At 37.5% G+C, this 105,720-nt stretch overlaps 10 protein-coding genes, 2 non-coding genes and 2 pseudogenes across 14 annotated transcripts; 6 read left to right on the forward strand and 8 right to left on the reverse strand.

Annotated features, from left to right (window-relative positions):
- Positions 1-1,917: 1,917 nt before the first annotated feature.
- LOC149003685 (G-type lectin S-receptor-like serine/threonine-protein kinase LECRK3) lies at positions 1,918-5,334 on the forward strand (annotated as a pseudogene).
- A 287-nt stretch (positions 5,335-5,621) lies between these two features.
- LOC149003686 (uncharacterized) lies at positions 5,622-9,158 on the reverse strand. Its single transcript, XM_089137038.1, has 3 exons — positions 8,437-9,158; positions 6,314-6,543; positions 5,622-6,217 (listed from the first exon to the last, which is right to left on the reverse strand). Exons 1-3 carry the CDS (start codon positions 8,774-8,776, stop codon positions 5,939-5,941), a joined length of 849 nt encoding a protein of 282 aa, XP_088993164.1. The 5' UTR covers positions 8,777-9,158; the 3' UTR covers positions 5,622-5,938.
- Positions 9,159-10,130: 972 nt separating this feature from the next.
- LOC149003687 (uncharacterized) lies at positions 10,131-13,585 on the reverse strand. The gene is made up of 3 exons (XM_089137039.1): positions 13,042-13,585; positions 11,870-12,099; positions 10,131-10,887 (listed from the first exon to the last, which is right to left on the reverse strand). Exons 1-3 carry the CDS (start codon positions 13,406-13,408, stop codon positions 10,609-10,611), a joined length of 876 nt encoding a protein of 291 aa, XP_088993165.1. The 5' UTR covers positions 13,409-13,585; the 3' UTR covers positions 10,131-10,608.
- A 2,926-nt stretch (positions 13,586-16,511) lies between these two features.
- Positions 16,512-16,583, reverse strand: TRNAT-CGU (transfer RNA threonine (anticodon CGU)). Its single transcript has one exon. It is a non-coding gene; the product is annotated as a tRNA-Thr (tRNA).
- Positions 16,584-17,222: 639 nt separating this feature from the next.
- On the forward strand, positions 17,223-17,843 carry LOC149003689 (uncharacterized). Its single transcript, XM_089138846.1, has one exon. It carries the CDS (start codon positions 17,223-17,225, stop codon positions 17,841-17,843), a length of 621 nt encoding a protein of 206 aa, XP_088994972.1.
- Positions 17,844-21,916: 4,073 nt separating this feature from the next.
- Positions 21,917-25,733, forward strand: LOC149003690 (uncharacterized; annotated as a pseudogene). The gene is made up of 7 exons (XR_016170428.1): positions 21,917-23,226; positions 23,804-23,969; positions 24,064-24,114; positions 24,211-24,393; positions 24,540-24,636; positions 24,738-25,359; positions 25,434-25,733. The product of XR_016170428.1 is annotated as an uncharacterized LOC149003690 (transcript).
- A 5,228-nt stretch (positions 25,734-30,961) lies between these two features.
- LOC149003691 (selenoprotein O) lies at positions 30,962-40,637 on the reverse strand. The gene is made up of 8 exons (XM_089137502.1): positions 40,227-40,637; positions 36,554-36,663; positions 36,160-36,216; positions 35,769-36,068; positions 34,872-35,119; positions 34,142-34,448; positions 33,774-34,047; positions 30,962-32,222 (listed from the first exon to the last, which is right to left on the reverse strand). Exons 1-8 carry the CDS (start codon positions 40,539-40,541, stop codon positions 31,968-31,970), a joined length of 1,866 nt encoding a protein of 621 aa, XP_088993628.1. The 5' UTR covers positions 40,542-40,637; the 3' UTR covers positions 30,962-31,967.
- Positions 40,638-44,726: 4,089 nt separating this feature from the next.
- Positions 44,727-62,794, forward strand: EML3 (Emsy N Terminus (ENT)/ plant Tudor-like domains-containing protein). Its single transcript, XM_089138142.1, has 10 exons — positions 44,727-45,136; positions 55,727-55,932; positions 56,039-56,148; positions 56,268-56,520; positions 56,636-56,851; positions 56,931-56,999; positions 61,571-61,816; positions 61,898-61,966; positions 62,057-62,120; positions 62,583-62,794. Exons 1-10 carry the CDS (start codon positions 45,109-45,111, stop codon positions 62,792-62,794), a joined length of 1,473 nt encoding a protein of 490 aa, XP_088994268.1. The 5' UTR covers positions 44,727-45,108.
- A 533-nt stretch (positions 62,795-63,327) lies between these two features.
- On the reverse strand, positions 63,328-71,484 carry LOC149003693 (alpha/beta-Hydrolases superfamily protein). The gene is made up of 2 exons (XM_089138143.1): positions 70,949-71,484; positions 63,328-63,650 (listed from the first exon to the last, which is right to left on the reverse strand). Exons 1-2 carry the CDS (start codon positions 71,301-71,303, stop codon positions 63,328-63,330), a joined length of 678 nt encoding a protein of 225 aa, XP_088994269.1. The 5' UTR covers positions 71,304-71,484.
- Positions 71,485-74,934: 3,450 nt separating this feature from the next.
- On the forward strand, positions 74,935-75,006 carry TRNAW-CCA (transfer RNA tryptophan (anticodon CCA)). The gene has a single exon. It is a non-coding gene; the product is annotated as a tRNA-Trp (tRNA).
- A 1,066-nt stretch (positions 75,007-76,072) lies between these two features.
- On the reverse strand, positions 76,073-79,447 carry LOC149003695 (DNA-binding bromodomain-containing protein). Its single transcript, XM_089138234.1, has 3 exons — positions 78,912-79,447; positions 78,033-78,765; positions 76,073-77,540 (listed from the first exon to the last, which is right to left on the reverse strand). Exons 1-3 carry the CDS (start codon positions 79,229-79,231, stop codon positions 76,446-76,448), a joined length of 2,148 nt encoding a protein of 715 aa, XP_088994360.1. The 5' UTR covers positions 79,232-79,447; the 3' UTR covers positions 76,073-76,445.
- A 2,579-nt stretch (positions 79,448-82,026) lies between these two features.
- LOC149003696 (uncharacterized) lies at positions 82,027-83,488 on the reverse strand. Its single transcript, XM_089137524.1, has one exon. It carries the CDS (start codon positions 83,211-83,213, stop codon positions 82,185-82,187), a length of 1,029 nt encoding a protein of 342 aa, XP_088993650.1. The 5' UTR covers positions 83,214-83,488; the 3' UTR covers positions 82,027-82,184.
- A 1,688-nt stretch (positions 83,489-85,176) lies between these two features.
- Positions 85,177-93,199, reverse strand: LOC149003697 (enoyl-[acyl-carrier-protein] reductase [NADH], chloroplastic-like). Its single transcript, XM_089137429.1, has 13 exons — positions 92,951-93,199; positions 92,409-92,695; positions 88,582-88,691; positions 88,421-88,476; positions 88,237-88,321; positions 88,096-88,143; positions 87,397-87,471; positions 87,207-87,318; positions 86,989-87,040; positions 86,837-86,888; positions 86,691-86,748; positions 85,748-85,846; positions 85,177-85,661 (listed from the first exon to the last, which is right to left on the reverse strand). Exons 2-13 carry the CDS (start codon positions 92,683-92,685, stop codon positions 85,510-85,512), a joined length of 1,176 nt encoding a protein of 391 aa, XP_088993555.1. The 5' UTR covers positions 92,686-92,695; positions 92,951-93,199; the 3' UTR covers positions 85,177-85,509.
- A 2,879-nt stretch (positions 93,200-96,078) lies between these two features.
- LOC149003698 (zinc finger CCCH domain-containing protein 14-like) lies at positions 96,079-103,146 on the forward strand. 2 transcript variants are annotated; one of them, XM_089137443.1, is made up of 4 exons: positions 96,079-96,232; positions 96,316-96,403; positions 97,419-97,479; positions 101,571-103,146. In XM_089137443.1, the coding sequence occupies exons 2-4, from the start codon at positions 96,319-96,321 to the stop codon at positions 102,325-102,327; spliced, it is 903 nt and encodes a 300-aa protein (XP_088993569.1). In that variant the 5' UTR covers positions 96,079-96,232; positions 96,316-96,318; the 3' UTR covers positions 102,328-103,146. The 2 variants fall into 2 exon arrangements, with proteins under 2 accessions (XP_088993569.1, XP_088993570.1); XM_089137444.1 differs by having other exon boundaries at positions 96,319-96,403.
- The last annotated feature ends 2,574 nt before the right edge of the window (positions 103,147-105,720 follow it).

Genomic DNA, 105,720 nt, shown 5'->3' on the forward strand with positions numbered 1-105,720 from the left:
ATATAGCAGTTGGAGTCTAATAGATGGATTAAATGTAGATGCCAACGCTACTAGTGCTGAAATCTTGGTCAGATTTGAGAGCCTTTATAGACAGAAATGGTTTCAGCTACCAATCACATGCCTTGTTGGCACTGGCAACTTCGCCCTTGGCACACAAATCGAGAGTCGAATCTAATTAATTAATGGGTGTTGCTTGTTAATTTTAATAGGACAGTCTAATCCATGTGCCCTACAAGCAAGGACGGTGTACAAAGCCCCCAAACGCTATATGGGCAATGCACTCGACACTTTTGTAGGGAAATTGTTAATTGCGCAGGACCTGCAGCGAACAGCAGTGTTGCGCATCGAACTCCTTTTGTAGGGGCAAATTACGTCTGACAATAACTTTGTAACACACTTGAAAAGTTCGCAAATCCTCTCCACCCAACTGCCAATCTTACATCAATACCAAAACAGGCTTGTGTTAGGCCCTTCATGAGGGTGGGGTGTTGGGGGACAGCTTGCTGGGGCGGAAAGGATCACATCTGATTGATCGCTGAAATCACTAATAATCTCCTACATTTTTTGAAGTTACTAATAGAATCTTATACTTTTACCTATTTTTACTATTGCCCCATGCCGTGAGTTAACTGATGACATGGCATCTGTATAATTTTCTGAATACCTAAACCAACATGTTATAATATTGCTTTACCCTTGATTTAAATTGTAAAATTATCCTTTTATAACTTATTAATTTAAAAGATGGGTGAAAGCAGCTTCTCACTTTACAAAACCAGAGAATCAGAAATCCCTCTATTTTCGTGATTGGTAAGATAAACAGAAAAAAAAATCTTATTTGTTGGGGGTTCCAAGCTCTGAATAATCCTGAGATGGGTCTGGACTTTTTCGTGCTTTTACTTTTACTTTTGGATTTCTTGGCGACTGGATGCATGACTGCTAGCCCTACTGGCCAAGAGTAGAGCATTCATATTCTCTCTCTCCAGCCAGACTCGATTGGTAGGATTTTCTTTGACCTTTTATTTCATTGGTTAGTGAGTTCTTGTATATGCATTATTGTATCTTTGTCTTTCAATGGTAATCCCTAGGCTTTTCAAACTCTGAATCGTGTAGCAAACGTTGATTCGACCCTTCTTGGTTTCTAATCGGTTTAATTATCATTTTTTGTCATGACACAGGTAACTTCATGAGGGGTTCCACCGACACAAGCCTGAACTGTCCTACGAAATAGTTGTTTGACTACCATTGATTAAGATCTTTGAAAAAACACAGAGATGGACGAAAGATGATGCCATCACAGCTAATGCGTTTAAATTCTACCATGTATGACAATGAAGTGGCTTGACTGAACTTGTAATTTCATTCACTTCAACCGTCGACCCGTGTTATCAGGGCTAGTGGCTTGACTAACTTTATTTACTCACGTCATTTGGTCCTATTGTAAACGATTAAAATTAAAATTTCAACCGAGATTTCGATCTTACTCGTCTGTCTTGCAAGTGGTTGAAAGCGAGACAGACATCGAGATTTCGATTTTGACCCTTTACAGTATAATGTTGTGCATTTTGCACTTAAGTTTAACCGTGTTATCTAGACTAGTTGCTTGACTGGACTTACTTGACTCATGTTTTATGGGCTCATTATCATGGGGCAAACTTGAATGCTGACACCGGTTGCCAACAGTTGTTAAGATTTGGATCCAGTTGTTAAGATTTGGATCTCGACCACCGTCTCACAAGTGATTGAAAAGGAGGTAGACAGTCGAGATTTCAAGCTTGACTATTGACAGCATAGTGTTGCCCATTTAACATGGAGCAATGTTGTTGAAACCCATTATTATATACTGTAGTACTGACATCAGTTTTCAATTGTTTCCCTCACCTAGATAATTAAAAAAGCTCATGCATGCCAGCTCCTATGGTTCACAATCTTCTTCTGATTTTACTTCTTCTTCATCTTCTTCCTCTTCCCCTTCTCTGCTTCAGCTCAGACTTACAGTAATGTGAGCTTGGGCGCATCTCTCACTGCAGGGAGTGAAAACTCTTCATGGCTCTCTCCTTCAGGGGAATTTGCATTTGGGTTCCAAGCTATCAACAATCAAGATGACTTTTTGCTTGCTATTTGGTATGACAAAATACCTGAAAAGACTGTAGTTTGGTATGCAAATGGAGATAAACCAGCACCTAGAGAATCAAAAGTTCAGCTTACCCTTGATGGTAACCTCCAGCTCAACAGCCCTCATGGTCAGGAGATATGGAGTGGCCAATCCAGTACCGTTGGTAACGCCAGCTATGCAGCAATGCTTGACACTGGCAACTTCATCCTTGTAGATGACAACTCTGTTCGTGTATGGGAGAGCTTCGAAAACCCTAGTGACACCATCCTCCCTTCCCAGGTATTGTTGCATCATTTTTAATATAATAAAAATAAAAGGTTTTTCATATTCATGGATTTAATTAAGTGAAATGAATCTTTCTTTTGTTTCTTTTTATTTTTTTTAACAAAGTGAAGGCTTTAAAGCTCAACTCTTCCAGCCTACTTTTTGTTTGAAAAACATATCTTATTATGTTAGAATGATCAATTATATTATTGCAAAAATTATTATACCCTTCTAATAAATCTTATTCTCATTTATCAAAAAAATAAGAAAAAGACGTTCTTAAGCCTACGAAGGTTATTTGATGAAGACATTGTTGTTGGTTGTTCTATTTTTTTTTTTCCCTTAGATTTTGGTAAGGATATTTTTTGAAATTGAAGAAAAATAAACAGTGGATTAACTGTTTTACTAACATAATGGATTTATGTGTTAAATGAATTGGGGTGACGGTGTTTTTCAAATAAAAAGTGAGGTGTCAGAACTTTGAAACCTCCATTTTGAGGTGTCAGTGCAATTTACCTTTTTTTTTTAAAGAGTGTTTTATATTAACTTAGTAGAAATAGTGGGTTAAGTGTGTTACATATATCATTAAGGATCAAGGATGATCAAATCCTTACCTTTGATGGTTATATTTCTTGTGAGGAAAGTGTGTTTATTTAGTCACACAGGAATCAAGAGTCGAATCTAATTAATTACTAGGTGTTGTTTATTAATTTTAAGGGCAAATTATATATAGATTTCTTATGTTTGCAAACAACTATATTTATTATTCCTTGGGGGAAAAAATCAATTACAAATGATCCATTACTATTTTAGCATAGTTGTCCATTTATAACTTTCAATTCTTAAAAGTAAGGGCATCTTTAATTGATTTTGTTTTTCAAGAGTAGTAGATGTACTCGATTACCAACATAAGGAGTCTATATATAAGTTGTCATAATCTTAATAGGACAAGTTAATGCAATGCAGTGTACAAGCAAGGACGGTGTACTAAGTCCACAAACGCAACATAGGCATGCACTGATACTTTTGTAGGGGCAAATCACATCGGACCAATATCACTCCATTTCTTACAAGGATATGTGTGACAAGTGTCCTGCATCACATCAAATGATAGAAATTCATTGATTGATGTGACCTGCAAAAGAATTTTCACTATTTGATGTAATGTTGGGACACTTGTCACATGTCAGAAATGGATCTCGTAAATTTCCCGTTTGTAATACACTTGATAGATTGACAGATCCTCTCCACTCAAGTGCCAGTCCTCATCTGTGCCACAACATGCTTGTGTCAGGCCCTTTGTGAGGGTAGGGAGTGGGGGCATGGGGGACAGTTGGCCGGGGTGGAGAGGGTCTGCGTCCGCCTGAAAATGGCAACTTTCTCACTATGTCTGTTTCTTTTGCTACATCTCTTCAACAGGTACTAGAACTGGGTAGCACGCTTTCTTCTCGACAACAACCAACCAATTACTCCAGAGGAAGGTTCCAGCTCCGCCTGCTTACAGCGGTGGAACTCTTGTTATGAATACTGAATAGTTACCAACAGATTACACTTATGCTGCTTATTATGCAAGCAATACTAAAGGTACTGGTTATCAAGTTGTCTTCAATGAGAGTACAGCGACCATTTATATTAGTAACATAACAGGAGCCATGTTATTGAACCTCACTGTTTGGAGCATACCCTCAACTGAAACCCATTACCACCGAGCAACCATGGATTTCGATGGGGTCTTCACGCAATATGCGCGACCAAAGTCCTCAATGAGTAGCAATGACAACGAAAGTTGGTCCATTGTCTGGTCTATGCCTGACAACATATGTTCCTTTTAGTAGTCAGGATGTTGGGGAAGGGGTTTGTGGTTATAACAGCATTTGTAGAATTGTGCAAAATCGACCTGTTTGTGAATGCCCAACTCAATATTCGTTGGTTGATCCAAACAACACATTGAGTGGCTGCAAACCTGACTTAATACTAGAAGGATGCAATGGAAATGGATCGGAATCCGCTGAGATTTTATATAGAATGGAGGAGTTGCGTGACATGGATTGGCCGCATTCGTCAGGCTATCAAAGGCTTTACCCTTGTGCGGAAGTAGATTGCCGAAATTCTTGCTTGTATGATTGTCAATGTGCAGCTGCTAATTCCAATGGTAGTCACTGTTGGAAGAAGACCTTACCACTTAGAAATGGAAGACAGAGGAGTGATATAAGTGTGAAGGGTTTCGTCAAAGTCTCAGCAGGTAATATCACCCAGAGAGATCATCAGCCTCCCTCGGTTGCCACTGGAGAGGAGAAAAATAGAAGTTCTTTCAGCGTTGTTGCAGCTGTGCTATTAGGTAGCTCGATGTTTTTCAATTTAATTTTTCTAGCTGCTTAGGTATTGCAAGAGGGCTTGTGTATTTGCATGAAGAGTGCAGTAGCCAGATAATCCACTGTGATATAAAGCCTCAAAACATACTTCTAGATGACTGTTATACAGCAAGGATTTCTGACTTCGGATTGGCCAGATTGGCCAAGCTTTTAATGACTGGTAAGAGTCAAACTAACACAGCCATTAGAGGGACCAAAGGCTATGTTGCACCTGAGTGGTTCAGGCACATGCCTATCACAGTTAAGGTGGATGTGTATAGCTATGGTGTCATGCTATTGGAGATCATTTGTTGTAGGAAAAGTGTTGAACAAGAAACGGATGGTGATGAGAGAGCAATTCTTACTGACTGGGCATATGATTGCTACCGAGAAGGAAAGCTAGATGCTCTGGTGGAGAATGATATTGAAGCAACGAATGATTTGGGAAGGTTAGAGAGGCTACTGAGGGTAGCAATTTGGTGTATCCAAGAAGAGCCATCAATGAGACCCTCTATGAGAATGGTTGTGCAGATGCTAGAAGGAATTGTTGAAGTTTCTGTGCCTCCTTACCCTTATCTTTCCATCTCAGCTGTTGACAGTTAAAACCACTCTGTTTCTACATCATGCGAGTAATGTCTAGCTACTCCTCTTTCTCTGCTTTGTCATTATGTATCATTTGTTGTATGGGTTGGTATTTAGATCTCCATTTTGTAATATAATTTTTCTCCGTTTTAGGACTTGAATCCAGTACTTACCATAATGTTTGTCACTTTTAACTGTAATCCATGGAGAAGGTTGAGCTTCGCATTTTGAAGGCTTCTTTGTGAAGAAGTTAGAACTAGTCTTTTCTTCTTTTTTCTTCTTCCAATTTATTTTGTTTTCTCATGACACAGAAAGAATCAAAGGAAACCATCTACATCCTTCTTCCAATGTGTATCATAAGAATCTCAAACCTTGATGTGAAGAGTCAGCTAACCATCTTTCCATACATTGCATTGCATGGTAATTGATAATGAAATTCCACTTTTGAAAATTAATAGCATCTATCTGTTCACCAATTTTTAGTCATTTACCATCAATTCCACATTCTACAAGCCAAAAGAATGAAGAAACAAGTCAATGAAATTTATTTATTTATTTATTTATTTATTTATTTATTTATTTTAGAGAGAGAAAGAAAGAAGAGGGGGAGACAGGAGTATTAAAGCTAAAGGGAAGAGAAAATGGGAAAACCAGGAAGAGTGTTCCCCGAGTCAACAATGAACACATTGCCTGAGACATAGCTGGAAGAGTCATGGATCAGATATCTGATAAGTGAAGTCAGTGCTGGATCAATTGTGCCAAATTTTCTTAGAGGTACAGTCCTTAAAGCCACATTGTTGAGCCAATCTTTTTGCAAAAGCCCTGCTGTGATTTCTGACTTGAATAACCCTGGAGCTATTGCATTAACTCTCATTTTGAGAGGCCCCAACTCTATAGCCATGATCTATTCAGAAAGAAAAAGCAAAAGAAATTGTATCACTTTCCTCCCAATCCAACACTTAATATAATTTGTAGGATGAAATAGTACTAACTAACTTACCTTGGTCATGGAAATCAGACCAGCCTTTGAGGCAACATAAGCAGTACCTCCAGGTAACTCCCCACGCTGAATTCCGCCGATAGAAGTAATAAAAACAACTGACCCTTTCAGGCCATTTGTGCGAATACGCCGGCCGACAGCCTTTGTTACTTGCCAGGAACCAGTGAGGTTAGTTTTAATAGTACTATTCCATTCCTCTTCAGACAAATCTAACGGGGAACTCACAGTACCTAAGACATGTTTAAATGGAAAATAAATGTCAACCAGACCACGATAAATAGAAAAAGAAAACACCAAGATGTAATCAATTGACCAATTTTTTTTCCAATAATGTAGTTCATTTCTCATAGGATATGACTCCATTCTGCACAATGATGTTAATCTCCCTTGCAACATTTATCACAAGAATCTTGAAAAAAGTTGGTCAGGCCTAATACTTGACAATACAGAGCTGATATGCTACATGAATCCTGAATATTCTTTCTTTCAAGAATTGAGTTGATTTTAGAGTTAGATCCAAATGCAAATCCAACCTACTTGAATTCAATTTGATCCCAACTCCAATTCGAATTTTATTGATGAGGACCTGAGTTGTTACTTGTTAGAAGATTTTCTTTCAAGTAAAGATGAAAGATTTATGAGCAGTGAATGACTATACCCTTTTTTGGTCAAAGTGAATGATTATACCAAAAGGGGGAAAAAGGAAAAAGTTAAATACCATAGCTGCTAAAGTACTTGTGTTGCTATATTTGATATGGGGTTCAATTCCAATGATTTAACCTCAAAACTAAATCTGAATTAAAATTTTAAATATGATCTGAATCAAGTATTGTACAGTTCATACTGGGCGACAAATTTCGGTTTTACACTTAGACGACTTAGTTGATATGAATATCGAGCCAATAGTATTATCCGCATGATATAGATAAGTGATAATAAAGTCTAAAAATCTATGGTTACCAAAAAAAATAACAGTAAATTATATTTACAGCTCCTACGTTTGTGAATAATTATATTTATATCTTCTGAAATTTATTTTGTTACAAACATCTCCCGTGCTTAATACCTCTACTTTTGAATGTAAAAGATATATTTATCTTCAATGAATCTTAATGTAAAGTTTTCACCAAAAAAAAATTATAATGTAAGTTTAAAAATATGTATATACACGAGTCAATGAATTCTCTTTAGGAAGACAATTATTTTTGGTTGGTCGTTTGCTTTTCTTTCATTTTTATTTTTTTTCAGGATTAAAATGAACAAGGGTAATATCAAGAATTGTCTAAATACAATATATATTATGCAATAGTATATATGTACTAGTTAAACAGATTAAACAGTATTTTCTCTCTCAGAAAAGATAATATATATTGAGTCTGCTATTGCAGGGTTAGTAGAGTGATAAGATTCAAATTTTTCAGTGGAGAGATCATGGGTGAACCACTTATTCTAGCATTAAGGATATGGTGTTTATATAAAATGTAAACACCATATAGAATAAATTTAATGGGGAACAAATGTAGTTGTTTATCAACATAAGGAAGGACTAAAGAGTGTAAATGCAAATTCGCTAAAAATATTAAAACCCATATGGCATCGATTGCTTGCTGATGGTATCGATACTATGAACTAAGGCCGTGTTTGATTATCTAAATCCAAAGATTTCAAATCCCTGGATTCATGAATCTAAAATTTATACATGTTTGGTTGTAAAACATCCATGGATTCATGAAATCAAGGGATTTCTTTTTTTTTTGCCTAAAAAAATGAATTAAGTCATTCTAGGATATTGGGTGAAATCCATGAATTCCACCATATAATTGATGAAACTTGATGGAACTCCACAAACTTCGATATATTTGAGAGTAACCAAACAGTTAGATTTTTTAAATCATGAATCCGAATAGATTTGAAATCTAATCTCATTTAGATCCCTGTAAGCAAACGTGCCCTAAAGTAAAAGTGTAAAAACAAACCACAAGTAAATCACGTGCAAGTATGCCGGATCAAAGAGAAAACATCACCGCGTTGTCGACAAGACCGCTTCATACGGATCTGAAAATCCAAGAATGTACGGGAAACCGAGAGAGGAAGAGAGAGAGACGAGAGACGATTGTGTTTACCTCTAACGCCGGCGGTGTTGATTAAGGCATCAATCCGGCCAAAAGCATCCCACGCAACCTGCACAGACGCATCGATCACATCTCCTGAAGCACCCAAATCGAGTTCTACGGCAACAGCTCTAGTTTCCGTCGATGAAGTGTTCGACATTTGGTTGATTTCATCGCAGAGAGACTTCAGTCGATCTGTTCTACGAGCAGCAGCGATAACTTTGCATCCTGCCTTTGCAAGATTCACGCAGAACTCGTGCCCTAGCCCTGAAGATGCCCCCGTTACCATCACTACCTTCCCCTCCAATTGATTCCATACCTCAATATCTCCCTCTCCTCCCTGATCTTCCATATTCTTCTCTCTCAATCAAATCCTACTTCTGCTGTAACCACACCGAATGTGAAGCGCCAATCCTCCAAACTTTGCTCGCCCAATAAATACATTGGAAGCCTTCAAACTGAATGCTTAAAAACGAGCCAAATTTGGGCAAAAAGAAGAAGAAGAACCACCAAATGACTATTCTAACCCTATAATGACAATGCGTGTGTGAGTTGATCCGTGGATATAGAGGTCATACGTTAAATGGTGGATTTTTAAATTTTTATTAATATTTATCCAAAAAAAAATAGATTTTTAATAATAAGAAAACGGATGCTAGTGTTTTCTACTACGTCCATAACAAATGCATGAGTCATGACAATCAAAATTATAATTTTCTTTTGGTCAACACCAGATAAAACTCATCTCAATTAAGATTAAAGCCTCCCACCAAAAAAAAAAAAATTTAAGACAAATAACACAGATGTCTGTCGTTTTCTTTTGCTTTCTTAACAAAACACCGTGCTTGAGTTTCATCTTCTCAAACTTTGTAATCTTGAAGTCATTATCACTAGTTTTCTTCTCCTACCGTATTGATTACCATTTTACAATGTTTTTTCGATTTTGACTTTATTGCTGCAAACGGTTAGAATCGAAATTTCGATCTCAACCGTCTGTTTCTCAAAAGTATAAAAATACACTTTTTAAAAATGGACGATAGAAATCAAGTTTCGTTACAGGTGTTGTGCATTAATTACAGCACTGAAGAAATTTTTTGTTCTTTAAAACACCTACCTACCAAGTTGGTGACGGTGTCATGTCAAGAAGAAAAAGACTAAGAGTAAAGGGTAGCGATGGTATGAATATAACACATGCCGTTTGCATGCCCAACAACCATGTGGGACCACAAAAGTTTGGTGTGTCAACACATCTTTAATTTCATGACTCATATTATACCTAAATGCAGCCAAGTAATTTTAAATTAAATATGACAAAAGCTTTGATTAGATGGAATGGTTTTTTATTTTAAATTTTTTTTTATCTTATGTTTCATATGATGGTATCCTCATGTTGAGACTTTGATTTCTTCTTTCTTTTTTAATTAAGATTAATGGATCCCTTACAATTAGTACACATCTCCCATGGCTTAAGATAGGGGTTGTCCTGCTAAATCTTACCTTTCTCTACCAATGTTGGAGATTCTTTCTAGACTTTTTTTCTGAATATCGTTTAGTTAATCTACTTCAAAAACATTAAGATTGCTAGGCATGCTTAGGTAAGTAGCGATTGAAACACTAAGTCTGAATTGAAGATTTAATTACTATGATCCATCTTATAGATGTAAGAAGCAGCCATTTGACACCCCTCCGCCCTAAACCCTAAACCCTAAACTTCACCACATTAATAAACTTGATTTTTTTGTAGACTCTAGATTAAGTTGAACTTAACAATCAAGCAAGGGATTAGCTACTCCAACAAAGTAGGGTTCCATCTGATTAGCTACTCCAACAGATTGTTAAAATTATTGAATAAGCCCCAAGGTGATATAAGAACTCCAATTGTTGGACAGGATAGATAGGACAATCAATAGATAGTTAAATGTCAAATTTCATTTCTAAATACTTTAGAGTTTCCTTTGGTATGCATTGTTGGAACTTCTAAGTGAGTTTTACACTTGGATAAGAAAAATAATACCAGACACCACTAGGGGAGTGTTTGAATTTAATTCTTGTATGTAATGCTCTCAGGATGTCAATAACACTGAAGAATTCCATTGCTAAAAGGAAAAAAGAGAAAGGAAAAAACAAGCATCTACCCCAAATTTAAATTTATTTGTATGAAAACAGGGAGAGAAAGAGATAACACTAAAGGGAGGAGAAAATGGGGAAACCCGGAAGAGTATTCCCTGCGTCAGCAATAAATACGTTGCCTGTGACATAGCTAGAGGAGTCATGAATCAAATATCGAATAAGAGATGTCAATGCTGGATCGACTGTGCCAAATTTTCTCAACGGTACAGTCTTTGAAGCCACAGTGTCAAGCCAACCTTTCTCCATAAGTCCTGCTGTGATCTCTGACTTAAATAACCCAGGAGCTATTGAGTTCACTCTGATCTTGTGCTGCCCCAATTCTATAGCCATAATCTGTGTCCAAGCAAAACAACTATAAAAGTTTATTTGTCTCCAACGTAAATGGAAAGAAAGAAACCCAACTTCTTCCATTTATGTGGTTTTTTTTTTTAAAGTTTAGTCACTGATCTCTGTGTGGAAGCATGGTGCCCTGCCTCCAAGGTCAAATGAGAGCATAGTATTGGCATCATCGGGGTGTAGGCGGCTATGTGCCTAATGGGATCTAATTTGGTGTATTGTGTTAGATTGATTCAGCCTAATATGAGATAGGTTAAAGGTTTGACTTAATTCATTTCATCAGCCTCTTGATGTGTTGTTTGGCTCTAACACCAAATGTTATGTATGAGACCAATACGTCAAAAACTTCAATGTTGATGGAACGAACTAAATTAAACCCTTTAACCTATTCTATAGTAGATTCGCCCAATCTAGCATCTATACACCAAATTGGACTCTCATTAGACACATAACAATGGGGGTACGAATTTCACCTTACAAGGGATTGATCAATATGATCCCCCCCCCTTTTTTTAGACACGAGAGCGAGAAACGATCACTCAACTGCCTTTGTTTTACAGAAGATAAAATTGTGATATGGACAAACAGGATACACAAATCCTCTTTGTCCAATCCATTGGGTCGTTAGATAAATGCCACATGTATGCATTATTTCCAAGTCGTCAAATAGTGCACATTCTAAAATCAATAACTTATCAATCTGATAGTTGTGATTAAAAAAACCCCACCTTTGGTCGCAAAGGATCTAGATCCAGCCAATGATGGGTTAGTAAAGCGGTTAAAGGCCCAACCTCCCTAGGGGAGGTCTTGGGTTCACACACATTTTGCGGCATTAATTATATAAAAGCTCCCTTGAGAATGTAATCATGGTGTGCATAAGCTGGTCCGGATGAACCTCATATCCGGAAGAAAAAAAAAATTCTAGATCCACAAACACGTGATGAACCAAATGCATGATTAATTAAATGATATTGTTTACCTTAGTCATGGCGTTTAGACCAGCCTTTGCTGCTCCATAGGCAATTCCTCCTGGTAACTCTCCACGCTGAATACCACTAATGGATGAAATAAATATAACCGATCCTCCCAAACCATTTTCACGGATTCGACGACCAACAGATTTTGTTACTAACCAAGAGCCAGTCATGTCGGTTCGAACAGTATTATTCCATTCCTCTTCGGACAAATCCAGTGAGGAATTCACCGTACCTAGCACATACATCAAATAGAGAATAGATGTTATTAAAACCTACCAATAAAACTGAAGTGGAAGGCGAAAAAGCAAGACTTGGTTCTTTCCCCCAACCCACCTTCTATTTTTTATATTATACTCAACATTAATTTCTCATTTATTTTACATTTTATTTTTCAAAAGTAAACTTATATAAAACTCTCTAGGTGAAAATCCATGGCCGCAATGAAAGAGTTTTAACATAAAATTCGTGGGACATTGGTTAATAAAGTGATTGAGAAAAAATATATATATGTCAAAATTCTAGAGATATTAAATGGTCTTTATACAAAAAAAAAATACGAACAATATAATCTGCATAATTATTGTTGGACCTACTAATCTCAATCTTTTATTTGGCATAGAGAGTGCACTGCTGTGAACAGTAGAAGATTTTTTTCGGATAAAAAACACAGACTCAAAATAAATCCGTAACTTCAAAATCTCATCAACACATTTTCCTTTTTTTTTTATAATTTTTTTTTTAATGAGATAAAAGCAGCATCCCACCAGATTTTTAACCTCAACCTTTCCTGCGATATAATAAATTATCCCTAAATTATTATGTGAAAAAACACTGCATTTTTTAATATTTTGGATAAGGGAAAGCACTACAGTACTCTGTACTCCTCTCAGCGAAATAATACTCCGTTCCTGAAATTTGTTTCTACAATTTGCATTATTATGTTTTCTTTTTCTCAGATAATGGAACTAGGTCTGGCTCACAGTATTACCATAAACACACCATTTCTGGTGATCAAAAAACAAATACATCATTTCATTTGAATTCTAACAGAAATCAACGAATGATTCCAGATCTATGCAACAAAAAGAATTCTTATCAAAACAAGTAACAAAAATGATTCTCGAGAGAAATCCATAGAAGAGAGATCCGGATTGGAAAGGAGAATTAGGCTTACCTCTGACTCCGGCGGAATTAATTAAGACATCGATCCTGCCAAATGCATCCCAAGCAATCTGCACAGAGGCGTCGATTGCAGGACCCGCAGCGCTTACGTCGAGCTCAACCGCAACAGCTCTGATTTTTTCTGGAGAAGATTTGGATCTGGAATCATCTTCTTCGGCGTTCATTTGATTGATTTCATCGCACAGAGATTTCAACCGATCCTTCCTCCGAGCTGCGGCGAGAATGTAACAGCCTGCTTTGGCGAGATTCAAGCTGAACTCTCGCCCTAATCCGGAAGAAGCTCCGGTTACCATCACTACTTTGCCTTCTAATCGATTCCACGATGGTTCCAGATTTTTTTCCCTTCCGTTGTCTCTCATTCCTGTTTCTTCTTCTGGATTCTGAAACGATTTCTTTAGTTACGGCGAGAAACCAATTAGGGAATATATATAGAAAGATAGCTGTGTGTTTTGGAGTTGTGACATCTACCAATCAATCTGTTCATCTGTATCTTGCATTGGACAATTGTGTGCTCTTTGCACTAGGCATGAGTATTATCTGTTTCTGTAGATTGTAGTAGGCATAGATTGTAGTAGGCCTCTAGTGCGGCTCCGCTGATGGGGTCAATGCCTAAGCTGGTAGTGCACAGGGCTAATGCTTCCATAGGTCACATTCGATAAAAAGTCAAACATTACGTAGTGGGGGGCACTATGTCACTGCTTACCCAAAAAAAACTCAAGTAAGAGGTTAAGGCTAGAATCTTCTTGGGTCCATAGACAAAGGTTTACCTTTTTTTTTTTTTTTTTTTTTTGGTAAAGATTCACCTAATATTTAAATTATATAACAACTATCTCATATTTGGTCTGAGCGGGTGAATCTCAGTACCCAAAAATTAAAAAACAAAAGAATTCACTCTAACTCCAACCCAGACCCGATCCAATGTACATCAATTCGTTTTGTAATGTAAATACCATCTTAGTGTCTTCCACGAATTGTAGTTAGCTCTACCAAAAAGATGTAGGTGCCATATTTTTTTGGTGCAAGTAGGTGCCATATGTATCTTTTGCCATGGGAAGGAAATTATGGTGGCATTGAAGAGGTTTTTACCCACATATATATATATATATATATATATATATATAAAAAATATATATATATATATATATATATATATATATATATATATATATATATATATATATATATATATATATATATATATATATATATATATATATAGAGGCACATTTACAACCAAACATGTAAACACATTCTAAATGACAAACTTCATGTATTAGTTTAAAGGTTTATTTCTAATAGCCCATATCCATCCTTACTTATCCTATGCCTAGATAGAGCTTAAGCTTAAAATTCAAATCTGAATTAGAATGAAGGTTGAATATGATTGAGCGTTTTACATGACTAGACTTTGATTTTATCAACCTATAGAAAATTTTCAAAAAATAGGAGGCAATAATATGGAGTTATGAGTTGTTTTATTTTCATGACTAAATTCAGGATAATGCAAGGCATTCAAGATTTAGCGTCATGGATTTAAAAATATCAAACCCAACTCGATCCTATTAGAGTTGGCATTTATCTTATCAATATCTAAGTCAACAAATTAGAACCAATGGTACCAAATATGTCGACTTAGGTGTCAGCCTATATTTCATGTATATAAGAACCAAATCTGATTACATACCAAAAAAATGTCTCAACATAGTTATCAACCATGTCTAGAGCAAATAAACCATGAATCATGTCAATGCAGGGTTGATAAAATGATATGATCCATACTTCTCGGTGGAGAGGTCATGGTTCGACCATTGCGGACAACAAAGCTTCCTTTGAGGATGTAATTGTGGAAAGAAAAAAAAAAACCATGAATCCTACAAAGCACTTCCCAAAATAAGGGTTAGTAAATACCATTCGCCAAAGATGCCTCAATTAAAGAAGCATTATGAAAGAATGCTTGTAGTTAGTAGTTACATCACTGATAGCACAGAAACATTGTTGTAAGCCAACGACTGGTGCTAAATAATTAAAATGATCAACAGGTTCATGAGTATCAAAGAATAACACTTTTAGTGTTAATCGATTTTCCTTTTAGTTAGAATTGTCAATCAATTTTCATGGGAGCAGGTAAGAAACTAGAATATCAAGTGCATTACACCAAATTTCTTTTGCAGGATGCAAACTCAATTATTGTACATTTTCTAACACTTATAACATGCTTGTGTTGTAGAAAGGTCTTCTGCAGTACTTGAATGAAGGCTTTGATTGGGTTGAAGCCAAGGTTGATCAGTCTTCGAAGAGAATAACCAAGGGGGAGTTGGATGTCGTGATTTGCATCAACAACATTTTTCGGGACACAAAATTCCTAGCCTTCAAATTCTTAGATTACAAGTTTTTTTTTTTTTTCTCTTCTTTTTTTATCTTTTTCTTCTTCCTTACAAGGAACTAACAACTGTGCTAACCCCTTACCTAAAAGAGTTAACTGGCCTACTTCATAACTTGGCTTGCTAAGTTTTGTAATTTGGATCTTTGCCATTTAGTTCAGAACGAAGGTAGTAAAAAGAAAATAAAGAAGAAAAAAAAAGCCTGTAACATGCTAAAAGTAGGCTAATCTCCAGCTTACATGTAGTAAGAACTGAAAAAGTAATCTATTTCAAAAAAAAATTTAATATTCTAACCCTAACCCAATGAGCTCCTGTACAAACCAAAATTAGGTAATGGAAAATTGACAAATTCTTAAAAAGGAGAAAAAAAAAGCCTAACACTACCAAACAGGTAGGGATACAAAATTTGCTTTTCGCCACCCTAAAAAAAATAAACATAAAAAAACAAAAAAACCATCATTCACATGATAGAGAACCCACCTTCCGTTCAAACCTAACTCTTTATTATAGTAAAAGGTTTATCCTTATTCAATTTATTTTTTTTTTTTTTAAATTAGTAGCTTTTTATAATAGAGAACGGTAATTATTACATATAGGGATATACCATAGGCCCATAGGAATATTCAAACTCTTGATCAAGTCAATAAAAAGTACTAGTATTACTCAATCCAACTTTCTTTTAATAAATAATCAAATTAATTTTATTTTTAAGATTCCAAAAAAATAGAAGACAATCGCCACAATAGAAGATTCAATTTCTTCTATACGAGTTGAAATGGGAGATCCAATCTTTGATGGTTCTGTACAAGATATACAAAACACTTTCACGTGAAATTTTTTTTTTTTTCTTTCAGAAATAAGCTTATATAAAACTCTCTAAGTGAAAATCCATAGAAACAGTGAAAAAGTTGTTTAACACAAAATAGGGAGAGCAATTCCACCAAATTCTAGAGATATTAAATGTACTAACATCGAACAATAAAATCTACATAAATATTGTTAAAATTACTAATAAAAGTAAAAATAAAAAATACAAATTCGAGGTCCAAAATAAAAGAGGGGACAGAAATCCACACAAAATAGCTCCCAGCGAGGATCGAACTCGCGACCTTTCGCTTACGAAGCGAACGCACTACCACTATGCTATGGAAGCTGCGGATTCAAGTTGGCATTTTTAAAATTTTAACCTTATCCTTGGTGAAACTTTACCTAACAAACGTTTGGATTTTATGTGATAGTAACTCCTCATAGTCAGTTCTATTTTGAATTGGACCGGTTCCACCTATCTGACTTCAAACCCACTGTCTTGATTTTTGAGCATGGAAATTCAACATCACCTACCCACCCCAAACTGAGCCCAAGCCCAGTAACACAGTAAAGCTTGACCTGGTCCAACCTAGCCTGGTTCCTTGGGGCCCACTCTTTTCTGTCCCTTAGTATTTGTTGCATACCAAGGCCTAACTGGATCTCAATATCAGAGCCTGCTTTTACCCGACACAACCCGACCAAATGAAAAATTGGTCATTTAAACTGAAAAATAGTGTTTGATTGCTTCAAACAAACAAACCCTTAGCCAGTTTAAAAGGCTCTAGTCCTTGTCATGTGAGAAACACCAGCAGGTAAAGAAGCAGAGTTTGTACAGTGTACACAACAAAGAAAGCTTTGAACAAGTCACAATTCACAAACCCATAAGGCTCAGAAATGGTGATTTGTCCAAAACCCAAGGGCAATTCAGTAACCTGACCCTTTATATAGGATCCTTTGAGCAGTAACACTACCTTGTACAGAGAAAATGGTTGGCCCATCATATCTAAAACCTCTTCAGTTCCTCAACCATTTCTCTGTGAAGACCCTTTCATACCCAGATCAAAATTCCATGAAAATGAAGACTCTTATTCATTTTCATATCTTCAGACATTTTTGCAGACTTGTCTGTGCACTAACCAAAGCCAAATCCAAGCTCATTGAACTTCTCAAGGAGAACAAACCAGACTACTACATTGAAAGCATCAATAAGAGTTTGAAGAACAAGAAGATGATGAAGAAGCTGTTTGGTTCAATTGAAGCACACTACCCCTGGTGTTCTTCTCATGTGAGACCCATACCCATGCCTGTGACCAAGCAGCATTCTATGGATGGCTTCAGTGCTAGCCATTCCTACTATGATGCAACTTGGGACTCTGTTTTCCCAGCAGCTGGTGAGAAGTACTGTGAAGATGGAACAGAGTCACAACTATCAGGTTACCTCAATTGGCTGGAAGAGAAGGTCCCTGAGAGTTCAGCAGTTGATGTAGAAGTCGACGAAATTGATCGACTCGCCGCCAAGTTCATCGCAACTTGTCATGAGAAGTTTAGGTTAGAGAAGCAAGAGTCCTACAGGAGATACCATGAAATGATGGCTAGAAGCATTTGACAGCATGAGAGAGGAACTCTGTTCCTCTGTTTCTCACTTTCTCCTTACTGTATCTCATTGGTGGTTCACAAATTGGTTATAGGTTGGGTTTTTGGTTTTTTGTTGTCCATTTATCTTTCCCCTTGATGGGTTAGAAAGAAGTTTTTATGGGTCTCACAAAATTTGCAGATTTAAGTTCAATTGTTGAATGTTCTTCCAAGCCACTTCAATGAATTAGTTGAACTTTTAACAAATCTTGTCCTTCTTCTTCTTCTTCTTAGCTTACACATTCTAATCATTTGTTCTCTTAGCTTTTAAACCAGAGACTTTAAGCATAAAGATTGTTAAACAAAACAATTTTACCCCACTAATCATTTCATTTTTTTTAAAACCTTTTAATCACATTCTCACGAACACACACATGAGGTGTGCAACGATTCGAACATCGTAGATGTTTATTTTGTGACAAAGTCATTCCTTCTCTTTTTCATATGCAATTCAAATTTGAAACCAGAAAAGGGAACTCTTTAGAATGAATGAGGGAGGTTTGCCAATTGATGATGTAGTTCACATAATCAAGGCATGCATTATGAGGTATCATACAGACATAAGACTAACTGCTCCCTCATGTCATCCTCAGTTACATATTTAGGTCATTAGAGACCAATAATACATTTATAATTCATCAAGGAATGATCAGATTGGAAATAGTCTCTATACTCTGTTTCTTAGTACAATAATTTTCATATGAAGTGGTTGAATAAGCTAAGCAACCCCCTCACAACCCTTAAAACTATTATTGAGTACAAACACGAATATTGAAATTGTATAAGCAAATCTTGAGGAGAATCGCACACTACGATTGCTTCATTTAGTTGGAACTGGTCTTCCCTTGCCTTTCCCACAATCTTTCTGATATATATGATTGATCATTGATTATTATTCCAGGTTTCAGAATTTTATGGAAACAGATTTTCTTTACCCACAGTGATGATCGTTTAAATCTGTTTGTTTTAAAGTTCAATCTGGTGTACTAAACCACAAAGGGGAAGTTTTGATCTGGTCATGGAGGTTAGACCAGTCAATAGTGCTTTTTTGGGATTGTTTGAAGGCGAAGAGACACTAAAGATGTTTCTTTTGTTTCTCCCACTGTCTCTTGTGTTTGTTTCCTTTATTCTCAGTTTCTTTTACTGCTTTATAGGAGAGAAATCAAGCTTTGTTACAAGGAAACTGGGTTGCTTTAGTCTCCTTGTTCTTCATTTATGGCTTTATGATAAAGTGATTGAATGAAGCTTCTTGATTGGATTTTTCTCTTACCCAGATGGGTTCTGGTGTCATACTTGGTTGAGCACTTCCCCTGTCATTCAAATTTGAAAGTTAAAATTTTGACAGATATGTACCTTTGGTATCTTATATGTTTCAGCTCAGATAAACCAGAAAACTCATAGGGTCGCTCTAAAGACTCCTGTGTCTCTAGTCTACACATGGGGGAACACTTGGAAGAACTTAAAAATTAATCACACAAGTACTAAGCATGTAGTTAATTTTCTGAATCAAAGGGTCTTGCATATAACCAAGGGAATTTCTGAATGACACCCTTGTGTATTTAGGGTGCATGAAGAGAAGCAACACTATTCTACCAAAAAAAAAAGAGAAGCAACACTATGATGGATTCTAGATTCATCATCAACTCTCAAATTCCTATCAGTTCTTTTGGTTTCACACGAAATGCAAATATTTTGATGTAAAGTGAATTTTGGTTGTTAAGGTATTAATTTTTTAAATAGAATCATTTTCACATTTTAAATGAAAATGTAATTTAAATTTACTCATAAGAAACACAGGTAAATTAAAAATTGAGAGGACTTTGGCTTTCGACTTTTTATCTTCATTTAATCTTCATTGAAAGCAAACCTATTTGTACCTCAGCCTTGTAACCTCACAAGCCCAAAACAACAAACGTTAAATGACGAAACCATTCATGTGATTATGCAAGATGAGCATATGGACGTGAATGTGCATGCATGTTTACAAATGCAATCATTAATATTGTGCGATTGTATATATGTCTATCAACAAGATATGTGATGTTTTCAATGCAATACACTGCACTAGGAATCTTTTTTTTTTTTTTTTTGGAAGAAAGTATTACGAGTCTAATATAATAGTATACTACAACAATAGAATTGATTAATTTTAAATTAATTTTATATCAACTTTGCAACCAAATAATTTGTTAAAATAAATTCCAATTTATTCAACTTCCAGCCAATGACGTAAAAGGAAAAAGCAATTGCTTTCACTTCATTCCACTTTCTTTCATCTCTTTGACTCTCATTTCTCATTCTCCTTGCAATCAAACACCAGCAAAGCAGAGCTACCCTAAGGCCTGGCTAAACCCCCCCCCCCCCTTTTTCTGTTTAGGCCATTTTCTTTGTTTTTTAGTCATTTTGTCCTTTGTTTATGTAAATATTTGGTCCCCACTTGTAGGAGAAAAAAACTTAAAAATAAAAACAAAAACAACAATATTAATAAGCATTTTCACAACTAAAAGGGGATCAACTATATGAATTATTGCCCTTCAATCAACCCTGTTTGAAGCCATACTAGATACAAGGCCTATAATATACATATTATTTTCCACCAACCTTCTTAAGATTATCTTAAATTTACCTCTAGCTTTCCAAGGTCCTTTAATTTAGATTATTTTTTCTTATAGGAGCATCTAAAGGCCTCCGTTGAACGTGGTCGTGCTACCTTAATTTTAAGAATAAAGATAATGGTTAGAAAAATTATTATAATTCTTTAATGTTGAATCCTGACTCTACCCTTGTGTGTCCAATAGAGAAACCATGGGTGTCCGAAGATTAATACATTTGTTTAGTGACAGGAAAATGATACAAAAATATACCCCAAAAAAAAAAAAAAAAAAGGAAAAAGTGATACACAGAAAACACGGGTAGGCGGATTGGATCGATCCAAACGGGTATTATAATCGAACTCAACCCAAATTTGAATGGATCCTGATATGGTCCGGATCCGTTCCGCCTCCGGGTTCTTAAACCCTGAACCTGCCTCCTGAGATTTCAGGAAATGCTTTTCTACTCAACAAAGTTCTTCTATTAGCTGCTAGTTTCATTCCCTCGCCCTTAGCCGATCATCGAATCCTTCAGGTACTTGTTCTATCGTTTTTTTCTTTTTTTCCTTCTCTTGCAATATTTTGTCCTTAATTTTCGTCCAGAGACGACGATCTGAGATTTGGCTGGTTAGTTCTTGTCAGATTTGAGTTACTGCTAAGTACATTGATCTTGGTCTTGTGGATTACAGAAAGAAAGGATTATATTTTTCTTATTTTTTGAGAACTTGTGTTTTGAAATCCGTCTTCCTCTGCGAGAATTCCAATGCCTATTTGTTTTGCTTCATTGATGAACTTCGAACGATTATACGTTATTATGGATATGTAAATACTACAGTAAGGGAGGAGTTATAATGCATGGTAGACCTGTGAATAGCTCAGTTTTAGGCTTTTTTATGTATTTATCATTATCACTATTGTTATTTAAAGAACTCTGGCAGAAATCTCATATGTGATAAGATTACGACTGTTGTTGTTGTTGGCAGAAATGTGATCATAAAGTTACCTTGGAAGCTTGATGTCCCTTCCAAAATTAAAACTAGATTGTTTGTTGGGGATGAATAAATGAATGAAAGAGAGAGAGAGAAGGGGGATACAAATCGAACAGGGCAAGGCCCTGTCTAAACAAAAACAGGCAGGGCGAACAAAATGGTGCCAAACCTAGCGCACCGACTGTCTCATGTTATCCCCTTCACTCCGATTCTCATACCATCAAGATGGATCATTTGTCCTATGAAACTCAATTGTTAACCGTAGCTATCCATTAAATGTGTGATTTACGTTTCATTTTAACATGCATGAATTCGAAAATATCAAGACAGCTGTAGGAATTGGAGATTATGCATGAAGATATAATCTGTACATAAGATTTGTTGTGTTAGGTGGAGGACCTCTTGAATTTGTGGCATGGATTTGTGGGTCGATTTCTTACCACTGTTAAATGCCTGTCTAGCACAAGGGCTGGATGCCCGGGAATTTGTCTCTCTTTTTTTCGATAAATCATTGTGACGGGGGATACTCGGGCTATTGGGAAGTCTTTGCAAACACAGAGGCACGAGGAGGAGAATTTTTAAACTTTTCCTAATTTTCCTACTTTATCTCTCCATGGGGGTAGGATGTATCCTATACTGAATCTCTTTTCAGAATTTTATTGAAGCAAAGCTTAATTCTTTTAACCATGAATAGTATGGAGCCAAAATCGCAAAACTATTTATAAATAATAAATAAATAGCAATAACTCAAATGGGCTGCAATTTTGAAAGGAAATAGCTCACACATAGATGAGAGAGTTTAAGACTAACTAGACAACTTAAAGTAAAAGGATAGCAAATATAATGAAGTAAATTGCTTATTCCTACCTTGTGCCATAATTTAGGCACACAAGGTGGCCATTTTCTATGGAGGAAAAAAATAAACGAAACCCAGCATATACATGACCCAACCTGAGGCGCATTTCTTGTAAAATAAACTTGTTTATGTGGTTTGCACACATCAAAGTTTCAGTTTTTGCAAGATGCTTTGATCTGTATGTAGTACTTAACAGTGGACTTTAACTACGAAAAGGAAAATCTTAGTGGGAAGCTCTGAAAGAATGAGAATCTGATGTCCTTTCCAGAGATGCTCCATCACATAGCTTCAATCCATACTTTATGCAACAGAGTTTTGATCTTTGCATGGTAAACTGTGGAGCTTCAGATGGTCACATTTCTGCTTTTATTTATGTCGTATTAAGTGCTTGGATATTTAACTGGCTCATCTTGAAAACAGGGCATTGTCTATATTACTTTTGCAGTTTTACGATGTGGATGTTCAAGCCATTCACTTGGAAGGAACAAACTGTTTAGAAGGCCATACAATTAATTGATATTAGTAATCTGAAAGTTCACGTCCGGAATGTTATCGCTGAAGGGGGGATTCTCTAGTGTTTACTTTTCTCAAGATGTTGTTTAGGCATAAAAGCAGTATGCCTTGAAGCACATCAAATATAATGATGAGGAGTCCCTGGAGTTGGTAATGAAGGAGATCTCAGTGATGAAATTGCTTACAGGACATCCAAATGTCATTACTCTTCATGCTCATACAATCTTGGATATGGGGAGGACAAAGGAAGTTCTTCTTGTTTATGGAATTTTGTGAAAAATCTCTGGTTAATGTGATCAAGAACAGAGGAGAGGGTTATTTTGAGGAGAAACAAATACTCTCAATTTTCAGGGATGTATGCAATGCTGTATTTGCGATGCACTGCCAATCCCCACCCAGTGCTCACTGGTAATTTATGCTTTCTTAATCCCTTTGAAAAGAAATATGATGATTTTTTACTTAACTGATGGTCTATCAAGGTCATCTTTATTGGAGGTTTGGCAATGTTGAAGGTTTATCATATTTAAGAATCAGGAAGAGTACATGTTGTGAAGTGAGTATTTGTTGCCCTTTTCATCACATGCATACACAAGACCTCGGCCAACTATGTTAGATGTGAAGAAGATCAGTCTCCTATTTGGTTTCTAGATTATGTAACCAACAGTAGTGTTTTAGAGTGCTTGATCTGGAAGTCATATTTATTTGTTTTACATTCTCCCTCCACCTTCCTTCACCCATGAGTACAACTGCTTAAAAGAGAGCTCTGGTACATATTTAAATCTAATATTGATCTAGGTATCTGCATAATTAACTCATCTTTCTTCTTAATAAATATTTAATGAGCTGAGAAAGATAAGAATGTAGATAAATGCATTAAGTTTCTGGCTTCACCCTCTTTGCTTATTCTCCTCTTTTAAGTTTCTTATTTTGAATTTGTTTTTCTGAAAAAAATTATTTGAGTGGCTTTCTTCTCATTATTCTTCAGAGACTTGAAAGCTGAGAATCTTCTTTTAGGGCGTGATGGTAAATGGAAGTTGTGCGATTTGGGTAGCACATCAACCTATCACAAGCGATTTGAAAAGCCACAAGAAATGAGAATAGAAGAAGACAACATCAGGAAGCATCCAACATCAGCCTATAGGGCTTCTGAGGTCAAAAGAATAACCATTCTGCTCTGAATAACTTAATATGATCCAGTTGATGAAAATGATCACTCTATATCATTCTCTTTTTGATGGATCTCAGATGTCGGATGTATTTTGTTAAGAAGTAATAAATGAGAAGGTAGACATCTGGGTAAGTCGAATATCTATTAGCAGTAGGAACTTTTTCAGTCCCTGTAAATTAAAACTTTTGTGGAGAAATGAACTGAATTAATTTGACTCACTGCAGGCTCTTGGATGCCTTATTTACCAGATTTGCTACTTCAAATCAGCATTTGATGGAGAGTCAAAGCTGCAAATTTTAAATGGGAACTACCGCATCCCAGAATTACCAAAATTCACTTCGTCCCTTACAGACCTAATCAGGGCGACGCTTCAAGCACATCCAGATGCCAGAGCGGACATCACACAGGCAAGGTCTTTGCTTGATTGGACATTTATCTCTATGATGTAGGTTTAGGTTAGTTATAGGCTCTTGATGTCTGTGTTAGTCTTAGATACAACCGGAATTGTTCTGCTTGCTGATACTCTTTTGGTTTTTTTTTGGGGGGGGTGAAGGTCTGGTTTCATGTTAATGAGCAAGTACCTATGGAGTTGCGGAAGTCACTACCAGAAAGAGCCCCAGACAGGCATCTGCAAACTGGTCACGCTGATGGTGAGGAAGTATTTCCAAAGATCAGAGGAGCTATGCAAATGGAATATTACTTATGATTTGCTTGCAGTTCTGATAGTTTTGATTCTTTCTATTGTTTCCAGTGAGCATCCCGAATTCTGCAAACATAGCTCCTCTGATGCCTCGTAGGAGTCTTCCATCCCCCACCTCCATCCAGGGAGGAAATTCAGAATGTATTACCTGCATCGCTCCCATGCGAGGCAGGTGGACAGGAAGGACATTTAGGTGCATTCTGGTCCCTACACACTGAAGACTCGCGTGGTAGGCCCGCTTCTAATCAAGAAGCAGCCAGCCAAAGCACATCAGAGCATGACAAGTGGATTCCAGAGAATCATTGCCCTGGTTCTGAAGGTAAAAGATCATCAGAGTCGAAGAATATAGCAACTTCTCAGAATGAAGTGTTCAACACCTTTGTAGCTGAATTTGATACCGGAAAACTTGACTCTGCAAGTAATAATAAGAAATTGGGCAAGGAAGAAGCACTTGAAGCTGAATTGGGTATGCAGAAAGAGCAGTTGAAGAAGGCCAGTATTGAGAAAGCTGAAATATTGTCCAAATATGAAAAGTTGTCTTATAGTTTCTGTTCTCAACAGCGAGATATTCAGGAGTCGAAACAAGCTCTGGCTGCTAGAACTTTGTTCCCCAATAAAGATGCTTCAAAGAACCGAAAATTCTCCTGGAAGTTGGCACTCTACCTCTCCTCTGGTACGTTCTCAGATGTATGACTGCCATTGCTATTTTGTTTTAAGGATTAGTCATAAATCTGTACGTTCTAACAGTTACTGTGTTCTATTAACTCCTACCACAGCAGAGGAAGAATATTGAGGGAACTGAAAGGGAGTTCCAGAAAGGTGACCCAGACTCCAAGCCTTGGCAAGCATTTCCCGAGGAGCCCAAGTCTCTGCCTTTTAAGAGTTCCAGCTCTCAAACCTGTGGTTTTGAAACTCAGTTTCAAAGCAATCCCTGCCAGCTCTCAGAGCTCCAGTACTCCTGGTCCAAGGAAAAGCTCCCATCAGTATAGTGAGTCAAAGAGCACGGAAAGCAAACCTGCTCAGTCTGCTGGATGGAGAGGTTTCTAGTTGGAGCATGTGAGAATTCTTGAGGTATGCTACTTTCTTTCCTTTTTTGGTAAATGAGGCATATCGTCCATTTGGTTGGAAATGCAACAAAATGGTTTCCATTGCTGCCTATTTAGGTTATTAGTTATAGGTAGGGAAATAAGAGGAGAAAAAAGAAAAGAAAAAAAAAAGGTTTGTTTTATGAGGAAAGGACTATCCTTGAAGACATTAAGGCCAGGAGCAAATAACAAAAAGATAACCTCTGAAGACATCACGACTAGTAGCAAATAAAAAGTTCCATTTACCAAAATACCAATAAAGAAGTTTCATTTACCAATATTAACAATTCGAAAATCCACACCATCAACACCAAATTTATGATGAAATGCAAGTTTGAAATGGGTCATGCCAGTTCCAAACTGTTATCACTGTTCTCAAACTGGGCTTTGCATTCTAAAACCTTTTTCTGATTACCATTTCCAAATTTTGGATCCAAAACCAGGTGAATGACTCACTCAGTGGGTCAATTGCAGCTCTTTGGTTCAGCAGCCATTGATGGAGTGGTGTCGACATCAATATTGAGGCGGCTGCTCCTTGCTCGCCTTAAGGAGCGCCCAAGTAGTGTCGTTTGGCTAAATTCTTCTCCACAATCCACTGACTTAATCATCTTCACTTCTCTGTTTCCGTCTTTCATCGTTGCATCTCCACTGTGTTTCATGGTTTTCATGACCACCTCTTTTGTTGTCTTTTCATTTTTGTTATATTTCATTACCCCTTTCATGTTCTCCCTGTACCTCCCTCTTCCCTTCTTCAAGGAAATAATTTCTTCTTCATCTCGATTTTCCTTAGCTGATGACAATTGCAACAGAAACAATTCATTACAGAAGGTAAGAAATGAAGTATAATGTATTCTGAGAACTCAGTAGTTTAACATGTGAAATCAAAGATGGAAAGGGGTTGGGTCTGGTCGATAACAATCAGGACTGATGCTAGTGGATTCACCAATCTGATTCTCAAGCCTTAAAACCCTGATTATGACTAAATAGATGCAACATACTACTAATGATGCATAATTCCTTGGTCTTGAATCTCATTGTTATGCATGTTGAACCTCAAATGAAAGAGTACAAAGACATGAAACACCTGGAAAGGAGGGGAGTAGATTAAGATTGGCATACCATTGCCTTCTCCATACGCGTAACATATGTTCCTATAAGATTGTAAGGGAAACATGTTACTACTTAGTGCCCAAAAAAATGAAACACACCTCATAGATAGTCTTAGCTTTTGGTCGAAATTGATCCCTTCAATTTGAAAACCAAAATGTCCAATCTCAAAAACCCTTGAATTAGCCAATTCAATCCATCCAGAATCTGGATCAATTTATCGCAACATATTCTGATCCAAATTACCTGATCGATTGATCCAATTTAGATTTTTTGAAATATTGAAGTACATTTACATAATAGGTTCTTGGTTCTAAATTTGCGTAAGAGATTTCAAATAATGCATACCAAACAAAGCCTAAACTTCAATTGGATGAATTAAATTTTAAATCTGACGCATTAAATGAGCATAGCAGATACCCGGCTCCAATAAAATATCAATATGTTTTTAAATCTATGCACAATCGAGATCGCATCAGTTAGGCATTGGCGATGACCAGTTCGGCTACACCAGTATAACCTTGAGTTTGTGCATGAGTGAGTGTGTGTGTGTGAGAGAGAGAGAGAGAGAGAGAGAGAATACATTTGATCTCTGCAAATCGAAGTAGATCTACTCTTGTTGTCTTTTCCTCCTTGAAGTGCCTAGAAACAGTCAATTACATTTGATCAAAATAAACTTTAGTCAAAGTTCATGGTAGCATGCATGAGCAAGGGGATGAAGAAGGAAAGATAATGTCTCGATGAAGGAAAACGAAATGGTGATATATATTAAACGTTAAAAACCTGAACTTGGCTTGACTTGCAGACAGTCCTTCCCTTCTTCCTCCCCCTCTTCTTCCCCTTCTTCCTGTCAACAAGATCAGAGTAAACTGAACCAGTGACATCGCTATCAATCTTTACCTTCCGATCATAAGCCCTCTCTCTTTTGCTGCTGCGGCACTGACTCTTGAACAGATAACAAGCAGACCAAGTGATGCGTCTGTTTTCTTCAACCACAGAGAAACATCTACTGTCATCTCTCTTTTGCTGTGTTGAGACTTCCTTAGATGTCTTCTCAGACTCCATTGCAGAAGAAGCTGCAAGATTCTTCAAGTATTGTCTTCGGATCCTCATCTATGCTTGAGAAATTTTTGATGGATGAGAAAGGAGAAAGTTTTATAGAGACAAGGGAGGGTACTTACTGATGATTGAACCAATATGAGCGAGTAGGGCAAAAATGGGAAAGGAGTTTATAGATTGAAAGAAAAATTCCTTATAGAGGATGTAAATTGGGAGTCCTGTGGATCTTTACATATACGAGCGTACATGAACGCATGCACGTGAAGCATACGGTGAATACACTGTGGGACCCCTTTTTGGGTAGATTTCATCTGGATTCTTCGCTTACATTCTCATACTTTCACGAATTCCGTGAGCTAGTATGTTGGTATGAGAATAAACGATAAAGAACATGGTTATTGATATATCTGTGTACTAGTATCTTAATCCACACACAGTTTACACATGGTATCAAAGTTTTTTCTAGTATTTCTAAGCCTACAATAGATAGTGAAATGTTATCATACATAGTCTTTACCAGTCTGGAAGATTAGTTGTTTTTCTGTTTCCATAGAATTACGACTGCTTTTGTGTGATTGACATGAAAAGATTCACAAGATGAAGAATTACACTTAAAACTCTCACTTTTTCGAAATTCTCGAAGGATAATAAATCCTAAATTTAGATGACCACCATTCCGGACTTCCATAGTTATAAAATGAACGATATATTTTAATTTTAGTGATAATATTGATGCTTTTATAAGTTGTCTTTTTTTCTTTGGTCAACCTAAGCATTCAGATTATGTTAATTTTGTTGTCCGCGAATGGTTTGTGTGGATTTTCCAGATATGCTATATAATGACTCCTTAATGAATCCAAATATGGCTCCTAATCATTTTTTAGTCTAATAATGTCTTTTCAGTCTCTTTTTTCCATATAATCGATTAATATAATGAAAGGAATTCTTAGGCTTATCAAATTATTAAATAAGAGAATATGAAAAACCTAATTTAGGAGATCAGTCAAGATGCATTGGGCTAACAAAGGTCGAGAAGCCCTAAAAAATTTAAGTCTGAGATTTTTCAGATACATTGTTTTATTTTCATTGCTGCAATTAGTATCATTGTTTTGCTTTTTTTCTTTTGATTTAAACTGATACTACAAGTTATAGTTCCATAGATGCAATACCCCCGTGGTTCAAAGATGGTCAGGGCTCAGAGCAGGAGATTCCTTTAAGGTGGCCTCTTTGTTTGTCTCTCTTTTTCTTCCCTCCCTTCTGTTCTATGGTCTCTTCTCTCTCTTCCTTCCCTCTCTCACTCCCTCTCTTCCCTCCGGCACTCTTTCTTGTGTTGACGAGTCTCTTCTCTCTTGTTTTGTCTCTCTTTTCCTTCTCTCACTCTCTCCCGTTCCATCTCTTTCTGTCTCTCTACTCGTCTCTCCTCCTGGCTCTCACTTACTCTTCCTCTGTCTTCATTTCTTCCTACTTCTTTCTCACCATTTTGAAAGCCATCATGAGCCCTTATGAAATCAACTATGTTGAAGACCCTGCTAGCAATGAAGATTCTGCACCTAGTACATCCTCTTTGTTCTCTAGTTTTGAGATTGTTGATATTAGAGTTTCTGAATCCTTTGTCAGCCCTGCAATGCCTGAAGCAACTCTCTTTGGCCATGTTACTACAACTTTTGAATACTGTGATACTGCTGTGGTCACTATAGAAGCATCTAGGTCCAGAAATCCTTATAATTTGATGTTATGCCACATGCAATCCTTGCCAAGTCAAGAAGAAAAAGAATAGTTAGATCTCTAGGTTTGAGTCAGTCGAGTTTGATCTCTTGGCCTTGTCTTTTGGTCCATTATTACTCTGCATTGTATCTTCTTTTATGTGTACTCTTCTAGGTTTGTTGTAAGGCTTCAAATGCAGTATGTTGAATCCTTTTGGTTTTCTTTTGTATTGCCCTCTCGCTTTCTTTCCTTTTGTAACGAATTTTTTATTCATTCAAAAAAAAATACCCTCATGATTTACATACATTTGAGATCTAGCATGGATTCAACGGCCTAATATATCAAAAAAAATACTCCCATGATTCACATACATTTGAGATCTAACATAGACTCAACGGCCTAATATATCAAAAACCATTTGCAAGTTATATCAATCACACCCTCTTTTTCTTGTGCAATGGTGTTGAATAACAAGAAAAATACAACTACAGAAACGTTATGTTTGAATATTATGGTAATAAGAATGTTTCATTTTGGTAAGTAGATGGAAAAAGCATATTTTCACCGTGGCTCCCTCTTTCAAAAATCTCATCCAACTAGCAAAAGTTGTGGATGAATAGAAAACTCATGTCTTTCTATTTCATTTGGAAAACTAGGAATGAAGTTGCTTTTGCAGGGAAAAAAGAGACCCAGGTATGACTCTACACTATTCTTTTCTGGCTCTAAAAATTCCATGTATCTCCACCCAAAAGAAGACAATGTCATGTTGAAACTGAAAGCATCGACCAACTAAGAGAGGAAGTCTCTATCCAAAATCTCTTAAATGGAATATTACTAAGCAAGGAACTCTTATTATTTCAGGTTACAGAGAAGGACAGAGGAAGTTGGGAAGTGGCTCATAGCGGCTGGAAGGGACAGGCGGTGCCTCTTCTAGGCTGGGAGAACTGGGAGACATAATTCAAGATGGGAGGCAGTGCTAGGACTCTTAGAAGGGCGGAAAACAGGTTCCGAACGAGGTTTTCTGATTAAGGAAGTTTGGACAGACTGCAATAAACTCTTTAATCTGTTGCTTATGCCAAGGCAACTATCATGGCCTTGTGATTTAGTACCAATTTAGTTCTTGGTTTCTAGGCATATTTTAGGTTTGGAAATATACCTACAGATTTTGGTAGTAACTCAAACAGTTCTTTGTTGTACTTGGATTACTCCAATAGCAATCAGCTGCTAGAGAAATCTTTCTGGTTGTTTGTTTATTGGCATTTTCTTGGTTTCCCAAAGACAAACCAAAAGAAAAGAAAGTGAACCGAAAACTCAGTCCATAACCTGAAAATAAAAATCCGACAAGTTTTTCCAGAAAAGGCGTTTATAAAAGGTCTTTTTAGTATCAGTTCTCGTTATCATTGTTTGACAATTTTTCATTCTTATATCTTTGGTATTTACCAGAAACTTATTTTTATTTAAAAGAATAAAATAATCCGTGATGGATAATAGACGGAAGATTTTGGGCAAAGACCTCATTCTAATCATTTTTTAAGTAGCTTTTATCAGCATGTGTAAACATGACATGAAAAACAAGGGTAAGAAAAATCTTGCCAAACCAACTCAAAACGGCATTTTAACACACTTATTTTTTAGCCTGTACTTGCAATTCTTCCAACTTGTTAGTTTTAGCTGCTTCTTAACGAATGCAACCCATAAACCAACAAAGAAACCAGATCTGAAATCATGATTCATACAAAAACCTGAGAAGAAATTGGTATGATTTCAGAAAACCTAGCCTGCTTGCTTCATGTAGTGAGCATCAACAGTCTGGCCAATAACTTCAACCTGCCCACAAATCATTAACAATATACGTAGCCGAGCACCATGAATGGCATGCTTTTCATTCTCACCAGGAGATCATTTAAGCCATCAAATATTTTCTCAAATAGCGCTACAAAGCACCACACCTCAGTGAATCTACCTCAGCAACCATCTGATCCCTCAACACAGCTTCATTTGACTGACGTGATTACTGACATAATAACCCTTCCATCTTTGAGTCCAGCTTCACAGAAAGTAACCTTAATTATAATTGAGGTTGTGAAAATCTAACTCAGCATGCTCACATTCACTTGTGTTGAAGACGAAACAATTGTAGCCTCAATTGCAGCCGCAGCTCACTGCTGACTGGCTACAGTGGCCTAAAGAATAGCTGACATTAACGCAAACAACTCTGCAGTGGGTAGAGGCATCTTCAAACTTAATTTCAACCTGAATTTCAACTATTATATACAACAAAAGTTACATTTTCTTGTGAAAAACTTGTATCTGGCAGGCATACCACTCAAGAAGAGCATGACAGCATGCACACACCAGGCCGATAAGCCCATGCAGGCGGTAATCGTGCATATTTCTCCATTCCCACTTGCTCATCATATGGCCGCTCCATAACCTTTAGAAGCCTACGGACCTCTTCAAAATCACCTTGTTCAGCTGCATCAATTGCACTTTGGCATAAATAGTTCCGAAGAATGAATTTGGGGTTCACAGAATTCATTTCAGCCTTCCTCTGCTCATCTGGGATATCACTAGCAGCAAGCTTCAAGAACAGAAAAGGTAAAAATGAGAAGAATCGATGCCATGGTAGAATCTAGGCTAACATGTAGCTATTACAGACCCACAGCTAATACAACTCCTAGGGCAGAAAAAATAATGCATCTTTATATCATCAGGGGGGGGGGGAATCAATGCAACCAAAAAGAAGAAGAATATCCAAAAACACCAGAACAGTAGAGTCCTAGACAAAGACCAGACCTAAAAGATCCACAACCTGACAGACCAAACCCCCCCCCCCCCCCCCTTCTTCCTCCAAAAAAAGAGAGAAAAAAAAAACTACTTTATAACCAATATCACCAATTAGACATGCGCCCCAAGTCAGGTCTGTCTTTCACAACTATAATGTGAGTTTCCCCCCCCCCCCCCAACCCCAAAAAACATAAGGAAAGAAAGAAAACTATCTTCTTCTGCCAAACACATGTTTTATTTAAAATAAAAAATAAAATGAATAAATAAATAAATAACACCATTCCCAAAACAACCTGAGTCTCCCTTAAACCTGCAAATATACATTCATATTAAAAGGGAATATCCAGTGCACAGGGTTTCAGCCGCTGCAGAGTATGGAGAGGGTCATCATCTACGCAGCCTTGACCGACCCTGCTCTTGCACAGAGACAGTTTCTGGACTCAAAACACCATGACCACTTGGTCACAACAAGCAACCTTTACTGCTATAACCAGGTCCACCCTCTGCAAAGATACATTCATATGTTATGTAAAATCACATCTACAAGGCTGCACAAGAATTCCAAACTCTTGGAGCTTTTAAAACTCAGTCAAAACTACTCCACACACTTACTAAATACAGCACTCTTGAATACCAAGAATTCAACCCAAAGAAGAAGCTAGAGCTGTAGAGTAGGGGAGGCCCAAAGAGGCTTCTGAAGGATGTCCCGAATGTAGGGGGGTGTCCCTATTTATTAAGGATGGTTCCAGACTTCAAAAGCTCTGGAATTCGTGGATTTAAATGCTTCTAGAATCCGCCTGAGTGATGACGTCATGAACAGTGGTTGCTGACATCAAGCTTTTTTCCATGTTTACTATGGTGTGGGCCATGATTGAATAGACATGTCCATGTACTTAACACAAATTCATGCAGAAAGGAGAGAAAAAGGATGTGGAGGAAATTTTCCCAAGAGGAAGGTCTCCACCTTCATAAGACCCAAACCACCACCAACCCAACCCCCCCCCCCCCCCCCCCCCAAAAAAAAAAAAAAAAAAAAAAAGAATAGACAACACATGGTTTGTTTGGGGGCAGGGTTAGATAAACATGTGCACATGTCCACCCCAAATTATGCAGAAAGATGTGCAAGAAAGTTTCCACCAAAATGCACTTAATCCCAAAACTCTGAAGCATATTTAATGCAATTCATTGTCTATTTTGAGGCTGTTCATCTTCATTAATGCTAATAAGGAGTTAAGGACCATACAGGTTTTGCTACTTGACTTGTAGAAGAATGTCAAAATCATAGGGAAAGAAAACAATGTAAGAGAACCAAGAAATTTCTAGTGCCACAACCAAATCATTGTACCTCTTGAATATAACTCTTCACCCAGGTAATCCATGCCTCTTTGCGCTCCTTGCCGATATCCAGTAAAACAGACTTTAGAGGAACCAACAGCTGGTCCTCTCGGATATTAGGATCCGCTTTGATATTAGAAAGCAACCGAAAGAAATTCGTGTAATCAACTTTATCAATTGCCATGTTGTTGAGAAGTTTACTGATTAACTGTTTATTGTACTTTGGCAGACCAAGTTTACGGGTCATTATAGCCTGATACTCATCCATGAATTTTGTTCCGTATCTGTTAAAAATCAAAGAACAGAATCATCAATGTTAGCCAATTAAATTTCAGATATCTAGACATTAAACCCAAGTGTCAGATTGTAATAACATACCTCTCCATGGCATAGTTTCCCTCCTCGTCAGTTATCAAATTTGCAGATGATAGAGTTGCAGTGAACTGTGCAACATTCCACAAGCCAATGTCTGGTTGGTTCGCAAAACAATATCTTCTCCCAGGAAGATCTGTAGTATTGGGAGTGTAACTGGGATCAAAAGCATCCAGAAAGCCAAAGGGACCATAATCGATGGTGAGACCAAGCACACTCATGTTATCAGTATTCAGTACTCCATGAGTGAATCCAACACCCTGCCAGCTGGCAACCAACGAAGCTGTTCGCTCAGCAACTTCAACTGCCCAAGCTGATATCCAATATTTGAAGAAAATGACTGTTAATATGGAATCCTCAAGAAATCTGACTTTTTCATGCATAAATCTGGACTTGTGCACATGAGAAATGAGGCAACCAAATTGTTTTTCTTATTTAATGTAGAAGTTCTTACATTTTCTTATCCAAGGTAGAATTTCTTACTTTCCTCCTGTTCCCCAGTCTTTCTGGAGTTCAGGGTCATCTCCTTCCCATGTTGTGAAGTAGATGCAAGGATATAAAATATGTTCTCCACATTTAAATGTCACTTAACACACTGGGCTGAGACGCTTAATGTTCCCTGATGAATTTATGGAGTACCAGGAAAAGTTTAAACTTCCCAGTACTTCCTGAAGTCCTAAACCTTTTGTATGTAGTAAGACCAGTACTTAGTGAAATACATGAAGAAGAAAGTCACCTGCATACTTGTTGGATGTCAAATCCACAACTGAAGAACCTTCATCACCAATCTGGAAAGAGAGGCTCTCACTCTTACTCATTTTATCAATATGAGGAAAATGATGCCGGATGGTGTAGTCCGCCAGAACTCGAACAATATCCAGGTCTTCTTTGCCTCTGGAGGCATGTATCTGGTATGAACCAAAACGTAAAAAGGACTGAGCAACTCTACAGACAATTGCACCAGGTTCTTCCTTCGGGTTACCACTGCAAAGGAAAACAAACATCAAGATTTGGGCAACAATAACAGAATAACTTGACCTTCAAAATCAGGGTTCAACCAATTCCTGTCAAGAGATCAATTCTAGTACAAAGTCGAAATGAATGCAAAACACTTATACCAGCAGGCCTTTCTTTTTTTTCTTGTGCCCCCCCTGAGGGTGGGGCATTGTAAAGCTTTCTAAACGCTCCTTTTTTTCCATGGCCCAATTTGGGGCTCACATTTTCTACCACACACTGTTTACATTATTATCCAATATGTGGTGAACCTAACCTAGTTGTGTTTCCCCACAGGGAGATACAGCATTTTGAATTGGGGAAATCATATTTGACAACTCTGGTGCAACTTTGATTTGACCATTGAAAATGCTAATATACGTTGTTGTGCACCTTTCCTAAGTAAGCAGTTGTAACAGAAAACAAAGGGTTTAAATCAGACCACACTAGAGGAGACACTTGGTGCGTGCTTAATTCAGGGAAATGACTTCCTCTCAAATGATAGGTAAAACCGTAAAACCAAAGACTTTTAGATGGCTCAAGAGGGCAGAACAAATAAAAGAACCCTAACCATGTAAAATTGTCAATAATGTTTTTCTGAAAGTGTAAAGCCAGCAAATTCAGACCTTCTAGGACTTACTCATAGAACATGTCTCTGGTTACCAATTTTCCAGTTGTGACAAGACAAAGCGCACGGGTTGTTGGGATTCCCAAGCTGTGCATTGCTTCACTGCAGAGGAACTCTCGGACGCTACTACGCAGTACCGCTAGGCCATCTGCAAACCTACTGTATGGAGTCTTACCAGCACCTTTGAGCTGCAGGTCCCACCTCTCACCTCGAGAACTCAGAAGCTCCCCTATAGTAATTGCACGACCATCACCCAACTGACCAGCCCACATGCCAAATTGATGTCCTCCATAGCATTGGGCATAAGGCAACCTTCAAAAGTGGAGATGTAATGCATAGCCGAAGTAGTCTAAAAATAATGGAATTGTCCAATGGGAAAGTAAATACAAGTTCTGAAACTTACCCTCCCACCAGAGGAGATGCCCCTGAGAATATAAGAGGGAAATCTGGTCTTCCAAATCTGAAACCCCAGCGTGTGCCAGTATGTCACAGTTAGTCTTATTGTTAATGATGCATTATTTCACAAAGAAACAAAATTTTACAAAACTCAATGGAAAATTGATCACCCATAATCAATATAAGAGAGTTGTTTATTGCTATTAACTCTGCTAGAATACATGGAGTTGCCAGCACAGAATGCAAATCTGTCTTGAATGAACAAAAATTCAAGTGCATAGCCATAACATGGCAAGTTTATCTATTTGCCAGCCATAAGAAGATTGTGATAAATTTTGACACTGCTATGTAGAGTAATAGTAGTTAGCGAGACTTGAACTTCCAACAAACAAGATGCTCACTCTTTAGAATCAAGATCAAGCAACTCAGCAACTGATTCTGACCATGCAACAAGCTGAGGGTTCTCCACTTCAGCAGATGGGGACACTTTCGTATAACAAGCATGTAGTACCTGAGTAAAAGATAGACATGTAGTTGAGTTATGAGATAACAGAAGAACTTCAAGAGTTTTTACATGAACCGACCCCACCCCCCAACCCAGGACTTTGCACCGAAACTAGTGAACCCCACCCCACCCCCAACCCCCAACCCCCCCCCCCCCCCAAAACAAAAACAAAAAACACACTTGGCAAACCTACAAAAAGGTCCCCCACGGTTAACACCATCACTTGGCTGTTAACAGTTGAGGGGAGATTACCATTTTACCCTGACTCAATAAATGAATTTTAAAACCTAATATGAAATACTCTCTTCAATTCCCAAAAACTACCACAGATTTATCGAAATCTATCAAAAACCACTACACAAAAGTAGGATTTAAGATTTGATTACGGCTCACTCATTATTTATAGTACTTTTGCAACAGTGTCTTTTAGCTGAGCAAACAGAGCTTAACATTCAAATTTTTAGGCTGCTTTCAACGCCAGAACAAGACAATAAGAAGCATGCAAGAAGAAACAGTTGCCTTGTTCCTTTCTTCTACCTTCTATCTCCTTCCCTTCCCTACAGCCCAGAACCGAAGAAGGATCTGAGAGAAGAAGATCTTAGAAAGAGATCCAAGCTAGAGATCCATAAAATCCTAATGCAAGGAAGTAAAAGCTCAGTCCCCTCCATCAAGATCGAGCTTGGTTAGGTCTCTTGCGTAGCTTCACATTCGTGATCTGCTACTTCCAAAAATCACCTGATTTAGACCTCCTCCTTTTACCTCACAATCACATTTTGATGGCAGACATCGCCCTGATTCCAGCAGTAATAAATTTCAAACAGTTCAAATAGACTCAGGCCACTTTAATTTGCACCCTGACCCAAGTTTAGCAATGGAATCAAGAGCAGCTACTACTTCTTCAAGCTGCCCAGTTCTGCATAAATGATTCACACAACTGGATCAATTGTGGTGCATCTACGGTGGAGGTTTAGGCGAAGCAGCGTGGGAGGTTGAGTTCTGTCCGGTGGTAGAAGAAAGAAAGGAAGAAGATGGGTTTGGATATAGAACCTAAGTTAAGGGGCATTATGGTCATTTTAACCCATAAGGGGTATTTTGATCATATAAAAAATATTCTGAATCTCAATCATTATGAATAAGCAGTCCTTATAGTGCCTAACATGGGGGCCTTCTTGTAAGGTTTGCCTCTTTCTTTCTTTCTTTCTTTCTTTCTTTCTTTTCTCTTTCTTTCTTTTTTTTTTCCTTTGGGGGTTTTTTTTTTTTGGGGGGGGGGGGGGGGGGGAGGGGGGCTTCACTAGTTTCGGTGCGAAGTTGGGGGGATCATGTTAAAAAAAACTCAATTATCCGGTCTATTGAGTAATTCATAGTCTCTAGGCTTGTCATGCATAAATCCAATTTAAAACAACAATTACTCCAAGAAAACATAAGAAGACTAGTAATGATGCAGTACTTCTTAAGACTGGCTGCACCAACACAATTCACTCTGGAAACCCACACCAAGTGCTGGGCCTTAACTAGTTTTCTGGTCTGAGAAAGGCTGGAATTAGTAATATTAGTATCAGTTTATTTATTTCAACAGGGGGAAGAAAAGTATTAGCTTATTTATTCCTTGTTCCAACTACTATAGTTGCTCAGGTAGTAACAAGTGAGTAGGCACATCTTTCTCAGCATTAGCTAAGTATGGCAGTTGCCTATGTCAGCTAGTTTCTGTTTTGGAGAAGTTTTTATTTTTATGCGTCGCTTATTGCCTATTTATTCTTGTAATCGCTAATTATAGGAGGAACTCTCAGTTTCTGAGTTTGAATATCGAAGTTTGCTGCTGAAGCTGTGTGTGTGATTGACTGATCGTGTGAGTCTAATTTTCCCCTTCCGCTTCCCCCTTCTTCATATTCTTCTAGTTATTTCTCAATGAAGCTAACAGTAGCAGGCTCCTCTGAGGTCTACACCAGCTTGGTATCAGAAGTAATCCATGATAGACAATGAGAATAACCAAGCAATGCAGGACAGACATAAAACCAACTCAAGCCTTTGGGTTACCACAAGTCAGGTTAAGCAAAACCTTGCACTACTAAAAGAGATACCCTATGTGAGATTAGATTAGTATTAAATAAGCTGTAGATATTGAAGAAACTAAAGTATTTGTAGGCCTCCGATTGATCAACTTCAGACCAAAATTCCAGCCTCAGGGGGTAAAGGTAGACATGTCTGCTGGTTCTATGAACTTTGCAGATTTCAGAAAAAAAATACGATCAGCACCCCAGGTAAGCACTTTACTGCACAGCTGGATCTAAGTAAGCAAGATATGGCATCAAGCCTACCTCATAGTCCAGGGGAGTATCCTAAATGAACATCAAATGAGTAGTTCCCAGCAGAAGTTAAAAGCAAACAGAATTTAAGTGCATAGTAAATAAAAGACTTAAATAAAGAAGAAGCTAAAAACTAATGCTGCAAAAACAAGAAACCAAAAGAAATTTAGCCGTAAGTGTGGTTATAACAGTTAGAAGCCTCTAATTTACATATTCCTTCCTAAAGTAAATGGAATGTGGCCCAATTACTAATTCTCTAAAGATCCTGAATGCACCCTCAAACATGAGTAGAAGCGGCACTATTTTTCTTACAAGACATAACCAAAGGATAACTTAGTGACTCCATCATAGAAATGTTTCAATGACTGAAAGTTCCATTGCTATTCAGCTTGCTTCTCTCGTAACACATACAAGTCCATTCCTCTGGGGCAATCAGAAGGGTCATTCGATAGCATTTCGAATGGATTAACAATCCAGAGAAAAACAGGGGAGTATAAGAAAAAACCCTCTTCCAATGAGCTCGACTTCTGCATTACAGTGGCTAAAGGCTGTACACACCCCCGTTTTCTCATGAATATCCTTCTTTACCCCAAAATAAATAAATAAATTATAACCACAGAATCATGGAAGCCAAAAAACCACTAGTCTTACCAACAGCTCATTAGGACAGCATCTGACTTCCAACCAGGCACTCAGTTTCGGTGCACATAATTTATTATCAGACCAATCGTATCCAACTCAACTAACAGAGACCGGGACAGGCATTGCACGTAGCATTCACAGGGTGACCTATCTAAAAACTTCATACAATAGAGTAACTAAATAACAACAGAAGACTTCTCAAGCACATCCAGACTCCCAACGACCATTAGTAAAGCCATGATTCTTTTTTCCCCATCTCCCAGTATGAACCTCTCAAGCAGAACTACAAGAACATAAAACTATGTTGCCAACCATCGTGAAAGTAAATTACTTAGGACATATTTAATAATCCCTCTCCCTCCCGTAACCACTGGGGAAAAAATATTCAACTAACAGAAGGATCCAAGGAGTAGCTAGAGTATGATTTCCCCGGGAGGGGATTCTATACGGTAGGGGCCAAAAACTTAAAAATAATAACTTCGCTCTGGTAGCGATTTCATTTCTCAATCAAATAATTCCATTGATCATAAATCAAGACCGATGAATCGATTCATGATCTACTAATTCCAAATAAATAAAGTAAATAAGACTTTAAAAAAATAAAAAAGCAAAGGCACTTCTTACCTGTCGAGGGATCAAATCTGTTCTGGAATCCCCAGGCAATTCTCTGACGAATGAATGGTCCCAATTAAGATCTTCGAGATTCAACCGAGGCTTGTTTTCACCTAGACTCTGGTTTCTAAGATTTTCAGTGACCGACTCAACCGACAAATTAGCGTCAGTTGCAGAAGAAGAATCCATTGAAATAGCAGATCTCGATCGATATCGGCGAAAAATCGCCGGAGTAACACGAGGTAATAGCTTCGGTGGTAGCGAAGAGAAGGCGGCAGAAAAGAAGCGCGAAGAACTTGGTAGAGGTTTTGATAAATGAGCTAGCATCGTTCACTCTCTTTTTTCCCTTTCTCTACTTTCCACCGTTGTTTGGGTACGTACGTTACTAACCCCGAAGTCCATTTTCTCTGTCGGTCAAACAGATCAGAACCACAGGGTCATAGAAGACGATAAACATGCGATTGGTCTTTGCAGGTGGCCATTGTTGCAGTGAAATGATAGGCTGCTGCGCTCTACGAGAGCATCCCTATTGGCTCGGGATCCTAACCGCTCAGACAGTGGGACCATGTTTGGAAAAGCCAATATCTGACCAATGCCATTCCGGCCCGGCCGAGACTACAGAAGTAATCGAGATCTCTGATTGGAATCTTTAACGGTGATGAAAATAAGAAGAATAAAAAAAGAAAAAGCCCTAATATAACCGTGCTAACAAAAAGTTATCCCCCGATGATGCTGGATAAACCTCAATTCCAAAAAGGGCAAAAAAGGTAGCTCACATCATATTTTAAAATTGGGATATGATCTACCCTTTAATAATTTCATATTATGCGGAAATCAAAGGTCAATAAGATACCATGGTTCTTGAGCAGTTAAGCTTGACGCCTTGACCTATGTAAAGTTTACGAGCTACCCGTAAATATTTTTATATTATAATAATGTTTATCAGGAATAAGTTAAAATAAACATGTTTTATAGATTAATCTTTTATGTTTTAAGAATACAAAAATGAAAAGCAAATCTAAAGACCTAATTTTAGTAAATGTGAAGCTGTTAAGTTTATTCTCAACCCTGCCATAGATTCCATCTACTCTCTTTTATGTGGTTTATATGAGTTTGTGAAAGAGTTCAGTGATAACAGCTTCTATTATTTCATGGCAAAGTTGGTGATGGTCTGATGGAATCAATGATGACAATGTTTCAAGGCTTCTCTTCGTAAAGGTGACGATAATAACTTAAAGTTATTGTTTGGGCTAGCAGTAGAATAATCATTGATTTCAAGATAAATTACAAAAAATTTATCACATGAGGTAGGATGGCATTTGTTATAAACACACCACGATCATCGTTGTATGTATATTCGTATTGTTCTTGCTGGATGAAGGTCTTGGTTTGGTGAAGCATGTTATAATGTTCTCAATTCTCAAAGGAAAGATAAATGATGGAATTTTGGAAGTTACATTTTTTTTTCTTACTTTATAATAATATATAAATATATAGATTGAATAAAGGAAGATTGAAGGATTATAAATTGATAAAAATAGTGAGTCGTAAATGAATATTTTATTTTAGATAATCCGGAGTCAATGACAATGCTAACCAATGCATGGAAATTGTGATAGACAAAGAAGATCGAAAAAGCATTTTGTAAAGATTTTCATGATTATTTTCTTAAGTTGACGAAAGGTTTTTCAGTGAAGGAGAGAGAAGCATTAGGTCTAAGATAAAATATTTATTTTAGAACACAAAGGGTTAGATTTGCTACGAATTGAAATTCTAAATTGAAATTATTAATTATGGAAAAAACAATAATAATAATCAAAGAAGAAGAAGAAGAAGTGATTAATATTATTTCAATTCGTGCTTATTAAATTTGTAAAATGTAAAATTACATTTGTTGACATCGTTTAATTATGTTTATCAAGTGAATGAGTAGGGATATTTTTAGGTAAGAAGATGTAGTCGTCTCTTTTAGTTTGTGTTTCCATAATAGTAATATGGTATGAGATTACCTTTCTCGTATTTCAACTGTGTAAGCTTTACATAGTTTTTTCTTTCCTTTTTAATGAATAGATAATTAAATTAAAACAAATGAAACACCTAACTACAAGAAAATTCCAAATTGAAAATGATTAGATAGAATAATGGAATTGGGAATTGTACCCCCATACAACAATGAGTTTGTTTATTGGGAAATCAACAACCGGGGAATGGATTATATATATAATCTTAGATGATACATCAAATGAATAGCATCCCAAATTGAATAAAGAGAGCGAGATTTGAAAGTTCAACATAATCTCATAAGCTCCAACCACGGACGGTAGACCATGGCACCAATTAAAGACTACCAATCCAATCACAAATATAGGTACTTGAAAAGTTATTCAATACCCAATACCAGTCATGATCAAACACAAAGCAGCGATTGGAGCGAGGCCTGGACATTTCTCCATAGAGAGCTAGAGAAATGACAAAAGAATAACAAACTTTAAAAGTTACTCTACCCAATACCAATTATGATAAAACACAAAGCAGCGATGGGAGCGAGGTCAAATAGAAACAAGGACATTTCTCCATAGAGAACTAGATAAATGGCAATAGAAGAACAAATGCTCATTATCCTTAGCATCATTATAGCAAATGATACAATTAGCGAGGCCTTACACATGTTTTCTCAAAACGGCTATTGATGTGATGTTAATTTTATCAAAAAACAATTAGGATGGTATTCCAAGCTATTTTCACCACACAAACAAAAAAAATAATTATCCAAACGACCACATAAGATTATTATTAGTCTTATACTGCAATATAAAAAAGTTATTTTATTTGGTGTAAAGTATAAGTAAAAATATATCAAATATGTTTGTAAGAAAAAAAAATTGTTTGTAAGATAAATTTACCTGAATTCATGATGATATTTAATTAAATACTAATTGAAAATGATGGATACAAGTGTGAGGAACTCAATTTAGTGTAGAATTTGTAACTAAACAAAAAGCATAATTAAGGCATCGAAGCTTTAAAAAAAAAAAACATAAGACGGCATGGAGTTTCAACGATGCGAACTCAACTCTCAAGAATGTTTTTCTTTCAAACCTTGATTTTTATTTTGCTTTTTATACTTTGCAAAAAGAAAAAGAAAACAAATTTCTATCAACTTTCCCATTGCTCGTTTAAGTATTGACAATGTTACGTCGCATGTGGAGTTTATATATATATATATATATATTATATATATATATATATATATATATATATATATATATATATATATATTTTTTTTTGGATATGAGGTTCATCCGGGTCAACTTGCGCGTACCACGATTTACATCGTAAAGGGAGCTTTTTTATATTAATGCCGCCGAGTGGGTGCGAACCCAAGACCTCCCATAGGGAAGTTGGATCTTTAACCGCTTTAACATACCACCTTTGGCAGAGTTTATATTTTCTTATTGAAAGGATTCTCTCAACGAGTATGAGATTTAGCCACGTGCACTTGTGTAGTTTCTATACATAACTCATTCAAAAATTGTGAACTTCTTTCGAATCCGGATCCTCACCCCGTCGGGAGAGAGAGCACTCTGTGCTCCTCGACGGTTCCCGACCACACAAAATAGTGGGGCCAACGGATGAAATTTTATTTTATTTTTTGTTTTTTCCAAAAAGTATTTTTCATCGTAGGCCCCACTGTTTTGTGTGGTCGGGAACCCGTCGGGGAGCACAAAGTGCTCCCCGTCAGAGGAGCTGATCCGAAATCTGAATATACATCCTATCTGCCCAAAAAGAGCATCCGCCTATCCACCTAGGCCATTGGATGGGCGATACATGACTGTTTGGTACTTGCACAGACTATGCGTGCCCATCCAAAGGCTTGGATGGATGGATGGACGGACGCTTTCCTAAGGCTGAAAATATATTTATCATTCAAAGGGAGGAGCCTAATATCCATAAACGTGGTGAAAACCAAAGCCATGTTCTAATGTCAATAGATACAAAAATTAAGTTCCACAATTTGATGCAAACCAAATTATGTAGTCATAAGCCGGCCCATATAATCCACAAGTCTAGATACTCTGTGTCTAAGTAGGGTGTACCTCCTCATATTATTCATCCAACAGGGCGGCTAGATGGATGTGTACCCTGAAATTGCTTCAGTTATGTGCATTAAATTCGAAGGATCGTCATTCAAAATTTCGAATCGTAAGATCTGAAATTCCGATTGAGATTTGGATTTGATAGCTCGTATTGTTACGCATGACAATTATGCACATAAAGTCCATGCATACCCTGCCCGGACACCGAAGATCTGTATTATTCATCATCACCCCCAACCTAGAGTGAAGAAGAATCCAACATAGACTGCAGTTAAAGACTTAAAGCCAAGGGACCCGATTTTCAACTTGGAAATGTACGGACGCTTAATTCATAAAGCCCTAGATCGCGCCCGTAGCTGAAACTATTTAAAGTGAGGAGACAGGGGGCGGACATCAAAACCAATTATAACGAATTAAAAAAACGAGTTGCTATAAATCAGATTTCAAGTCCGGGTTTTTTTCGTCGCATTCCCTCGCGCTGCCCTGACCTTACTCTGGTCGGTCTCGCTATTTTTCTCCCGTCGCTCGGTGTTTCAACTTCAATTTTTATACTGTTGCACGAGAAATCTCTCTCTTCGTCACCGCAATCTCGTTCGAATCGTCGTTTGGGAGCTCTATAGGTTATTGGGAGTTCGTACCAAGAAGAATGTAGAAGGAGATCGATAACATTTGGCCATGCTCGATCACAGCTTTTATTCCTGAAGAGTTCTCATTCTTACCTCGGCTATTTTGGCGTTCGGGGTAGGTTTTGGGGGTGCATTTTGTCAGGTTGATTATCTGGTTAGTGGAACCAGGCTATGGACTACGGACTTTCCGACAGTAGTGGTGAGTTGCTTCAAAGATCCTGATTTTATCGCGTCTAATAACCTCTCAATAGCTTCTGGTATGTTGCTTATTGTTTTGGGTTCTGGGTTTGAGAAATTTCGTGCGCATTACTGTCTTGGAGATGTTCTATTGCCAAGACATTGAACAGGGTATGGTAGCTGGCTTGTGAAGCGGGAGGGCGGAATTAGGGTTTAGTGTTCCTCATGTTTGATGGGTAGCTTTAGGGTTTTGAGCTGAACTTAGGCTTTCTAGGAATATGAAGGTTTTAGCTAGTCGTGAGCGTGAGTTGTTACCCTAGCCTATTTGAGTTGAAACTCTCTCGAAACGATAAAAGATTGCTTAATTTATTTACTAGGACTTGGATGCTTTAAGGGACGATGTTGTATTTGTGCTGCTAAGTCCACCTGTGTTTTTACGTCCTTATCCCATATAAAAGAGAGGATTTGTCTAAACTAAGACTACCCATATCTTTACTGGTTACTGGTTGGTTAGGAGAACTAATGGTTGGTAGACGAGTGAGGGATTATTGTAAAGCTGCTGCACCTTGAAGATTAAGAACTTAATGGATTGTTGCCCCCCCTATGATTTTTATTCCGAAGACTGTAGATTCTCTCTGTTATCTTTTACCCTTCATTTTAGAGTTGTATTTATAATTTTGATCTCGTGAAGTTCAGTTCTCTGAAGAAACAATAATATTACTGGTCATCCTGAACGTTTTATTGGGCAACCCAATAACTTTTCCACATGACCATTTCCTCAGTTTTATCAATTGCCAAAGCAGATGCCCAAACTTTTGGTTATGAACTGTGGAAGAAAAAAAAAACAACGATAAGTTAGAACTAAGGAAAATAGAACCTCAGAAACAAGACGACTCTAATCAAGTAGGAACATAGTTATTGTTGCTTGAGACAAGGATGCAGTACCGAAAAAAGGTATTTACGTCCAGAAGGAGATTTTTGGACGGTAGCTTTGTAACCTTTATAATTCATTGGTAAGAAGTATAATGGAGGTGGACTGATAGACCCGTTCATCAGGATGTTAATTTGTTTTCAGCATACATTATAGGCTCAACAGAAGCAACTGTATACTACAGCTATATCTCATTTTAAGTCATCAAAGCTCCTTTTCCTTTACTGCCATGTCATATGGTGGCACCCTCAAGAAAGCTCTTTGATATGTTTTGAGCAACATGTGCCAAATCACAGTAGGAAGGATCAAATTTCCTTATGGTTATCCCTAAAAAATATATAACATAATAAAATGCTTGCTGTCCTTTGCTGAATTTTTGACCCTATCATTTAGTATTTGGTAACATAGACCTAGATTGATAGGTAGTCAGCTAGAGTTTATTCTTCTAAGATCTTGTTAAGAACCGAGTTACGGGACAAAATATGTTAGGTTTGGTTAGGTATGATTGTGGTGTATAGGGGTGGTCACTTCTTAGTCTCATATGTGATCTTATAGTGAAGACACATTGCATTGAATTGGTGTTGGCATTAGAGATGGGATCAACTGTTTCCAAATTTAGGTGATTGGGAAGTTACATGATGTGTGAGAATTGGAGGTTCTATGACGTGGAAGATGCTCAAAGTTGAGCAGATTCGGATGGTTGGTTATGAAGCTTCGAGAATCCTTTACTTTTAGGTCAAGAATTAGGGCTGCAATCTAGTAACTGATGGATTTTAGGGTTGTCAGAATGGGCTAAAATATGGAGCGAATCTTGTTAATTAGGATCTCCAAGTTTGGCTGGATTCGAATGGCTAAAGTGGAAAGTGTAGAATTTTCCTTTTTTAGGGTCTAGGTAGCCTGATTTTTCAAGAAAATTAAAAACTAAGGTGACGAAAAAGGGGGATTAGGTGTAGGACTTAAACTTACCTTTATTGGTGGACCTTGTCGTTGGTTGAGGGGGAGCTGGAGGGGAGATTCAAATGCTCTACCCTCAGCTACAGTAGGATCTTGAATATTGCTAAAAACCCTAATAGAGACCAACTTGGATGTTAGTCACCAAGGATTCTAGGCAATTGGAGGTTTCTCATTGAAGAGCCAGTCCACCTATTTATGATTAGACAATTTTCAAACAAACACACAGCAGGGTTGAAGCAGATACTGTTCAATCTGAATTGCTCCCAACCGATGGGGCTGTTGGTATATAGTTTTACATCTAAACTCCTCTGTGGACTGGGAATTAAATACTAGCTGAAACTGGGACTTCCGGTTGGACAGAATGAGGACTTCTAACTGAAATAAAATTTGAAACAGGAAAATAAATCTTAGTATCTAGTTAAAATATAGAAGACCCATGGTGTAGCTATAGATTGAAGAGGTTCAACTAGGACCCTACTTTTTAGGATCTCAACTCAGAAAGTAAACCTTTAGGGTTTTAAGATTTTGAGGAAGGCGACTGGCATATTGATGTAGACTCAGCACCGAATTGGCTTATTTTCATTTGAAATCAACCTAGGGTTGATAAATATTGGTGTTGGGCCTTTGTTTAATACATTTGTGGGGTCATGGGCCTATTTTGTGGCCAAAAGTTCAGTGTCTAGCCTAAGTATGAAAATAGTTTAGGGCCTGTTTGGTTACATGAATCCAAATATCTGGATTCATGAATGCGAGATTTATACCTGTTTGGTTGTGAAAATCCCTGGATTTATGAAATCTAGAGATTCATCTTTTTACTCTAAAAACGTGAATCTGTAGATTTATAGGTATGGAGTAAAATCCAGAGATTTCAACCCCAATATAAAAACGCTAAACATTTGCACATTCACAAAAATCACGTCGACCTAATAGTTTTTCAGGATGAATTCACAGACTTCATTCCACAAATTCAGGTTAACCAAACAGTTAATTTTATGAATTATGACTCCATAGATTTGAAATCTCCAAACTCATGTAACCAAACAGACCCTTAATTAGTTGCTTTAATTAATGTGAATTCTGCTTAACATAAGTTATAAGGTTTTGATTTGAATTTTAAGTGTTTTAGAATAAGTCAATTAGTTACTATCTCCGTTTCCCAATTTGAGTTAAGAGTTCAATTGGAAGTTTAAGTTAGATTAGACCTCTAGCTTATTTGTATAAAGAAGCCCTTCAACTCAATGGGGAGGGACCCAACTTTGATCTGATTGTAAAGATTCTCTTTGAGTATTTCTTGTTGCTGCTGCAGCAACTATGCTTGTTCAACTTTGAAGCTCCAAGACTGGAGAACAATTTAGGTTTATGGTAAATTCAAGCTTGGATACTTGCTTTTACTAGACACCTAAAATTTGAGGCCATAGCTGCAGCACTCTAATTGTTAGATTTATCCAACACTTTAGGTATATCAGCCCACCGATCTTAGATCCTTCTGATGTAACCACGGATCTAGGGCTAGGGGTAAAACTGTAATTTCCCTAGCTGCCCAGGAAATTCCAGCCTAGGATAGAGGGGTTTTCTAGGGTTTTCCTAACAGTCCAAGCCTGATGGGAATGATTTTCAGATCTGAATTTTATTGGTCCTTGAAACTCAGATTTGAAATTTGAATTTTAGGGCAAACTAGGGTTTTGGCTGGAGTGGGGGGAGGCCTAGGCTTGCTGGTTTTGCAGATCAGAACTGTCTTCTACTGTTGTTCCTTTAACTATAATAAGATCTAACTGAGAAAACCTAATTAAATTCAGCTTTCTGGGAAATTCTGAAATTTCTGCAAACTCAAGGAAGAAGTTGAAGTGCAGGTTTTTTAGAACTTAGGGGAATAGGACTGTTTTGGAGAAACTAAGAGTAGGGATTGGTTCTGGAGACTTCTGTGATTCAAGTGGGGGGGGGGGAGAATGGGTTAAAACAGAGCAGGGGATAGGGGAATCCTAATGGGGTTGGGATTTGGAAGCTGTGAGGAAGGGGGAGGGTCTCTTAGGATTTGAGGAAGGGACTGGGGTTGCTGGAGATTGAAGGGGAAGCGGCAGAGGTGAGTTGTGATGGGGGTGGTGTGGTTTCTTAGGTCAAACAAAGGGGTAGGGCTGGGGAAGGTTGCGCAAGGCAGGGGAGGGGCTTGCGTGGAGGGGAGGAGGGTTGGGGAATGGCTGTGGCTTACTTGGGGTGGCTAGGAACTTGAGAATGGCCGCTGGACTTGATGATTGAAGCTTCAAAGCTTGAATGCAGGACTGAACAACTGTAGTTTGCCCCTCAAAGGTACTCTGCCACTGACTAAGGCAATTTCTCATTCAAATTCTTAACTCATCAAATCTGAAAATAACTTACATGAAAAAGCTATTTATAGCCTGAAAATAAAGACTCAGACTGTGATCTTCTTAATTGATTGGATCTAATTACAATTCAAACTGGAATCTTATCCAGATAAGATAAAGAACCTTATCTTATCTCAACTACTAACTGTGACTCATTCAAACAGCTTCAACTCAAAATAAAATACTCAAAACAAATCCAAACATGACTCAAACTGATTAAACTAAATTCTGCAAATTGTTCCTAATTTAATTTTAGAGGAGAATTGAGGGCTTAAAATGCCCAAAATGCTGCTCGAAAGGTATTCGGCCAGCTCATGGGGGCTTCTTGGATCCATCATAGGACCCCTCTTAGGGTTTTTGCTAGGCTTTTTTGTGTACTCACATCACTTATCCTAGTTTTACCCCTTTATTACCATCCAATTTCAAGATGTAATTATTTTCTTGAACTTTCATGCTCCCAATAAACCCCAAAACAAGAACCCCTTATATGTTAAAATTTTACCATCCAAATTTAACAAACTTGGGGGGGGGGGGGGGATCATTTTTCTATATAGTTACTACATACTCTCCAAGTTTCAATCTATTTAAGACCTATAAACCCTAGTTTCCCATCTCAAGGAATTTATCCATATCTATAAACCTTGGTTTCCCATATCAAGGAATTTATCCCATACCTTTTATGGGATGGACTAAGTTAACTTGTGACCCTGAATATCATTTAATGGTGTATGAATTTTAAACAAAGAGCCCGAACATAACCTTTTTCCCCCTCAAATCAAATCCATCCCCCCATATGAGTTGGTTTTCTTAAATATCTAGGAGGAGTTGACCCTTGTTTAATTGAGACTACATCAAATAACCAATCACCATGGGAGATGAGAAAGAAAATGAAGTCTTTATCCTATGGCTACTAGAATCAATTGGTGATGAATATGCTGAAGAGGACAACTTGGATTATCACCATTAGATTTGTGCGGTTTCCAAGATCCAAGTTTCAGAGATACAAGGTGAAGACTGGAGAAGGGATAACATTTGCTACACTAGAATGAGAATCAATGGCTGCAACACCCGTGTAGTTGTTGATAGTTGTAGTTGTGCCAATGTCATATTACGATCTTTCGTTAAAAAGCTTGGTTTGATTACTAAAAAATATCCTAAGCCTTATAAAGTATATCTGTTGAATAGTAACAAATTAGAGGTGATTAGGAGATATCTAGTACCCCTTAAGCTGAAGTTCTATTAAGAGGAAGTATGGTGCAATGTTGTCTCCATGAAATTCAAAGATGTACTTTTATGAAGACTTTGGTTGTTTGATAATGACGTAATTATTATCGGGAGAAAAAAAAATTATTGCATTTTTATGCTCAATGAAAAAAAGGCTGATGTAGTCTTGAGTGTAGTTACTATTTTTGTGAATAAGTTGCGAATTAGTCGATAAATCCAAATAATACAATTTATTTGCCCGAATCCACATTTTCCCCGTTGATTCGGTAAAATTCTTGATTTATGCCCATATGTATAAATTCACGATTAATTTTGGCGGAACTGAATTATATGCGTATAATTCGGCCTAGTTAATAACAACATGAGAAAAAAAGTAAAATCCATCTATTTTCCTTGCAAACAAGTTTAGGGTTAACCTCTCTTATTCTTTTTTCTTCTGCAAATTTTCTTCATATGACCCTTCTGCAAACGATTTCTGTACACTCTTGGGCTTCACATCTCTGGGTGGCTTGGGCTATGATCCTTTTGTTTGACATTGTAGATAGTAATGCTCCAACTTCTCTGCGATTCTTCTATTGTTTCTTCTGCAAACGATTTCTACACATTCCTCGACAATTCTTCCTCTGCCAATTGATTGAGATTCTCAACTTGAGAATGGCAGATGAAGCTGGGAAGCTGAGTTCGCTGTTAGTTTGCCACTTTTTGAACCTATAAAAGAAAAAAAAAAACTATAGTTTTTTATAAAATTTCAAAAATTAAGGGCAAATTTCCTTGATCTATTGATTTTGAAAAAGATTTATTTGATAAGGTGTTTTTAAAAAAAGTTTACTCTGTGTTTAAAAAAAGTTTTACTCTAACAGATTGTTTTTTTGAAAAAAAAAAATTACCAATTCCCTAATTTAGTGCAATTCATCCCGCCCAACCAATATTTTAATATAAGTTACCTAAACTATCCTTGGAATATAGTCTCTTTTTTTCCCCCTTTTAATATTTTTTTGTTATTTTTATGATTTCTAGAATTTTTTTTATTTTAAATTTACTCCTAAAAGTCAATTACCAATTTACAACGTACTCCTAAAAGATAGTTGCTAGTGTGGGGTGCCTTAAATCTTTGGAGAGAAGCAGAATAATGCTGGAGGTGGTATTACAAAGGTTTAAAAAGACATGATCAAGAAAACAATACCAATAGAAGTTGTGATTGGAGAAGTCCCAAGGGCATGGGTGCTGATTTTGAGCATAAGCATCTCGAATTTGTCATGCTATCGAGGTTCTTTGGAGAGAAAACTCCTAGAATTGAAGACTTCCATAGTGTTTTCCAAGAAAACTCCTGGAATTGAACACATCTCGAGAACAAAGTTTCCCAAGGTTGGGGGAGAGTTGATGCAGATCCAGCATTGAGTTAATCTATTTTCATTTGAAATCAATCTACGTTGATGGATATGGGTGGCGAGCCTTTGTTAATACATTTGTGAGATTAGGGGCCTATTTTATGGGTTCAAAACATCAGTATCTAGGCTAAATACAAAATTAATTTAATTAGTATAAATTCTGCCTAACTTAAGTTATAAAGGTTGATGCAGCACAACCGGAAGTGACCCTTCATGCCACAGTAACATGAGCAGTAACCTAGGAGATAACTCCTCGTATTTGGTGGGCTCTAAGTCCAGCTTGCAAGGAGATAAATTACTTCTATTTGGTGGGCCCCAAGTCTAGCATATGAGGACATAAAAATAGGAGATGCTATTTTGTGTGGGAGTTTTGAAGATAATGTAGGATTTTATTAGGTAATGATGCAATTAGATACCTAATTTGATTGTGATGTATTGGGTCCATTTTAGTTAGTTCTAAATTGCTAAGTAATGATACGATCAGTTTTAGTTTTCAATTGCCAAGAGTCCTAATTTAGTTTTTTCTTTTTGAAATAGGTCTCTATTTCTTTCTTTATTTAAACACTTATAATCAGCTTATTAAAAAACTAAAGGAAAAAAGATGAACCGAAGCCTTAACTTTGTACGTTTGCAGCTTCCCGTCTCTTCTTCTTATGAGTATTCTTCTCTCTCTTGGCCTTCTTCAAGTCTGATTCTTCTCAGAATTTCCCTTCTTCCCCTATCTTCTTTAACCTTGTTCTTCTCTATTTTGTCCCCCATTAATTGGCATCATAGTCCAAACTTGGGTAAATCTCTTCTCTCTCCCCCCCTTCTCTGATGTAACTAAAGGGGCTAACCCTTGGAAAGTTCCCCACTAGCTGAAATAGGGCCTAGGGGGATAGCCCAACAGCCCAAGTCCTATAGGAGATTGCACAAAGACTAATGGCCAATTTTTAATTTATTTTACTTCAGTTGAAGTCAAGCTAGGTCATGTTAGTAGGATTCCAAATCTACTCCCGTTTTTGAGTTTGGATTTGTCTTGGTCAAGTTATTGAAGAGTCCTAGTTAGGATAGGAGTCACAGTTAGAGGGGGAATTCCCTTAGTTCTGTACATTTTTTACAAGGAGTCTAGATCTAATCTTATTTCGTAATTCGGACCATCCTAGGAGAAGTTTTGACCAAGTCCTTGTTAAAGTAAAAGTCTAGATAAAGTCCAAGTTAGAATCACCTTCTAATTGAGTCCTAGTGTGAGTTCATTCATGTAGCCTTATAAAGCTTCTCTAGCTTGTAAAATACTGATTTTAATAAAATTTGAGTTTTGAGGGTGCAAGGACTGGAGTCGTGGGTTCTCTAAGAGGGGATCTGCAGCTGCTGTGTGATTCAAATTTCTGCATATTTTGAAGTTCTTCAAATCCCCACTACCATCTTCAAGAAATTACCGACAACCCCACCCCACCCCGGCCCTATTTTCTCCTTCTTCTTCTCCCACTCGCAGCCTCTCTTCTCCATTCCCAAAACCCTTATCCATTAGATCCAGCCCCCTCCCTATCGCACCTCAGTTTTCTCCTTCTCATCCTCTGCAGTAGCATTCCCTACCCACCCCTTTCCCTTTAGTCCCCTCCCTTCCCCGGCCCCTCTCTTTTCTCTTTTTTCCTTCTATTTTTCTCTCTTGCAACAGTGCTGGAATTTCTAGAATACGGATCTGAAATTTCCTAAACCCTAAAACCCCCTAGATCCCCCAAACCCTTACTCAATACCCACCCCCTCTAGGATCCAAGCTTCCTTTCCTCTCCCCTAGCTTCGATTCCCCATCTCGGCCCTTTCCTTCTCCCAAACCCTAGTAAAACCTACCTTCAGCTTCTTCTCTCAAACTTCATAACATTCAAACCCTTCTTTCAAACCTGATTCCTTTTAGGAACTCCCCAACCCCTCCTTGACCTTCGATTGTAACCCTAGCCCTAGCCATCCTCCTAGTAACCCTAATTCTTATCAAACCCTGACTTTCAAAACCTTTTAACTTAAAAATTAAATTTTGAATAGCAGGGTTGAAATAAAACTAAGTATGGAGAATTCTTGCACGACTCATTTACCCATGTTTTAGATCCATTAAGTTGGCCAGGTACTGGGGGTTCCCAGCTGATGAAGGCCCAATCTAACACATATCAACCCTAGGTTGTTTCCTAACAAAAGAAGGCCTCTTTGGTGCTTGATCTACATCACTTGGCTGTAGCCGCTGGTTGGAAATCTTTTATACTTTGAGGATCATTTATAATTGAGAAGTATGCAATGGATGGAGAAACTCAGAGGAGCTACAACGATGATGATGACGATACAAATTAGCCTTATGAAGTCTACAACTAGGTGGGGTTGCCTCTGTTGATTTTTTAAGGCCTAGTCTGCTATTTAGTTGAAACATTCATTTTCTCTAATGTGGCTGACACCATTTAGTCGGGTAAGGCTGATTTCTTGAGTAGTTGTTGTACTCATTTGCTCTAGCACTTGCCATATTAACTTTTTAGTGACTCTAAATAAGCTTTTTTAGCATCAATAAGCACCATATAGGCTACAGAGGTTGTTGCATTGTCTAAGTCATTCCATGAGTCTCCTAGGTAATAGCTTTTGTCCTGAATCTTTGTTGCATGCAATCAGATTGTTTCTCTGTAGTAGTTGTTTATTGTCTCAGTTGAGTGTCGATAATTGTCTCCCCTAATTTCATAATATGACTTATTGATTTTATGTCTATATGGTTATTATAGCTCTGAATATCACCTCTATTTTTGTGGGAAGATGGATGCCCCCTAGTCACATGGTTCGGGCTCTTAGACGTTAAAGCATAGGGAATCACCTTTGTGCCTCGTGAAGTTAAAATTTCCATCCATGTTGATGCACTTGCACATGCTTTGCTTGGCCCCTGCACTGGTGCCATGGTGAGGCAATAATCTCTTGCCTTATTTTATATATTTGAACCCAATGCTTCTGCTCCATTCATTTGCTGTTTTCTTAGTGACAGCTGGTTGGCTGATACAAAGAACAGATTCCTGAATCTTAATTTCTTCTACATTTTCATTGGGGCTGCATTGATTTGTTGCGTTTATACTTTCATACTCAACATCTCTTACTTCAACCTCCTGAGTGAGATCATATTTTTTCTCCCTTGTTTCATCTCTGTCAATTCTGTACCTTTTAAGATCCATTGCTTCTTAGCCTTAGTTACTGCTTGAATTTCATCATCCTACCACCAGGTCTCCCTGGAGGAATAAATTTTCCTTTCAATTTTTCTGAACTTCTTTATCAACCCTTCTTTGTACTGGCAGTCATCTTGTTTTACATTATATTAGTGTCCTCATCAAATTCCAGACTTCCTTTTTTGGTTAACGTATCAATACATGATTTTAACACTTCTCCTTTTAAGCTCCACCAGCTTATCCCAGTCCAAAGAAACTAGCATTTCTTATGGTTCAGCATAATGAGATGCGTATCCATGACCACTAATCTATGCTGCATGGTTAGGCACCCTTTATTCTAAAAAAGAGTCGAGTGGCAAAGTAGGCTGGATGGAACTAGGCCCCAAGGGGTACTATTACTGTGGTCTTGCATTGCCTTATCTTTTACCAAATACTTATGTAACCTGTTGCAAGCTACATAAATGAATAGCACTCTTTCCTGCCCTTTTTTTGCGAAAAGGTTTGTAATCTAGTTGAAGTAACCAAAACTAAATTTGATGCTGTCTCATGATCATAGTCAAGTTCTCTGTTTTAACGATGAACTGAATGCAGGAACCGATGATGATTTGCCTCCATCACATCAGAACAGGGTCCATAGAGGTGGGCGTGTTGCAGGTAATGGGAGGTCTAATGTTGTCGGTTCTGTCCCTTACCCCAGAATTCATAGTGATATGGAGACACAGATTCACCAACTTGAGCAAGAAGCGTACAGTTCAGTCCTACGGGCTTTCAAAGCTCAGTCTGATGCCATTACCTGGGTGTGTATTTTCATTTTGTTTCCAATGCCATCAAAATCTAGTTTTATTTTTTATTTTTTTTATGCTGGTCAGGTTTAAATGATGACATTATGAATGTCTTCTCCAGGAGAAGGAAAGTTTAATTACAGAACTTAGAAAAGAGCTGAGAGTTTCAGATGAAGAACACAGAGAGCTTTTAGGCAGGGTAAACGCAGATGATATCATCAGGAGGATAAGGTCTGATAATATCATGATACAAGCTTTGTTATATTTGTCTGAGACCTGATTTGTCACCTGTCCAACAAGTTTTGGCCACTTACTCTTTTAATTGGAGGCTTGTTGCATTATGCCTTTAGGGAGTGGAGAAAATCAGGTGGACACCAAACTGGGTTGCTAAGTAATACTCAACCTGTTCATGATTCGATACCCAGTCCTTCTGTGTCCGCATCTCGCAAGAAACAAAAAACTTCACAGTCTGTTCCTTCTCTATCATTGGGTGCACCATCCCCATCATTGCATCCTCAGACAGTAGCTGGTTCAATGCAGCCATCATCATCTGCTTCAAAACGAGGAGCTGCGGCGGGAGCTAGGGGCAAGAAGACTAAATCAGTAAGTTATCACATTTTCTTATCCTTTTTATGTAGAGGCCGTTAATCGATTTGCATTTGTCTCTTTCTTTTTCCTTCCCCCCCCCCCCCCAAAAAAAAAAAAAAAAAAAAAACAGGGCCAGACAATGCCTGGTGCATCGTCAATGAAGTCCATGCAGTACACCTCTACAGGTCCTACTGGGAGGGGCCAAGTTCCTAATCGTGGCCTGGTTACAAATGAGCCAACTGAAGCAGCAGCATTTGATCCGTTGATTGGGCGGAGAGTGAAGACAAGATGGCCTGAAGATAACAACTTCTATGAAGCTGTTATAACTGACTACAACCCTGTTGATGTATGTTTGGCTTTTGTATATTGGTCTCATTCTTTAGCAGTACCTATAACTGGCCTTCTTATTTCTTTACTATTGTCAGGGACGGCATGCTCTAGTCTATGATATGAACACTCCAGATGAGACATGGGAATGGGTTAACCTTAAAGAGGTATTTTGTGGCCACAGACTCAATTTTTTTCCTTGCTTCATATATATACATCTGTGTTGCAACTGTTATTTAAGCATGGCCCAGTTTTTTAAATCAGTATTGTGAACATAAGAAGATATTTTGGACATGTACTTTTAATGTATATGTGAATGTTGCTCATGTATATACTGCTGTTACCTGTGTGCATACATGGTTTATGACTGGTCTGTATGTCTGTGGTTGAATCATGGGGCCATGTCTTCATTGCATTAGAAAAATACAGATGAATGATAATGCACTTCTTTAAATCTTCATGAGTTTCTTACTGCGCGCGACTATGAGAACGGATGACAGGAATGGCTTGGAATAGAGAAGTCTGATCCAATTTAAATGGGTAGAAGTAACTTATGAAGAAAGAAAGAAGAAAAGCCGGGGGAAGGGGAGAGGACTATGTGAGAAGAATTGCCAATAGACTCTGCATTTTATGCTGTTTGGCCTTGGGTGTCATTAACATGGCTTCAGGCAGTGTTAATTTCACTTCTCTTCAGATTGCTAACTAATGATCCAGGATGTAATTCTGGATGCTAGAATTAAAAAAATTGTATTAATTTTAAAAGGAAATTCCTTGGTGTTTCTTGCCTGATTTATGATTTTATATATTTGAGACATTAATGTGAACCATAACCATGCATGAACACATTTATATGCTAAAAATAACTGGTGAAAAACATTATCCTGAGTCCTTGAGAAATGAGCTAAACCATGATCGGTTCAAATGTTTTAGCTTAATATTTCAGTGTTAAACCTATAAGTTTACCTTTTAATTCCAGAAGTAAATTTTGAATAATTGCTTGTTACACCGTGAAGGAAAACAAATTCTTTGTTGTTTGTTTCAGATGTTTTGACAATACCATGTTAAGGAAAAAAATTATGGGCCTTACTATTAACCAAGGTTGTCAAGGTGGCAAGGCGACCAAAGCGATTGGGGCTCAGCCTAGGTGGCAATAAGGCGACCAAAACAGTTGGATCAAAAATTTTCAATACAACTACTTTAAAATACTTTTTAATACAACTATTTTCTATAATAAGTTAAAAAAACATTCGATAATCACATTCATCAAAAAAACAAAGCATTGAAGAATTAAAATTATGAAGAATTATCCAAAAAAAAGAACATAAACATAAATTCATCATAACAATGACTTTGTACTAACAGGGCGAACCCAATAAATTAATAGATCTCATTATTCCGATTTCCAAGTGATTGTCCATTAAATGATTCATTGATTTTCGATGTTGAGAATGGCTCATGCTTCACATTCTATTACCGACAGACATGGGGTCTGGGGAGGCCGCCCGGGTAGGGGTGTGGGGGCAGCGACCCTAGAGCTTGCAGAGGTCCTATGTCACTTTGGGCCTTGGAATTCCTTTGCAATTTGGGACTCGATTCCGAAATGACTAAGCTATTAAATTTATATATGGTTTTTTAGAAGAAATTTGGATTTATAAAAAAGAATATTATGTACAAAAGGTAAAAAAAACCCGGCTGTTTTAGTGTCTAGGCGGCAATAAGGTGCACAAGGCGACAAAGCGGGAAAAAACAGCGCGTCAATTAAGCGGGAAAAACAAAGCGGTTGAAAAACTGCTTTGACAACATTGCTATTAACATTCTTAACAATGACATCTCGTAGAGTTTGGACTGAAGGGTTAATATCATTCCACTCTCTAGATTGGGATGTAGTTTTCATGTTGAAAGGAGAGTTAGGTCAAAATTTTTTTACTATTTCAGTAAGCTATGCTTTGAAGTGTTTTGGTCTGCTCCAAAATGGAACCAGGTAGAGTGTTGATGTTGATGTCAACTCTGCTTTGCTTAGAGAAGCAACCTGTGTTAGATGGATCCATGGGACTAATTTATTGACAGGAATTATTGCTATAGATCAAGCCAGGTGAAGTTGCCACGTACAACCAAGTGGCAAAAAATGATGTAACTTTAAATTGTAGTTATTTGTCTTGCCCGTCAAACATAAAATATAAATTGTAATGGAACCGGTTGAGTCTTGTTGCCTTTTAAACTTCAAGTTAATTTTATATGGAATTTCAAGTGGGGCTCATTTGCTCAGACCTTTCACTAGTAAGATCCCCAAGTTCAGTTCTCCTTGGGCCCTGACAATTAGGGGGAAAAAAGAAAAGATGGCCTGGTGAGGGCTTATTAGGAGTTGGAAGGGAGGAATAAAATCATATAGAGAAAAAGGGGTGGGGTAGGGAGGGCAGAAGTCATAGACGCGCCACCTACACACTCCAAACTCGGTTAACTTCTCAATGCATTAGCTAACCTGTGTACCGGTTTTATGGTTACAGGGTATAAATAAAAATTTCAACTCTGCTTTGCTTAGAGAAGCAACCTGTGTTAGATGGAGCCATGGGACTAATTTATTGACAGGAATTATTGCTACAGATCAAGCCAGGTGAAGTTGCCACGCACAACCAAGTGGCAAAAAATGAAGTAACTTTAAATTGTAGTTATTTGTCTTGCCCGTCAAACATAAAATATAAATTGTAATGTAACCGGTTGAGTCTTGTTGCCCTTTAAACTTCAAGTTAATTTTATATGGAATTTCAAGTGGGGCTCATTTGCTCAGATCTTTCACTAGTAACATCCCCAAGTTCAGTTCTCCTTGGGCCCTGACAATTAGGGGGAAAAAAGAAAAGATGGCCTGGTGAGGGCTTATTAGGAGTTGGAAAGGAGGAATAAAATCATATAGAGAAAAAGGGGTGGGGGTGGGGAGGGCAGAAGTCACAGATGCGTCCTAACTCGGTTAACTTCTCAATGCATTAGCTAACCTGTGTACTGGTTTTATGGTTACAGGGTATAAATAAAAAATTTGACACTGCTCTTCTAACTCTAAATTTGGGATATTTTGAGACTCTATTGCTAGTTAGCCCATTCAAAGTAAAACAGAAGAGTAGATGATAACTCCAAAAAATTAGTAGAATACTAAATATCCTATTAGACCCAAGACTCAACTGGTCCCCATTCATCTCTGTCTTGATGCCCAAATGGGTGTCAGTTGGTCATGGTAGTGCACCTGCATCAAAGTATCCAAGCAATATATCAGAACTGTGGATGATTGATGGAAAATCATATTTTAGAATGATAGTTGTGCTTGGTAAAGATATAGATGAGGTTCAGTGATAAATGTAAGAATGGTGGGGGGACAAGGTGTTGAATTCCCAATTACGGTTGGGGTATATCAAGGATCAGCTTGTTTTCAAGAGTTTTGATTAGTTCAGAAGTCTTGTTTGATTTAAACATGAGTTTTTGAGTCCTTGGCAGTCTTTCTTTAAAAGGACTCTTCTAGTCTTCTTTTACAAGAAGAGTTCCTTTCCTTTATGTTGGAGTCCTAGTGTCATAGGAAGAATCTATTCTCAAGAAGATTGCATAAGTCGTCGAGATTAATTTAAAGTCTTTTATTTGTGTGGTTGAGATTAATTGTAAGAGAGATCCAAAAGTATAAAGCATTCCCAATTAGATTGGAGTCTTTAGAAGGCTATAAATAGCCGAGTCTTTCATTGTAATCTTTAAGTTTGAATATTGCATAAAAGAATTGAGTTTTGAGCCCAAGGAACATTGCCTTCTTGAGCAGGCTACAGTTGAGAATCCATCTTCAAGATTCGGCACCCTCTTCCAAGATTCCTGCATCTTCTTCCAATCTCCAGCATCCTCACAACTACAGCAGCAATCCAGCCCTAAACAAATAAGTACAACAACCAGGAATCAACACCTAAACTCCTCAACCAGACCCAAACCCTAACCAAGAGTCCTATACACATTAGGAATATACAAACCCTAACTTGGGAATTCTCTTAAATTACAGGTGCGTAAAACAAAATATTTTCCTTTAATTTCAGACCTAATTCTAACCTAGCTGAACGCTAAGCCCATATCCAAATCAACCCTAGACTTACTTATACCTGGGTCAGAGTTGGGAACCTAAAAAGACCTAGCCACTGGGATCTTTCTGTTTTAAATACAATCCAGCTGCTGTTCTTGAAATCCAGACCTGACCAGCAGTGTTACAAGCCCTATTTTGAGGATGAAATTTATATATGGTCTGGAGACATTGCCAAGCCTCTGGAAAGAGCAGCCATGTCCATGGACTATGGACAGAACTTCCTTTGTTTGACGCATTTTCTGACTCGGCCACTAAACGGAGTTGGCTACACGAGTTCTCTTTCACTAATTGACTTTCAAATCTTATATGTTATTCAATCTCTCTCCTTCCAGAAGAAAAGAGGGTTTATTTTTGGATTGTAAACTGTATATTGGTGCAATGATAGTTGATACTTTGGATATAGAGGTCCTAAGTGATGAAATTGTGTGCTTTGTGGAATTAGGTGTAAAATGAATCGATTATTTCCCCCCTTGGTGCATCTGTATTGCATTTTGTAGTTTCTGACATGAAATATGGTCCCTCGGTGTATTTCATCAGCTCAGCTCTAATGTCTTAGCTCTTAAGAAAATGATTTTGTTAGATGTGTTTATGTGCTGCTTGTAACACTATACAGAAAAATTAAAAAAATTTCAATGGCAGATCTCATCAGAGGATATTCGATGGGAAGGCGAGGACCAAGGAATCTCTCGTCGAGTGGGCCGTGGTGGACCAGGCCGTGGGGTTAAGAAGTCCATTGGTCGTGGTGGTGCTCTTCCAGGGGCAGGAAGAGGGAGAGGGGCTTTGAAGGGTCAGTCCAAGAAAGACTTCCCACCTTCTCAGAATGGAATTGGGAAGAAGGCTTCAGATGATATTGAAATACTCCACACGGATACTTTAATTAAGGAGGTAAACATGAGCAAGATGAACGCAGAATCTGCTTGATAGTTGGTTTATTTTCTTTATTTACTTATTGGTGTTATTGGGCAGGTGGAGAGGGTTTTTAATGCTAGTCATCCTGATCCTCATGAAATAGAGAAGGCAAAAAAAATATTAAAAGTAAGAATCACGATGGTTCTCTTGACGGTTTACCCATACTGTGCACTCCATAGGCAGGTAATGAGTTTTTTTGTGTTTTTGATATGGCAGGAGCATGAACAGTCGCTTATAGAAGCAATTGCTAGACTAGCAGACGCGTCGGACGGTGAAAGTGGTAATAACAATATTTAAGACCCCTTGTTATGTTGTATATTATTGCATCTTTAGTTTCCTGAGAGCTGGATGTGTTGTATAATCCTTACTGAGGGGTTCTGCATCAAATTTATTAATTTCTCAGAAAGAGTAAAGCGCTTTGATCAACTATTTTTCTCGGGTGGTTCAATGCTAGTTCCCCAAGAAGATCTTATAGCAGGGGCAAAAAGGGTTGTGATTCCTATATTTGTTTGGTATAACAGGCTGTCGTGGCTTACCTGCGACATTATAGTTAGTGTTGCCATTTGATAGCGAAGGACGAGAAATATCAAATAGGGGTTTTGCTTCTCTTTATCACACTCATTTCTGGAAACTGTTCTTAATATTGATGTTTGGGAACTTTATTGGAATTTATATACAACATGGAACCATTGAAGTAAAATTTCTTAACTAATCCCTGGTAATCTTGTGCCCGCATTAACAGATGATGGTGAACACCACTTCGGGCATGAACAATCGATGGACAGAGGATGGAGAAACAACAGACCATATGGTGGTAAACAGCACACAACAGATTTTGATGATGAGATGGGAAGAGATGGTAGAGACGATGGTTCAGATGGTGATAGGATGGGTGGTGAAGGTAGAGTTGCTTCTGATGATCGCCATGACGGGGACGACGGTGAAGAGGACTAATTTTGGTGGAACCCATACATTGGGTCTTCGCGTCCACTGTGTGATGGCAAGTTAATGCTCTTTATATCCGACGCATGCGGAACAACCTCCACTCAGTGGCTAAAATGTGTTGGGTTGAGATCTCATTCATCCAGTGAAAGTCACCAGCAAAGCTGGGATTGCATGTAAAATTATGAGCAGCAAATAACCTGTGACCATGTAGCTTTTTTCTGTTGCAGGTTGTACTTATTTGGCTGGTTTTGCTGGCACTTGCCCCTTTGATATTTATTTTCTTGTACGATGATATGGTGGTCTAATGGTTACATGTTTGGAACTCGTGTGCGTCCACTTCTAATGCATATATCCATGGTAACCAACAAGAAAATTCCTGCAAATCAAAGCCACCAATGACAATAACATTAGCATCAACAAGCATCCATGGCAACAAAGGTTCATGAACTAAGCCTGTAGACGGTCAATGAGCATGGTTCAATCTCATGTTTCAAACTGAATCCAGAAACCCTGCAGATTAAATCATTATCTGGCAACTGGTATCACAAGGCTGTAATGAACTGAAGAATCAGATCCACCATCTGAGCATCATAACTGGGGCCTTCCATCTGAAAGTGACCTACTCCTTCAAGCAAATGGGTCTCAACCCTTCCAGCTGCAGATTTCAGTTTATTCTCTAGCTGTTTGACACTTGTAAACCCGTCACTGGTTCCCATGACAAAGAGTTTTGGTTTGGGGGACTGTAAAACGGCTTTGTGGTGTCTCCCAAAGAGGACTGAAGATAGCATACCAAAGGGGTAACCCAAGCTCACATAACCAACAACCTGTTGTATTTGATCAACTGCAGATCCTGAAATTGGGGCACCTGTACCAGAAAAGTAAAAAAGGCAAAATAAATTACAGTATCCACTGATTAGGAATGGTAACTCATTGGTCACAACAGTAATCAGCTTCATTTGAACAGAGATCAAATCAACAAAAAAGGAAAAATTCATGGATGAGTGCCAAGAAACCCCATGTAAATATTAACTTTAAGCAAACCAATGTCATAACTACTTGATTAATCTATGCCCCATGCCGACAGTATCTCAAATGCTTGACCAGATTCAATAACTACCACTCAGAAAAAAAAATATTAGACTAACAGAAAAGACAGCTCAGAAAGGTCTTCCTGGCTTCAGGTCCTGCCAAAAGCTGTTATTCAAATGTATAAACAGCAATAATGGAAATGTTGATCAATTCTGTTTGGTGACTTCCAAGGATCAAATGTTATTGTAGCAACAGTACCACTAAATATCTAGTACTTTCCTATATCATCTGTCCTAGCTAGTATGGTTCAAGATCTCAATCTCAAGGCCCATCCTGCAGGCTCAAAAAAGAGAATATCACGGGTTGTTTGGGGCTTAAACTTGCTTTCCAGTTTCCAGACTATTCCAGTCCTTCTAAATACACAGTGGCCTCAGATTATATACTCAATACACTGAAGTGAAACCTCAAAATGGCCTTTTGTACACATCATCTATTCATACGGTAATGCTCAGATTTCAAAAATGAAACAGGCATAAAACATTACACATGTTAATGGTTCAACCGATAATCCAATCATCGAAGTTATAAACCACTGAGACCTTGTGTGCTAAGCACTTCGTCTTGTCAAGCACGCCATCTCATCATTAAATGGAAAAGTAGGGATATCTCGCCAGATCTTGAGAGTTCTCCAACCATGCTAGCTAGTTGGTGAGCTGTTGGGTGCTCATGCCCATACTCACCAGGAGGCTCAAGTGCTGTAGCCTCCCCCACTTCTTCACACTCCACATCTCTCCCCCACCCCAAAAAGTAAGTGTATGTGCGAGTCAAGTAGAAATTACAAAATTTACTAATTTTATGTAAATCCTATGCCACTATGAGTTCCGGGAAATAGCAAATGCTTATTACTCCATGAAGTATCAAATAACTAACAAAAATATGTTTCTATGCCCCTCTAAAAAGAAAAGGAAAAAAAATTACGAAAAAATACACTTCCCACAATGCATCAAGTCCTCATAATAGTAATTTTCACGCTATATTTGAACAACAATCGTTTTCCTGTCCGTTCTATTGACACAGAACAACAAGACAAGCAAAAGAGCTTTATACTGTTCATGTTGTTTCCTCGTGGGTGATGATGAGAGTGAGGGTGAGAGAGAAAGAGATTCCAATTATAATTCTGACACGTTACCCTTTCCATTAAGGGAAAAGCATGGCAGAAGAAGTATGAAGATTTATACAATTAACCTAGGCAGAGAGGATGGGGAAAAACTATTTAGAAGATAGCTACAATAACGGACATGAACAATGGAGATCTAAACCATGTTAAATGTATCAAAAGTAAATATGGTAAAGTACTAGTACATGATGAGGACATCAAGAAGAGATGGGTTCTTTAGCCTACTAAATGAACATACTTGGGTATTGGTAACTCGAATAATTACACCATTCACCATAGCACTAACTTTCGAACATATAAAATAAGAATTACAATGTCCAAAACAAAAGAAGCTCTAGGGAGGATGAAAGTAGGCAAGGCACAAGGCCCCAATGAAATCCCAATGAAGTATGTAATAGCTTGGGAACCTATTGGCTTGCTTGGCTCACCAAGTAATAAGATTATGAGCAGATGGAAAATGCTAGATGAAGAAGAAGCATCGTGATCCCAATTTACAAAAATAAAGGTAATATTCAAGGTTGCAATAATTACAAAGGCACAAAACTGATGAGTCATACTATAAGATTATGGAAGAGAGTAATTAAAATCAGTTTGAGACAAGAAACCTCTGTTATGAAGAACCAATTTGGTTTTATGCCGGGAAGATCTATAATGGAGTTATTTACCTTATTTATGGAAAAGATATATCGAATGTAAGAAAGATCTTCATGTGGTCTTTATCGACCTAGAAAAAGCTTATAATAGAGTCCCTAAAGCTTTAATTTGGAAACTACTAGAGAAGAAATGGCACAAGTAAATATGTAGACATAATCAAAGATATGAATGACAGTTCAGTGACAAATGTAAGAATAATTATTTTTTTTTGGGGTGGGGGGTGGGGTGGGGGGTGGGAGAGGGACAAGGTAGTGAATTCCCAATTAAAATTTCACTACATCAAGGATAAACTTTAAGCTCATATTTCTTTGCACTTAAAATGGAAGATTTTAACAAAGACATTCAAAATGAAGTCCCTTGGTGTATGCTTTTTGTTGTAAATATTGTTTTGGTAGATGAGACACAAATAGAGATTAATACTAAGTTAGAATTGTGGAGAGCAACTTTGGAATTAAAAGTGTTTCACAATAAGTAGAATAAAGACCAAATATCTAGTATGTTAACTTTGGTCATGATTGTACGAATGACGAGGTGGTAAAACTTGATCAGAAGGAGATTCCACAAAGTGATCATTTTAGGTATCTCAACTCAATCATAAATAAAAAAAGTGGTATAAAGGATGATGTTTCCCAAAGAATTGACATAGGGTAGATCAAGTGGAGAGGAGCTTTTAGGGTCCTATATGATTGACAAATTCCTTTAAAGCTCAAAGAAAAACTCTATGAGATTGTCATACAACCAGCTATGATGTATAGTGCAAAGTGTTGGACTATTAAGAAGCATCATCTAGATAAATTAAGTGTAGCAGAAATGAGGATGCTAAGATGGATAAATGGCAAAACCAGAAAGGATAAAGTAAGGAATGATCATATTAGAGCTGAATTAGGAGTAGCTCCAATAAATGACAAGCTACGAGAAAGTCGATTGAGGAGGCATGACCATGTTCCATGGAAGCCTTTAAACGCCCCTATGTGGAAAAACGATTCAATCCATGTCAAAGGAGTTAGAATAACTAAGGGTAGACCTAAAATAACCTTAAAAAATAAAAGTGATGAGAAAGGATATGCATAGGTTAGGCCTTATATGTAGTATGACCTCAAATAGAGCTGATCGTAGGGCAATGATCCATGTAGCCGACCTCATTGAGATGGGAGAAGGCTTGTCGTTTTTGTTATTAAACACCTTCCCTCACATTTCACAATGAGTCCAGTAAGATCCTATAAACAGAGTTTCAGAAGAATAACCAATAACAGCAAGTTCAAAGATTTTATCACAGCAGCACCAATGTCTGGGCTGACAAATTAATAATAATGTCACTGTAACAGCCATCACAAACCAAAACTGAAAAATTAGTGATTTCTTGAAGAATTCAGAAAATCCTGATGACAGAAGGATTCCTGGAAGTCAGTAAAAGCAGATTTTGAGAACAGAACTCAAAAGAATTTAAGGAGCGATGATTCTATCTGAGAACAGAACTGAAACCTCCATTCCAGAACGTCAAGACTGAAGAATCCTTATTGACAGTTGGAATCCGTAAAACTAGTTAAGGACTAGAATTTTAATAGCCAAAGAATAACTGCAACTAAGATCTCTTTAACAGAAAGTACTTACTGAGAACTAAAACCAGACAGCACTTGAGAGAGTGTCATGGTCTAACAATATGGAGTTCACATAAAATAGGAAAGTGTGGATAATGACCTGATTGGAGAGAATAAGAAGAAGAAGACGAAGAAGAGAAACGAAGCCCTGTGACACTGCCAATTTCCTTGCCATTTATGACCTGATTCTTCTAGATTTATGCGAAACAACAGAAAAAAGAGAATAATTTCCTAGCCACTTATGACCTGATTCTTCTAGAACGATGAGAAACAATGGTATAAAGAAAATAAGTGATATCATTCAAGCTTCCACCTGGTGGTTGACTGGAATTCCACTGTGCTGCCTTATCATTTTGCCAAGGACCTCACTGTAACAGCAAGTAATTCTGATCCTCACAGAACAATAGAGGCAAAAGCCAATATTTCATTATTCAAATTTGAGTTCACGGTAGCCCTTAAAATGCATTAAACAAATAAAAAAAAATAAAAAAACAGGAATCAAACTAGGCCTAAAGCTCCTTCATCCAACAACCTCCTTAAGAGAGAATTTATTCTACTAAACTAGGACTGGGAGAAAAAAAGAGTTAGAGGCTTAAAACAAGGCTGGACTCCTAGAGTCCTAATTCAGCCCACTTAAAGCATTTTAACAACAAATCAAAATAACAAATATGACTCTTAACTAAAGTAACTAATAAAGTAAATCATGTTCCTACTTCCTACCTATAGTTTAGGCCCATTAAGTTCGTCTATTATAAAGAAAACCTGTTGGATCAAAGGCCCACATGCCCAATACATATGCAACCCATCTCAAGGCTCATTCCCATTAAAATAAACAAATTCTGTATTTTATCTCCATCGATCTTGCTCTGCACCAAGACTCCAAAGGCATCTGTATGCTTCAAGTTTCTTAAACAAGCTCTCCATTCAATTTGGTATGATATACTTTTTTCTGATTTAACATTGTCCAATTTTCTCTTCTAACTTTGGTCTCCTAGAATAGTGCATTCTTTTTAATTTCTCTTCCCAATAACCAAATTTCTCATCCACAACGCTGATGCAGTACAGCAGATAATCAGTGCACTTATGATCAATGTTATTCTATTTGGTATAACATCATATGTTTATCGGAAAAAGAAGCAGCTAAAGTAAACAACAACAAGAGCCTATGGCGGGGAATTAAGAAGGAAGGGGAACTGCCTTATGCACAAAGAATATCCCTGAAAGCTAAACCCATCCACCCCCCCCCCCCCAAAAAAAAAAAAGAAGAAGAAAAAAGACATCAAGTTTTCCAATCAAGGTTTTCAAGTGAAAGAAAACTCGCTTTAAGCTGATATTATCGTGTGTCTACTTGGAGGCCCTCTCTAATTAGTGTTATTTTTCCTCTGCATGACTGAAGTTTCCTCTTTCCAACTTACCTTACATTTTCTCAATGATAACCGTTCCACATATTAAAGGACCTTGGAGAGAAGCAATATGCCAATAAATGTGTCTTGAACTTAGTCCCACACATCATCTGGATTTTTTTAAACTCTTTTTTTCATGATATCAAAGTAGTGAAGACGCATTCCCCTTAACCAACTGGGAGGAGCCATCTTAGTCCAGCTTTTCATAAGGTGAATATGTACATTTCTTATTTGTCCTTTCTACTATCCTTCCTATTCAAATTTCCATCAAATGTCGTTCCCTCTAATCAAAAAGATCTTGCAGCACTCAGAATCTCAGATCTTACTCTGCATGTTTGTATAGAATACACTGTTATTCAGCTTTAGGGTAATGACATTATCCAAGGGCCCAGATCACTCGACCATGAAACCTAATAACTGAAGCAGTAGGCAGACAAGATCTACATCGGCAGAAAAGAAGCAAGAATGACTTCTCCTCTTCTTCTTTCCTTTTCCTATCTGGTCAACGAAAATATGATCTAAGCAACAGAATACACATCAAAACCTTTTACTCAAGAATATATATTTCATCACAAATAAAAGTCGTCGTCGTCGTCAAAGAAAAGAAATTGACGATGATTTTTTTAATGTATTCCTGGGTCTGGTCACTCTGTCTATGACCACTGTTGGTAATATCTTATCTTTCCATTCTCTTAATAAACCATCTTACCATCATTGAAAGACAAAGGCTGTCCATGTAAGTATTATGCCTATTTAGAAATATCACTTGTCCCCCTATATGTTTTCTACCCAAATTTTCAACATTAACTTACATTGAAAGAACAAAGGTTGCATATGAAACACGCTGCTGCAAATCAGTTTGTATAACCATTCTATTTTCCTACCTAATCTATTACCTTTCAAAAATTGTGATAAATCCTCTAGTTCTGAGAATAAATAAAATTTTCCTTTGAAGGCAGGTCATAGATCATGAGTTTTAATGCTAACAAGGTTGTAAGTATTAATGTTTCTTTCAGAGTTCTGACAGTGGTGCTCAAGCAGACTCACAGTATACCACTAAGGTTGTTAATCATGGCCATACCAAGTTAACAACTACTCTCGGTATCATGAAAAGATAAATGGCTTAAATCTGCATCATGGACAGTGTAGTCTATCTGAAGATTGGTCATAACTTTTAATTTCATTTCAATGCCCCCACCTGTAAATATAAATTTCATTTCATGTGAGAACTTACACAAACTAATTTCACTTCCAGATAGAAGAAATACACACCTATAAGTTGCACTTGCAAAACTTCTTCCATCACATGTCATGCATAATTATCTATACGAAAATGCTGCATCATTGGTCTACTTTGAGCTCCACATGGATTCCGCTGTTCTTTTCGTAAGAAAACTACTAGTTCTCAAGGTATGTCTTCCAAAACCTGAACCTGTGCCTCATAGAACCCCTTCCTCTGTTTCCAAGCTAGCATAAGCAGGAAGCTCCTCTTCCTTAACAATTCTATGGACCCCATGGTGAAGTGCCAGCAAAATATGCGGACAAATTGCCAGCCGAGACATAATATGTCATTGATAATCCACCAGGACAACATGTAGGATTATATGGTCCATCATTTTCTTGACTGCAGTATACTTGGACTATGAGATTTCAAAGATGTTCAATGCTTGCTAAGTATTAACCTGATTCTAATTCTCTCTTTTTTCATCACCAAATTGTTGAGGACGTACCAGCTTACTAGAGATCTAGAAATACCCTTTCTTATACGCCCAAATATTGGTTCCATGTAATTACTGATGGCTTTACCTAGAATAGGGGATTCAAAAACTTAGTCACACCTCACATGACATTAGAGGTTCTTTAAAAAATCTCCAGGAATTTCTGACACTTCAAGGTTTATCATGATGCTTTAAAATGATTAGTATAGAGACGTCCTTAAACGTACAGATCGGACATAGATCTCTACAGAACTTACAATAATAGGCCTAACACCACGTCAATGAAGCAAAAAATAGACTAGATTCATCTTATCTAACTCAATACTAAATCACAGCAGTAGGTTAAACACTAAATATATGTCAAGAAAAGGAAAATACCCATTAAATTGTACACAACTCTTAATCCCAAAATAATGAATTAAAAAAAATAAAAATAAATAAAGTAATCAAATTCTGCAATTCAATAAACCTAACTCATACAATAGAAAACCCAAGATCCATCAATAAAACAAGCAATCCAGTTCAAACCAGAAGAAACTCCCGGGGGTGGGGAATAGAATTAAAGGAAGCGAGAATAATTATACCTGCAGAAGAACCCACCAACAAAATCCTATCAGTAGACATGTTTTCACAGACCCAATTAGAAACAGCGATGACATCACGGATTTCAGAGGAACCGGTAAGAGAAGCTCTCCCGGTGGATTTACCGGCCCCTCTCATGTCGAAGGTAACAGCTCTGTAACCTCTCTCTGCCAACCCAGCAGCGATTCCTCTCAACAACGCTTGACAACCACCCAAGACTGAGTACGGATGAACGAGCACAATTACCAAATTATCCTGGGGTTCTCCTCTGGGATTGAAGATTCGTGTGTGAAGCTTGACGCCGTCGCTGGTTTCGACTGTACGGGATTCTACGGAAGAAGAAGAAATCGTCGTCATTGTGTCAATTTCTTCTTTGCTTCCTTACCCAGAAGAGAAAAAGAGCAGAAACCAGAATTGTTGCAAATGGGTAGGGATAAATGCATATTTTTATTCTTTGTTGCTGTTGAAAACAGAAAAAAGAACCAACAACAAGTGATGAGATGAGAGGAGATGAGATTACGGCAAGACTTTGGGTCCTCCTAGTTGTTGACCCGTTTTATGATTTTATGTATTATAACTTTTATGATCATATTCCCTTTGGATGGCTTTCATAGTAGCTGATTCAAGCTTCACTTTCCTAGATTTTCATTTCCCCTGTTTCAAATAAAAAAAAGATTTTCATTCCCCTCAATCTCGACCGTCGATTATACTAGAGCACCAGATTAGGCGATAGTGACTAGTATGACTGTTCCTCCTCCTCATCCGTTCCCCTGCACCATTAATGGTGAATTGTGAAAGCATTTGTGCATCAAAGTTGTGGGTCATCTATGCTAGATGGTCGGTTGGAATCTATGCATGACTCTGATATTTTTTTTCAAGGTAATTTTCATTTGGTGTTGAGGTTTAAAGTATATTAATATGTCTCTTAAAATCATTTAATTCATACTATACTAGATACCGATATTTTAAACCTTAATTTTTAGTTTTTTTTTTTAAGACAATTTGTATTTTCTCTCATGTAATATCTAAAAAATCAATTTATGACATAGATCAAAATACCTTTATACATTTTCAATTTCTTTTCTTCAATTAATATATATATATATATTGTACATAAGAAGGTAATATAATTAGCTAGATGCTTACTTCACCAAATTATTTGTATTTCACTTCATTTCAACATTTGGGTAAGTTAGAAAAGAAGAGATCAAAAGGGAATAATGGCATTTTGGTCATAAAAATAGTAATATGTGGTTAATTGAGTTTTCTATACTACAGTGGAGACAAAATGTAAGAAAATTTTCTTTTCTTTTCCTTTTTTACTAAAAAATTACTTGAATGAAATCTCATGGGTTCAAATGAAAATTATCCATTTTAAAGAATAAGTATGTGTTTTTATCATTCAGCCCTTGATGAATTCAAATATTTCATCACTATTAATGCCTTTAATAGGATCCTCCACCATTGGCCCTAAACCCAAAAGCAAAGTTGAGAATGTAGAAGCCCTCAAGAAATAGTATGTAAGACAACATTACAAATCACTCTTTTTCCATCATACCTACAAAGAGTGAAAGTTGTCTTTAATTTAGATATTACTCTTAAGGTATTTGAGTTATATTCAACTCTGTTCTAATGAAGGCTGACATTGGCTCATCCGTTTTAGTTTTTCTCTCTTTTTTCTCCTGCTAAACGAACCTACCTCAGTCGTCGTTTGAGGCGGAGAGATTTGCCTCTGCATTCTCTCCGGCTCCCCTGCCCCTTCGCCGCTTCCCCTCCTCCAGCCTTCTTCCCTCCCTGCTCCTTCTCTGCCTCCCCTGGTCCTTCTTTCCTTGCTCTCGCCTCCCCTGCTCCTTCTTTCCTTGCTTCCGTTCCCACCTCCCTGCTCCTTCTTTCCTTGCTCCGGCTTCCTCTGTCTGCCTCCCGCTTGTGCGGTTTCTCACTTTGATCTTCTCCACTTCCTCTCTACTCCTCGATTCTTCTCTCTCCTCTCCTCTGATCCACTTTCTCGTCTCCGTTCCCTCTCTGCTTAATAACCAGATCTAGGGTTTTCCCTTAGACCTGTTTGTTCTTACTATATATCTGGTTGCAATACTTTTTTTTTTTTCGTTTTCAAATAACACATCACTTCTCTGGTTGTAGCGTTTCTTTGGTGCACACCGCATAACAACTCCAAATTTGCGTACACGTTCTTCTGCGGCAAGCTTGACAGGTACGCCTCTAAGGCAGAGTCGGATGGCAGGTCTGAACCTTTTCCGCATTTTTGATGCTACCATCGCCACAACCGCTAGAGTTTTGTGTCCGCCCTTGAGGCGAGTTGTATGTCCCCCTATGAGGGTGTTGTATGTCCGCCCTTGAGGTGCGTTGTATTTCTTTGCTACTGTAGTTGTTACAGTCTTTGTTCTAAGGGTTCTTTGGGGTTGACCCAACCCTTAGCCTGGATGACCCTGTCTATTTGCATGTACGACAATTTAGTCACTTTCCGCTCCTTGGTTCGGTTCGAACCTTGTGTGTCTGTACTTTCTTTAGTTATCTGAATGAAATACTGTTTATCAAAAAAAAAAAAAGTTATGTCTAACAGTGTCCTGGACCATTATGGGAGAGTCCATTAACTGAACAACTAGTGTTGTTTATAAATACTGTCGGAGTGTTCCAACCCAGATACTCAAGATTAATGCTTTTAGCAAACCTTCTGCTTAAACCCTTACTAGACTTTCCTGCAAAAGCTTCTCCAGTTCAACTATGAGATGGTAACCATGTTCTCTAAAATTAATAAGATGAAAGCAAAACAGGGTTTGGGATCTTCAGATTTCTCATTAAATAGATTCTGGGTCTAACGACTCATTCTAAAATCTGATTCTTCTCAGGATCTATTCCAAGAATGTAAGGGGATAAGCTAATATCATATAAATTATTACCTCAATTGCCATACAGCCCCCTATGCGAAGATTTCGTTGCATACAGCATCTCCTAATAGAGTCACAAGTCCTCTGCTCAAGAAGAAGATCAGCTCTATCGTAGATGTCTCTCTGTAGAATCATATGCTCTGGTGTTTCTGAAATTAACTTGGTAACTTCAGTACCCCAGCTCCCAAACAAATTCGACCACTCTCTCCTTCTTAACAATTCAAGGCCTCAATTTCTTGCCTCCCAAAAGATCAGTATTCCTTAAAGGTTCTTTATGGAAGCCAAAACCACTGTATCTGTGTTGAGGATACATGATTAGTTATATACTCCTGATACAGAGTATCATATCCTATATACTGTATCTTATAAATACATACTGTAATTGTACCTTTTACATATGAATACTAAAGTCTCTACAATCTGCCATCTCCAAAGTCCAAAGCAACAAGAAACTGGTTCAAGGCCAAAAACACCCGTAATCTTTCAAGCAAAACATCAAAGACAGAAAAATAGTTATTACTGTAACACAATTTCCTGGAATGATTTTTCACCAATTAGCATGGCCAGTAATGTTGTGTATGGAAATGGAAAGGAATGCAGCAAGAATACCTGATACAGATTTATTCATTAGCTTTTATTTCAGTGATGTCTCTCCAGTAGCTGCTACTGGTTGATCTTATTACCAGTACACAGTCTGCATTGATGATTTGTTCAGCAACATCCTTATCAATGGCTGAATTGCTCAGAAGTTGAATTGGGCCGCGACGCGGACCTTCCCCTCTCACTTAACTTACTTCTCAGACACTTTCACCTCAAATCCCCTGTTTTTTTGCTGCCAGAGCTAAAACCAACCGATCAACACCCCCACCTCCGATAAGAATCAATTTCTTTGTTTAAATTCAAGCAGCCCCCTTCTTCAAAATGGTTGACAGAGCTACCTGAGCTGAGCTTGCTTGTTCTTGCTCTAGGATCTCTAGCTAAGTTCCAGCATTGGCTGGAAAAACACAAAACTTGCAGATGTTTTATGCAAAGCAACTTCTATTTGTATAATTCATATATTTATTTTGTTAAACAATTAATACATCGGATCCGTGGCGCAATGGTAGCGCGTCTGACTCCAGATCAGAAGGTTGCGTGTTCGATTCACGTCGGGTTCAAAAATCAACAATTTTTTTATTCCCAAACTAGTGTGTTATTACAAATATCTCCCTAGACTTACAATTAATTATAGAAATACCCCCAGAGAAAGCCAGTTACAGATGCATTCCTAAAATCAATTATAGCTGCTTTATTTTTTTGTTTTCTCATGTGTTAGTTTTAATTTACCTAACTTAGCAAACTAGTGTGGCGTTAAGGTAATCTATTATAATTTATTTATCAAGGGATTCACTAGTCGGAATAATTGGAAAATAATCTACGCATTGAATTATATCTCAGAAAAAATATATATTAAATATCTGTTCATACTAGCCTTGATGAAGTCAAATAAATCTACCCCAAAAAAATTAAATCAAATAAAGAGCGTAACCTTGTTCTGGCTTCCCTCCTTCTCATTCATATCCTTTGCAAAGTATGTAATCAAATTGAGGATTGAGCAAAATTAAAAAAATATATATTTGATAAATTTTAAAGAGGGAGGGCTGAGGGAGGCCCATGAAGATGTGAACTCATCACCTCTTAATCACGAAGTACTGATGTTTGTTATCTAAATCAGAAACTTTAAATAACTGAAATCAGTCTTGATCAATACTAATCAAATTGATTAGATTTGGCAACAAGTAAGGCTATATGTACCATTTGATACAAAATCAATCAATAAATAAATAAATAAACCTCGATTATTAAGCATTAAAATTAGATAAAACCAACAAAGGTGTTGATCAGCCTAACTCAAACACAAATGTCAAGAGTAATCATTTTTAAGTATCATTATGACACTTCTTTCCACCAACATGAATGTTCCTTTTGACATCAAACACTCTTTTTTCAAATTCAAAAAATACCAAGATTGTGAAGAATTTGAAATCACTGATTTATTCACTTATCAAAAGTAACAAACACTCTTTAAATCAAGATTATAACTTGAAATATCAAATATATGATGAGAAAACAATCAAGTTTTTTAAGAAAAATCACATAGTAGGAGATCTAAGATTCCAAATAAAGAGGTTTAGAAGCAAGAGCAGGGGTGGGAGAGGTCCCGAGAGAGAGTTTTTGTAACAATAATCCCTTCTCTCATTACAATATTGAATAAATAAAAATAAAAAACCATTGCAACAAACGCCTACTCTTTGTTTAATTTATTCTAAAATAACAAACAAATTGTCGTGTCGTGTGAAAACCAACCCCCATGTAAAGTAAAAATCTGGTTTTTTTTTTCTCGGGTTCAACACAACAACAAAAAATTCGTGATAGAGAATCGGATTTTATATATTTAGTGTACAACAACAAAAAAATAGGAAAATTTTTTTTGAGTGGAGGAAAAACCCTAAGAAAATGATAAATTTTCCGCCACCCATGAAGGAGGTTCACGTGGAATCCCCATCTAACCATCAAACGCTACAATAATTTACACAATAAACTTCCAGTAATATTATCACCTCTTTGTTCGTTTTCTCGACTGCCTCGAAGCCACCGCCACCTCTGTATCTGCCGCTTCCCTCGACCGTTTCGATGGGGCTGCCTTTGGCAAAGGAGGAGGCGGCAGTGGCGCCGCCACTTTCTTCGGTGGTCTTCCGACGCTTCTTTTGGCCGGACTGCTCTGCTCCGCCGCTTGTTTCCCTACGGAAGCTTGTTGCCGACCACCATGATCCTTCCGCCCGTCGCTCTTACCGCCACCTCTCTTTTGCTCCGCCACCGATTCTCCACCGCTTTTGCCATTGTTAGGATAACTCACCGAGTTCTTCAACGTCTCTAGTAGCGTTCCATTAGACGACGAATTCCGCTTCATCCTATTCAAGAAATTAGCAGCGCTTCGTTTCTTGGCTACCGTTGAATTACTGGTGTTGCTTTTCCTCTCGGTCTTGGGTTCTTCGCCATGGGCCGACCCTTTACCGGCCGAGCCGACGTTTAGACCATGGTTCTGGTCTGAATCCCCGGTAGGGTTCTTGTTGGAACTGATAATATTAATGCGGTTCTTGCCACCAGTTCTAGAGCTTCTAGTACCCAAACCTGACCTCTCTCGTTTGCTCTTATTCGCAAGGTTCTGTTCTTCCACAACACTAGGGAATGAACTGGGTTGTTTCCGATCCTGAACTGGCTCTGCTTTCTTCTCAGTTGCTGAAGTCGATGGCTTTGCGGAGATTGAACTACGCTTTCTGCAGGTGATGACTGGCCCAGAAGAATTGGGTTTCGCAATCTGTGTATCTGAAGATTCTAGCTTCGCTGGAGGTGGAACACATGGTTCTGGAGCTGCTGCTGTGGCTACTGGTGGTGTTACTGCTGCTTCTTCAAGCCGACGGAGCTTACTTGACCTGATAGTCAGCTCCTCTGAAACCAGCTGCCTAAGTGTAACAGCAGCGACATGTTCGTGTGAAGTCTTGGGGAAGAAGACAATGGCGTTGTTGAAGAGAAGCAGCAAATCACGAAAGAATTTGCGGCTGCAGCCGGAATAGTGACCTATTCCTAACCTCGATCGAACCATCTCGAGATCCGCATGTTGCCTGATTAAGTTCCTGTACTGGGCAGTTTCCTGCAAATTAAAAACAAAATCTTCAGCGACTTTGAAGACCCCAAAATTCGGGGCCTCTCAGCACTAAAGACGACATAATCCAACAGTGTTCCTGCAAAAAAAACAATAGCCTGCAGGCCCTGCACCAAATGGTAGTTGTTCGGACAAAATCATTTCTTGAAGAAAAAAAATTTATGTTTCAAAAATCACCGCAGTTTCACGAATAGTTTCGACCAACATTTTTGTTTCTGAAAGCAAAAAATACAAAAAATATATTTTTCGGAGGGTTATCAAATCCAATCCGAATTTGTTTCCTATAAAAATTTCATCCTAACCGTCCAATGAATCCTAAAACAGGTAAGCCCCCAATTCAACCGGTTAACATCATCAGCATCGTCGCTTAAACATGATGATATCTCCTGCCCTTATAAATGGTCAATTGGGAAAATAGATAGGATAAGGAAGGTTAAAAGAGGCAACAGGGAAATGTTAATGTTAAGAGTTAGAAATTACCTGACTCTCGAGACGGCGCTCGAAAAGGGAGCCGTATTTGTGGGACCGGACAATCTCGAGGAAACTCATCAACGGCTGTGATTTAACAGAAATCTTATTCATGGCGGGAGAAACTTCATCAGCCTCAGGTTCTTCGCCGCTGCTACTTCCAGAAATGGCCTTTTTCCGGCAGTCTTTCTTTGACAAACTCGCTGAGCTCTGCACGTCACTGTTTTCCTTCTGTTCTTCCTCTCCGCCACCTTTTGACTCGGCAACCGATTCCCATAACTCAGGTGTCTCACCGGCTTTCCTTGCCGTATTAGCTCCCTGCGACTTCCCGTCCGGCGGCGGCGGCGGAGCCTCTTTCGCTATCGTTTCTGAACTACCGTGATAAGACCCCTCGTCGACAGGTTTAGAATCACCGGAAACCGGATCAGGACGTTCCGCGACGGGTTCCACCAGTACTGTTTTCTTCTCCGCATCTTCAACTCCGTTATCTTGATTCTGAACCTTCGGATCGGTTGAATTAGACTCGTTGAAAGACTGATTCTCGCGGTCGGAATCTCCGCCGGCAGCTGATAGTCCGGCAACATTCTCCGGCGAGGATTTATCAGGTTTTGCATCCTTCTCCTCCTCTCTGACTCTTTCTTTGGTCGAATCAGATTCTAGATCTGGTTTCTGTTCGTCGTTTTCCGTCTCTCTTCCGCTCCCTTCACGCTCTTCCTTCAATTTCTTAACTTTCAATTGCAACGAACTGGAGAAAAACAGAACAAAACCTCTTAGATCTTGAAGTAACAAAGAAACAACAGAGAGATCCTAATTCAGATCTTTCATAGAAATAACGGAAACAAAGATCAGAGTATCCATGAAGGCATATCTTTCTTTCAGAGAGAGATTTACACGATCGAAACATCATATCGTTGAACTTCGCGTCGGAGCTCAGCCACTCGAAGTTTTCTCAACTCTTCGAGCCAGGGAATCTCGTCAGATTTGTCATCACCGACGAGAGCTTCATCGTCGGCAATGAATCGGCGTTTAAGGTCGAGATACTTGTGTTTACAGTTCTGAGGAGTTAAGAGACGAAGAGAAGAGCTTCGGTTCTGTATTTCCATAGCAACAGAGTCCCAGTTATTGGTTCCATGACGGTTAACGGCACAAGCTAATAGGAGCTCCTCCCAAGTTCCCCATGAATCCTTCACAGTGTCGTTTGGTTTCGCCATGGTTTATCATATCTTCTATCTCTCCATCAAAGGCATCAAAGGATCCACCAACCTTAATCTTTCTGCAATTCTTCGATAATTATCTTTTTGAAAACTAGGGTTTTTCCTCTTTCATTTTGGTTTACTTCCGCCCTTTTATTTTGCCTTCGGATTTCTCGTCGTTTTTCCACACTTTTTGAAAGTCTCTCAAAATAAGGGCATGATCTCATCTCATTGATCTCAATTCTCATTTCTTAGACAGTCAAATTGAAATTACATACCTCAGATTTATTTTGTTAGTATTAGAGGTTGGCCTTACTTTTCATGTTTTTCCACCCTCCAATAGAGGAAAGTCTAAGTGGGACCCATTAGGTCTTACCTCTCATAGTATCTAAGAGATCGAAATCTCGACGCAACACCTGCAGCCAACAATGTCGAGATTTCGATCTCGATTGTCGGCACCACAGTGCTGCACATTTAATGCGCAACCTTGAAGTTGAACCTCTACCCTGATGGGGTAGAGGATTTAGACTACCGATAATGATTTGAGCACAAGAGCCCTATCGCCTGTCCAACCAATATGATCTTCTGATTTGGAATATCTAGGCGGCAAGAGCTTATACACGGATGGTGGAGAGTGGATATAAACCGTTTAGATGTGGGCCTATGGCCTTCATGAAGGTTCCGTACTCATTGATTGATAATTGATCATTTATCGGTTGATTAACTTGTTTAAATTTAGTTTGACAGCTGGATATATAGGATCCACTTACCACTTATAATTTTAATTCAATCATTTTTTATCATCAAAAAACTTGTTTTAACTTAAATAGATGGATTATTTCATCTTTTTTTGGGTATGCTTATTTCCTGTTTTAGCCCATTTAAAGTATTGTAGCTCACATCGCCCAGTAAGTCAATTGGCCTGCTTAAGCATAATTTAAAATCTGATTAATCACAAGTCGACCAGTCTATTTAAGTCTTGATTATGAACTAGTAGTCACCTAATCAATCAAATATAAAATGGCTGACGCTTGATCGAGGTTTGATTACTTGAATACGCAGAAAATAGGTGATGCCTTAAACTGGTAAACCAACAAAATTGAACTAATTTTTTTGGTAACCAAAAAATGGAACTAATTGCCACTTATGACCAAGTTAGCTAATTGATATCGAATCAATGTATTCTTGGCTTTTAGGATTCTTCTATATAAATATTGAACATGTTGGATCAATAAAAAGCTAGGAGAAATTTGAAAGTTACTTTTTTTTTTGGAGAGCTCATGGGTTTGACCCTTGTGGACGATAAAGCTCCCCCCAGGATGTAATTGAGGTGCACACAAGCTGGTTCGGATGAACCTCAGATATAAAAGAGAGAGATATATAAATGTGGTAGACTTTTATCCATAAAATCCATCTTACTGGTAGATGCAAAGTTGCATGAAATAACTATTACGTGCTCAAGACATTTGTTTTCTTGCTGATGGATTTGAAAATGGTAATCACTCTTATATTTCAAGGGGTTCAAACATTGTTGCGGACCTCTTAGTTAGGAAGGGGCTTTCGATTTCAGAAAAAAATTCTTTCCCTTGTAATAAGGAGTATGGTAATTATTTTGCCTAATCTATTCAACCAAACAGCTCTTTTTATATTGAATGAAAGATCAGTTTTCTTATATTCATTTTCCAGAGTTAGTTGAGAACTCAGCATCTACTTTGGAGGACAGCCAGTAGAGTGACAACTATTCTAAAATCTAGCTGTTGGGTGGAAATGTAGTTTTTTTTTTATAACAATAATCGATAATTGATCTGATAGCGTAAAGCCGTATAAGTCTAATACGAGAAACCACTAATATAATGTAATACTAATAAGAGAAACCATTGATAAAATAAAAAAATCTAAAAAGATCCAAGTTGAAAGATGAAAAAAATTCTCTGAACAGTGCACTCATATACTACATAGAAGGCTGAAATTGAAAGTTCAGGTACCCTACTATGCATAGTAGAAAGATGTGTACAATAGAAGATTATTTTTCAAAACAATTATTGCAAACTTTTCTTCATTATATTCTCAAAAAATGAAATCAATCTAAAATTAGACGTTTAACCTAATAAAAAATTAAAACAAGACAATTTAGCTTTATTCCTTCTATGCTTTTCAAGATTTCCCCTTTCAATGCTTTCATATCACTTCGGCTAGGATTATGAATCAATTTCTTGGCCTCTAAATTCTTAGATTGTGTGTTTGTTTTTTCTCCAAGGGAGACTAACAGCTGTGCTAACTCCCTGGCTAGGATGGCTGTCTCTGTGCCGAGCAGAGTTCACTGGCCAAGGTCCACTTCTTGGTTATCCAAGCTTTGTAACTCGGATGTTTGTGCTTCTTTGGTTGAATGAATTTGAATTACCAAAAAAAAAAAAAAAGAAATACTTCATGATGTCACAAATATTTCTTAAGCATCAAAGTATGTATCATTCACTACAATGGAATCAATCAAGATTTTGTTTATTGCAAATTTTGTCTCCTCGCTCTTTTTCTAGCTTAGGAACTGTTGCCAGGATTAATAATCTATGATGCTCCTGTCAATCAGATCTAGTGGCGTTTTAACCTGCACATAACAGGTCCAGGAGTGGAAGAGATTCTGATCTGATGACTGGATTTGGGCCAGATCTGAATCTAGATCTAGTGGTCAAATTAATAGAAAGAGTTTACCAAATCTGAACTTGAAATTCCAAAATTGAAATCTCATTCCCGCCAAGTTGAGGATCGATCTAGTGTGAATTTCAGATTAAAAAACAAAAACCCCACCCAATGGAATATTGAACTCTAAAAAGAAAATTTTCTACCAAAGAAAAACTCGAAGGAAAATGACAACATATTCATGTCACGAAACAAAAAGAATCTACGCTAGCACCTACGAAGCAGATCCAACGGTAGGGATTAAACGAACACTTCAGCCTATACTTACATGCCCTGTTCAAGACTTCGATTTATTGTCATCCACAATTACAGCTTTCCCGGCGGGACCCACAAATTCCGGTGATTTTCCTTCGTCATTTCGCCGTTCAGGAGATTTCCTACCATTTCTCTTGTTTTCCCAGTAATTCCCGGAATCCTGATTCCCTCCTAGGAAAACTGATTTTCCATAGCGAACATCCGAACGGAACTCCTCAATGGCTCTTCTCAGCGAGGAGTTCTCCACCTGCATAGCCTCCAGCTGACGCTTCACAGCCAAACAAGCCCCTGCCACGTCATCATCTCCCATCACGTTCTTCTTCTCTTTCTGCTTCTGCTGCTGCTCCTCCTCATCCACTACCTGTTCGACCGAGATTTTACTCATCACAAGAAGAGGAATCTTCCACGGCGAATTCCTCAACGTCGATTCCGTGAATCCGGCACCGGAACCTCTAACGCCCCATCGGAATTTCAGAACGGCCACGTCTCTGATCGGCAAAATCGTTCTCGCATGCACCGCCATGTCTGAAAATAGGTTAGAAATCCCCCCGATGGCGACAGCGTTCACTTCCTGTGAGAATCCATTCTGAGAGACGCCGTTTTGTGTACTTCCATGAACGCCGTTCTCAATCGATCCTTCGGCGTCCGAATCAATCTCCTTCGCCTTCGATTTGATCTTCGGGAGAGGCGATCTGTTCGACTTCCTGATGGAGAAATCGCCTATCTGAGGCTTGAAATGAAGGAAGAAGCTAGGGTTTCCATGGCCGACGAGATTGAACTCAGCGCTCATCGTCATATGAGCGGCGAACGGCGATCCGAAGTGTCCGATTCCGGTTTTAACGATGAGACTGAAAGGATTCCACGAATCATTAGGGCGATAAGCAATTTTAAGCGAAGGACCTGATTGGAACGAAGTACCAAGATTCAAGCAGAGTTCTTTGGCGTCACCGGCAGAGATTCCAGATTGGAAAGGAAAACCTAAGATGTTGAGTGGAACTTTTGCCCTGAAAAGAGGCTTTTCTTCCTCACGAAACTTGATTGAAGCTTTCATCTTTTGTTAATGGTTGTTAGAAAACCCTAAATCAACATTGAAACAGCAAGAACGACTCTGGAGTCTTCAAAGTTTAAGTACTGCAACCGTAAGCAGTTTTAACGGGCGAAAAAGTCTGCTAAATCCAGAAAAGACAGGAAAAAGGCACTGGAATTTCCGCCATTTTTAGCTGGGTTCGATATTTGAGCTGCAGGTATCGGGATCTTTTTCTTTTATACGAGGAAGCTTTTGTATATACTATTGGAAATTTATTTGGGGTCGAGCGTAAATTATGCCACGTGTACATTGTAGATCAATGCTTGTATTTATTTATTTTTTTGGAAAATATAGCTTTGTATGAAACGAAAACAAAATTACATACGAGAGCATTCCATCCACATCATTTATGATTAACCGAGTGACAAAATCTCGCAAAAAAGTCCGCACCTGTTTAACTCCCAAATGTAGTGATGAAAACCACAATAATCAAACTGTTGTGAGAGGTCTCAAATGTCTGCAACTAATTCTTGAGCAAATCAATGACTATTGTATGATTGTATCTATCCCATTACATTGCCATAGCAACCTGAGAGTTTGACCTAACCTGGACACGGGTATAAGCTAAGTTAGATGCTTGTTGTATTTATTTTAAGTACCTTTTAAAACTTAAACTTAGGGAATGGTTAAATTGCTAAAAAACCCAATACCTATAAGAAATGAATCATCTCCAAAGTAGGAAGTCACACCTCGAATTCCTTTGAGACCAATGTGAAGCTTATATTTAAATTATATATGATAACAATTTCTGAGGACGTAGTCAAGATGCATAAAAATTGGCTAGGAGAAACATTAATCTCAAATTTTTTTAAATAAGATTACACCCAAAGATTGACAGTTGGACTTTACGTTGTACAATTGTATGTCAAATCATCCTTTTATACTCATATAAAATAGTAAGCCTCACAGTGTCATATACGTGAGTAAATCCTATGAATGTGAGTTATACTAATTCTTGTGTGTCAGAGAATAGTTTGACAGTGAATTGGGTGGAGCGGATCTAGACTCCCTATTCTCCTAACTAAAGAAAAATCCTTCACCAAATTTTTTTTTGCGGGGGAGAAGGTTGTCTTTGTAATTTCAGAAGTAGGGTGGGTTAAATCATAAATGTCTGACCTGGATAAGGATTCCTGATAGTATTGTTGAACACGTGGACGGATTTCAAGCGCTAAAATTCAAAACGGATTCACGCTGATTAATCGCCTCATCGGTGCAGTTTTAAAATTTAAAACGGATTCACGTGTCAGTTGGATTTTAACACGTGCTAAAAAGTGTTTCCAACCCCGCAAAACAACAATATGAGGGGGTGGATGTAAACCAAAAAAATATTATTTTATACTTTTAAAATTATATTCTCTAAATTTACATCTCAACACTTAATTAAGGAATCGGTTGAGTTTTTTGCGTGAGAAAAATCCGTACGCAGTAGCAGCTTGCTTCGATGTTTATTCTTGTTGTGATCATCTGCTTTTTGATCACCATTACTCTAATGCTGACCCACTCTGCACCTGCTAAGGGTCTTTTTAAGTGCAAAAATGAATATAAGTCGCCTCTGTTCTGGAGGAAGATAGATTCTTTTTTTGGTCAAGTAGAAAAGATAGATTAAAGACATTTAAAGAGGATTTTTCACTCTCCTAAACCCTAAAGAGTCCAATTGAGATGAAAGGAACATCTGACTTAGGATGATCAAGAATGACTTGGAAGTAGAAGAGATACTACATTAACTAGGAACTTTCTTTTCACCTTATCTGTCTTTCACCCCATATTATGACTTGTTAAGAGATTCGCAGTTATTGACTTCAATAATTACATTATCATCTCAACTTCTCAACCTCCAATTCCCCTCAAGTTTCAACCCAAAAAAAGAATCCCCTCAATTCTAGATTAGAGAACATGATATTTGATTACTTAAAATCTTTACAATCACTCATAAATCCTAAATAAGAGGAATTCCATGCAAGATTTTAAGGTGTAGATTTGAATTTAAGAAACTAAAGATTATGAAGAGCAACTCATAACCAGTTCTTAACTACTTGACCTCAGATCTAACAATCCAATGAGATATTTGGTGTTTATGAAGCCCCATATTTGTTCCAATAAAGTTAACGAACACTAGAAACAGTAATTTCAAACAGAAATGGGGCATCACACAATAATCAGTGTTTTGCGCAACCTTTTTGAAAAAATAGCCTGTGGATTCTCATAACAAAATGGAAGATACCGACCAAGGAGTTGTCCTCGGATGATAAACCACACGAACTTATTTTTCTTGTGGAATGTCAAGTACTGCAAATATTGGACTATCAATCCCTACTCCCATTGCATTCAAACCGTTGTCGACGTACACGACTGCACCGGTGATGGCCGAAGAGAGTGGTGATACAAGGAAGGCGGCAGCGTTCCCAACTTCATCTGCCCAAAATTTATTTAACAAACCATTTAGAGAATGTAATCGAGTAAACATAAATAAAATTCGGAGGGGATGTTCAAATTCTCACCTGCAGAGAGTTCCTTCTGTATGGGAGCATTGGCATATGAATATTCAATCATCTTGTCAATGAAACCGATAGCCTTTGCAGCACGACTTCCAAGTGGACCTAATGACAGTGGCATAACAAGGCGAAAGAAACAAATTACACATTCAATAAATTGTTCATTAAACCTATGCTGGACCGTTAGGAGCAAAGCACACACCAAGAGTAAATGCTATGACCTTTTTTTCTCTTTCCTAAGGGTGGGGGTGGTCAGAAGCAAGTACATTAAAATCAATAGTATACAATTGCTTCAACCGTGAATGAGCTATAAGCCTATATCCGTACACCCTTGAGGTAGTTGTATATCTATAGCTTATATAACTAAAAGGAAATCCATGGGAATTTGAAGATTCAGTGTAAAGCTTCTAATATACAATCATAACGGGAGAGGTTTTTAGCCATCTAGCATTCTACAACTTCAATATTTTACGTTGAAATCAACTGCGAGATTAAGTTTATTTTATATATACATTCATGCTTTTGGTTTCCAAGGCTTGTCATGTTAGCATACAGATATTCCAGTAGAAGACTTCAGAAAAGATAATGTCTTATCCTACATACAGGGCATGAGGTCGCCTCCAGTTTATTCATCTCTTAACCGTTAACTTTGAGACCAACCCTAAGAATCTCAAAATGAAAGAATTTATCATCTGATGCATAACCATCATGGTATTTTTTTTTCTTTTTTTTTTTGGGTAAGAACCATTATGGCATTTAACCATACAGCAGAGTGCATTCTATTGTATGATTGACTGATTCTAAGAAGGCCATGGTAGTTAGTCAAGGTAAAAGTTGTTCGATGGTAGTTAGTGACAGAGAACAGCCTGAAACACCGAGTCCCTGAGCAAGTACAATGTCAAAGCACAAGGAAAAGAACATATGATATTGCTGATATGGGTTTACGCACCAGCAGAAATAGTATTGACTCGAATTTTTTGTTTTCTTCCAGCCTCAAAAGCAAGCACCTATATCAAGTCAAAAGATATCAGGAACCCATAGGTAATAGCCGTAAATCGAAGCAACCATCTGGTTAGTGACAGGGCAGAAACTTACTTTAGTATCACTCTCCAGAGCAGCTTTTGCTGAACTCATGCCTCCACCATACCTATACACAATATTATTTGGATCATAAAACATCTACCACTAAGAGGACTCTTCCACATAAAAAGACATCAAGACAAGTAAAATAATGCCTCATAACATACCCAGGAATGATCCTTTCAGAAGCAATGTATGTGAGAGAAATTGAGGCACCACCTGGAAAGTTGCACAAAATAATGAGTTATAGCATAAAAATTTACTATTGCAAAATAGTACTTGATAAGAAAGGAACCAAAGAGAGGGTGTATCTATGTGTCTGCGACACAGAGAGAGAGAGAGAGAGAGAGAGAGAGAGAGAGAGAGAGAGAGAAAGAGAGAGTGCCTGGATTCATTATTGGAAGGAAATGCTTGAGCAAAGAAACAAAAGAGTAACTCGATGCAGAGACAGCGGCAAGATATCCTTTCCTGGAGGTCTCCAACAGGGGTTTACTCACCTACACATAAGATGTTTACTCCTTAGATACCAAACTTTGATTGTGAAATAGAAATACAACATAAATGAGGACGACTACCTCAGGTCCATTCGCAAGCGAGTGCACAAGGATGTCAATACTACCAAAATCCTGTCTCACTGATTCGACAACTTCCTGTGAAATGTTTGTAACCACTATGAGATCATATGTTATACTCAAGATTAAAACTATTTTATACAGGGGAACTATGATTTCAACTGTGTAGATGACAAAGCTCATCATGACACATAAAGCTAATAAAAGATATAACAGGCAGTAAAGGCTAGTCAAGATTTAAACTATTTCACCATGGCAAGTATGTTCTATTTTGTGTTTCTAAGGCACCTGAGTTTCTGCAGATTGGTTTGAGAGAGATGTAGTCTATGAGCACTAAGATGAGTCTAAAGAATCGAAAGCAGGATGACAAGGTCTGGCAAACCATTCTCACAAGTCATCACTGCTACAAATCCCTCTTTCTGAAATGCGGTCCTTATATTACCATAACATGCTTTTGAACAGAAACTTTCTATGCTTTTCAAAGGATAAATTCATATTCTTTTCCATCTAGAGCTGTTTATTTAAGTCTATACACATAGATGAACAGACTGTTGAGCTTACATCAATAAGCATAAAGTTGTTGAACAGATAAGACTTTTATTAAGAAGTTAACACAAGATTCTGCTAGGTAGCCAAATGAATGGTTCTCAAATGTCTGCCACAACTTTTGCTCTGCATTAGAAGGAAAATGAGGCAACTTACCTGTACAGTCCATTTAGAAGATCCTGCGTATCGCTTATTTGCTTTTACCTGCAGAATAACAAATGACACCACCTTAAACAACCAAATTTTTTCATTTCAAATATTAAGCATTGGAACTATAAAATCACTCGGCATATTTACGTCTTCAGGAACTTCTTCAGGGCTATCAAATACTGCATCCAATGGGTAAACTTTCGTAATCTCCATCAGAGAACCATCTGGTAATCTGAAATGTCAAATTCTCTATCACAGGAGGCAATGACGATATATATCAAACCTTTTAAGGGTGAATCTTGAATGAGTAATGTTAAGCACAGAATCTTACTTGCGTGATTCATCAAACTTCCCACGTCTTAGACTGGTCTCGAAAATGTTTAGTGCCTGCACAAGGATAGGGTATCTTCCAGGAGGTCAAAATTTTCACAGACCTAGAAAACCTCTGCAAATGCATAACAACAACTATGGAAGGAGGTTTGTTTAACATACAGGTACCCATGTACCAACAAGGATTTCGGCACCTGCTGCAGCAAGAGATTTTGCAATTGCCCAACCATATCCATTGTCATCAGCTACTCCGGCAATAAATGCTCTCTTACCTATAGAGTACAAACAAATTAGACAATAAAAAACATACAATAACAACAATAAGCTTTGTCCCAACTAAATGGGTCAGCTATATGGATTCTTGCCTTCCAATTAGTTCTGTTTGAGACCATGCTAGATACAAGGCCTAAGCTATGCTTATCATTTCTCACAACTCTTAAGGTTATCTTAGGTCTACCCCTAGCTCTTCTAGTCCCTTCAATCTGGATTATCTCACTTCTCCGTACAGGGGCATTTATAGGTCTCCATTGAAGGTGGTCATGTCACCTTAAACAACTTTCTCGAAGCTTATCACTTATGGGAGCAACTCCCAAACCAACTCTAATATGATCATTTCTTATCTTATCATTCCTAGTTTTGCCACTCATCCATCTTAGCATCCTCATTTCTACTACATTGAGTTTATCTATATGATTCTTTTTAACAGTCTAACACTTTGCACCGTACATTATAGTTGGTCGAACAATGGTTTTATAAATTATTTTTTTTAAGCTTTAATGGAATACGCCTATCACACAAGACCCTGGACACACCTCTCCACTTCATCCACCCTATTTTAATTATTTAAGAAACATCATCTTCTATATCACCTCTTTTATTTATGATTGAACCTAGGTACCTAAAACAATCACTATGAGGAATCTCCTTATCGTCAAGTATCACCACCTCATTGCCAAAAAACATGACTGGAAGGAAATGATTTTGCCATTCCCTAACCATACACGTTGTCATCAGCTATCCCAGTAAGATCTTCAATTTTTCGATTGACCATGTTGCTAATTGATTATATAGAGGTAAGTGGTTATTGGACTGATTCAGACCAGACAGTAAAAATCATTTAGTTGTTCCACAGCAAAAGGTAGACCATCAGGCCCATGCACATGCATGCAAGCACAAGTTGTCTATCATTGACATCTTGGAACTCATGATATACAAGTAACTAATAAGATCAACAACAAACCAGTTAGAAGAACTTGAAAATGGGTGAAGCTCTTAGAGTCTCACAAAGATTAATTATAAAAAAATATTTAAAAATTACAGAAATACATCAATTTTGATTTCATACTTCAGTTATTTTCTTGTTTAGATATATCAAGTTTTTTTAATCCAGATGCTGCATTGTGCCAAAGTTGGTTTTCAATGATAAAAAACCAAGAATCAAGATCTCAGTTTCAAGGCCTGTTTCAGTCTGCCAAAACCTGAGGTTTGGCCAAAATTTCACAAAGATGGGCTAAAACCAGGGAATATTGCCTGGAAATTTTGGCACCTGGTTTCAGCCCTGATTTGAGAGTTTGTTCACCTGATTTTTGGCATATATTATATTTAAAGGGTTCTAAACACAACAAATGAGCTGCTTTGTATGAAAAATCATCCAAAAGATAAAATTGATATCATATTAATTTAGAGTCATATAACCAGTTAACGACAGATCCAAAAAGTTCTAAACCTAATGTACTTTAAATGTCTAATACAATCAACATTCCACGACAAACAAAATGATGTTAACCATAAACTAAAGAAGAAAAAGAAATGATTGCTGAGATCTCCACTTCATTCTACGAGCCTTAATTCCATGATGAGTTCCTCCGTGGATCCATCCCACAAGCCGCATACCACTACATGAGTCTCAGCCTCTCTTCTGAATATGCAACATACACAATCCATGACATGGTGTAAACCTTCAAAGACCTTCAATTAGAAAATGGGAGAAGAATATTGAAGGACTGCAGAGATTTGTAGGTTTGGTCGAAATGGGGGAGGGAAGTTGAAACTGGTGAGACAGACAAGATAGGATCTACAAAATTTCACATATCTCATCAAAACAGAGACTATGATAAATGGTTGGGCCAGTTCGACTTGAAACCTGAGACTTTTATTTATCCCCTTGAGTTTCATCTCAGTTTTCGGCAAAATTTTACCGAAATTTAAACTATGTGCTCTACCATGCAGCAAAGTCTCACAACTTCCAGGAGGAATGACACTGAAAAGTTATTACTGAAGAAACAAAACTGCCCATGCAGAAAGATAAGAGTACAGGTCCTATTGTCCAATAGCCTAAGATTTCAAATCATAATTTTGAGTTTTTATGGAGCTACACTGAGTGGTAGAAAATCAAATAGTATGGAACAATTTTGGACCGCTGGAAGAAGTAATCAGATTTTAAGATTAAGTAACAAATAAAATTGAGAAGTGCAACACTGGAATTAAATGATACTGGAGGATGAACAGAATAACACTCAGGAAAGGATGCCATCAATGTAATCTATAAACAAGCAGGCTTTATTTGTAAATAAAAATATTATTGATACCAATGAATGAACTGCAACTTCTAGTATCAATCTCAAACAAGTCTGAAAGTAAGAAACATGATAACCTAGGTCTTGATGTTATCCTAGGTCAGAAAACAATATTTTAATTCAATCTCGTAATAGGTAGTTGCAGTGAGAAAACCAGACACTCGGCATGGGTTTGAATATGCTATTCGAGCATTAGCAATCAAGGAAATAATCTCAGGTTCTACAATACCAAAGCTTAGAAAAACTAGAGATCTAATAAACATGAAACTATCAGTTCATTAATTGAACCAAAAACAGAGGTTCCACTTGCTATAAACAGGAATGGATGTAGAGGAAAAAAGAGAAATACACAAGGGGTGCTATGGAGTATCTCCCTGAAGAGAGATAAAAGAACAGATAAAAGGAGAGAATGAAAGAGATCATGCACACAGCCAGCAGTTGGTTGAAAACTGAGTTTTGACAAGGGTGAGTCAGCTAGGTCAAGTTAAAATTATGGAAAACCTAGTCAAGAGTTAGTCATTTTTCTTAAACCATGAAGCCAGGTCACTTGAAAACTGAGTCAAAAAAACAGTAGATCCGTAATCTAAATAATAAGAAACCTCAACTCCTCGAGTTTGGCAATAATCAAAGGATTACCGAGAACAATAATCACCATAAAAACCATTACCTGACTTTTTAGCATTTGCAGTTCCACACAAAAAAGTTAATGAGATATTTGGAATTAGCTTAATTTTTTACCTTCTTGGACAGGGAGGGAGGGAGGAAGGGAACATGCAACTCCAAAATCCAATCAATTAACTCCATATTGGTTAAATGGCACTGCCTAATCCAAAATTTAGTGAGGAGGTCATGATAGATCCTTGTATTTACCAGCAAAGTGTCGGCTTATTTGGCAGTGACCAATGCCTCTTGGTGAAGAGGTCACGGTTTCAACTCTCCTCTCCTTGGTGGTATATGTAATAGTCCCAACACTCCCCCTCCCCCACGCCTAAAGATCCTTGTGTTATGAGTGCAGCCCACCTGTTACCGTTGGTTCCAGTTAATAAGTACTAACATAGTAATATAGCACAACTTCTAAATCCATAGCTGGAACTGTCATTCCGAACGACTTATAAAACCTAAGAGCTGTCTTAAAATTGAAGTGTCTCTGGACTCTGTTACAGATAGATCTTGATGGAACTGTTATCCAAAAAACTTACAGATTCAAATTTTTAGAAAACTCTCAGATGACACAGACACAAAGACATCAAACGCACCGTAAATATATTTCAGGGTTCAACGAACAGACAAACAGGAGTTCACAAGAACACTGAGAAAAAAGAGAAGCCCAGAGAGCAGCATTGCAGAAAATTACAACTTAACATAATGGAGAAGATAATTTGATCAGGAAACAGGATATATAAGATAGCATACCTCGCAGATCAATGGGCAAGCCAGGAAGGGGCTTAGTTTCACTTCCTTCAGAAATTGCCTTCGTAACGACCTTGTTCAATCTTACAGGACTTGAATTGAAGTTCCGAATGAAAGATTGTGCAGAAGAGATATGAGAAGAGCTTGTAAGCTTAGTCCGTAACGTGCCATTGGCGTCTAAGCAAGAAAAAGCTGCGTTTCCCTTGGAAATTTTACGAGAGGGAGAAATTCTGGGTCTCGCTGCTGCCATTTGCAGGCCAGATGCCGCAGTTGCCGCCATTTCCAATGAACTAAACTCAACAAGGAAAACACAGTAAAGTAAATATGCATTCAAAAATCCAAATATCACAATTTTGTAGAGAACTTGTTCCCAAAACTGAAAGATCATTCAACATATCTATCTAGTAACGAAATATTCCTCAAAAAAAAAAAATCCAACGACTAAATGCAAATGAAAATCAACAAAAACACTAAACACAATACAGATCAACAAAATCACAAGCACAGTAATCAGAACAAAATCATTTCCCAACTCCTTCTCTTACCTCTGTGGGGATGGAACGGGTGCGATCGAATACCGTGTCAAAGTGAAGAAAATCTTCAGCAGGCCTCGTTTTTATCAGTGATTGTGCTCTGCTCGGATCAAAGCTTGTGAAACAATTAGGGTGCTTTCTATATACATGAGTTTCGATAAGATCGAGGCTCTTTTGCTCATTGAAAATTTGCCAAACTTTTAGTTCAACTGCCTGAACTGGAGCTTTGGAAGTGACGAGGCGCACACCAGAGACTAATAAACATCGGATCGGCCGATTCCCTTTCCGGGTTTTTAAAATCTGAATCACTCGCTCATTAAATGTGAATGTGCTGTGGGTTGTGGGCTGTGGGCTCAAGAATCTGTCTTAAGCCCATGAAACTATAATGTCTGAATATATATATATATATATATATTAGAAAAAGGAACTTGTATTTATAGGATAACTAAATAAAGCATGTTTTGTTATCTAAATCCAGGTATTTGAAATCTCTGGATTCATGAATCGGAGATTTATACATGTTTGGTTGTAAAATATCGCTAGATTTATGAAATCACTTTTTTGCCAAAAACGTGAATTAAGCCATTATTGAGTATTGGGTGAAATCTATGGATTCTACTCTTAAGTATAAAATGGATAAAATTTGTGGATTCACGGAGCTCTACAATATTCGATAGATTTGAAGCTAACCAAACAATTAATTTGTTGAACCATGAATCCATATATTTTAAATTCCATAAAATTTCAGATACCTGAATTCATGTAACCAAACAGGCCTAGAGGATTACAATCTATATCTCACTAGGAGCTTGGAGAATGTTTTTTCTTTTGTGAGTGAATTTATAATGGGTGAATATTTTGTTCCATAATTTGTACTTCTGATTATCTCCATTTGAGTTTACCCAACAACAACAACAACAACAACAAATTTTGATCTCCATTTGATTTGGGCAAGGCGAAGAAGCCCAACTGAGCTAGAGGTGAGCTCAACTCTAACAACACCCGAACAACCAACATTAATTAAGCCCATAAGGCGTTAATACGTACATTTCTAGCCCAACAAAAGGTGAGTAGCCATGTACAACCGTGTGAAAGCCCAAGCAATTTAGTTTAGGAGTCAGGATCACCTCCCCGTTGAGGAAGCTTATCCACGTTTGAATACTAACAACTTGAAAATTCTGGGGGCAAATGTATTAAAGAAAAAGGTTGTAGCTGCTATTGAATCAGCTAGTTTGAAGGAAAAAGGCATGAGGAACTCCCTTGGCAAGTTTATCAGTCTCTACTATTGAATCAGTTAGTTCAAAGGAATAAGATGTGGGGAGCTTCCTCAACAAGTTTATTTGTTTTGCTATTGAGTCAATTAGTTCAAATGAATAAGATGTCAGGAACCTTCTTACGGTTTCTGCTATTGAATCAAATAGTTTGAAGAAATAAAATGTAGGAACTTCCTTAACAAATTTATCTATTTATTGTGCGTTGTAAGATCTTCTGTTAAGGATGCTTGATGGCCTTAAGCTTAATAGTTATAATATATTTTGGCCCTAATATGATATGATATGTATTAAAATAGGAGAGAATCGAAAAAGATGAACAAAAGGGCTGCGAATAAGAAGAAGAAAGCAAAGGATTTAAGGTTCTTCCTAAGCTCCTCATTTTCGTTGTTGCCATTGCCATCCCTTTCTAGTCTGCTCATTCATGTAAGTTGCAACACTCCTCAGCTTTGAGTTTTGAATTTTTTTTAGGTGAAAATATTTATTCAAAACAGGGAGAGAATTGCCTATGATTTTGATATTGATGCTAATATAAATTACTATAGTAGATTTATATGGGTCTCATTTTAGACAAACATCAATTAATCTCTATCTTGGAGTTGATTTGTTTTTATTGGTATAGATTTGAAAATGACAAGAAAGATGGTTGGGACGATGGAGCATTATTGCAAACTTGGTTGCTCTTTGGATGATGCACGTGATGAGTTTTCATGAGGAAAATGTATTAAAGAAAAATATTGTTGATATGAACGAGTTAGTTTGAAGTAATAAAATGTGGGGATACTTCTTTAATGAGTTCGGATCATTTTCTCATTCTCGACGGCTTTACAACCACAAAATGCAGTGGGATCTACAAGAACAAATAATAAAATATTTTAAAAAAATAAATAAAATCTCATGACCTAATCCAGACTCCTTTCTTAACACGTTTATTTGTTTGAAATAAGGTATGGTAGATTTGTTTTATCCCATTTATTTGAAATTTCTTTAACATGTTTATTTATTTGGAATGAGATTTAGGGTTCTTCTCTAAGCCGTTTACTTGTCTAAATAAGATGTGTGAATTTCATTTACATGTTTATATATTTGGAATAAGATGTGGTGAACTTCTTAATGTATTAAAATAAATTCTTCCTCATATCAACCTATGCGCCCAACCTTGTTTCTTTTCATAAAATTCCTTACAATTCAATTTATCTCATTTGCATCTGTGGGATCATATGGATCCTTCCATACTCTGCAATAAATCATCTAATTTCTACGTGATTCTTTCAATTCAGTTAAACAAGGTCAAGATCGAATTAAATTAGCATAGTCCAAAATCAATTTACTCGTGGAAAAAGTATTGATAAAAGTCTCAAAGTGTAATATGCAAGCACTATCTATTTTTTTTCCCTCTTCAAAATGAGTTTCAAATAAGCACTTGGATCAAAGCGTATGAAAGGAGTTGGTTTCAACCACTAGAACAGCTCTGGTTTAGTATCTGATGCGTAGAGAATCCATACTTGGTAGAATTACTGGGTGATTGGCGCATACGGCTTTAAATGGGCCAATTGATTAGTCCAGTGAGGAATCGGTCTTTAAGAGGCCTTGGAGCCCAAAAACTATAGATGATGAGTGGCTCAATCACGGATGGGCCTTTAAATCCCGTCCAGGCCCAAACCCACCGGATATCCAGTGATTCGGTGACGCAAAAACGTAAGAATAATATAAGCTTCGCATCATTAAGCCGACTCGTGACTTCGTGAGTCGTGACGACTCAAACGACAGCAAATCCAATTTAAAATTTTAAAAACCCTAAATTCCAATAATTATAGGATTTGTTTTGTATTTTTTAAATTTAATTTATTTTTCCTATATCCACACCTCAATCGCCACTCTTTCTTCTTTTCGAGACTCTTCCTTTCGTTGGGTCTGCTGTTGCAAACTCTAGGGTTTTTGCTTCTCGTCTTCGTTCTATTTTCAAAGTTCTTGCCTTTGAAGGGTTTAGCGTTTCGCTTAACCCTTGCTTGGAGTGGCTTCAGTTCTCTCTCTCTCTCTTCGTCTTTCTCTGCTTTCTTTTCATTTTTTGTTTCAGTTTCTTACTATCTCGATCTCTTCTGGTAGAAGATGGACCCTTTTGGACCTGCTCGTAAGAGGGGGAGACAGGGTGCTGCTTTGAATGGCAATGGAGGACCAAAAAAATTCAAGCAAGGTTTGTTCTTCCTACATATTTATATGGTTTCTTTGCTTGTGAGTTTAGGGTTTTCTATTTTTTCTTCGTTGGTTCACTTTCTGGGAGCTGCTTTAAGCCCTTTGATGTGTCCGTATGCTTGATTTTCATGTTGCTCGAGTTCAGTACATACCTGTTGTGTCTTGTTGGAGGTATTTTTGTGGTCCGTGATTCCAGTGGTTGTTTACTTCTTTTCTGTTAAGGAGGTTTAAGTTTATCTCTGAGAGTGGTTTTTTGCACCCTAAAGTACTTCCAAGTTATGGAGGTTCTTGGTGACATAGATCTGTGTTTACGGGTTATTGACTGCTGAGATTCTGTTTTGCCATGTCTCACGTTGTGCATTTTCAGTTTAGCGTTATCTATATATTTTTATTCTGAAACTCCAAGCTTATATGGGTTTTCTAGGTTGACGTATCAACAAGAGGGACATTGTTCTCTTTTTAGTTTTGTTCTGATCTTCTTCTCTCCATTTCAAAGTTTTAGGTTTTAAGACTTAAATATCGTAAATTAGCGAACAAAATATTTATTGTTATTCTCTTAACCACTTGTTTGATGCCGTAACCTTAAATTGAAAACCTTCGAAGGGCTTAAGCACAGTTTGTTTTCACAATCCACGATTGAATGGAACTACATCATTTGAACAGGATTCGAACCTTCAGACCCAAAGTTTGAAAATTATTCTACCAGATTGTGAATCCAACATGGTTAAAAAAGTTCATAAACTTTCAAAAGATATGTGATTTCAGTACGGATGCACTCAATGGAAGTGTAATGGACTTGTAAATTAGTTAAAACGGGATGGTCTTTGCATTTTAAATCATGATGATTTCTTTCCCTGTCTATTGAATATTAATACTGTTTCAGGTTGTACTAAAAGTCAGCTTTGCTGGTAATGTTAAATAATATTGAATATGCGTCTTGAATATTCTTGAAGTTGGCAGATAAAAAAGCTCACTGAAATTTTAACTGAAGAATAGTAATTAATGTTCTGGAACAGAAATGGAGTCTTTTCCAACTGGTATAGGAAGCAAATCGAAGCCATGCACCAAGTTTTTCAGGTTCTAATCTTAACTTGTTTAAAATAAATATTGCAAACTCAATATTATCGCCTTTTAATGCTTACTCTATAATTCTGGTAATAATTTTATTTACCTTTCTCATAAGCGATGACAGTTATTCAAATCTAATGAATTGGACATCTAAAGTTGTCACACAGGTTAACATTCATGTGCTCTAATCGGCTAAAGAAGATGATTGAACTCAGATATCATGTTGATCAACAGTAGCTATGTGGGTATAATTACATGTGAGGCTGTCTGTAGTGCAAGATAAATACAAATGGAATGGAAGGGTATCTCGATTATGATGGTTGTTTTTGATGTGTATGGCTTAAACAATTGTTATATGAATCCAGCTATCTATGTTTCAGCTTTGGTGGTTAGTTACAGTTTCACCAGTTCACTAGTCCACTGTTTAAACAGGCATTTTTGTTTTTGGGTAGAATTGCTGATTAGATCTAATATGCAGATAATAGATACCAAAGACAAGAATAAACTTCATGCTTGTAATTGCATTGTCTATTCATACTTCATTTATAATGACAGTGTGAGACTGGTTAAAGGAAATTTAAATTTGTGTGAATTTTTGTTCTTTACTTTGTGCACATTTAATTACATTGATGATTATTTTTGGTAAATACAGTAGATTGTATGGTACATGCTGTCTATTGTATTGTCAGCCTTTAAACTAGTGGAGGATGATTTATCTCAATAAAGAAAACCCAATGGATGGGTATCATTCACATGCTTAGCAAAAGTATAGGTTGGATTTTTGTTAAATTATGAATATCAACTATTATCATATAAAGTCAATATATTTTTTATTGTCCTAAGATTGCCTTCTTTCTACTTTGTGTTATTCTTGTGAGTTTTAAGTTGATTGGACTCAAGGTTGATGTACAAGATGTCATGTAGATTAAGATTGGCGAGAACTCTGTTAAGAGGCAAAGAAACTATGTGGTTGCATGCTTATTTTCTCTCCTTCTTTTTCCTTTCTTATCTGAAGATTCTGTGCTCTTTGATATGAGCGCACTGATTTGCTAGCACTCAAATTGTTATGTTTGAAAATTTTGCATTCCCGACACTTGCTACTTTCAGTTCACAAAAGAACCTTTTTTAACATAAGAAAGATTTTGTTCCACTGCGTATGAGCGTCATCTCCCAATGCCAACAGATTTCTTAGACTAGTAGGATTTAAAGTGTAGTGAGGCTTGTTTTGAATATTTGTATTGGATTATTTAGCTTACTCTCGACACTCTTGGCAGTATGGGAGTGTTATGTCTTGTGTGGTTATCCTTGCTGATTTACTTAGTTGTTTGTATGTAGTGTAAAATAATTGTTTCCTTCCCTTTGCATGGCTTAAATAGAAGGCATAAGCTGGCAAACAATTTTATGTTTACGATTTAAAATTTCTAGATTGCTGGTTGTTTTTGCTAATATGTTGCCTTGGTATTAATGTGAATATTGTTGACTGTAAATCTTTTTCCATGGAGGTATGAATTATTATAAAGAATAAGGTAAATTTTTATTCCTCTTAGAAGGAAGTATAATTTATTCCTTGGAATGGATTACATCAATGTGTCCTGGAAGGTATGATCTTTGTAAAAATGTTGTGTTGCCCGTTTAAAGTGGTGGCTTTCATAGAACAGATTAAAATAGGGGTAAAATTTTATAGATATAGAATCAGGTTCTGAAATCTGATACATGGCTGAATCACATCAACTCTATCCTACAGTTAAGCCTGCTATTTGCTTGAGCTATCCTTACTGATGAAAGTTTGTCAAATTGCATATTCATGAGTAATCCAACCACTGTTGTGTGTTCTCCCATAGTCCTGGACTTCAGAATTCTATGCATCCAATAGTATCTCGATTCTTTTTCCTCCTTTTTTTTTTGGGGTGGTTGGGGTTGGTTGAAGAGGAGGAAGCAAGAGGGGCAGGGGTGTGAAGAAGAGGAGGGATTGATACTGAACTTTTGGCTGCTAGCGTTGGTTTGAGAATCAAGATGTGAACGAGGTAACATGAGTAAGGGAATGAAATGGAACGTGTGTAATAGTATTTAACCGTGCAATGTCTTGTGTAGTTACTTTGCTCCTTTTTATGCTTGACAGACTATTGCCTTTCTTGCTAATGGTGGTCTTATGAGGGATCTTCCATTTTGAAGACCAATTAGCTGTTCTATCAGCTGTTGGTCCACCAAGACATTCCTGTTCCTTACTGATGTTCATTAAATTGAGTGCTGTGCCGTTTTAAAAACCAATTCTTTGTTTTGTCTCTGCCCTGTAGATCTCAGAGTTCTGCTGTAATTGCATGCATACGATCCAGCTTGCTTAGATTTCGACAAAATATAATGGACCAACTAGGCGACACCTTATTCAAATTTGGTTTCTTGTTTGAGTGAGTTGGCTTTTGAAATCGGTTCTCAAACTGTGGTCAGCTTTTCTGCCTTCTAAGACGGTTGATTGGTTGCTAGTGTTCAGAAAATGAATGATCCTCCTGTTTGGTTTTGAAGATCAATTATATTTCAAAATTTCGGCTCTTTAGGATTCCAATGGTGATATTAATATGAATTTAAAAAAATATTTTCCACGTCTGTATCCTGATAAGTTGAATTTGTGATTTTATAGCTCTGCCATGTTTGTTTGTTGGTATAAGAGATGCTGATGTTCTTAGCTGAAATCCATCATATATGTTGGTCCTCTGTTGTAGTTTAGAGTCAATTTTGCAATAGCGTGTCATGTTTAGTTAGTTGTTCTATGATTGAATGGTAGTGTTGATAAAAGCATGCCTAGAGAAAATTTTCGCAAGTTTGGGTCATTGCGATCAAGTCTACAATGTTAGCAAAAATGCACAGTTTTGGCTAAAATTAAGTCGTGTATGTTGTACCTAACAAAAATGCACTGCTTCGATGAAACTTTTGCCAATTCAGGTCCGTTTTGTAATTTCAGTATGTTTGAAATGGCATCCTTAAAGAAGGTTTTGAAGAGGAATCATGAACATGATGCTTTTGCTGGATAATTGCATTTGTCCACAATTTGGTATGGTTTTTTATGGGGGAAAAAATCAATACATGGCAAATGGTTGACAAAGGCTATTTTCCAGGAAATGCATCATAACAGAACGCCAGAGTATATTGCTTGCAATCTGTCAAATTTTTACTCAGTTTCATTCATTCTCATCTGATGTATATAACTTCTTTAGAAATTCCAGAACAAGCTTATGTAATTGTCCTTTATTCTGCTTATAAGTTGTTTAGTTCTGAATTTTCTGGCCTTAATTTCTTGGCATTATGACATGGTCTCTTGTGCTGATGTTTCCCTTTTTTTTTTTTTAATGTTCATTCTCTTTCACTTCTAATTCAAGATTAGTTTCTGTGGCATGGAAGTTCTGATTTGTTTTTTGAGTTAAGTAATAGATGAATCTGGTGTTCCCATTCTTCTTTTGGATTGGATATTTTGACCGTAAAACTCTGGAGATTTCATGGATGTTGATATCTTAGTTTTCAGCGGAGGTCTGACAAACCTCCTGGCTGTGTTTCCTAGTTTTTGCGATCCTAATAGTGAAGAGATTGAACCGTCTGAAATTTTAGACTATGATCTCCATATAAAATCAACACAACTTCAGACTATGATGTCCATGTACAATGAGGGATGTGAAAGCCAATTTTTTGTTCTCAGATAGGTGAGATCCGACAGTTCAGATTGAGTTTTGTTGGTTCGCATGATTGTTGGTCTGATGCATTTGTTTTTGTGTTCAGACTTTGATGATACAACGCTTATGTATTATTGCATGCTTATTATTTGTGTGCTTTTGTTTGCTTAAGTTAATGGGTTAATTTCTATTTGTTTGTGCAGTTCTGATAATTTCTTCTGCATATTCTATAAATAATGTGGTATTTGGTTGGTATTTTATCTATCGGCTTTAGCATAGAAAGGTTGTAATCTCCTTTTTTGGAGCTGCCCATACCTGTAGGGTTAATAGTTATGTGGTTTGATCTTTGTTGCACATTATTATTCTAAGATTGACAAGTCATGTATATCTTTTGGTTCTCTCGATGAGCTCTGTAGTTATTGGTTCATGGTTTGGATGCAGTACTGCTGGATGTCCCTTTGGTGAAGGCTGTCACTTCTTGCACTATGTTCCAGGAGGCATCAATGCTGTGGCTCAGATGACTAATTTGGGTGGCAACCCAGCCATGCCTCCCTCAAGAAACCCAGTTGGTCCATCGCCCATCCATGACGGTAATATACCGGTTGTGAAGACTCGTGTATGCAACAAGTATAACACCGCAGAAGGTTGCAAGTTTGGCGACAAGTGCCATTTTGCCCATGGTGAGAGGGAGCTTGGAAAGCCATATGCACCTTCACATGATGACTCCCGAATGATGGGGCCTATGACGGGCAGGCTGGGAGGACGACAGGAGCCTCCCCCACCTGGTCTTGCTGCTGCAGCAAGCTTTGGTGCATCTGCCACTGCCAAGATCAGCGTGGATGCTTCCCTTGCTGGGGCAATCATTGGAAAAGCTGGTGTGAACTCAAAGCAAATCTGTCGTATCACGGGTGCCAAGCTTTCTATTAGGGAGCATGAATCAGATCCTAGTTTGAGAAACATTGAGCTGGAGGGTACATTTGATCAGATCAAGCAAGCCAGTGCTATGGTGAGGGAGTTGATTGTAAACATCAGTTCTTCCCCAGGTGGCATGAAGGCCTCTGGAGGTACGACACCTATTCCAGCAGCAAGCAATTTCAAGACGAAGCTGTGTGAGAACTTTGCCAAGGGATCATGTACGTTCGGCGATCGTTGCCACTTTGCCCATGGAGCCAACGAGCTTCGTAAGCCAGCCGTGTGATCTTTTTTCTTGTCTCTCATCTTCTGCTTTTCTTGAAGTCTATGTTGTAGTTGTGATGGCCCCTTTTGAGTATTGGTAACGATGAGCAGTTTTTATGAGGAAAGCGAATTTGACAGCCATTGAAAGTAGTAAAGATTTCAAGGTTCTTCAACTCTCTACTACCCCCAGACAAACTACTACTAGTGTTCCAGCTGTAAATGGGTTATGTCGACTTCTGCCTCTGTCCTAATTTCGTGATTTTCCATGGTATCAACTTGTCTGGTTGGAAATTAGATTCTTTTTAGCTTCGTAGACAATCCTATTTCTGCTAGTATTTGTGATAACCTCCCTTCCTCTGTGAGTGTGAGGCTGTTGAAAAACAAACAGGTTTTATTTATTTGCAAGAGTAGATGGCTAGAGCTGATTGTTAGGTGCAGGAATAACTCTAATATTGCACCCGGGTGATTGTGAAGGACCATGCGAAAGTCAATGGGCAGCTCACTGATAAGATCACCCTGTCAAGAGGCTCACAAGGGTTTTCTCCTTAAGCTTAAACCCTCACCATTAGTAGGAGGTGAATAGGAGGCTTTTGCGTGCTTCCCAAAAATCCTTGGAGAAGATATGCTCATGGTCTTGGTCGAAATCTTATACGATGCAAGCTGTAGTATTCTGACCCACGCAGCTAGTAGGAAACCAAAAGAATTGTATCTAATATGGGTTGATCCAGCTTTGCTGATTTGAAGAATGTACTTTGGCATGCTGGTCAAGTATTCGGTTACTGGATGGTTTATCATGAATTTAAGAAGAAATAGTCTATGAATCAGGTTTCATACATGTAATCCTCCTTAGACCCTAGTTAAAAATCAAGAGTTCTGTTGTGTCTTTTTTTTTTTTTTTTTTGGTAAATCAATAGTTCTGTTGTGTCAAATCCAAATGTATAGCAAGAGAAATGAACAAGACTGAATATCTGGTGTCATTCATAAATTATATGATATGAATCTGTGGAAATTTAAATTTCTAATCTTCCTATAACGAATTAAGCCTCTATGAAAGTATCAAATCTTGAGCACAAACGTGTCTATACTCTCCAATTATTACGATAAGTGGGTCCAATTATTACGATAAGTGGGAAAATTTCCAGCTAGTTTTAGGTGACGTGGCATGGTGATGATCGGACACTTTCAGCTTGGACGTTGCAAAGAGATATAATCATAATTGAGCTTTGCTTCCTTCCCAGTTTTGATATGAATTCTTGTATAATGGTACACATGGCAAACTCGAAGGTGTGAAAAATTCAATCGAATGTAATATAATTACCCCACTATCGTAATCCATGTATTGGAATTTTGACAACGCTTTTATCCTTGCGATGGATTGAAGCAGAAACGTCTATGCTGAAACTCACTTTACAGGACCTGAGGTTTGAGATATCTAGAACAAGGCAAAAAAGAAAACCACTATTATAAATCCGTTGATCTACTGTCAATGAATAACCGTAACTAGTGGCCAGTGACTTGTTGTACGGTTCAAGTGTTCCCTGCAAATAACCGTAACAAAAGAACCATCAATAATTTAACCGTTTGACTAACTCAAATATGGTTGAGGTATTTGAATATATTTATGCCACCGAGTGGGTGTGAACTTAGGATCTTCCCATGGGAGGGCGGGTCTTTAACCGTTTGACTAACTCAAATATGGTTGAGGTATTTAAATTATACCCAATGTATGTTCTAATAGAGGCCATTGGATCAGTTATAAATACTAGCTAGAAACAAGGGTTTAGGTATTCTAATCTAAATACTCAGGGTGTAATGTTTTAAGAAACCTTGTGTTTAAACTTTAATAATCTTAAAGCAAAATTGAAATCAACGGGTTGCTCTGGCCAAAGAATAGAATCAATAGGTTCTAGAAAACTTTACTCAATAAGAAAAACAAGGAGATATAGATTGGCCAAAGAATGAAACAATAGGTTCTAGAAAACTTTACTCAACAAGAAAAACAAAGAGGTATAGATTGATTTCAAAAAGAGATAAAGAGGTATTGATTGATTTCAAAGTTGATAAAGGGAAAGTGAAAAGTTAAAAGTGCTAGCAGGCAAAACAAAGAAATGGTTTAGCAATTTCCTCTGCCAAACAACAAGTAAACCAAGAAAAAGAAGAAACAGCAATCCGACTCCATGTAAAGTGGAACGAGCAGAGAATACTTTGAACATGTAAAGAAAGAGACCGTGTGACAATTTCCTCTCCCAAAAAAATGCAAATGCGGAAAGCAAGAAAATAAAAAAGGAAGAGAAATAGTGTAATAATGGAAAAAGTGGCTTTTCTGCCTTCTAAGACGGTTGATTGGCTGGAGGTAGCGTTCAGAAAATGAATGATATATCCTCCTGTTTGGTTTTGTAGATCAATTATATTTCAATTTTTTGGCTCCCTAGGAGTCCAATGGTAATATTAATGTGAGTTTAAAAATATTTTCCACATTTGTGATTCCTTTGGTGGGGATAAAAAATGATATGATTTGTGATTTTATAGCTCTGCCATGTTTGTTAGGTGGTATAACAGACGCTGTAGTTCTTAGCTGAAATCCATCATCTATGTTGGTTCTCTGTTGTAGTTTAGAGTCAATATTGCAATAACATGTCATGTTTAATTATTTGTTCTATGATTGAATGGTAGTAGTTGATAAAAGCATGTCTAGAGTAAATTTCGGTTAAGTGTTGGTCATTCAGATAAAGTCTACAATGTTAGCAAAAATGCACAGTTTTTGCTAGATTAAGTCGTGTATATTGTACCTAACAAAAGGCTTACAACAAGGGTTTTTTCTCACGAAATGCTCCCCCAAGGAGGTTTAAAATATTTCATGATATGATATTAGTTGATATGTATTTATAGTAGATTCAACAGATATGATATATATGATGTGTTTTTGTCTTAGATTCCACGATAAGATACTCAATGTAAGGTGGTATGTTTTCAAAAGGGGATAATTACTGTTGTCCTCTTGTACTCTGATTTTATTACTACTTTATTTTCTCTACTTTTTAAAATTGCTAATCCAACCTTTAGCTTTCACTAAAATTACTAATGCCTCCTTCCGTTAAGCTCAATTAATTTATTGATGATGTGGCATCTATATATTTTTTCAAAAACTCAAAAATAACCCTACAATTATCTCTTTACTTATTTACTCTTTTACAAGTTATAATACTATCCTTAATTAACTATGGAGAAAAATTAACTATAAATTAAAATTTCTTTTTTAAAAAGAAACTACCGAATAAAGAAAAGACTTGATTTTTCTTCTCTAAAAAGAAATGGCCGAATAAAGGAAATATGTGATTAAATAAAACTTAAAATAGAAACTAAAATATTAGGAAATATCAAATGTAATTCAAAGTTGAAAATTGAAAATCTCCTA

Source organism: Hakea prostrata, chromosome 10, assembly GCF_041222555.1.
Source record: "Hakea prostrata isolate BN-2017 chromosome 10, UWA_Hpros_2, whole genome shotgun sequence".
Lineage (NCBI taxonomy): Eukaryota > Viridiplantae > Streptophyta > Magnoliopsida > Proteales > Proteaceae > Hakea > Hakea prostrata.

What these genes read in the sequence shown, in the direction of transcription:
- LOC149003695 (XM_089138234.1), bottom strand. Translation starts at nt 79,231, where the DNA reads ATGGCGAAACCAAACGACACTGTGAAGGATTCATGGGGAACTTGGGAG. An exon ending in CGATATGATGTTTCGATCGT is followed by an intron (nt 78,766 to 78,911) that starts GTAAATCTCTCT and finishes GTTTTTCTCCAG; the next exon opens with TTCGTTGCAATTGAAAGTTA. An exon ending in AGCGCCGTCTCGAGAGTCAG is followed by an intron (nt 77,541 to 78,032) that starts GTAATTTCTAAC and finishes TTTAATTTGCAG; the next exon opens with GAAACTGCCCAGTACAGGAA.
- LOC149003698 (XM_089137443.1), top strand. Translation starts at nt 96,319, where the DNA reads ATGGACCCTTTTGGACCTGCTCGTAAGAGGGGGAGACAGGGTGCTGCT. An exon ending in ACCAAAAAAATTCAAGCAAG is followed by an intron (nt 96,404 to 97,418) that starts GTTTGTTCTTCC and finishes GTTCTGGAACAG; the next exon opens with AAATGGAGTCTTTTCCAACT. An exon ending in CCATGCACCAAGTTTTTCAG is followed by an intron (nt 97,480 to 101,570) that starts GTTCTAATCTTA and finishes GTTTGGATGCAG; the next exon opens with TACTGCTGGATGTCCCTTTG.
- LOC149003696 (XM_089137524.1), bottom strand. Translation starts at nt 83,213, where the DNA reads ATGAAAGCTTCAATCAAGTTTCGTGAGGAAGAAAAGCCTCTTTTCAGG.
- LOC149003687 (XM_089137039.1), bottom strand. Translation starts at nt 13,408, where the DNA reads ATGAGAGACAACGGAAGGGAAAAAAATCTGGAACCATCGTGGAATCGA. An exon ending in TAATTCCGCCGGAGTCAGAG is followed by an intron (nt 12,100 to 13,041) that starts GTAAGCCTAATT and finishes TGTATGTGCTAG; the next exon opens with GTACGGTGAATTCCTCACTG. An exon ending in GTCTAAACGCCATGACTAAG is followed by an intron (nt 10,888 to 11,869) that starts GTAAACAATATC and finishes GCTTGGACACAG; the next exon opens with ATTATGGCTATAGAATTGGG.
- LOC149003691 (XM_089137502.1), bottom strand. Translation starts at nt 40,541, where the DNA reads ATGCTAGCTCATTTATCAAAACCTCTACCAAGTTCTTCGCGCTTCTTT. An exon ending in ACCAGAGACATGTTCTATGA is followed by an intron (nt 35,120 to 35,768) that starts GTAAGTCCTAGA and finishes TTTCCTTTGCAG; the next exon opens with TGGTAACCCGAAGGAAGAAC. An exon ending in GACATCCAACAAGTATGCAG is followed by an intron (nt 34,449 to 34,871) that starts GTGACTTTCTTC and finishes ATTGGATATCAG; the next exon opens with CTTGGGCAGTTGAAGTTGCT.
- EML3 (XM_089138142.1), top strand. Translation starts at nt 45,109, where the DNA reads ATGGACTACGGACTTTCCGACAGTAGTG. An exon ending in AATGGGTTAACCTTAAAGAG is followed by an intron (nt 57,000 to 61,570) that starts GTATTTTGTGGC and finishes TTTCAATGGCAG; the next exon opens with ATCTCATCAGAGGATATTCG. An exon ending in CGGATACTTTAATTAAGGAG is followed by an intron (nt 61,817 to 61,897) that starts GTAAACATGAGC and finishes GTTATTGGGCAG; the next exon opens with GTGGAGAGGGTTTTTAATGC.
- LOC149003686 (XM_089137038.1), bottom strand. Translation starts at nt 8,776, where the DNA reads ATGGAAGATCAGGGAGGAGAGGGAGATATTGAGGTATGGAATCAATTG. An exon ending in CAACACCGCCGGCGTTAGAG is followed by an intron (nt 6,544 to 8,436) that starts GTAAACACAATC and finishes AACATGTCTTAG; the next exon opens with GTACTGTGAGTTCCCCGTTA. An exon ending in GTCTGATTTCCATGACCAAG is followed by an intron (nt 6,218 to 6,313) that starts GTAAGTTAGTTA and finishes CTTTCTGAATAG; the next exon opens with ATCATGGCTATAGAGTTGGG.
- LOC149003689 (XM_089138846.1), top strand. Translation starts at nt 17,223, where the DNA reads ATGGTTGGCCCATCATATCTAAAACCTCTTCAGTTCCTCAACCATTTC.
- LOC149003693 (XM_089138143.1), bottom strand. Translation starts at nt 71,303, where the DNA reads ATGACGACGATTTCTTCTTCTTCCGTAGAATCCCGTACAGTCGAAACC. An exon ending in GTTGGTGGGTTCTTCTGCAG is followed by an intron (nt 63,651 to 70,948) that starts GTATAATTATTC and finishes TTTCTGGTACAG; the next exon opens with GTGCCCCAATTTCAGGATCT.
- LOC149003697 (XM_089137429.1), bottom strand. Translation starts at nt 92,685, where the DNA reads ATGGCGGCAACTGCGGCATCTGGCCTGCAAATGGCAGCAGCGAGACCC. An exon ending in TTGTTGGTACATGGGTACCT is followed by an intron (nt 88,477 to 88,581) that starts GTATGTTAAACA and finishes ATCCTTGTGCAG; the next exon opens with GCACTAAACATTTTCGAGAC. An exon ending in CGCTTGCGAATGGACCTGAG is followed by an intron (nt 87,319 to 87,396) that starts GTAGTCGTCCTC and finishes TCTTATGTGTAG; the next exon opens with GTGAGTAAACCCCTGTTGGA.